This window comes from Trachypithecus francoisi, unplaced genomic scaffold (assembly GCF_009764315.1).
Source record: "Trachypithecus francoisi isolate TF-2019V2 unplaced genomic scaffold, Tfra_2.0 Contig00787, whole genome shotgun sequence".
NCBI classification, from domain to species: domain Eukaryota; kingdom Metazoa; phylum Chordata; class Mammalia; order Primates; family Cercopithecidae; genus Trachypithecus; species Trachypithecus francoisi.
The window spans coordinates 1-136,021 of NW_022680899.1; the positions used below are offsets into that span (position 1 = coordinate 1).

The following is a 136,021-nucleotide window of genomic DNA, read 5'->3' on the forward strand; positions in this document are numbered from 1 at the left end:
GCTGTGGAGTCCCAGGTGGAGGCAGGGGTGGTGGCCTGGTTCACAAGCAGGTCATGCGAGATGGGGTCGACCAGGTTGACGAAGGCCACATCTCTGTAGAGGATGTCAGTAAGGAGGGTCCCCTCAAGGCCCAGGTCCTGTGAGTGGTGAAGAGAGAGCTGAGTGAGCCCGTCAGGTCTCCCATCTCCAGGCGCCACCCCAGCCAGCCAGATGCTGCTTATTGCTGTTCCTGTCTCTCCATCTCCTCCCTAAGGTTGGCTGTATTCTCCCCACAAGGGGCCATGGGCCAACCATCCAGTGGTGGGTGGACCCTTTCTTTTTTTGCTTATGTATTTATTTTTTGAGACAGGGTCTTGCTCTGTCACCCAGGCTAGAGTCTAGTGGTGTGATCTCGGCTCATTGTAACCTCTGCCTCCTCAAGGGATCCTCCCACCTCAGCCTCCTGAGGAGCTGGGGCTATAGACAGGCACCACTACACTCAGCTAATTAAAAATTTTTTTTTGTAGAGATGGGGTCTCACTATGTTACCCAGGCTGGTCTCAAACTCCTGGGCTCAAACGATCCTCCCAAAGTGCTGGGATTACAGGTGTGAGCCACTTGGCCTTCGTGGACCCTTTGGATAAGTACAGGGAAGGGGCATGGGAGCCATCAGGGAAGTGATAAGTGAATCCCAGAACCCTTAGACCAGTTCCCTCGAGGTGAAGTGTTGCGCTGTGACACTGCCTTCTCTGGGCTTAGGGCTTATCCATGCAATTCTCCTCTTATGGAGGGAGGTTTGCTCCCTTTTGACCCCCTCAAATTCCCCTGTTCCCCAGCATTCCTTTCAGACCCTTTGCCTTCCCACCTATCCCTTGGTTTTCCTGAGCTGCAGCCAGCATCTGTTGGTGGACAGGTCTGGATCCTTCCCTTGGGGACGGACCTCTCTCTCAGATGTCTCAAAGGCATGCTACCCTGAAGCCGGCCTCATCACCTATGCCCCATGCCCCAGTTCAGTGTAGGGCACCTCCATGCCCATCTTCCCAGGTACTCGGCCAGAAGCCCTGGAATCCCCCAACACTCTTCCCTCCTCCTCTCTCCCCCAGCTCACCTAGTCATCCCTTCTCTCTCCCCACCACTCCTGCCAGGATTCAGGCCTCCAGCCCCCTCTCCTACCCATCCCTCACCCCACCACCTGCACAGACCTGCCCTGGCCTTCCTGCCTCACTCCTCCACTTTCTCCTCCTGTCTCTTCCCACAGGACTGGTGTGGGGCTGAACACTCTTTCAGAGGGTCTCTCTCTCTCTCTTTTTTTTTTTTGTGACAGAGTTTTGCTCTTGTTGCCCAGGCTAGAGTGCAATTGCTCACCGCAACCTCCATCTCCCAGGTTCAAGCAACTCTCCTGCCTCATCCTCCTGAGTAGCTGGGATTACAGGCATGTGCCACCATGCCCAGCTAATTTTGTATTTTTAGTAGAGACAGGGTTTCTCCATGTTGGTCAGGCTGGTTTCGAACTCCCAGCCTCAGATGATCTGCCTGCCTCGGTCTTCCAAAGTGCTGGGATTACAGCTGTGAGCCACTGTGCCTGGCCCAGACGGTCTCTTTAGAGGACACGTAAACAGCTGATGGGGCAGCCACAGCGAGGAGGGGCCTCTAGACCCCATGTGGGCCTTCTCCAATCCTTAGGTGAAGTGGGTCCCAAGCACAGGAAGTTGGGCCAGGCAGGGAAGTCCGTGGGTCACAGCTGCAGGGTCCCTGCAGGTTATGGAGCAGGACAAGCCCCTCCCTGGACCTCAAATCCCAACCTCTGAGACAGAAAGAGGTGACCTAGCTGGTCTCTGAGGATCCTTCTTTCCCTCCAGTTTCCCAGCTAAAATGCCCAACTGGTGTCTTGGGCTCCAGACAGCATCCCAGACTGAGATCCCTGCCTCTGGTTGCCTGGCTGATTCAGTGCTGCTCTGCTGTTTGCCACAGCTAGGGAAGATCCAGAAGGAAGGCTGGCTGATGAGCCTGGCAGACCCAGACAGGGCCCCAGACGGCAACCCGCCAGCCTGCCTTCTGAGGGGCTAGACAGCTCCATTTTTCCAGCCTGCTGAACCCAGAGTTGGAGGAGATTGACAAAGGAAGACAGGAAGAAGGGCTCTGGCCCTGGCTTGCCCCACATTTTCTCTGTGGGCCCCGGGATGACCACTTCGCCCCATGCCTCAGTTTCCCCATTTCTAATTATCTACCTTCTGCAGGCCAAGCATCTGCATGGCAGACTTTCCGCTCACAGGATGGGGCAGGTAGTGGTGGTAGCTGTTGCAAGGGGTGGGGATGGGCTGGTGAGAGAAGTGGCTTCCCCAGGTGATGAGGGGGACCAGCATCCCGGGACAACCCAGGGCTTGGGTTCTGGGTTTAGTGTACCTGGTGTGTGTAGGAGCAGGGCCACCACCGGACGGAGTGTTGTGATGCACAGATGCTGGGGGTGTGTACTCTAAGAGCATGAGCTGCCTGCTGGAGAACTGGTGATGCATGCGATGGCTCTGTGTGGGCTGCCATGGTGTCTTGGGGTGAGGTTGCACCCGCAGACCAGCCCTGGGTCCTCTCCAGGGTCCACCAGTGCCTCCCTGATCCTGGAAGAGGGGGAAGCTACCCTCGTCCACTGTCTCTCAATACAAGATGATTCGCCCTCACTTGCCACTCCTCCCGGGCCCCTCCCATCTTGCCAGGGCCTGAATCTGGGCTCTTAGCTCCAGGCTGGGGCCACCCTCAACACACACAACCCCTCTCAAACCCCAGAGACCCGGACACACTCAGCGGTCCCCCCTCCACACACGGTCCGCCGGCCTCACCCACCCCTCACGCCAGCCGGCCACCCTCTGGCCCACGCAAGACCCCGCGCGCAGCAGCCCGTCGCGCCCTCGGAACCCGCCCGCGCGCGCCCGCCCGAGACCAGCTCCGCCTCGGCTCCCCGCTGATACATGCCCACAACCCACAGCCCCGCGCCTCCCAGACCCCCAGACCCTCCCTGGCCGCCAGCCCTGGGGCTGCCGCCTCCTTCTCTCACCTGGCGCAGGAGCGGCAGCAGCTGCCGGGCGCGCTCTGACCGCCGCTCGCGTAGCGTGGACTGGATCACGTGGAGCCACCGCACTCAGAGCTCGAAGGGCGCTGGCGCAGCCGGCCGCCGCCCCGGCCTCGGAGCCAGCCTCGGGCCGGCCAGCCAAGCCAGCCGGCCCAGCCGCGACCCCATGGCGGCAGCCGAATCCACAGGAGGCCGCCCCTAGTCGCCCCGCCCCCATCCACCCCGGCCCCGCCACGTCCGGACCCTAAGGCTGAGCGCCCGCCCTATCCCGCGCCGGAGCTAGTCCAGTGGGTTCCTCGGTTTGGCCGGGTCTCACTGGAGGAGGCCCTGCCTGCGTCACTCTTGGCGCTAGAGCTCTGTCCCGAGGGCCTGGAGCCGCCAAGGGAGACGCGAGCTCGGCCGGGACGAGGTGGCTTTTGGCACCTCTCTACCCTCTGGCCCCAGTGCTGACTGGGGAATAGTCGCTTTGACGGTGCAAAGAGCGTTCTAGGCGGGTGTGGGGGTTCCACTGCGTGTGCCAGCGTTAGGTATTGTCCCCACCTGCTTTTAGAAATCTGCCCTGCATGGTGAATCTCCGTCTCTACTAAAATACAAAAATTAGGCCGGGCGCCATGGCTCATGCCTGTAATCCCAGCACTTTAGGGGGCCGAGGCAGGCGGAACCCAAGGTCAGGAGTTCGACCAGCCTGGCTAACATGGTGAAACCCAGTTTTTACTGAAAATACAAGAAATTAGCCCGGCGTGGTGGCGGGCGCCTGTAATCCCAGCTACTGAGGAGGCTGAGGCTGGAGAATCGCTTGAACCTGGGAGGCGGAGGTTGCGGTGAGCCGAGATGGCACTATTGCACTCCAGCCTGGGTGACAGAGCGAGACTCCATCTCAAAAAAAAGAAAGAAAAAAGGAAACTTCCCTGCAGCTGGCAGTTGTGGTGTAGGACCTGCTCACACTGCATGGGCACTCCTGCACTGGCAAATATTTACTGCCACCTGCTTCTTGATTTGGGGCAAGCCCCCACCTCTGACTCCAGCCTGGGGAATAAACCGGATGAAGAGTGAGGTTAACCGTTAAGCCCAGCTCTAGGCAGGCTGGCAGCAGGCGGGCTGTATCTGCCACTGGCTTCAGTCTTCCTCCCTGACAAGAGGTGGGGTGGGGGGTGGGGGGCAGGCAGGGTGAGGTGGGGGCCCTGGTTCCTCTGAGGACCAGGGTGAGGTACAGACCCACCCAGCTCAAGGAGTATCCCACTTCCCAGGGTTCCCTCAGCAGAAATCTAGGTCTCTGTTGGAGGCCTGCTGGGCCCCTGCAGCCCCAATCCCAGCTCTGGGATCCTCACAATGTTTGAGGCACTGATCTGCAGTCCCCACTTCCCCAAGCAAGGAGCATGTGTCTAGCCTGTGAGGATGGGTACCTGTTGTGCAGGAAGGGCTGAGCACTGTCCAAGGGCCTATAGTGAGGGATGACAGCCAAGCTCCCGTGTGTGTGTGTGTGTGTGTGTGTGTGTGTGTGTTAATTACCCTATGAAGATTCAAGGTTCCTTCTTTTGGATCTGTCATCCTGTGGGGCTGGGTCCCTGAGACAAGGCAGAGGACAGCAGGATGTCTTAGCTCTTGACCATCCACGGACCCCCAACCCCTGTTGGGCCTGTGCCCATATCCCCTTCTCTCCTGGCACCTGCCAGCTGGACATAACAGCCTCTCCTCCCGCTTCAGTACAGCCAGTATTGTCCTGGGGCCACCTTGGCACCACAGGTTTCCTCCTTGGCAAACCTGCATGACGGCTTTGCCTGCCCTCCCCCAGGGCCAAGGTGCTGTTGCTGAAGTGGTGACTGAAGTGGGTCAGAGCTTTAAGCAGCAGCCCCAGTGCCCCAGGGACCTCCTAGACCCCCTGCCCAGAGCAGGCAGCTGGTAAGCCCTCCTCCCCTTCCCCTGCAGCCTCAGGGCTGGAGCCAGAGCTGGGAGGGCTCCCAGATCCTGACCATATCCTCCCAGAGACTGAGCCAGGCCTGGAAACTGTCCCCTCGAATGTGAGAAGACTGGGCAGGGGGAGGGGAGGGAGGAGGGGATGGAGGGCTGAACCTCGAGCCATGAAAGGGGCAACCTAGGCAGTGGTATGGGGGAGTGTCCAGAGCTTAGAGTCCTGTGGAAGGCAGAGAACTGCCCCAGCCCCTGCCTCTCATCCCCCACCCTCTGTGTCCCTGGCTGAGAGTTTCCTAGAGGACGTTTTTCCAGCAAAAGAGGGAGGGTGGTGGCTGGGCCTAGATCCTTGGATGGGCTTTTCTCTGCCTGCTTGCAGGGCGCCTAGGGTAAATGGGCTCTTGGAGACAATTTCTGGCCTAACCTGACTTGAACAGGAATCCCCAGAGGCAGAGCTATCCCCTCAGGCGTGGGGGCGTGATTCCACCTCGCCAGCCATGTGTTCCACACGGAAGGCTGCTGGCCCCTCTCCCTGGGGTTACCCTGAGCAGCAGAGCTGTGCTTGTTGAGACCCAGGGGGTGGAGGGATTGCGATATTGTCCTCTCAGTTCCTAGAGCTGATGTGGGAGCTCACGGGCTTGTCCTGGATCCTTTAGAGTAGCCCTGCCATCCCTAGGAGTCAGTGAGGTCAGAGGTTGGGAGCTGGAGAATCAGGTAGGGAGGACACAGCTAGACCTCAGGCCCTGATGGGAATGTACTAGGCTCCAAGTGGGACCTGCTAGGAGACAGGAAATGATGACAGCCACACCTTTGGAGTCTCAAGCCCTCTGCCACCCATGCAGCAGCCCAGTTCAAATGACAGGAACACAAGGTCCCAGTTGGCTCAGTGGGCTGGTAGAGGGCTGTAGCCAGGGCTGGAACTGGCCTTGCACTGCCTCTGGGCCCTTCTCTACCCACCTGGTGGTATTCTTCAAGCCTAGGAGGAAAAAAGGCCAGCTCAGGGTTAATGTAACCTCAGCATGTAGCTGGGTGGCACTGAGCCTCCCGGCAGCCACTGTAAAGAAGGACACAGAATGGTTTGGGGGGCATTCACTGGGAGGAAGGAAGCAGATGGATACTCTAAGGAGTCAGGATGACCCTGTGCTTGCTCTACAGTTATGGGTTGTCAACCTTCTGCAGGGCCAGGAATTGTCATGAGGCTGTAGTAGGCAGCAGAACTTGGCAGGGTGGGGTGAGATCACAGGTATAGGCTCAGGGCCTGGATTCAAATCCCCTGGGCTGCCACTTGTTGGATGTGTAACCATAGACAGAGTAAGGACCTGCCATAGCAAATTACACAACCCACTTCTGTGGCTTAAAGTAACAGAATAGGCCGGGCGCGGTGGCTCAAGCCTGTAATCCCAGCACTTTGGGAGGCCGAGGCGGGCGGATCACGAGGTCAGGAGATCGAGACCATCCCGGCTAACCTGGTGAAACCCCGTCTCTACTAAAAAATACAAAAAACTAGCCGGGCGACGTGGCGGGCGCCTGTAGTCCCAGCTACTCGGGAGGCTGAGGCAGGAGAATGGCGTAAACCCGGGAGACGGAGCTTGCAGTGAGCTGAGATTCGGCCACTGCACTCCAGCCTGGGCGACAGAGCGAGACTCCGTCTCAAAAAAAAAAAAAAAGAAAAAAAAAGAAAAAAATAAATTAACAGAATAGTTCTGGAGGCTAGAAGTCTGAAATCCAAGTATAGGACAAGGCACGCTCCCTCTGAGGACTCCAGGGGAAGATCCTTCCTTGCTTCTTCAGCTTCTGGTGGCTCCTGGCAATCCTTGATCAAGGGGGCCAGCCCCTCTACACCTGTGGGTGGTTCTCGTCAGGTGGAATGAGAGACTTGAGAAAAGAAAGAGACACAAAGTAGAGAGAAAGAAAAGTGGGCCCAGGGGACCGGTGCTCAGCATACAGAGGACCTGCCCCGGCACTGGTCTCTGAGTTCCCTCAGTATTTATTGATCATTAACTTTACCATCTTGGAGAGGGGGATGTGGCAGGACAATAGGGTAATAGTGGGAAGAGGGTCAGCAGGAGAACATGTGAACAAATGTCTCTGTGTCATAAACAAGGTTAAGAAAAATGTGCTGTGCTTTGATGTGCACCTACATAAACATCCAAGTGCGTTAAAGAGCAGTATTGCTGCCAGCACAGGCTAGCACGTCTCACCTCCAATCCTAAGGCGATTTTCTCCTATCTCAGTAAATAGAACATACAATCCAGTTTTACACCAAGACATTCCATTGCTCAGGGACGAGCAGGAGACAGATGCCTTCCTCTATCTCAACTGCAAGGAGGCCTTCTTCTTTTACTAATCCTCCTCAGCACAGACCCTTTATGGGTGCCGGGCTGGGAGATGGTCAGGTCTTTCCCTTCCCACGAGGCCATATTTCAGACTATCACATGGGGAGAAACCTTGGACAATACCTGGCTTTCCTTCCCCAGTGTTTGTGTCCCTGGGTACCTGAGATTAGAGAATGGTGATGACTTTTAACAAGCATACTGCCTTCAGGCACTTGTTTAACAAAGCACATCCTGCATAGCCCTAAATCCAATAAACCTTGAGTAAACACAGCACATGTCTCTGCAAGCACAGGGTTGGGGGTAGGGTTACAGATTAACAGCATCTCAAGGCAGAAGAATTTTTCTTAGTACAGAACAAAATGGAGTCTCTTATGTCTACTTTTTTTTTTTTTTTTTTTGAGACGGAGTCTCGCTCTGCTGCCCAGGCTAGAGTGCAGTGGCCGGATCTCAGCTCACTGCAAGCTCCGTGTCCCGAGTTGACGCCATTCTCCTGCCTCAGCCTCCCGAGTAGCTGGGACTACAGGCACCGCCACCTCGCCCGGCTAGTTTTTTGTATTTTTTAGTAGAGATGGGGTTTCACCGTGTTAGCCAGGATGGTCTCGATCTCCTGACCTCATGATCCACCCGTCTCGGCCTCTCAAAGTGCTGGGATTGCTGGGATTACAGGCTTGAGCCACCACGCCCGGCCCTGTCTACTTCTTTCTGCATAGACACAGTAACAGTCTGATCTCTCTTTCTTTTCCCCACACTTGGGCTTCCTTAGCTGTAGCTGCATCATTCCAGTCTCTGAAACCATCTACCCTGTGTGTCTGTGTGGCCTTCGCATGGCCTTCCTTATTTTTGCAATGGGGTCTCACTATGCTGCCCAGGCTGGTCAACTCCTGGGCCCAAGCAGTCCTCCTGCCTCAGCCCCTCAAGTAGCTGGGATTACGCGTGCGTGCCACCATGCCCAGCTCACACAGCCTCTTTGTAAGAAGTCTAGCTACTGGATTTAGTTCTCTTTCTAATCCCGTATGATCTTAACTAATTATTTCTGTACAGACTCGATTTCCAAATAAGGTCATGTGAAGAAAAATGAATTTGAACTGTGTTTTTTGGCTGGACACAGTGGCTCCCGCTTGTAATCCCAGGTCTTTCGGAGGCCAAGGTGGGCAGATCACCTGAGGCCAGGAGTTGGAGACCAACCTGGCCAACATAGTGAAACCCCGTCTCTACTAAAAAAAAAAAAATAATAATAATAATACAAAAATTAGCTGGGTATGGTGGCATGCGCCTGTAGTCCCAGCTACTCAGGAGGCTGAGGCAGGAGAATCGCTTGAACCCAGGAAGCAGAGGTTTCAGTGAGCTGAGATAGCACCACCACACTCCAGCCTCGGTGATAGAGTGAGACTCCATCTCAACACACACACACACACACACACACAACTACTGTGTTTTCTTCTGTTGTCACGAGACAACAATCATCACAGAAGACTTCTGTGACCAAATGTGTGGATTCTCCCCACACACCCAGCAAGAATCAATTCTGGAGCTGACGCCAGCTGGTGTCTTCCAATTCAACTCAATTTCTCATGCTGTCTACCTGGAAATGGCCTCAGAACCACAGGTTGAGGGCTTGGTCCCACAAGACCACCCCTCATCCCACCAGTCACAACTGGGCTTTGGATCATCTGACTAACCGGCTTCTAGTTGGGGTTCCTATAGCCCCCTCTTTGGGTTCAATTATTTGCTAGAATAGCTCACACAACTCAGGGAGACCTGTTTGTCGGTTTATTTCAAAGGATGTTTTATTTTATTTTCTCCTCAGACATACTTTATCATCACTTAAAGTCAGTAGCTCAAAGGAGACTTTGAAAACTACAAATAGGCTGGGCACGGTGGCTCACGCCTGTAATCCCAGCACTTTGGGAGGTCAAGGCTCGTGGATCACTTGAGGTCAGGAGCTGGAGACCAGCCTGGCCAACATGGTGAAACCCGTCTCTACTAAAAATACAAAATTAGCTCGATGTGGTGGCAGGAGCCTGTAATCCCAGTTACTCAGGAGGCTGAGTCAGGAGAATCACTTGAACCCCGGAGGCAGAAGTTGCAGTGAACTGAGATCATGCCTCTGCACTCCAGCCTGGGCAACAGAGAGAGACTCCATCTCAAAAAAAAAAAAAAAGATAAAATAAATAAAGGCTACAGATAAACAGTCAGATGAAGAGATACATAAGGTGAGGACTGGAAGACTCCCAAGTACAGAAGTTTCTGTCCTGGTGGAGTTGGACACGTGGATTAGTTGGGTTTTGTTTTGTTTTGTTGCCCAGGCTGGAGTACAGTGGCACTATCTCACTGCAACCTCTGCCTCCCATGCTCAAGTGATCCTCCCCTCTCAGCCTCCCAAGTAGCTAGGACCACAGGCATGTGCCACTATGCCCAGCTAATTTTTTTACTTTTGTAGAGATGGGGTCTTTCTATGTTGCCCAGGCTGGTTGTGAACTCCTGGGCTCAATCCATCCACCCACCACGCACTCCCAAAGTGCTAGGATTATAGGCATGAGCCACACTGCGCCTGGCCGTGGATGAGTTCTTGCTCCCCTTCCTGTCAGCCTCCACATGAAGCTCCCCAAACCCTGTCATCTTGGGCCTTAAAAAAAAAATAGTTAAAAAATTAAAGACAGGGTCTCACTATGTTGCCTAGACTAGTCTTGAACTCCTGGTCTCAAGTGATCCACCCACCTCGTCCTCCCATAGTGCTGGGATTACAAGATTAGAGATGCCAGCTGTCAGGTGGCTAGGTAGATTCAGTGTAAAGTCCTAGAAGATGCATTTTAGTAAAAACAGCCACCTGACAGCTGCATCCATCCATTCAGTGAAGATTAGTGGGCACTGTGGATATTTGTGGAGGAGGCAGCAGTAGCAGCCAGCCTGCAGAGTGAGGTGCAGTGCCGGAGGGCTTCAGGAGGAGGTGGCATTGTAATTGGTGTCTGAAGAGTGCCTCAGGCCATGACAATGGAGCCAGTGCAAAGTCCCAAAGACCAGGAAGGAGCAAGAGGAAAGGACGGTTCATATCCAGCTGTTCAATTCCAAAAAAAAAGAGGAAAGGGTGGGTACCAGCAAGGTAGGACAAAGGGGCTTTGGTGTGCTTTTTTCCCCAGTGGGGAAGTGGAATGCTCAGATTTGCCTGCTGAGTTCCCAGGCTGCAGTAGGGAAACAGCAGGGGGCTGGGACCTGTGATTGGGAGTCTCCAGGTGAGAGGGGTGGCCCCATGGGGACTGGGGATCAGGTGAGGCTGGGAGTGGGGTATAGAGGTGGAGCAACTGGACAGGACCAGTGAGGATGCAGGGGCAGCCTCCCCAGGCTAGACACTGGCTGCCCTGGCGGTTGGAGGTCTGGGGAGGCAGCTTCTTAACTCAGGCTTGGGCACGTCCACCTGGCGCGTCTGAAACATTAGCCAGTGGAGGTGCAGACTCATCAGTGAGAGCATTCCTGAGCCCAGCATCCAAGAAGCAAGGGAGATTGGGAAGGTGCTGCTACAAGGCAGGGGGAGGTCCCCAAAAGTCCAGGTGAGAGCATGGCATGAGTGGAAAGTGCTGCACCGTTTTGCCATCAGTGAAGTCACATGGGGCTGTGGGCGAACAGGTGGGCTTGCATGTGCCACCAGGGAGTTGTTGAGACAGGAGCAGGTTGGCCCTCCTAGAGATCAGGCCATAGCATTGTGTCGGGACTGGGACATGGACAGTCTTCCTCCACCCCCAACCTCTCCTTGGAGCTTTGAGACACTGCAGATAATTAGCAGGTGATGTGATAAATACTACCTGTGGAGGGTGCCTTGGGCAGGGAGGACAGGGCGGCCAGGAGGGGGCCCCTTTGGGCTCCTGCTCTGAGCTGCTCATCAGGAGAGAAGCTTCTACAGGCCCGGTGTCGGGGCCTGGCGAGACCCTGTGAGGCCTCAAAAGCAGCAGGTGCCTCCTACAGTCTGCACATGGCCATCTCAGGGAATCCACCCAGCAACTGTTCTAGTTATCCCTGTTCTTCAGGTAGAAGACTGAGGCCAGGAAGGGAAAGGCTACTGCGATACCCACACTATCAGTGGCTGGGGTTGTTTGAACCCAGGGACTCTAGGGCCCATGCCTCTGCCGTCCTACCTCTGAGTTTGGGGAGTTGGACTTGGTCCATCAAGTGCCGGGCCAGCCCTGCTGCTGGGTGCTCCCAGGCATGCACAAGCTGACAATTCTGAAGGGCCCATGAACTCGGCCGTGCTCCAGCCTGTGTCCTCACATCAAAGGTGGGTGCTGGAATAATAAATGCTGCAAATGGCACTGGGGGTGTTGGGCAGGCTCTGGGGACACAGGAGCTCTGTCCATGCCCACAGTTGGCCTGTGCTGACCACCCTCCATCACAACTGAGTGGCACCCGCCCTTTCATTGAGCTGAAGTCTTCATTCCATCCCTTCAGTGTGGTCTTTGTGGCTCAGAGAGGCTGTGGCCAGGTACAGGATCTGGAGTGGCCCCTGCTTCTCTGCTCTGTGGCCTTAGACAGTGGGTAGGATCTCAGGTCAGGCCCACCTGCAGCAGGTGGACTACTGCAACCTGCAGCAGGTGCTACAAAGAGGCAAACTGGGGCTTAATGTTGGGAAGAACTTGCCAGCCAAACACAGTCCCACTGTCTTTGGAGGTAGTGAGCTCCCCACTGGGCAAGATATGTAAGCTGACCTTTCTGGGATGCTGGAATATCAGAGACCAAACATTTGAGATTCTGTGATCCAAATTGTTTTTTTTTTTTTTGAGACGGAGTCTCGCTCTGTCACCCAGGCTGGAGTGCAGTGGCCGGATCTCAGCTCACTGCAAGCTCCGCCTCCCGGGTTTACGCCATTCTCCTGCCTCAGCCTCCTGAGTAGCTGGGACTACAGGCACCGCCACCACGCCCGGCTAGTTTTTTGTATTTTTTTAGTAGACACGGAGCTTCATCATGTTCGCCAGGATGGTCTCGATCTCCTGACCTTGCGATCCACCCGTCTCAGCCTCCCAAAGTGCTGGGATTACAAGCTTGAGCCACCGTGCCCGGCCTGTGATCCTAATATTGACTCGAATGCTGTGATGCTTGGATTTGAAATCAGTTCTATTTAGCCAGTTTACCAAGTGTCTCCTTGGTGCAGGACACCAGGGGATATAAAATGTCCTGGATAATATTGGGTTTCTGGCTCCCAGGGGGCCCTGAGATGTTGTTCCAGCGGTTCTGGAATATGGGCCAGGCACAGCTGGCATCTGGACCCATCCTGCATTACTCACTCATTGTGAGCTTCATGACTGCAGTTTGGGATGTCACGCCCCCATGCACTGCCCCCACCATTCCCCGCAACATGGCCCTCACCATGGCCCACTCAGGGCACGAGGTTTTCTGGGTGATTCCTGGTACTCAGTGTGGTCAGTTTCCTGGACCTGACAGCAGGGTGGGGCTTCAATGAGACGCCAGTTGCAGGAAGTGGTTTGCACAGCCTTCCTGGTGTCATGGGTCACTGTCTTGCCAAGTGGCTTTGGGCAGGTCCCTTCCCCTCTCAGGCTACAGGTTTCTATGCCAAGAGCTCCCTTTTGCCCCACCAGGAACTTGGTTTCCCAGATACAGAGGTGGGGCAGATCCCAGCCCATTGAAACAGACAGGGCTTTGGAGGCCACGGTGGGCCCATTTCTCAGAGGGGCCGTGTGGCTGGATGCTGAGCCAGGCAGTGGACTGGCCCTTTGGCCAAGGGCTGCTGGTGCCAGTACACAGGGGTGATAAGGAGATGAAAGTCACTAGGATGGTGGGGTGGCAACCCCTGGGCTGTGTTGGCAGCTGCCCCTGGCTGGAGGCCAGCTTGGTCCTGGAAGGCTCCTCAAGGAACAAGGACACAAGAGAGCCAACTCAGCCAGCCTCCACCTAGTGCCCCAATCAGCACTCCCTTCTTCCCATGACCTCTGCCCTCTGCTCAGCTCCTGAAGCCGGCCAAGTTGCTAATAGGCACCCACCACGGTCTTAATGAGTGAGCCAGGCTTAATAGGTTACTGGGCCCATGACACATTGACCAGCCTACCAGGGATCTCAAAGTCCAGATTGACTTGGCTTTGAAGGTCTTAGCTCAGCCACCTCCTTTTCCAGCCTTGACACCTCGGGGATCAGGAAGGGCCTAAGGTGGTCAAGAGGTCCCCTGTAGCCCTCACTTCCTGGAAAAGTTTCCAGTTCCCAGCCTTCAGGGTTAGGTGGTTCCTTCTGCCTGTCAGGTCCTCCCCAAATCCAATCCCAGCTTGGATTGGGCTACATTCCCAAGGCCCCTGTTCTAGTGTCTGCCCCTCCCCTAGGGCTCTTCCCCCTGGGGTGACCATACTGTCTCATGCCCAGCCAGGTCAGGGCTCCTTGAGAGAAGAATGTGGAGCGACCAGGATTTGATGGAAGAATGAATGATGGAATGAAAGAAGGAATTTAAGTGAGAGCCTTTCTAAGAGTGACAACTCTGGCAGGCTGCAGACCATGTGTGGGCCTCGATCTGAGGGCTGAGAGGCTTGGGTCTGCCAGCCCTGTGGGGGCACCCACCCCATCTCATTGAATGGGGCAGAGTAGGTGAGGGTGTGATGGATGGATGGGCCTCATCCCCCTGCTTCTACTGTCTGGGTTCCTCCATCAGCCCATCTGCTCAGACCCCTGAAATTGAGGGTTGAGGAAGGACCCTCCTGGATCATGTGACTCCCTTCAGCCCAGGTGACCAGGGTCCTTGGAGTGACATCTAGAGCCCTGCCTGTAGCCCTGCAAGTTGGGGAGGGGGCCTGTTAGGAGAGGCACCCCTGCCCTGGGGTTGTAGAGATGATCTAGGCTCATCAGACCTTGTCGGGCCCCAGATGCTTACATCTCCAGCCCCTCCTGGTGTGGGCATCTGGCTGCACCCCAGGTCTGTGGCCCCATCTCCCAGGGAACGTTTGTTCTAATCTGTCTCCTGCTGAAACCTGGCCTCATTCAGCTCAGCGAGGGGGTGAGACTCGTGTGGGCGCACCCTGCAGAAGGATCCCACAGGTGGGCAGAGCCCTGGGTTCTTTATCCGACTGGGTCTGGGCTGGCGGGGGCCTCTGTTTCTTGACTGATGAGTGAGTTTGAGTGAGGTGTGCGGGTGGGTGGAGGAGGGCTGGGGGGAGTCACCTGACTTACGCAAAGAAGCCCTTGAGACAGCTGTGGCTTCTTGGAATTAAGAGGGAAGAGTGCAGCATGGAGAAACTGAGGCCTGGGAGGATCTGGCAGCCCTGAGTGGCGGTGGGCGTCAGCTCTGGAGTAGAGCCAGAGCTGTGATGGGGTTGGGGGACCCTGTGTCCTTGGGCCATGCTTGTCCGGCTCCTGGGCTCTGTTTGTGGCTGTGGATTGGGGTGGGACAAGGCCAGTTGTGTGAGGGGTCATTGCCCAACTCCAGGGGTGCCTGTCACCTCTCAGCTCTATATAGGGATACATATAGTTCTTTCAACAGGTTTCCAGCAGGTAGGGGTTATTAAATCTTACTGAAGGGGTGTTTTTTCCTAATTCTCAACTCTGCACCACACAGGTAGACGGTGTGGGAGATAGATTCCAACTCCAGGTCTGGGTGGGTAAGCATCCAGTCCGGGGTATAGACAGGCCTGGGGAAACCCCAGAGATCTGTGCGTTCTCATACCCAGGGATAGTGACTCCATGCTGGGGACTGGCAGAGTCAGGGGTGGCTGGGTCCTGGGCTTATCTGCAGGCCTGCAGACCTCCTGGGGCCAGCTGACCTCAGTAAATGCCTTTTGTCTAAGTTTCAGTTTCCTGCCTGTGAATGGAGTTGGGGCTGTGCTCTGGTTTCAGCCTTGTGGCTCTGGGGCTGTGGCGACAAAGCCATCAAGCTGGGTTGGAGGATTAACAGGGTAACTTCAGACTGGCTGCCATGTCTACCTCTTCCTCATACTCCTCTCTGTGCTGCATCCTGGGAAGCTGCTCAGCTCAGCCTAGATTAGGCTCAGTTGTGGGTGTGTCTGAGGCTGGGCCTGACCCTGCTCCTTACCCCGTGGATGCAGCAGAGCCATGAAGAAATTAGTGGTGCTGGGCCTGCTGGCCATGGACATTGTCGGCCTCTGTCTCTCGCTGCCCTTGGCCTCCAAGGAACCTGACAACCATTGTACGCCAGGGCTGCCGTGGCTGCAGATGCCAAGCACTGCTCTGAGATTGGGAGGTGATCAGGGTAGGGCATGGGGTCATGGGCCCTGGAAACCAGGCAAGTGGACCTGGACAATACCTTTGCCCCTCTAAGACTCAGTTTCCCCACATGTAAGCTTTGCTTGGACTCTCTCAGTAGCCGCTGGGAAGAGAACGGTGACCCCGAGAGCAGGGTGTGGGTCTCCTAGAACCCAACAGGGCCCCTTTTATCAGTTCTAAGAGTCTCTGTCTCTTTGAAGAAACTCCTCTGTTTTGTTGTTTGGTTGTTATTTTTACTTATTTCTATTTATTTATTGAGACGGAGTCTCAGTCTGTCACCAGGCTGGAGTGCAGTGGTGAAATCTCAGTTAACTGCAACCTCTGCCACCTGAGTTCAAGCAAGTCTCATGCCTAAGTCTCCCAAGTAGTTGGGATTACAGGTGTGCGCCACCACGCTCAGCTAATTTTTGTGTTTGTTTGTTTGTTTCTCCCCTGAGGTGGAATCTTGCTCTGTCACCCAGTATGGAGTGCAGTGGTACAATCTCAGCTCACTGCAACCTCGACCTTCCAGGTTCAAGTGAGTCTCCTGTCTCAGCCTCCCAAGTACCTGGGACTACAGGCATGTGCCACCATGCCTGGCTAATTTTTGCATTTTTAGTAGAGACAGGGTTTCACTATGTTGGCCAGTCTGGTCTTGAACCTTTGACTTCGTGATTCACCCCCCCACCTCCCAAAGTGCTAGGATTACAGGCATGAGACACTGCGTCTGGCCTAATTTTTGTGCTTTTAGTAGAGACGGGGCTTCACCATGTTGGCCAGGCTGGTCTCGAACTCCTGACCTCAGGTAAGCCACCTGCTTTGGCCTCCCAAAGTGTTGGGATTACAGGTGTGAGCTATCACACCCAGCTTATTTCTTTTTTTTTAAAGGTGGAGTCTTACTCTATTGCCCAGGCTGGATTGTAGGGGAGCAATCATAGCCCACTGCAGCCTCGAACTCTCAGGTTTAAGTGATCCTCCCGCCTCAGCTTCCTAAAGTACTAGGATTACAGCTGTGAGCCACGGCACCTGGCCTCTACTGTTTAGACTCCTATCTCATGTCATATACAAAGATCAGTTCCCTCCTAAAGACTTAAACAGAACAAATGTTATGTTTTTGATTTTCTGAGACAGGGTCTTGTTCTGTCGCCCAGACTGGAGTGCAGTGGCATGATCATAGCTCACTGCAGCCTTGAACTCTTGGGCTTAAGCCATCTTCCCGCCTCAGCCTCCTAAGTCACTAGGACTACAGGCGTGCATCATACTTGACTAATTAAAAAAGACTGTTTTGGAGAGATGAGGTCTCACTATATTGCCCAGGCTTGTCTTGAACTCCTGGCCTCAAGTGATCCTCCATCTTGGCCTCCCAAAGTGCTGAGATTACAGGTGCAAGCCACCGTCCCCAGCCAGAAAAAAAAAAAAGTTATTAATAAAGTACAGCAATTTCCCTTTTTGTCCCACTTACAAAAGTCATGTACATTTGTTTGCTTGAAAAAGAGGAAACTGGCTTGGTGAGGTGGCTCATATCTGTAATCCCAGCACTTTGGGAGGCTGTGGAGGGTGGATCACCTGAGGTCAGGAGTTCAAGACCAGCCTGGCCAACATGGTGAAACTTCTTCTCTACTACAAATACAAAAAATTAGCCAGGCATGGTGGCGTGCGCCTTTATTCTCAGCTACTTAGGAGGTTGAGGCACTTGAATCCAGGAGGCAGAGGTTGCAGTGAGTTAAGATCATGCCACTGTATTCCAGCCTGGGTGACTGAGTGAAACTCCATCTCAGAAAAAAAAAAAAGAAAGAAAAAGAGGAACTGTAATCCCAGACTTTGAGAGGTTGGGGTGATAGGATTGCTTTAGATCATGAGTTCGAGATGAGCCTGGGCAACATAGGGAGACCCTGTCTCTACAAAAAAGACAAAAAATTGCCAGGAACGGTGGTTTTTACCTGTAGTCCCAGTTACTCAGGAGGCTGAAGTGGGAGGATTGTTTGACCCAGGAGGTCAAGGCTGCATTGAGCCATGACCATGCCACTGCACTTCATCCTGGGTGACAAAGTGAGACTCTGTCTTATAAAACAAAGGCCAGATGCAGTGACTCACACCTGTAATGCCAGCCCTTTGAGAGGCTAAGGTGGGTGGATCACTTGAGCCCAGGAGTTCTCGACCAGCCTCGGCAATATGGCAAAACCCCATCGCCACCAAAAGCAAAACAAACAGAAAAAATTAGCCAGGCATGGTGGTGTGTGCCCATAGTCCCAGCTACCTGGGAGGCTGAGATGGGAGGGTCAACTGAGCTCAGGAAATTGAGGCTATAGTTATCTGAGGTCACCCCACTGCACTCCAATCTGAGCAACAAAGAGAAACTATGTCTCAAGAAAAAAAAAAAAAGAGGCCAAGGCAGGCGGATCATGAGGTCAAGAGATCGAGACCATCCTGGCCAACAAGGTGAAGCCCCGTCTCTACTAAAAAATACAAAAATTAGCTGGGTGTGGTGGCACGTGCCTGTAGTCCCAGCTACTTGGGAGGCTGAGGCAGAAGAATCACTTGAACCTGGGAGGTGGAGGTTGCAGTGAACCAAGATTGTGCCACTGCACTCCAGCCTGGCAACAGAGTGAGACTCCATCTCAAAAAAAAAAAAAAAACCAAACTTGAATGGACTTCTCTTCCATCCTCCTTTAGGCAGGTGGGCAGCAGGGTGTGAATGTGGGGCCAGGATTGAAGCCTGCAGGTTCTCACATCTTTATGTGCAACATGGCAGGGATGCACTGCAGGATGGTGGCTCTGCGGTGGATGCAGCCATTGCAGCCCTGTTGTGTGTGTGGCTCATGAATGCCCACAGCATGGGCATCGGGGGCAGCCTGTTCTTCACCATCTACAACAGCACCATGCGTGAGTGCCTTGGGGGAGGCGAGGGAGAGGGGCAGGGGGTGTGGGTTGGGCCAAGGTACAGCTGGGTGTTCCCCAGGCTGACGCGGCATGGGTCTGCCTGCCTACCTGCTTCTCCTTCTAGGAAAAGTTGAGGTCATCAACGCCCGCGAGGTGGCCCCCAGGCTGGCCTTTGCCAGCATGTTCAACAGCTCGGAGCAGTCCCAAGATGATAAGCGGTCCTGCAGGTGGCTTGGGGCGTGGGTGCAGAGCCGGCTGGGCCACCGGGAAGGGGCCTTACCCACAGGAGCCTGGCCCCATCAGGGTCCGGGGCAGTTCTAGCACCCCCATCCCTTCCTGGCCCCATAGCATCCTCCCACAATGAGTGGTCAGGACCATCATCACCAGGGTAAAGGGCCGGGAGCTTCTGTTATTTCTACTGAGGCCTCCGGGGCCACCCTGTGCAGCACTCGGAGAGAATAATTATTACACTAGCAGACCTTATGGACCAGGGCTCACTGGGGCCCACGCTGTGCTCTGTGCTTTTCACTCACGATCCCCTCACACCCCTCCCTGCTCCTTTGCAGTAGGGGATGCTGTGTGGATTCCCATTTTACAGGGTGGGGATGCCGAGGCTCAGAGAGGTCATGCAAATCAGCTGAGGTCACACAGCTGGGAGGTGGTGAAGCTAAAATTGACCCCAGGCTGTCAATACCCTGCCTTTGTTTTTGAGACAGAGTCTCGCTCTGTAGCCCGGGCTGGAGTGCAGTGGCCGGATCTCAGCTCACTGCAAGCTCCGCCTCAAGACTAATCTCATTATGCCCTTCATCTCTGTTTGTGTCAGGGGCTGCTGCGAACACGATGGGGCTCATGTGAAGTAGAGATGGGCCAGGAGAGGAACATGACAGGTCCCACCCTGGTCCTCTGGAGCCCTTGTCATCAGAGGACCCCACTGGAAATGCTCAAACAGGAAGCTGGGATTCACTGGGTTTTCAAACAAAAGGGATTGGAACTCACAAATCTGCCCCCGATTCCCAAATTTACCCTTTTTTCTTTCCTCTGTCCATAGCAAAAGCACAAAATATTTAAAAGAACTCTGCAAAAAAGACACTGCAGTGAAGAGGGACCTGCTGATCAAGGTACAGTGGAATATGGGAGATGTGGGGCAAGTGTTTAAGGGTCACAGAAAAGAGTGAGTTTGGAAGGGCATTGGACCCGGTGTGCAGTGGTTATTTGGTAATGTTTTGACTTACCTACAGAAACTGGACTTGAAAAATTCCCTCCAGGCCTACTTTGGGCAACCAGGAAGAGAGGTGTGGAGGTCCATGGGCACGTGGGGGCACAGGGGCAGGAGGCCCTGGATATGGGTTGAGGCAATGACTGCTGGGCTGCTGGGCTTCTGAGTGGGAGTGATGAGCTGCAGCATTAGCAGGGCTCTGGTTTCCATGCTGGTCCATGCTGCTCGCATGGAGTTTCCTCCAGGCTGGGGGGTGGTCAATGTAGGTGGGACTTTCTTCCTTCCTCAAACGGGGAGCAATTCCCCAGGAAGCCAGGCCTCTGCTGCTGCTTCTGTCTGCAGCGCATCTCCATGGTCAGGGGGCCTCTGCCCACACTCAGAGAAAGAGGGAATGACAACAGAGGAAGTTCATGTGCCAGGGAGTCCAGTAGACTGCCCAGCTATGGGTACCAATGGGCAACCTCAGGACAGATGTATGTGTTTGTTGAGACTCCCTGCTCTGCCCTTTGCAGACATCTGAAAACGGTCATGTCACAGGATGCTCACCAGTTAGCAGTGACACATGCTCATGACAAGTATCTGGGGGATCCATGCATTCCTAGGGGATCCTCCCTGACCAGATCTCAGAAACCTCCATGCAAATGAGAAGGCAACATGTCACCCCACCCAGGATTCTGGAAAACCCTGCCATATCTGTCAGAGATGTCACCGCAGGAGGCCACATCCTGAGTGGAGGAAGAGAGAGTTCTGTGCACAGAACTCCCCTGGGGGATCATTGGCGAGGCCAAACCATGGATTTGGCATGGCGCAAACCCAGTTTGTGTGGCAGAGACTCCAGTGGGGCTCAGATACGCAGGTGCCACTTAACCAGGTCTCGTAAAATGCCCTGCCCCTTTCCCATCACGACTCTGCAAGGCTGGAGAACCAGACACTCAGAGGCTCCAGAGAACAAGACCCTGATGGGTGGTGGTGCTGGGATGTGGGGTGAAGGCAGCCGAGACAGAGCCTCCAGTAGGGGGAGGAGATGCCCTCTCTTTTGGGGCCCTGCAGAGTCACTGCCCGCTCTGGGTCTGTTTCCTCATCTGGAAAATGAAGGGATGCTGAGCCTGTAGTGCGGGCCTCACAGGGTGGAAATGAGACTCAAGAAAGAAAGCAATCTGAGGGTGCTCGTGAATGGTTCTTCCTCAGAGGGATGAGGGGGAGAACAATGACAACAGCTGCAGGGAACTGAGCACTCAAGAGGCCCTGTGAGGTAGCTGTGGTTTTCATGGCTCTTTACAGAAGAGGAAACAGTCTCAGGGAGGCCTGGCTGCATTATTGGGTGACACACATAGGGAGTGTGGAGCTGGGCCGGTGGTATGAGCACTGTGCCAGGTGACTCACGCCTGTCCCTGGGGATCCAAGTGTGGGGTGGCTGGGATGTAACGGGGGGAAGGGAGGAGAGCCTGACTGTCCCTGTCCCTGACACCTGGCAGATGGGGAGCTTTAAAGTGGCCACCCAGGAGAGGAACCCCCAGAGAGCCCAGATGAGGCTGCAGAGACAGAAGAAGGTGAGTGAAACTGTGGCATGGAGGGACCGCAGGGGATCGGAGGACAGGGCTCTTTTCCCCACCAGTGGAGACCTCCATATCAAGACAGTGGGGGCTTCCTCCCAAGCCCTGTCCTCCTATGGCCACTGGGCCTGGGAAAACTCCATTGGAGAGACCAGAGCAAGGGTGTGAGAAAGCAGGACTCAGAGTGGATGTGGGGAAGGGTAAGGCTGGGACCACAGGCCCTTGTGACTTGTTAAAATCCCACTATAGAGGTAACTAGGAGTGATTGCTAGACTTGGAGGTCGGCTGGTATAGAGGAGGCAGAGAATTGGGAAAGGCAGCTGAGGGTCTTTGGCTGCTACAACTGGGAGACCTTGGGAGGGGGTTTCTGGGAGACAGGGGCTAATGGGATTTCATGGGACAGGGCCTTGGGCAGACACCTGAGGGTCAACACTCATCACCACTACTCCTCCCACCTCCCCCCCCCTCCATGGCACAGGGCGTGGTCCCCTTCCTGGGGGACTTTCTGACTGAGTTACACAGGTTGGATTCAGCCATCCCGGATGATCTGGATGTGAGTGAGCCTAGGGCAGGCTGGTTGGGAACCAGGATCCTGAGGCTTGGGAGGAGAGGGGCCTGGACCAAGCCTTTAGATCTCAGCCCTTGGAAAACCTCTCCTGAGAGCTTCACAGCCGCTCCTGTGGGTGTGGGAGTCAGGCCCATCTCATAGGGCTGAGTGAAGGAGGCTCCATGCAGCCACCAGTCCCTATCTCTGAGTGGTGAAGCTGCAGAGCTGCCTGACTGCAATGCTGCTGAGGTGTGGGCTGAACTGGACTCAGACTCTCCATGGGGTAGTCCCATAATAGGAGGGTGAAATTGAGCCTTTCCAAGGGCAGGCAATTCCAGGGTCACTGAGTGCTTTCTTTCTATGTGAGACCTCAGTTTCTCTGTCTGTCATCAGAGAGGGTCGGGGCAGAAGGTCCCAAGTCTCAGCTCCCTTACCCCCTGCTCTAGAGCCCAGAGCCTGAGGCAGCTTCAAGTCCTGTCATGTGCACCGCCCCTGTCCCTGGTGGCCTTGGCAGTAGAGCAGTATGGGAAGGGATGGGGTGGGGATGGTTGTGGGCCAGGGACCTTTCTGATGGACTCTGTCTGCCTTCCAGGGCAACACCAACAAAAGGAGGAAGGTGAGCAGCTGGGGCACTCACATTGGTTGAGGGTGGGGATGTGGACATCACAATCCACCCTGGACAGGACACTCCCTGGCTCCATCCTCTACATCTTAGTTTTACTGGGAGGGTTTGACACATAGAGGAGGAGGAGACCTATCCCAGTGGAGAGAGTGGGAAAGGCACTGGAATCAAAGACCAATTCCTGCAGGAGGGGCTGTTCACATCCAACTCTGAGAACAGACTGGGGGCTTCATGGGGCCCCTTCACAGAATGGACCCAGGGACCAGCCCCTTCCCCCTGCCTGCCAAAGGTCCCCTCATCATCTTCCACCCAGGCCCTGTCAGCATCCTTCCTTCTGTCTCTAGGAGGTCCAAGTTCTGCAGGAAATGCAGCTGCTCCAAGTGGCTGCCATAAATTACAGGCTACGGCCTCTGGAGAAATTTCTCACCTGTTTCTCAAGAATGGAGCAGCTCAGTGACAAGGAGAGGTGAGGGCCTGGCACATGGGCAGAGGGTGGGAGAAGGCTCTCCATTTTTTTTTTAACGTGGTCTGGCTCTGTCGCCCAGGCTGCACTGCAGTGTCACCATCTCTGCTCACTGCAACATCTGCCCCCTGGGCTCAAGCCCTTCCTCAGCCTCCCAAGCAGCTGGAACTACTGCTATCCACCACCGTGTCCGGTTGTTCTGCTGTTGTTGTTCTGGTACAGGTGGGGTTTCATGATGATGTCCAGGCTGCTCTCAACCTCCTGGCCTCAAGCAATCCACCCACCTCAGCCTCCCAAAGTACTGACAGTACAGGTGTGAGCCACCCAAACTGGCCTAGAGGAGGCTGTCCTGTCGTGAGCTGCAGAGAGCCTATGGCCATGACTCCACTGCCAGCATCAGCCCTGTTGCATGGGGACTGCTGGCGAACCAGGATTCCAGCTGGGCAGGCACTGAGAGGGAACCTGATGTGTGGTTAATGGTGGCCTCACAGCTGCCTCTCTGTCCTGCAGTTACAAGCTGTCCTGCCAGCTGGAGCCTGAATTCCAGTAACCCAGAAACATCCTGCAGTGGCTGGGACCCCATCTCGATGCTGGCCAGAACACTGGCTTGCATCATCCTTCACCGAGACCGGGGACACCAGGGAAACACATCTAGGTGGCTGGCAGCTCAGCTGCATCTTGACCTTGCTCCTCAACCCCAACCCCCTCTGCTGGCCAGGATCAGGCCATGGGACTTTTGCAAGTCAGGTGGGAGACCATTTTATGTTTATTTTCTTTAGTGTGTAGGTAACGGGTTTTTTTCTTAAGTTCCATTAAAATAAAATTTTAAAACATTATTCAGAATGTTCTATTGTTGTTGGAATGAGAACAGTATCTCCAGTGCAGTAACTGTATACCAGTCTTTAGGATTCATAGTCTAGCATGCAAAATTGAGGCTATGGCTGAACAAGTCATGGAATTGCTTTTGCGTTACACCTGCCAACTGTTTAATGTTTTCCTTCTTTATTCAAATTAATTATTGCTAACTCTGTATAAGGAAAACAAAAAATAAAACAAACAAACAAAAAAACCCTTAAAGCGCATAGTATGTCACCGAATCTACCACACTTGTTCTACTGACCACCTACTCTTAAACTTAAATTCTAGTTAAATTCAAGTTCCAGTGGGTTACTCTACTTTTTTAAGTTGTAAATATTTAATGAATCACTTAAATATTTACTGAAGGGCTGGAGATGGGAGGTATTTATGCAAGTGGTAGGGCTGGCCTTCTCCAGAAGTCCTCTGCAGAAGGGAGCTGCCTATGAGTCTCCAGGAAATAAAGTTTTCCCACTATGGATCTTCCCAGACTTTCTGACACCTCTCCCCTAAGGGAACATCAAGGAAGGAGAGAATTGTTTGAACCCAGTATCTAAAGGATGTCCCACAGCTTAATTTGAACACAAACCGCATTGAGGTATATCAGACAAAAACAAGTCAAAGAACTAAACATTTTAGGGTCTGAAATATAATACCCCCAAATCAGCACAAAATAAATGCTTAAATCCAGTTCTGGAGCCACAAAGCTCCTATAAGAAAAGTGGGAGTTTGTATTTCAGCAAAACTGGTATCTATGCATACAGTCTGCAAAAAAGAAAGAAAACAAAAGCAAAAATTATCTCTGGCAAGAAACCTTTAGGCCATGCAATTGATTTGGCAATACTTTTTCTTATTTTTTGTTCTTTTCAGATGGGACACAAAAATCACTGCTAACAAATGTGAATACAAACACATGGGACTATACATGATTTTAGAGCTTCTGCATGGGAAAGAGAAACAATGAACCATCAAAGAAAGCATCCTGATGAGTTCATGTCCTTTGTAGGGACATGGATGAAGCTGGAAAGCATCATTCTCAGCAAATTATCACAAGAACAGAAAACCAAACACCACATGTTCTCACTCATAGGTGAGAATTGAACAGTGAGAACACTTGGACACAGGAAGGGGAACATCGCACACTGGGGCCTGTGGTGGGTTCAGAGGTTGGAGGAGGGATAGAATAGGAGATATACCTAATGTAAATGATGAGTTAATGGGTGCAGCACATCAACATGGCACATGTATACATATGTAACAAACCTGCACGTTGTGCACATGTACCCTAGAACATAAAGTATAATAATAGGAAAAAGAAGGCATCCTACACATTGAAAGAAAGTTCAGCAGAATCATATCTGTGAAAGGGGTTGCAATCTAACATATATGAGAAACTCACTACTCTTACTGGGAAAATGAACAAAACCTAATACCCAAGCTAAAACTGGGCAAAGAACCTGAAGAGGCATATCTGAAAAGTAATCATGAAATTGACTGACAGGTCAAAGAGAAGCTGCTCGACTTCACTAATCCTCACACACATGTCTAAGTGCAAACCACACTCACATACCTCTCACTCTAATTAGGATGAAACTTACCAAAAACAACAAAAAACCCATATATTCACAGGCAGTGGCCAATGTAGAAATGCAGAAAAAGAGATTTTATACACTATTGGTGGGAATGTGCATTACTATACACACGAAATGAAGTAGTTGAAGGTGCCTTAAACATTTTACAACTACCCATTAACCTAGGAATACCATCACTGGTTATACACAGAAAGCACATGAAATCTGTTATATTGAAGAGATACCAGCCTTCTTATGGTGATTGAAGCAATATGAACAATAGCGAAGGTATCCAATCAACGTACATGTTCATGCACAGATAAAGGGATAAAGAAACTGCAGTACACAATGGAATCCTCCTCAGCCATAGAAATTCATGAAACCATGTCATCTGCAGCAATATACAGAAACCTGGAGGACATAACCTTCAACGAAATGAGCCAGGAAGGGACAGACAAACACGTCATGATTTCATGCATGTGAGAATGAGATCAACTTTCTCTCTAAACGACTTTATCTCCTAGAAGTAGAACATTCCACAGTAGTGAAGAGTGCCTGGGGGTGGGGGAGCCAGGGCAGGAACTGGGAAATGGATACAATGTTAACTGAGATGACAGGAATAAATTCAACTGTTCTACTCCACAGCAGGGTGTCTAGACTTAACAGTATCCTACCATATTTTCCAAAATGGCTGAAAAGAAGGATTCTGAATATTGCAACCACAGAGAACTAACAAATAATAACTACACAAGGTAACAGAGACAGTCAATGCCTTGATTTCATCATTACACAAGGTACATATGCATGGATCAAAATGTCCCACTATACTCTTTAATTGCATACCTTTACTAGAGAGCAAATTGGTTTTAAGGACATAGAAATAAACAATGTTGAAGTTCATGTGAGACCAGGAAATGACCTGTACTTCCAAAACAATTCTAAGAAATTCAAACTACATTGCATGCATCACACTCCCTGATGTGAAATTTCACTCAAACTCTAGGGACGTGCTTCCACATAGATGAGTGGAAGAGAACAGAGAACCTGAAGTAAACCCACACACCTCATACCACCTGATGCTGGATGAAATACACAATGATGAGTAATGGGGAAAGAACTCCCTTTTCAATAGTCTTGGGATAAATGGTGAGCCATAGGCAGAAGAGTAAGTAACATTAGGCCTCTACTTCTCACCATGTACCAAAGTTCACTCAGATGAATGAAATATAATGGAAGACCTCAAAGTACAAAATCCTACAAGAGACCCTAGGAAATACCGTTCTCGACATCAGCTTCGACAAAGCATTTATATGCCTAAGACCCCACATGACACTGCAACAATGGCAATAATCGACATGTGGGATATCATACACTAAAGAGCCACTACAGAACAGAAGAAATTACCCACAGAATAGACAGACCACATACAGGATGAGAGAAAATGTTCCCAAACTATGTACCTGACCAAGATCTAATATCCAGAATCTACCTTAAAGACCTTACACAAATCAATTAGCAAAACCCCCCAAATACTCAATTAATAAATAGGCAATGGATATAAACACATACTTCTCGAAAGATGATGTACAAGCAACCAACAAATATGAAAATATGCTGAACCTCCTTGTCAGAGAAATATAAATCAAAAGCACAATGAGATATCATCTCACGCTGGTCAGAATGGTGATTACAGAGTTAAACCAAAAAAAAAAAAAAAAAGGACACTGGCTGGCAAGGCAACAGAGAAAGGGGACACTGGTCCACTTTTGGAGAAAATGCAAAGTAGTTCAGAAACCATGGAAAGCACTTCAGAGATTACTCAAAGAACTTAAACCAGAACTACCATCTGACCCAGGAATCCCACCACTGGGATATACACAGAGGAAAATAAATCCTTCTGTCCAAAACATGCATGCAGACTAACAATCATGGCAGCACCATTTAAAATGGAAAACACATGAAATCAACCTAGGTAACCATCAACAGTGGATGAGAAAAGGAAAATGTGGTACATATATACCACAAAACACTAGGCAGCCAAAAAAAAAACAAGGAAATCATGTCCTTGGCAGCAACATGAAAGGAGCTGGAGGCCATTATCTAAAGAGAAAGAAGGAAATGACAGAATACCAAATGCCACATGTTCTCACTTATAAGGTGGAGCTAACATTGAATACACCCTACCATAAAAGTGAAAACAACAGACACTGGTGACTATCAGATGAAAAAGGAAGAAGGGACGAGGTATGGGCTACAGACCTATCTGGTGGGTCCACCCACTGCCTGCATGATAATATGCCTGCTTGGACCCCAAGTCTCAGTGTCATGCAATATCTATGACAATGCAGTGTCATGCAGTAACTAATCTGCCTTTGTACACTTAATCTGTAATAAAGGTGGATATTATGTTAGAAATACAAACTTGGAAGTTAAAAGCATGAATGAAAAACACAAACTTCTATAATTATCCAGACAATCTTTTATTTGGCATAAACTAAGAAAGTGGACAGAATGAGTAAACCAAATACTCAACCCCAATTTACATATATTGAACACGTTTTTCAAAAGAACACCAAAATACACAATGGGCAAAAGAGAGCCTATCCAACATATGATTTTGAGCAAACCAAATATTCACATGGAAAACACTGAAAGAGGACCCTTACGTCACGCAACAAAAAAATCAACGCAAAATACATTAAAGACCTAAAACTCAATTCTGAAACCACAAAACTCCTACAAGAAAATACACGGTGCACACGTCTTTTAGAAAAGAAATCCATGCACGTAGGCTGCTAAAGGTATTTAAAAAACTTTAAAACAAGGAAACACCCATAGACAATGTAATGGCTTGGCATTTTCACTGAAAAGCTGGGGATCCTGTTCCACAGAACAGTGGAACACATTAGAAGACCCAGATATAAACCTGCACATCTGAAACCATCTGACACTTGAAAAAAATCAACAAAATAAGTGATGGAGAAAGGACTCCCTATCAGTAAGTGGTGCTGGGATAAGTGGTTCTCTAGATGTAGAAGAAATAACACTGGGCCCCTGTGTCTCACCATGTACAGAAAACAACTCAAAATGAATCAAAGTTTGAAATGCGAAATCCAGGGCTGGGCATGGTGGCTCATGGCTGGAATCCATGCACTTTGGGAGCCAAAGCAGATAGATGACTTCAAGTCAGGAGTTCAAGTGCAGCCTGGCCCACATGATGAAACCCTGCCTCTAATAAAAAAACAAAAGTTAGCAGGGCGTGGTGGCACGTGCCTGTATTCCCAGCTACTCAGGAGACTGAGGCAAGAGAATCACTTGAACCTGGAAGGTGGAGGGGGCAGTGAGCCAAGATTGCTCCATTGCATTCCAGCCTGTACAACAGAGCAAGACTCAGTCACTAAATAAATACATAAATACATAAAAATGCAAGATCTGAAATGAAAACATCCTGCACAAGAATCTAGCAAATACCCTTCTCGACAGAGGCTTTGGCAAAGCATTTATATGTCAAGTCCCGAAAAGCAACGGCAACAAAGCAATTACTGATAAGTGGGACTTAATACACAAAAGAGCTGCTGCACAGAACAAGAAATGACCACAGAGTCAGCACACAGCCTATAGAATGAGGGAACATACTCCCCAACTATGCATCTGAAAAATGTCTAATATCCAGGGCTTACCATAAAGACCTTAAACAAATAAAATCAGAAAAAAAAACCCAACTTATAAATGGGCAAGGGACATGAACACACACTTAAAAGAAGGTGTACCAGTAACCAATGAGCATGAAAACATGTTCAATCTCAGGATCATCAGAGAAATGCAAATCAGAAACATACTGAGATACCATCTCACACTGGTCAGGATGGCAATTATGCCACATAGTCCACAACAACAGAGGCTGCTGGGGCAGATGAGCAAAGAAAAGCGGCTCCACTGTTGGGGGAAATGCAAACTAGTTCAGACCCCCTGGAGAGCAGTGTGGACATTTCTCAAAGAACCTAAAAGAGGACTACCACCCAACGCTGCAACCCACTCCTAAGGATCTACCCAAAGGAAAATCCTTCCATCCAAAACATGCATGCACTCGTAAGTTCATGGCAGTACTACTCACTATGGTAAAGACATGGAATCAGCTTTGGTGTCCATCAGCAGTGGATCAGAGAAAGGAAATGTGGTATATACGCACCACAGAACACTACACAGTCATAAAAAACAAATCCATGCACTTACCAGAAACCTGGACAGAGCCGTACGCCATTATGAACAGAAGGCAAGAACAGAAAACCAAAATTTTCAAAACAGCTACAAAGGTCAGTTGTGAATATTCTCTCCACAGAGAAATCTTAAGTCTGGAGCTCACAGAGGTGCCAGATACTGTGATTTCATTATGATGCTATGTTTACACAGATCAAATTGTGCCTTGCACCCGCTGGTTATACACACATACTCTACAGCAATGAAACTGCTGTCTCATTTTGGTAACATTCATTCTCACCGGAGTGAGATGATATCTGAGTGTGGTTTTGACTGACTTCTCATGAGGTTCAGTAATGTTGATTCAGAATCTTTTACCTGTGCATCCATCTCAGGTCTTCAGGTTCTTTGCTCAGTCTTATACATCAAATAGAAACAAGTTCATGATAACTTGGCAAACATCTCTAACCACAGCAAAGTGTACATCAAAACCACACTTACATACCATCTCATTCTAATTGGAATGAATGTTACAAAAAAACACAAAATCATTGAAAGAAAGGCAAATGCTGGTGTGTTCCCAGAGAGAGAGAGACAGAGAGAGAGAGACACTCTTCTCCACAGTTGATGAGAAGGTAAACTAGTGCACATGCTACAGAAACCACTTGGAGATTCCTCCAAGCCTTAAAAGACTCCAACTACCATTTCAACCGGCAATTCTACTACTAGAAATTCACTCAAAGCCATTGAAATCAGGACACCAAAGATAGACCTACCCACCCATGTGGATTTCTGCACTGTTCCCAAGAGCCAGTGTAAGCATCAACTTACCTGCTTATCCACAGACAAAGGGAGAAAGAAGCTACTCTACATGTTCACACCGGGATACTCTTCAGACAGAAAACCACAATGAAATCATATCGTGGGGAACCTCACAGTTGCACCTGGAGGACATGATGGTAAATTAAATGAGTGAGGGGGAGAGAATCAAACCTGAGTCTCTCACACATGCAGAAACTGAGAAACTCTATCTGAGAGACCTGGCGAGCACAATATTGGTTTCCAGAGATTAGGGGAAAACAGGGGTAATGGGCAAGGATTGTAAATGGGTACAAAGTTACACATAAATGAGAGGAAGAAAGTTCTGTTGTTCTATTGCACTGCAGGGTGACCAGGGTTCACAGTATCGGCACATCACTTTCAACGCCGCTTGGCAGGAGAATACTGGAGGTTCTCAGCATAAAGGAATAAACAATGGGAAAAGGTAACAGAATCACTAAGTACCCTGATTTCATCATTCCACAAGGTACGCATGGGCCATAATGCCACACTCTACCCTCTCGTTGTATTGATTCTTCACTATGCAACACATTTGCTGAAAGAAATAGAAATAGGGGCTGCTAATATTCATGTGAGACCATGAAGTGCCCTGAGTTTCATCCTCAGCAGTCCTGAGACATCCAGACTATGTCAGATTTTAAATTTCATGGAAAAGCCAGGGACCCACTTGCACACAGAGCAGTGGAACACATGAGAGGACCAAGAAGTTAAACCACACTCTGAAAACCATCTGATCTAACACAGAATCCATAAAGGTAAGCAAAGGGAAAAGGACACCCTGTTCAATCACTGGTGCTGAAATAAGCAGCTAGCCATGTGCAGAATAACACTAGGCCCCTACCTCCCACCACACACAAAGAGGAACTCAAGATGAATGAAAGACTTAAATGTAAAACCTCAATCTATTAAAATATTACCAGAAAACTTGTGAAATACCCTTCTCCACATAGGCTTTGGCAAAACATTTAGATGGCTAAGTCCTGAAGAGCAATGGCAACAAAAACAAAAATTGATAAGTCAGACCTAATACCTGAAAGAGCTGCCGCACAGCAAGAGAGACTACAACAGAGTAAACAGACAGCATACAGAATGGGAGAACACAGTCCCAAACTGTGCATCTGACCAAGGTCTAATACGCAGAATCTACAAGGCCCTTCAACAAGTCAACCAGGGGAATAAACAGAAAAAGACTATCCCATTAATAATGGGCCAGGGATGGGAAACACACTTCTCAGAGTCGATGTACAAGCAACTAACAAATAAGGAAAACATGCTCAAGCTCACTCATTAACAGAGAGCTGTCAATCAAAAGCATGATGAGATGCCATCCCACGCAAGTCACAATGGTGAGGACCACGCAGACAAAGAACACACGCTGGCAAGGCAGCCGAGGAAAGGAAACACTGGTATGCCTTGGGGGGGGAGTATGAAAACTAGTACAGACACTATTGAAAGCAGATCAGGGATTTCTCAAAGACCTGAAAACAGAACTACCATCTCACCCAGTAAGCCCACTCCTGTGTATCCAACCAAAGGAAAAGCAATCCTTCTATCCGAAAGACACAGACACTCGTATGTTCATGGCAGTGTTATTCACAATGTCAAAGACATGGAATCAACCTAGCCATCAACAGTGGATGAGAGGCTGGCACAGTGGCTCACACCTGTAATTCTAGCACTTTGGGAGACCGAGGCAGGGGATCGCTTCAGTCCAGAATTCAAGACCAGCCTGGGCAAAATGATGAAATCCCATCTCTACAATAATACAAAAACTTGCTGGATGTGGTGGTGGGCACCTGTAGTCCTATCTAATCCAGAGGCTGAGGTGGGAAGATCACCTGAGCCCAGAAGATGGAAACTGTAGGCCACTGTCATAAGTGAACTAAGGCCCAAATAGAAAACCAAACGCCACATGTTCTCACTGATAAGCGGGAGCTAAACTTTGAATGGACTCAAACATAAAGAAGAGAAAAACAGACACCTAGAATGACCACCAGACCAATAAAAAAAAGCAGGGGGAGGGAGCGTGTGCTGAAGACCCACCCTGTGGGCCCTCTGCTCGCTGCCTGGGTTATGGGGCTATTGGGACCCCAAGTCTCAGCGTCATGCAATCAACAGATGTAACTAACTTGCATATGTACCCTTTAAACTACAATAATAAGAGTAGAATGCATTAAAAAAAATCCAAGGTTAGAATCAAAGAAAATAATAAATGAAGAAACAATCTGTACTTATCCAAACAATCCATGACTGTCACAAACACAGAACGAGGACCTAAGTGACAGAAAGAGGCAGCCAAATACTCTATTCGATAAGATAAGTAGGGAACACATTTTTCAAAACCCCAAAAAGACACAATGGGAAAGGGAGAGTCTGGTTCAATTATTGATTTTGAGAAAACTGAATCTCCACAGGAAAAACACTGAAATAGGATCCTTACAATGCACGATATACAAAATCAATACAAAATGAATTAAAGACCTAAACTCAATCTTGAAATTGTAAAGGTCCTATAAGAAAACATAGAGTGGGTGTATATTTTAGGAAACCCAGTATCTATGCAAACAGGCTGCAAAAGGTACAAAAGCATCATAACACTGAAAAAAAAAAAGTAGGGAAACTACACCCACAGAAAATGCAAGGCTTGGTTCTGTGTGTGTGTGCACGCACGTGCACGCACATGCATACATATTTTTGTGTTTAGTGGAAGTCGGGTGTTGAACACAAAAATCACTGCTAGCATACACAACTATAACCATATGAGACTAGGGACAGTTTGCAACTTCTACAGGGAAAAGAAAACAATGAAACAACAACAAAACAAGCATCCTAAAGACTGGGAGAAACTATAAAAAATCCTACTCCTGAAAGAGGTTGTTATCTAACACATACAATAAACTGATATGACTAAGTGAAAAACAACAAAAACAACAAAAAATATCTAAGGTAAGAGGATCTAAATAGACCTGAGTGACAAGAAGGCAGGAAATTGACTCACAGGTGACAGTTTCTCAATATCACTAATCCTCACAAAAATGTGAATCAAAACCATACTCGGTTACCATCTAATTCCACCAAATCTAATTTTTGGGTATTACAAAACACAAAAATCAAAATTGTTGAAGGCAATGCTCAGTGCTGACTTGCAGGAAAAAGAAAAATTCTCTACACTCTTCATGGAATGAAAATTACTATATAAACTACAAAAAATTTTGGAAGTTCCTTAAAAAAGTAAAAGGTAGGCCGGGTGCAGTGGCTCACACCTGTAATCTTAGCACTTTGGAAGGCCATGACAAGTCAATCACCTGAGGTCAGGAGTTTGAGACCAGCCTCACTAACATGGTGAAATCCCATCTCTACTAAAAATATAAAAATTAGCTAGGCGTGGTGGCAGGTGCCTGTATTCCCAGCCACCTGGGAGGCTGAGGTGGGAGAATTGCTTGAATGTAGGAGGTGAAGTTTGCATTGAGCTGAAATTGCCCCACTGCACTCCAGCCTGGGAGATAAGAGCAAGACTCCGTCTTTAAAAAAAAAGTACAACTGCCTCTCCAGCTGACAATCCCACCACTGGGTACATGTTTAGAGAAAATGGAATCCCTGTGTTATCTGCCTTTCCACGTGTCCTGAAGCACTAGTCACAATAGCCGAGTTGTGGAATCAACCTACCTATCTATCCACACATGAAGGGATAAAGGAACCACAGTATATATACACAATGAAACACACTTCAGCTCTAAGACTTCAGGAAATCATGTCATCTGCAACCACTTGGAGAAACCTGGAAGACAATTAGGTGAAATGAAATGAGTCTGCTAGGTACAGACCCACGTTGCATGACATCAAGCATGTGGAATCCAGAAAACATTGTCTCCTAGAAGCACAACTTCCAATAGGGGTTACTGGAGGCTGGGGAGAGCAGGGAGCCTGGGCAAGGATTGATAACAGGTACAGAGTGATGCTCAGATACAAGGAATCCATTCTGGTATTCTATTGCACAACTAGGTGACTAGGTGACTAGGGTCAACAGAATCTAGAAAATTTTTTCAAAATCAGCTGGAAAATATGGTTCTCAATATTCTCTCCACAGAGAAATAATAAAGATGGAAGGTCACAAATATGCCAGATACAATGATTTGATCATGATGCCACCCAAACATATGTCAAAATGTCCCTTGCACTCTTGAGTTGAGGGTGTGTGTGTTTGTATACTCTATAGAAATAAAACTGCCATCAAATGTTGGTAACATTAATTCTAACTGGAGTGAGATGTAATCTGAGTGTGATTTTCTTACACTATTGTGTGAATCAGTGATAGTGAGAATCTTCTCTTTGACCTGTGCATCAACCTCATGTCTTCAGGTCCTCCACCCAGGCCTACATAACAAATTAAAAACAAATTCACAATAACCTAGCAAGTATCACTTATCACACACACACAAAAATCAAAAACACACTCAAGATTTCATCTCACTCTACATTCAATGGATGCCACAAGAAAAAAATTTAAACATATTAAAACACAAAACAATCACGGTGTAGATTTCCAGTACAGGAACTTATCTCCACAGTTGATGAGAAATGGTAAACTAGTATGCACACTAAAGAAACCACTTAGATATTTCTTGAAATCGTAAAACTACAACTACCATTTTCTCCAGCAATTCTATTCCTAGGTATATACACAGAGCACATGATCAGGACATGGAAGAGATTATCTGTCATCCCAGGTGGAATTCAGCCCTATGCCCAAAAGCCAAGATAAGAAATCAGCCGACCTGTCCATCCACAGATGAATGGATGAAGAATCTCTAGTATACAGACACAATGGAATACTTTTGCACCATCAAAGTTCACAGAACCCTACCATTTCCAGCAATATGACTGAACCTGGAGATATTCTGTTCAATCAAATCAGAAAGGCAGACAAAGATCAAACCTGCATGTTCTCACTCATGTGGGAGCTGAAAAATGTAACTCACTGAAGGTGAAAATACAGCAGTGGTCACCACAGGCTAGAGGGAGGAGAGGACATCAAGGACTGGCAATAGGTACAGAGGTTACAGGAGAGGAATATATTCTGGTATTGCACTCCAAAGCAGGGTGATGATGCTTTACAATATGGTCGTGCTGTTTTCTTTTTTCTTTTTTTTATTTTAAAATATTGGTATATATTTTATTTTTTTTCTTTTTTTTTTTTTATTATACTTTAAGTTCTAGGGTACATGTGCATAACGTGCAGGTTTGTTACATATGTATACTTATGCCATGTTGGTGTGCTGCACCCATCAACTCGTCAGCACCCATCAATTCATCATTTATATCATGTATAACTCCCCAATGCAATCCCTCCCTCCTCCCCCCTCCCCATGACAGGCCACAGTGTGTGATGTTCCCCTTCCCGAGTCCAAGTGATCTCATTGTTCAGTTCCCACCTATGAGTGGGAACATGCGGTGTTTGGTTTTCTCTTCTTGTGATAGTTTGCTAAGAATGATGGTTTCCAGCTGCATCCATGTCCCTACAAAGGACGCAAACTCATCCTTTTTGATGGCTGCATAGTATTCCATGGTGTATATGTGCCACATTTTCTTAATCCAGTCTGTCACAGATGGACATTTGGGTTGACTCCAAGTCTTTGCTATTGTGAATAGTGCCGCAATAAACATACGTGTGCATGTGTCTTTGTAGTAGAGTAATTATAATCCTTTGGGTATATACCCAGTAGTGGGATGGCTGGGTCATATGGTACATCTAGTTCTAGATCCTTGAGGAATGGCCATACTGTTTTCCATAATGGTTGAACTAGTTTACAATCCCACCAACAGTGTAAAAGTGTTCCTATTTCTCCACATCCTCTCCAACACCTGTTGTTTCCTGACTTCTTAATGATTGCCATTCTAACTGGTGTGAGATGGTATCTCATTGTGGTTTTGATTTGCATTTCTCTGATGGCGAGTGAGGATGAGCATTTTTTCATGTGTCTGTTGGCTGTATGGATGTCTTCTTTTGAGAAATGTCTTTTCATATCCTTTGCCCACTTTTTGATGGGGTTGTTTGTTTTTTTCTTGTATATTTGTTTGAGTTCTTTGTAGATTCTGGATATTAGCCCTTTGTCAGATGAGTAGGTTGCAAAAATTTTCTCCCATTCTGTAGGTTGCCTGTTCACTCTGATGATAGTTTCTTTTGCTGTGCAAAAGCTCTTTAGTTTAATGAGATCCCATTTGTCAATTTTGGCTTTTGCTGCCGTTGCTTTTGGTGTTTCAGACATGAAGTCCTTGCCCATGCCTATGTCCTGAATAGTACTACCTAGATTTTCTTCTAGGGTTTTTATGGTATTAGGTCTAACATTTAAGTCTCTAATCCATCTTGAATTAATCTTCGTATAAGGGGTAAGGAAAGGATCCAGTTTCAGCTTTCTACTTATGGCTAGCCAATTTTCCCAGCACCATTTATTAAATAGGGAATCCTTTCCCCATTTCTTGTTTCTCTCAGGTTTGTCAAAGATCAGATGGCTGTAGATGTGTGGTATTATTTCTGAGGACTCTGTTCTGTTCCATTGGTCTATATCTCTGTTTTGGTACCAGTACCATGCTGTTTTGGTTACTGTAGCCTTGTAGTATAGTTTGAAGTCAGGTAGCGTGACGCCTCCAGCTTTGTCCTTTTGACTTAGGATTGTCTTGGCAATGCGGGCTCTTTTTTGGTTCCATATGAACTTTAAAGCAGTTTTTTCCAATTCTGTGAAGAAAGTTATTGGTAGCTTGATGGGGATGCCATTGAATCTATAAATAACCTTGGACAGTATGGCCATTTTCACGATATTGATTCTTCCTATCCATGAGCATGGTGTGTTCTTCCATTTGTTTGTGTCCTCTTTGATTTCACTGAGCAGTGGTTTGTAGTTCTCCTTGAAGAGGTCCTTTAATCCCTTGTAAGCTGGATTCCTAGGTATTTTATTCTCTTTGAAGCAATTGTGAATGGAAGTTCATTCCTGATTTGGCTCTCTGCTTGTCTGTTACTGGTGTATAAGAATGCTTGTGATTTTTGCACATTAATTTTGTATCCTGAGACTTTACTGAAGTTGCTTATGAGCTTAAGGAGATTTTGGGCTGAGACGATGCAGTTTTCTAAATATACAATCATGTCATCTGCAAACAGGGATAATTTGACTTCTTCTTTTCCTAACTGGATACCCTTGATTTCTTTCTCTTGCCTGATTGCCCTAGCCAGAACTTCCAACACTATGTTGAATAGGAGTGGTGAGAGAGGGCATCCCTGTCTTGTGCCAGTTTTCAAAGGGAATTTTTCCAGTTTTTGCCCATTCAGTATGATATTAGCTGTGGGATTGTCATAAATAGCTCTTATTATTTTGAGGTACGTTCCATCAATACCGAATTTATTGAGCGTTTTTAGCATGAAGGGCTGTTGAATTTTGTCAAAAGCCTTTTCTGCATCTATTGAGATAATCATGTGGTTCTTGTCTTTGGTTCTGTTTATATGCTGGATTACGTTTATTGATTTGTGAATGTTGAACCAGCCTTGCATCCCAGGGATGAAGCCCACTTGATCATGATGGATAAGCTTTTTGATGTGCTGCTGAATCCGGTTTGCCAGTATTTTATTGAGAATTTTTGCATCGATGTTCATCAGGGATATTGGTCTAAAATTCTCTTTTTTTGTTGTGTCTCTGCCAGGCTTTGGTATCAGGATGATGTTGGCCTCATAAAAAGAGTTAGGGAGGATTCCCTCTTTTTCTATTGATTGGAATAGTTTCAGAAGGACTGGTACCAGCTCCTCCTTGAACCTCTGGTAGAATTCAGCTGTGAATCCATCTGGTCCTGGACTTTTTTTGGTGGGTAGGCTATTAATTGTTGCCTCAATTTCAGAGCCTGCTATTGGTCTATTCAGGGATTCAACTTCTTCCTGGTTTAGTCTTGGGAGAGTGTAAGTGTCCAGGAAATTATCCATTTCTTCTAGATTTTCTAGTTGATTTGCGTAGTGGCGTTTATAGTATTCTCTGATGGTAGTTTGTATTTCTGTGGGGTCAGTGGTGATATCCCCTTTATCATTTTTTATTGCGTCTATTTGATTCCTCTGTCTTTTCTTCTTTATTAGTCTTGCTAGTGGTCTGTCAATTTTGTTGATCTTTTCAAAAAACCAACTCCTGGATTCATTGATTTTTTGGAGGGTTTTTTGTGTCTCTATCTCCTTCAGTTCTGCTCTGATCTTAGTTATTTCTTGCCTTCTGCTAGCTTTTGAATGTGTTTGCTCTTGCCTCTCTAGTTCTTTTAATTGTGATGTTAGAGTGTCCATTTTAGATCTTTCCTGCTTTCTCTTGTGGGCATTTAGTGCTATAAATTTCCCTCTACACACTGCTTTAAATGTGTCCCAGAGATTCTGGTATGTTGTATCTTTGTTCTCATTGGTTTCAAAGAACATCTTTATTTCTGCTTTCATTTCGTTATGTACCCAGTAGTCATTCAGGAGCAGATTGTTCAGTTTCCATATAGTTGAGCGGTTTTGATTGAATTTCTTAGTCCTGAGTTCTAGTTTGATTGCACTGTGGTCTGAGAGACAGTTTATTATAATTTCTGTTCTTTTATATTTGCTGAGGAGTGCTTTACTTCCAATTATGTGGTCAATTTTGGAATAAGTGTGATGTGGTGCTGAGAAGAATGTATATTCTGTTGATTTGGGGTGGAGAGTTCTATAGATGTCTATTAGGTCCGCTTGGTGCAGAGATGAGTTCAATTCCTGGATATCCTTGTTAACTTTCTGTCTCATTGATCTGTCTAATGTTGACAGTGGAGTGTTGAAGTCTCCTATTATTATTGTATGGGAGTCTGTCTCTTTGTAGGTCTCTAAGGACTTGCTTTATGAATGTGGGTGCTCCTGTATTGGGTGCATAGATATTTAGGAGAGTTAGCTCTTCCTGTTGAATTGATCCCTTTACCATTATGTAATGGCCTTCTTTGTCTCTTTTGATCTTTGATGGTTTAAAGTCTGTTTTATCAGAGACTAGGATTGCAACCCCTGCTTTTTTTTGTTCTCCATTTGCTTGGTAGATCTTCCTCCATCCCTTTATTTTGAGCCTATGTATGTCTCTGCATGTGAGATGGGTCTCCTGAATACAGCAGACTGATGGGTCTTGACTCTTGATCCAGTTTGCCAGTCTGTGTCTTTTAATTGGAGCATTTAGTCCATTGACATTTAAGGTTAATATTGTTATGTGTGAACTTGATCCTGTCATTATGATATTAACTGGTTATTTTGCTCGTTAGTTGATGCAGTTTCTTCCTAGCCTTGATGGTCTTTACATTTTGGCATGTTTTTGCAATGGCTGGTACCGGTTGTTCCTTTCCATGTTTAGAGCTTCCTTCAGGGTCTCTTGTAAGGCAGGCCTGGTGGTGACAAAATCTCTAAATATTTGCTTATCTGTAAAGGATTTTATTTCTCCTTCACTGATGAAACTTAGTTTGGCTGCATATGAAATTCTGGGTTGAAAATTCTTTTCTTTAAGAACATTGAATATTGGCCCCCACTCTCTTCTGGCTTGTAGAGTTTCTGCTGAGAGATCTGCTGTTAGTCTGATGGGCTTCCCTTTGTGGGTAACCTGACCTTTCTCTCTGGCTGCCCTTAAGATTTTTTCCTTCATTTCAACTTTGGTGAATGTGGCAATTATGTGTCTTGAAGTTGCTCTTCTGGAGGAGTATCTTTGTGGCATTCTCTGTATTTCCTGAATTTGAATGTTGGCCTGCCCTACTAGGTTGGGGAAGTTCTCCTGGATGATATCCTGAAGAGTGTTTTCCAACTTGGTTCCATTTTCCCCCTCACTTTCAGGCACCCCAATCAGACGTAGATTTGGTCTTTTTACATAATCCCATACTTCTTGCAGGCTTTGTTCATTTCTTTTTCTTCTTTTTTCTTTCTGTTTCTCTTCTCACTTCATTTCATTCATTTGATCCTCAATCGCTGATACTCTTTCTTCCAGTTGATCGAGTCGGTTACTGAAGCTTGTGCATTTGTCACGTATTTCTCGTGTCATGGTTTTCATCTCTGTCATTTCGTTTATGATCTTCTCTGCATTAATTAGTCTAGCTGTCAATTCTTCCACTCTTTTTTCAAGATTTTTAGTTTCTTTGCGCTGGGTACATAATTCCTCCTTTAACTCTGAGACGTTTGATGGACTGAAGCCTTCTTCTCTCATCTCGTCAAAGTCATTCTCTGACCAGCTTTGATCCGTTGCTGGCGATGGGCTGTGCTCCTTTGCAGGGGGAGATGCGCTCTTATTTTTTGAATTTTCAGCTTTTCTGCCCTGCTTCTTCCCCATCTTTGTGGTTTTATGTGTCTCTGGTCTTTGATGATGGTGACGTACTGATGGGGTTTTGGTATAGGTGTCTTTCCTGTTTGATAGTTTTCCATCTGACAGTCAGAAGGACTGTCTCTTGGTCTGTTGGAGATTGCTTGAGGTCCACTCCAGACCCTGTTTACCTGGGTATCAGCAGCTGAGGTTGCTGAAGATAGAATATTGCTGAACAGCGAGTGTACCTGTCTGATTCTTCCTTTGGAAGTTTCCTCTCAGGGGTGACTCCACCCTGTGGAGCCAGATGTTGCAGAGAGCTGAGATCTCGCCACTGCACTCCAGTCTGGGCAACAGCATGAGTGGGACTGCATCCCAAAGGGGAAAAAGGATGAGATGAGGAATCAGCAGTCTGTTCAATTGAGCAGTCTGAAACGACTAGATAGCCACATACAAAAGAATGAAAAAAGACCTTGATGTTATACAATACACAAATATAAACTCAAAATACATTAAACCCTAAACACAAGACCTAAAAGCGTAAAACTGCTACAGGAGAATACATAGTGAGCTTAAGTTTAGGAAAACCTGAATCTAATCTCACAGGATGTAAAAGCAAACAATAGAAAAAAAAAAAACAGAAAAACAGAAAAAAAACCCTCTTCCAACAACAGAAGTCAAATTTTCTAGTTTTTGTTATTGACTTTACCTTACAAAAACAATCACTGCTAGCCAGTCATGCTGGCTCACATCTGTAAACCCAAGACTTTGGGAGGCCGAGGCGAGTGGATCACCTAAGGTCAGGTATTCAAGACCAGTCTGGCCAACATGGTGAAATCCTGTCTCTACTAAAAACACAAAAATTAGCCACGAGTGGTGGAACACACCTGTAGTCCCAGCTACTTGAGAGACTGAGGCAAGAGAATCGCTCAAATTCGGGAAGCGGAGGTTGCAGTGAGCCAAGATCATGACACCACACTCTAGTCTGGGGAACACAGCGAGACTCCATCTCAAAAAAAAAAATAAATAAATAAAATAAAATAAAAAATAAAAAAATAAAAAAATCACAACTAAAATCATCAAGAAACAAAAACACAAAAGTCCTAAAGAAGTTCTGCACATTAAAGAAAGCAATGCACCAACCAACACTCAGAAGACATTCTTCAGATAGAAAGGACATTATAAGGAATCATGTATCTGAAACTACCACACCACTGAGGAGCAAAACACACAAACCCAAGTAACCCAACCAAAACTGGGACACAAACCTGAACAGACATCACTAAAAAGACAATGCACAATTCACTAACACGTAAAAAGGGTGGTTCTTAACATTACTAATCATCTCTAAACTGTAAATGAAAACCACGCTCAGATACACACTCATCCTAATTTGAACAAATCAAAGAAGCCAATTATTTCAAACAAATTCTCTGAAGAAAGTTGCACACACAGATACTCTCATACACTGTTGGGAGAAATCACTGTTACTACAGGCACTATGAAAACCTCTTGGAGATTCCCAAACAATCAAAAAGGAAGCTACCATTTCATCTGGTAATTCCAGCAGTGGGTATATACTTAGGGACAGTGAAATCACTGCATGGAAGGCATAGCTGCCTTCCCAGGTTGACCGAAGCCAAGGTATGGAATCAACCTACCTGTCCCTCAACTGATGAAGGGATGAAGGAACTTCAGTATACAGACACAGCGAAATATGCCCCAACAACAAAGATTGATGACATAATGTCCTTTGTGGCAACACGGATAAGCCTGGAAGACATTATATTCAGTGGAATCAGCCAGGCAGGGAAACAAAAACACTGCAGCATCTGACCCATGAGGAGACTAAAAAAGAATTATCTAATTGAAAGTGAAAGTACAATAGTGGTTATCAGATGCTGGGGGTGGGGGAGGGCATGGGCTGGCATTGGTAATGGGTACCAAGTTTCACTTCCAGGGGAGGAATTAATGCTGGTGATCTACTCCACCAGAGGGTGACTACAAGTAACAATATGGTAGGATCTCTTTAAATAGAGGTAGAAAGGAGAGGAACATTGAAAGTTCATACCACAAACAAATAAAAACTAGACATGGGAATACATATGCAAAACATCCTGACTTCGTCATTCCTCAAAGTATGCAAGTAAGAAAAATTCCACTTTACCCCCTAATTTTGGACATGTATGACAAACCCAATTTTAAAACTATAAATGGACAATGGGAAAATTCACAGAGAACCATGGAAGACCCTGAAAATCCAAAGCACTTCACAGAAATGGAAAATCACTTGAATGCCTCATGCTCCAAAAGGTCAAATTATATCAAAAAGCTATACTTATTGAGGCAGCAAGGAACTGGCATAAAAATAGAAACATTTATCATTGGACAGTATTGGGTAGCCAACAGACAAACCTGAATGTACTTACAGTCAACAGATTTCTCAAAAGGCCAGGCACGGTGGCTCACATCTGTAATCCCAACATTTTGGGAGGCAAAGGCTGGCGGACTACTTGATGTCAGGAATTTGGGATCAGCCTAACATGGTGAAACATGGTCTCTTATGATAAAAATAGAAAAATTAGCCAGCATGGTGATGTGTGACTGTAATCCCAGCTACTTGGGGGCTGAGGCAGGAGAATCACTTGGATCTGGGAGGCAGAGGTTGCAGTGAGCAAAGATCACAATTCTTCACTCTAGCCTGGGCATAAAAGCAACACTCTGTATCAAAACAAACAAACAAACAAACAAACAAATGAATGAACGAACAAAAAACTCAAACAATATGGGAAACAGCTAGTCTGTTCTGTAAATGACTTTGAGAAAACTGGAAACTCACACACAAAACATGGAAACCTCCTTGAGCTTATCCTTAATCCTTATGCAAGGTACACAAGTACTGCAGTGTCCCCATTGCACCCCTAATTCTGGATATGCAGTATGAACCAAACTTGTCATGAAATGTAAATATTCACAGCTAAAAATTCACATGGAACTACCATAGACTCTGAACATGCAAAGCAATCATAGGAAATATAAACTCGTTTGGAGGTCTCACACTGTTCAATTTCAAATTACATGGAAAAGATCTACTCACCCAAAGACTATGGTAGTGGCCTAACAATGAAACCATGCAGACATAACAGAACCTAAATGTACATCTGTATGGAGTCAACACACTGTTTTCAAGAGAATGCCTGGAAGACAAAATGAGGAGTGGGATATCTGTTCAATTAATGAATCTGAAAATAATGGATATCCACATGAAAAAGAATGAAATAGGACCTTTATGTTACACAATACACAAATACCAACTCGAAATAAATGAAAACCTAAACACAAGACTCAAAAGCATAAAACTTCTACAGAAAAACACAGAGTGAGTGGAAGCTCAGGGCAACTTCATCTATGCTCATAGGTTGCAAAAATAAAAAACAGGAAATATATGGAAAATACACTCAAAATCAATGAAATGTATCAAAATTGTGATTTTTCTTTCTGGCCTGACCCAAAATCGCTGCTAACAAAAGGAAAACTCAACACATGAAAAAGAAAACTCAAGAACTACGGCATGGTAAAGGGAGCAATGAACCAATCAACAATGAGACGGCATTCTTCATATAGGGAGGGCATGATGAGGAATCACTTATCTGAAAGAGGTTGTTACATGGTATGCATGAGAAACTAATGCTACTAAGAAGCGAAACGTGCAAAACCAAGTATCCCAGCCAAAGTTGGGCAATGAACCTGAAGAGACATTTCTCAAAAGTCCTAGCTACTCAGGAAGCTGAGGTGGGAGTGAGCCAAGATGACACCACTACACTACAGCTTGAGCAACCAGAGCCAGACGCTATCTCAAGAAGAGACAAAAGAAATAAACTACACAGAGAAAGACAAACATCTCATTGTCTCACTCAGGAGTAATCTACAAAACTTTATTTCATAGAACTAGTAAGCATAACTGTTCTAAACGGGTTGAGGTTCAAAGGTGGGGCATAGTCAGAGATTGGAAACAGGTATAAAGTTACATATTCCCATGAGAGGAATGAAACCTGCAGTTCTTTTCCACAACAGCAGGGTGACTAGGTCTAATGTTATCAGAGTGTACTTTTCAAGAAAGCTAGAAAAGAGGATTCTGAATGTCTTCACCTCACTCTATGAGGAAAGACAGATGCTAAATACCCTGATTTCATCATTATACAATGTACGCATGGACCAAAGTGTCTCATTCTACCCTCTGGTAGTACACCTTTACCACAAGGTAAATTTTTATAAAGAAATGTAAAGGAACAGGCTGAGCATGGTGGCTGCTGCCTGCAACCCCAGCACTTTCAGAGGCTAAGGCAGGCGTATCACTTGAACCCAAGAGGTGGAGGTTGCAGTGAGCCAAGATTGCACCAGTGCACTCCAGTCTGAGCAACCAAGTGAGACACTGTCTCAAGAAATAAAAATTAAAAAAAAAAAATGACATTCAAGTGATCAACCAACATGAAAAAATGTGCAACCACAGCGCAATGCAGCTCCCAAACACAATGAGATATCATCTCACGTTGGTCACAATAGGCATTTTTTCAAAGTCAAAACAACATGCTGTCAAGGCAGCAAAGGAAAGGGAACGCTGCTACACTCTTGGTCAATGTGAAAACTAGTTCACACTGTGGAAACCAGTTTAGAGATTCTCAAAGAACTTAAAACAGAACTACCGTCAGACCCAGCAATGCCACTACACTCGATATCTACCCAAAAGACAATAAATCCTTCTATCAAAAAGACAGATGCTCTCCCACATTGATGGCCTTGCTATGCACAAGAACAAAGACATGGAAGCATCCTAGGGGAGCAGCAACAATGGATTCAACTTTTTTTTTTTTTAATGTGGTGCATACACATCACAAAATACTGCGCTGCCATAAGAAGAACACACAATCACGTCCTAAGCAGCATGGATAGACCTGGGGGTTATTATGTTTAGCAAACCAAGGCAAGAACAGCAAACCAAACCCTCCATGTTCTCACTCATGAGTGGGAGCTAAACAGTGAATACATTCGAACATAAAGATGGAAACAGACACTGGGGACTATCAGATGTAAAAAGGAGGCAGAAAGGGGGTATGGGCAGAAGGGCCACCTGATTGGCACTTTGCTCACTGCCTAGGTGATGGGGTCAGTGGCCACAAGCCTCAGTGTCATCAAATGCTCACATGTAACTAACCTGCAATTTAATCAAAATAAAGTCTATTGTTTTGTTTTTTAAACAGATTTTCCCAGACACAGTGGCTCCCACAAGTACTCACGCACTTTGAGAGGCTGATGCAGGCAGATCACTTGAGCCCAGGAGTTCAAGAGAAGTCTAGACAACATGGCAAAACCCTACCTCTACAAAAAGTATTAAAAAATTAGTGGGGCATGGTGGTGCACACCTGTAGTCCCAACTACTTGGGAGGCAGAGGAAAAAAGGATCACTTGAGCCGGGGAGGTCAAGGCTGCAATGAGCCAAGATCACAGTGCTGCACTCCAGCCTGGGTTACCGAGTGATACACAATATCAAAAAAAAAAAAAAAAAACCACTTGGTCACGTGGGGCCAGGAATTTGAGACCAGCCTGGCCAACATGGTGAAACTCTATCTCTACTAAAATATAAAAGTTACCTAGGTGTGGTGACACATCTGTAATGCCAGCTGCTCAAGAGGCTGAGGCAAGAGAAAAGCTTGAACACAGGAGGCGGAGGTAGCAGTGAGCCAAGATTACACCTCTGCACACCAGCCTATGTGACAGAATGAGACTGTATTTGAAAAAGGGGTGCTTAGAGAAATTTGGGAGTGGTGGTGTAAATATTGTGTATTTCAATTGTGATAGTTCCATAAGTCAATGATTTTTTAAAAAATTATACTAGGTTTTATTAGCTACACCAAAAAGAGTAAATTTTACTGTAAATTAAAATAGAAATGTTTCAAATGTTAATGTTTTAAAATGTTTATTATATCATTACGGTTGTCAAAAACATATTTATTTTAAATGTTTAATGTTCCCTACCATGGATGCAACATAGTTTATTTCACCTCCCCTTACTGTTCAACATTTAGGCTATTTCCATTTTTTCCTCCATGAACACATTTACTTTTTTTGTTGTTTTTTGGAGACAGTCTCGCTCTGTCACCCAGGCTGGCATATAGTGGCACAATCTTGGCTCACTGTAACCTCTGCCTCCCAGGTTCAAGCTATTCTCCTACCTCAGCCTCCCACACATTAAGAATTTTTAGCTGAAGTTTTATCTCCCCAAGACAGATTTCTAGAAGTGGAATGACTTGATTAAAAGGAATGTACATTTTTATGATTTTTCATACATGTTTCTGAAATCCAGTCTCCCTTGGGCAGGCCTGAGAATGCCCACTACTCCCCATCAGCCTCTGGTGCTCCCAGTTGAGCTTCACCCACACATTTCACAGCAATCTGGGCCCCTGGGTGGCTTAAACCTGTGCCTCCTCCAGGCTCCCCACCTCCCCCAGACCTGGCTACCCCCAATCTCCACTCTGGGCCTCCCTCCTTTTATCTGGTCTACACCACCCTCTCACCAGAAGCACACAAATCTGATGATCAGTCTCCTACCCAAATCCCTCCAAAGACTGACTCCTCCTGGATCTGAGGATAAAAGCGGGCCACAAGGACCCTGTGGTCTGTCAGCCTCTCCCTTTGTGTTCCCTGGGAGCTCCCCTCCACAGCCCTTGGTCTCCTCTCCACTGGCACTGCTGCCTCTGAGGGGCACCCATCACCAGCCAGTGTTACTTGATCAGTGAGACCAGTATTGGCATCCCCCCACTGTAGAGGAGGGACCCCCTCCCCATTTATTGCTCCAAAAATGGGCCATGATCTGTCTTGACTGGACAGTCATCCTCTGTTTGGACCACCCTCCCTGTGTCGCCCAGCCTGGGCCCCAGTAAGCCTTTATGAGCAAGTCAATGAGAGGATGGCATTGGGACAGACCAAGCCAAGCCCTTGATGCCTTCTTGGGATGCTTTGCAGATCACCACTTCCCTTGGGCATTTTGTTTAAAATACAGGATGTGCTGACATGCTCACAGTGTTCTCTTCACTGTTTATCAAAAAAGCCCAGGGTTGTCCTTGCTCCTCCCTCTCCTGTTCCTCCTTCTCCCGAATCTGTTCTCGTATCAGTCAAACTGCCTGGGTCACCACAACACCCTCCCTGGAGTGTCCCTAGTTCTGGATTCCCACCCCTGCCCACCCATCCAAGTCTGGTCTCCTCAATTCCCTGCAAATGGCCAACAGGACTCCCCAGATGAGTCTGTCCTCCAGGGATGAGTTCTCTGGGTCTGGGCCTGGTACCTGTCTAGCCTGCTCTCAGACCACCTTGACCCCAGGACTCATTGGCTCCAGCCCTGTGGGCCACCTGGAGCTTCTTGAAACTGCATGCCTGGGAGTCCTCTGCCAGGTGTCCTCTGCACCTGTCACTCATCCTCTATGGAGACCCCTTGGGCTTTCTCTGTCCCAGTCTCTGTCCTGCAAGCATCACACTGCATGTGGCTGTCACCTCACACAACTCGCTCTTTTTGTGGACTTGATTTGAGGTAAATCGGGTTCCTCCAGGACCTCAGCCCTGGCACAAAGCCTGACCTTGATGGGGACTCCTTGCCTAGAAGTCCTTGCAGGACACTGAGACCCCAGTCCCAGCCTGGCACCCACTAGTTTTAACCCTCCCCCAGTGGAGAGACTGCTGGAGTTGCACAGGGTCAGTGTCCTCATGGAAGCCCTCAGCATGGCCACTGCAAGAGTGGGCATCAGGCCGCAAGGCCCTCACCAATCAGGAACCCTCACTTTGTAGAAGGGGAAACTGAGACCACAGAGATGCACACATTAGCTCCATCAGCTCAGGGAACAGGGACAGAGAAGAGCTGGAGTTGGACTAACTAAAGTCATATGACTTTCTCAATCACTAGTGCTGCTAAGCTGACACTATCTTTATTATCTGGTTCCTTTCAGAGTTGATATTTGGAATAAAGTACAAGGCCTTGCCTTTATTTCTGTGAAACTACATCTTGATCTAGTTGTCCCAATCCACTGCATTTGGTGCAATTGTCCGAGGTACTCATGAACTCTGCCAGCTCTGTGATATCAGCTGAGTGACTTGGGTGGGTGGCCTCACCTCTCTGACCTCTGTCCTTATCTGTACAATGGGGATCACAGTAGGACCTGCCTATGAGGCCACCAAGATGGAGGTTCTGTCCCTGAAATGATAATCACGTGGGGTATAAAATTCACCAGTGATGAACAGGCCATAGTGACCCAGAAGGTTGTAAATGAACCCAGATGCTCAGTGCTTTGTCTGGGGATCTTCCCAAATAAAGGGAAGGCCTTGTACTTTTACCTCCCACCCACACAGAGGGCAAGGACTGGGGTTACCCAGGGAGAGGAGCTGCACCATGTCCCCCACAGGCCCTCTCCAGGGCCTTTCCCTCAGAGGCATCTGCACCGTGTGTGGGCTTGGGTTTCCTAGGAGGTGACCCTGGCTGAGGTCTAGTGACCCAGGGACCCAGAGAAGGCCCCCACAACATCAGCGGGAGCCCACCACCTGGTGCATGGGGAGGTGGCCCCTACCCAGTGTGGGAAAGGGCGTGGAGGCGGCACATATGCAGTGGGAGGAGGGGGAGGGGAGGGGAGAAAGGAGGAGCCTGGGTGCCCTGTGGGGACAGCGGTTGCCATCCTCTGTGAACATCCTGCCGGTGCCTCCATTCCTGCCCTACCCAGAGGACTGGGGCGGGGCTAGTGAGACGGTGGCCTTGGTGCCAAATTTAAATAGGGCCAGAAATCTCAGGAATCAGCGTAAGTAATATATTAATATGATATTTAAAAATAAAAATTAGGCCGGAAATGGGCTAATTACAGGCTCATGCCTGTAATCCCAGGACTTTTAGAGGTCGGGGCGGGTGGATCACTTGAGGTCAGGAGTTCGAGATCAGCCTGGCCAACATGGTGAAATGCCATCTTTACAAATAAAAAAATTAGCCTGGCATTGTAGAGTGTACCTGTAATCCCAGCTACTTGGGAGGCTGAGGTAGGAGAATCACTTGAACCTGGGAGGCAGATGTTACAGTGAGCTGAGTTCATGCCACTGCACTCTAGCCTGGGTGACAGAGTGAGAACCGACCTCAGAAAAAAAAAAGAAGAAAATTTAACTCAAGTTCCTGATGGACAAAATAGTAACTCCTTAGTGAAAGCTAGTGCCTGCCCAAGTCCCTCTAGGGGTTCATGTTCCTCCTCACCCCTCTGGCTTCTGTCCTTCACAGGCCTCCACATTCCATAAAATCTCTCAACCCTTACCTGCCCCACAGGCTCTCCAGGCTGGACCGACCACTTCCCTCCCAGGCTTCCATCTCCAGCTGGGAGGAGCCAGGTGGGGCCTGTTTATGGGGGAGCCTTGCCTCATTGTACTTCTGCCAGTACCTGCACCCCAGTTGTGCCATGTGGAGACCCCCTTCCCACAGAGCCTGAGGTCCCTTCAAGACCCCTTGGCCAGAGCCTATGGCTTCCCATCGCTCTAGGTGGGGCACAGCTCTTGTTCGTGTGTGAGACATCGACCTACACTCTTAGTCTTCCATCTCAGAGTTGAACTCAGAGCTCTTTTCAACTGCTGGTCTAACCAGGCATGAGTCTCCAACCACTTTGAAATATTTTTGGTGGAAAGGAGGGTCTTTGTTGGCTCCCCTACTCTAGGGCAGTGATAGGGAAGAGGTGAGGGTCTCCTGCTGTGCCCAGGCCCCGCAGCAGTGAGCTGCCAGATCTCCCGGGGGTGGTTGCTGCCTCTTAGGACACTGTGCCCTGCTAAGGCAGATACACCCTGAGATGCGAGCAACAAAAGTCTGGCCCTTCCTGGGTCCTCTGTGCCTGCCCTCTCACTCAGCCCCTTATATGGCCATCACCCACAGCCTCCTGCTGGCTTCTCAGGCCTCTGGCCAGACAGCTTTTGGGGGGTGATGGGTAATTTGCTAGTTCTCTTTTCAAACCCACCCAGTTGCTCTGTAAAATACTTCCTGAGCCCTGAGGCCAATCAGCATGGGATGGGGTGTGGCCAATACACCCTCAGTGCCCTTTCCTGTCATGCAGGGGCTCAAGGTGTCATCAGCAAGGGTCTGATGTGCTCACTGCTGTGGAAGCTGCAGAGGGAGGAGCAGCTCCAGGAGCTCATCCAGGACCTGCTGGCCCCTGCCTGCAGGAAGATGCAGGAGAGGGTCTGGTGCCTCTTCACCATGAGGAAGGTGAGAACAGGAAAAGCACTGGTGATGATCCTGACACCCAGCGGTCACTGAGTGCCTCCTGTGTGCCAGGCATTGTCTCCAAACCTCACATTTAGAAAACCCTCAAGCGAGGTGATGTCTGCCTTCACAGCTGAGGAAATGGAGGCGCAGTGTCTTGTCTCTCACCCCGGGTCACACAGGATCACAGTCAACATCCTGGCCTCAAACCTGTGGGAGCACAAAGACTCAGAGCTTGTGGTGGTTGGGGGGTGTTCCCACATTGGGCTCCTCATTGTGAGAATGGGCCAGTCACTGAACCCCAGAGTCCCTGGCTTGGCTGTGGTCACATCCCCTTGCTGGGGGGGTCCTCTGAGAGTCTCTTTAGAGGCCTGGGTGAGTATTTCTCCAAGTGTGGCCCCTGAACCAGACCCCGGGTGGTGTGCAGAAAGGCATGTTCCCAGGACCTGTCCCAGCCCCATCGTTCTTAGGTTTCGACTGAGTTCCCTTTCTGTGGGACCAGGAGAGTGGCTTTCCAGGTGAGAGCTTTCTCTCTGAAACTGCAGCCTCCCCAGCTTCCCTGCATCCTCCTGTGTCCACTGTGACCACCATCCTTGCCATCAATTTCTGTTTCATCCCCAAGGGGAGCTCCTGAGGACAAGGCTTTGTTCTGTTTGCTGCTCCAGACCCAAAGGTCACAGCAGGGGAGTTTTGGTCCCAAGTTGAGAATTACCTGGCCCAAAAGAGTGCTGAGGTGGGAAACCCAGCTCTTGCCTCAGCATCTCACTGCATGAATGAATCAGGGAATCCCTGCAGCAGGGGGACAGGGTGGCACCTCCCCTGAGACTGCAGGCATGAGGGTCAAAAGAGGGCTGGGGTGAGAGGGGGTGAGAAGAGGCCCCCACAGGCTGTTAGAAATTCCCTGTGTTGGTGGCCTGCCGAGAAGTATGTGGCCCTGGATGCACAAGTCACCAGTCTGCTCCTGAAGCTGCTACACTCACCTGTGGGCAGGGTGTACCTGAAGGCCACCAAGGCCCTCACCATGCTGCCGGAGGCCACTGAGGGCTGCAAGGTTGTGCAGGCCCACATGCATACCTTCTGTGTCCTGCAGGAGGACAATGACTACAGAGCAACCAACCCCTGACCAGTGGTACAATGTCTACAGAGCATCCCCTGACCAGGGGTACAATGTCTACAGAGCACCCCCTGACCAGGGGTACACCAGCTTGGGCAAGTGTTACAAGGGACGAGGGAGCCCTGGGCCTCTCTGGGCTCTGACCTTCCGTGGCAGGACTGCAGAGGGCCCACAACACTGCCTTCTCCCAGCCAGGCCCTTCCCTCCCTTTCCCAAACTCACAGGTTCCTCACCGCTCTCTGCCTTAGACTCAGGACTCATCTCATTATGTCCTTCATCCCTGTTTGCACCAAGGGCTGCAAGAAGCTCAGCTCACCTCACCTTCATGGCCCTGAATACTCCTTTTCTGACCCAATCTGCTGAAACATTTTTTCCAAGCCCTCCGGTGGCCCCAGGGCCTCAGCATCTCCCTGGAACATTCTTCCCTTTCTTGCCTGGACTGAAATCTAGCTCTTCTGAGATCTGCTTCCCCACCCAAGGCATCCTCCTATGTGGGACTACTTTCCTCCCTCCTTGCCCCTCATGCCCTCACTGGAATCCAACAGGCACTTACAGACCATCTCCTGTGCCCATTCTGAGGAGCCCTCTGGTTCTGAATCCCTGCACAGGCTCTGTGGCCCTGGCCTTCTCCCCTCCCCAGCACCACACCACCAGATTGCTCTTGTAGGGCACTATGTGGTCTCCATGTGGCTGAGCCCAACCGCCAGTCCTCAGGCCTCATCTTTCTCTGGCCATGAGCATTTCCCCAGTGGAGCCTCACCACTTCCCCTCCCTGAAACACTCCCAGGAAATGAGGCCACTTCTCTGTCATTTTGGTGTTCAGTAATGTGCTATTGTGCTCGTTAAGAAACTGATACACATCGTGGTGTGTTTAAGCCTTTAGGGAAGTGGAAGGATACTGGGGGCTGCTCTGTGAGCACCTCTATGCTATACCAAGTCAGATCAGTGAGGGAAACTGGACCGCTACACTGCAGGGCTACCTCCCCCTCCAGGATGCTTTTCACATCTTCCATGATCCCCTCCCTGGAGACCTTCCATGGCCCAGACTCATCTTAGGCCTCCCTGTTCTCTCCATGTGCTGCTGGGGTGCCTGCGAATCATATAATGAGCGGTGCTGTCACTGAACTGACTGCCCGTGGGGACTCGTTGTCTTTGCTGCATTCCAGGCTCCACCACAGACTCTGCGTCCACAGGTAACTGTGGTCCTGGCTGCTCTCTGCCATCAGGTTTCTCTTCCATTTTTACTTATTGCCTAAAGAACTTCATACAAAATTCTACTTAAAAACATTTTATTGCACCGTCCCACATAGAACACATCAAGTATTTTAATTTTTTTCTTCTTTCCTATCACTGTCTAAAACCACATTTTTTTTTACACAGTGAGACCCAGTGTGGTTGACTGTATCTAATTTTTAACTATTACATGGGCAATTTTTTTTTTTAAGAGATGGAGTCTTGCTCTCAGTGATTCTCTTTGATTATCTCTGTTCTCATTCCCTGAGAACAACCACATGCTCTATAGAAGCATAATCCTTCAATTGCACTCATACAACATGTCAGTAACTTTTCACTCCCTGAGCCAAGAGCTTCTCCATCCAAGTTTCAGTAAGACCAATTTCTGCCCCCTGGAGCAATGGGTAACACCAGCCTCACTAAGCTCACATGCCCAGCTGTGGAAACACATTTCATTTTATGGTAAGTCTACTTTGCCACCACAGTCTACTAGTATGTTAGTTTATAGACTAGCCTTTGGTGTTAAAGAGATCCAGCTCTTTGTGTGTCTCTTGAGTAATTTACATAGCTGAGACTCACATTCCTCATCTATATAATGACTATAACAAAACTAATTCTGTCTCAAAGTGATTGTGACACTTCAAGGAGGCAACATAGAGAAGTGCCCATAGAGTATCTGATACACAATTTATATCTGTTATTATTTTCATTCTTATAACTTAAGTACCTGCTTATTAACTACAGTCATATGTGGCAGAATGACATTTTGCTCAGTGACAGACCACATGTATGACAGTGCTCCCATAAGATTATAACAAAGTGGAAAATTTCCATTTGCCTAGTGAAGTCGTAACTGTTGGAATGTCAGCACAGTGCATTACTTCCGTGTTTGTGGTGAGGCGGGTGTAAACAAACCTACTGCACTTCAGCATTAGAGTAAAACAACATTTCTTTTTGGTAACAATGTTAAGTAATACGTTGCACAAATGAAAGACTAACCACAGTGATGGAATTTTTAGAAAGAGATAAAACTAAGAGTTCACGAGGATTTGGAGAAATGGCTACTCACATATGCTGTTAGAGGAGCATGAATTGGTGTCATCATTTTGGAAAAAGTTTAACATTATTTATGACAATGAAAGATACGCCCCTTCTAAGAGTCTACTCCATAGAAGTGACTGCTGGTGTTATTCCAAAACCATTGACAAAAATACTCAAAGCATCATTACTTGAGATAGACACAATTATATTAAAAATAACCCTGGCCAGGCATGGTTGCTCACGTCTATAATCCGAGGACTTTGGGAGGCTGAGGCAGTCAGATCACCTGAGGTCAGGAATTTGTGACCAGCCTGGCCAACGTGGTGAAACCCTGTCTCTGTCAAAAATACAAAAACTTAGCCAAGTGTGGTGGCAGGTGCCTGTAGTCCCAGTTACTCGGGAGGCCAAGGCAGGAGAATGGCATGAACCTGGGATGTGGAGCTTACCGTGAGCCAATATCCTGCCACTACACTCAAGCCTGGGTGACAGAGCAAGATTCCAGCCCCCAAAAAAAGAAAACAAAGAGAGAAAAAGAAAGTCTAGAAATCAAATGATGAATATCAACTTGGAGAATAAAACCAAAGCCAAATTTTTGAAAACAGGAAATATTGTGATACTATCTTTTGTAGGAAGAAACTCTTCGCTTCCCCAAAAATTAGAGAACTGGGGAGAAAGAAGCCTCATCTCAGAATCTATGCTGGATTGGGAAGTGGAGGCTGGAAATGTGCTCAAGGTCAAACTTTCCTTCTCCCTTCAAAGGAGACTGGAGTTTTACCAGTGAGCCCAGAGTGAATATTCACTCCACCATCCACCCCGGGAAATCCCTTTAAACCAAGAATGCACAGTGAGGACAGAAACATGACTGTGCACTAACAAGTCCTGAAAGTTCAGAGAGTGATTCTTGATTTCTCCTTGGCACACAGCAGAAGAACTGTGTCTCTAGGTTCCAGGAAATGCCTGTGAGAAAGCTGTGTCCCCCAGATTCCCTTCAACACAGAAGACACCCAGTGCTTAAGCCTACACCCCTTGTGACTGATCCCAAGGAGTGTTGATTAATCAAAACCAAAGGCTCTGATTTTCCACAGGCAGAAAAGAGCAAGTGGACTGGAAAGAGAATCTCTCATGAACGCAGCACCCTCATAGCCCATACAGACTGTTCTTACCATGATGCCAAGAAACTCTGAAAACAACAAGCCAGACCTCACACATATTTCCATTTTCCTTCTGATTTCAAACCCCCTCCTTCAGCCCCTCCTCAAAATCAGCAGGGATAACCTGGAGGCTCCTGGGACTGGATGAGTCTCCTCATCACTTATACTCTCCAGTGTCAAGTCTTTAGAAACAAAACCAGCAGGATAAGTCATCAGAGTGACTCACCCACTCCTCCTACTTTAGCTAAAGCTGAATGATGGGTTAGTCTCCCAACCCACGCTGCTTCATACGTGAGCCCCAAATCTTTCTTCTGGGTTGACAAACCTTCCTATAGCTTCTTGGGCCAGCGTTCTATACTGGCAAAATCACTTTCATGAAAACCCCAAGCCTCTTTCCCAGCAGGAAGCCAGAATTAGGTTTCTCTATGATGAACCTAGCAAGTTTTCTCCTCGGGAAGTGAATTATTTCATGGTACATGCCGCTTTCTTTCCAAGCTCTTATCTGCAATTATATAAAAGAAAACATGAGAATCAGATTCTGTTGTGTGCTTCACACAGATCTGTTATTCTCTGGACAACGATAAAAAACCAGAAGGCAGTACAGTGATTGAGCCATAGGCTGAAATACCCAAAGACTAGCACAGAGGATAGCTACAGAAAAACAAAACCTCTATTCACAGAATTAACCTTTAAATTTAATTTTATATGCAAATGCACAATGCTTCATCCAAGGAGGAAAACTGGTATTTTGGAAAATGCCTCAGTATTCCAGTTGATAATGGATGCTGTCATTTAGAAGCAGCACAACGTGCCAAGTATCAGTTGGGAAGAAACTCCTACTAATTCCAGCCCCACAAAGACAATAGTGTACAGTGTACATAATGTGCATTTCCAGGTTTTGAAATCAAAATTAATTGAGAAGAATCAAGAAAGCAAGATTGCTGTGGAAGACAAAAAAAGTGAGCCTTACCTGGACATCACCATCATCATCATCATCACCATCTTTATCATCATCTTCATCTTTGCATTGTGGTGAACAACTTAAAAACAGGCCATCCTCAGGACGAGCTGGAAGGACACAGAGGAAAGATCAGTGCACCGGTGGTTGGTGACTGTGAGTCAGTTAGGGAGCTTTGCTGGATGTGGTGTATGAAGGTGGTTGATTAACAAGCACGGACTGAGTTGATGCTGGGCTATTCCCCTGAGGGGAAGAGGGATGGCACAGGAGGGGAGCAGGAAACACATGAGACATGGAGGTCTTGGCCTTGTACTAGAGGCATCAGGCAGCAACACAAAACAGTCAACCCAAAATGGAAATAAATGCACACTGAGGGTTAATGGAAGAGTGCCTTCCTCCCTCTCAAATGTTTTGAAAGTCTACAAAACAAATAGCATTTTCTTAACGTATTCAAGACCATGTCAGTACACTAGGATCTAATTATGCTGGTGCCACATTAACATCTGTTTCAAAGGATTTATTACTTGATTAAAAGCCTATTTCATTGGAAATGGACTCAATTTTACCCAAATTACTCTATTGTATTAATCACAAATTCTTTTTCATAGAGATCATTTAAAAATTCAATATTAAAATGCTATAATTAAAAATAGTGATGATTTCCCATTTGTAAGTCATCTTCTGAAATGACTTGTACACACTCTTTTGGGGCCCTGTGATCAGGGGATTCAGCAGCTTCTGTGTGACTCTCCCTGGGGAGATTCCCTAAAAATCCAGCTTCATTCAAACAGGCCAAGCTCACACAGCCTGCTCTAGCTACACCAATGAAGCTGAGAGATGTGACTTTAAACACTTTCTACCATGAAAAAATGTTCATGAGTATGGGGGTGATTTTTGGTTAACTAGTTTACATAAAAATTATTTTCTTGGCCGAGTTCTCTGGCTCACACCTGTAATCCCAGCACTTTGGGAGGCTGTGGCCCTCTGTGGCTCCCACATCCAACTTGCCAGGCTCTATGGTAGCAGATTCTGATGTTGCAGCAGCCACAGCCTCATAAATATCAGATTCATAACAGGGTGCCACATTCCCCCTGCACCAGCTACAGGTGCAGTCGATACAACAGGTCAGTATACACCCCATGGGGCACCCACACTCCTCTCCACTCCTGCCTGAGCCTTCAATGAAACTGAAATGGTGCCGTCCTAGCAGCCACACTACTGAGGCTGGCACAGCACTTGCAGAAGCAGCCTGACCCCAGGGAGATCTGGGGCCTCAGCACTTACTCTGCTGCCACCTCCCAAACTGGCTGGTCTATGAGGTCGGGGACCTGCTGTCTTCTCTGAAAAATAAACAAACATGACAAGCACCAAGAGGCACAAAAACTGCTGTGAGACAGCACAGTCGGAGCTCCTCTTCCTTCCACTACCAGCTACCGACTGAGGGTTGCTGGCCCTGACTGATGCCTATAATCCACAAAGCTTCCTATGTCACCTGGTTACCAGGAAACAGCCAGGTCAGGCTAGTGACTCACAATGTCCAGCCCCACAGCCTCATGCAATGCCTCACAATGCGCATCCCTGCTGCTGCCCACCTTGTGGCCACCCTGCCCCTCTGTGGTGACTGTACTATGCAGGCTTTTATTCACCCTGGGCTGCCTGAGCTTTCCAGTCCTGAGGAAAGTGCGGGGAAGTTATTACCTGAAGTCACTCTCAGCAAGAAACTCAATAGAAAACCCTGGTACAACCGGGAGTGGTGGTTCACACCTGTAATGCTAGCACTTTGAGAGTCTGAGGGGGTGGATCACCTGAGGTCAGGAATTCAAGACCAGCCTGGCCAACATGGTGAAACTCCATCTCTACTAAAAATAAAAACATTAGCTCAGTGTGGTGGTGGGCACCTGTAATCCCAGCTACTTGGGAGGCTGAGGCAGGAGAATTGCTCTAATCCAGGAGGCAGAGGTTGTGCAGTGAGCCAAGATCACACCATTGCACTCCAGCCTGGCTGACAAAGGTGAAAGTCTCTCTCAAGAAAAAAAAACAAGAAAACCCAGTTACTAAAGTCAGTTCCAGGAGCATTTCTGTTTTTCAGAGTCTGACGGCTTTCATTTGCTCACCAAATATAATTATACACAAGTTTTTGACTGTTTTTGTAACTAAATGCTTCTCTCCTGTCTTACAAGTGTTAGTTCTTATCTGCAACTCCACCATAGCTACCCCCAGGGCCCAGGTCCCACTCTCAATAGAGAGCCATGGCTGTGTATCCTGAATGAAAGCCTGGGACACATCACACTTTCCCCTCCTGGTCTATAAAACAGGGACAGAACACATCCTTCCCAGCTCTGTAATGCTATGACTTACCAATTCCCTTTTCTCCCTCTGTTTCTTCTTTCCATGGCAGGGGTACTCAGATATTTCTTTTATTTACTTATTTATTTATTTTTGAGTTGGAGTGTTGCTCTGTTGACCAGGATGAAGTGCAGTGGCACAATCTCGGATCACTGCAACCTCCACTTCCCAGTTTCAAGTGATTCTCCAGCCTCAGCCTCCTGAGCAGCTGGGACTACAGGCATGTGCCACTGCATCTGGCTAATTTTTGTAGTTTTAGTAGAGATGAGGGTTGCACCACGTTGGTCAGGTTTGTCTTGATCTCCTGACCTCAGGTGATCCACCCACCTCGGCCTCCCAAAGTGCTGGGATTACAAGCATGAGCCATCACACCCAGCCTCAGATATTTCTTTTACTGACAAATCATAAAGCATTATCTTCTCATACAAAATTGAGAACCCCACAGTGGGGTACCTTTGGCCTCATAGGATAAAGATGAACAGTCAACATCTGGCAAGCATTATATGCCTGACAGTGTTGCAACTGTGGCATACTCATTTAACCCTCAGAAACAGTCCCATTGTACACATTTTACAGCATAAATCTAGATGGGAAAGTCAAGTAACTTCCCCAAGGTCCCACTACTGCTCAGTGAGTTCAGGCAGGTGAGCAAACAAAGCCTTAGAGTTCAGTTGTCTGAGGCTACACTGCTGGACAGTGGACAGTGGATGAACCTGGAATACAAAGGCTCATTCACTGTCCAGCACTAGAGTTTAAGTAGAGTTTAAATTTTATTCTGGAAACATGAGAGTCACTGAACCACACAGAGGTGAGAAGTCCCTATCAGACGTGTTTGCAGTGAGGTCTCTCTGCACAATAGAAGACTGATGGAAGCAATGGGACCAATTAAGAGACATTATGTTGGGAGGCCGAGGTGTGTGGATCATTTGAGGTCAGGAGTTCGAGACCAGCCTGGCTAACATGGTGAAACCCCATCTCTACTAAAAATATAAAAATTAGCCTGGCGTGGTAGCAGGCACTTGTAGTCCCATCTACTCAAGAGCCTGAGGCAGGAAAATTGTTTGAACCCGGGAGTTAGAGGTTGCAGTGAGCCAAGATCATGCCATTGAACTCCAGCCTGGGTGAAGAGAGAGATTCTGTCTCAAACAAACAAACAAACAAACAAAAAACAGAGAGAGAGAGAGAGACATTATGTTCATCTGGAAGAACAGGTAAGGCTAAAGGCAATGGAAATGACTGAAGTGGATGGAAAAGTTTTGTGATCATTTGGGAGAGAGAACAGGAAGCATCAGATGATTAGATGTGGAAGAACAGGGGAAGTAAAAGGAAAAACAGGCTGCTGAGGCTCTAGTTTGAAGGACTGGGTAAATAGCAGTGACTTTCTCCTACACAGAGAACGTAGGAAGAGGAGTAGGTATGGGGAATAAGATAGTTTTCAGCTGGGCGCAATGACTCACGCCTGTAATCCCAGCACTTTGGGAGGCTGAGCTGGGTAGATTATGAGGTCAGGGGTTTGATACCAGCCTGGCCAACATGGTGAAATCCAATCTGTACTAAAATTACAAAAATTAGCCAGATGCGATGGCGGGTGCCTGTAGTCCCAGCTACTCAGGAGACTAAGGCAGGAGAATCACTTGGACTCAGGTGGTGGAGTTTTCAGTGAGCTGAGATTGTGCCACTGCATTCTAGCCTGAGTGACAGAGCTCAGGCTCTGTCAAAGTGTCAAAAAAAAAAAAAAGAGATAGTTTTAGACTATTAAGTATTGCATTGAAATGGAGCTCTCTGGTAAAAAATTAGATGGAAACCTCTGTAGGATAACTCCATTCTGTGACATCACAACTCATATTTAAAAAAATACACACACGAAGTCAAACCATTATGGAAATTTCCTAAAATACATACTAAAATATGACAACTTTTTAGTTATTACTTTCATAGAGCAACTTTGAATTTATGATCACAGAAATGAGGTGTCATGTAAAATAAAGCTGTTATATAAAAATGACATTTAAATTTGATTGCCATCAAAGTATATAAAAAGCAATTGAAGCCATGGGTATGGCAGGGATTGCTTTAAAAAGGTGTGTCTAATGAAGGGAGTTGGAAAGAAGGGAGACTTGGGGGCAGGGTGCGGTGGCTCACACCTGCAATCCCAACACTTTGGGAGGCCTACACAGGCGGATCACCTGAGGTCAGGAGGAGTTCGAGACCAGCTTGGCCAACATGGTGAAGCCTGTCACTACTAAAAATACAAAAATTAGCCGGGCATGGCAGTGGGCACCTATAATCCCACCTATTCAGGAGGCTCAGGCAGGACAATTGCTTGAACCCAGGAGATGGATGTTGCAGTGAGCTGAGACGGTGCCACTGCACTCCAGCCTGGGTGACAGAGCAACACTCTTTAAAAAAACAAAATAGAAAAGAAAGAAGACTTGGGGAAAAGGGATGTTTAAGTGGCATTAACTAAAGCCTACAAATGTAAGCAGTGAGAGTCAGGGTACCTGAGTGTTCATCAGAAATGGTCAAATGGGTGAGTATCATCACAATGGAGATGGAGTCTGCTTCTCATTTCTATAATTGCTGTACCTAGCACAGTACCTTGTCAACAGGGACTCAATACATAATACCCCAATGAACACAGTAAAATTCTGCCAGTTCAAAACTATGTCCATACCCACCAACTTCCCTCATGGAGTTTTACTTCTTTCACTTACTGTAATGTTTTGAAGTCCTTGCCTCCTGTATGCATAGTTTCTTTTCTTTGTATAACTGAGCAGCTCTCCACTGTATGCACAGACCACATGGGTCTATCCATTCTTCAGATAACGGGACCCTTGGGTTGTTTCCAGTTATTGCCTGTAGTGAATGAGGCTGCTGAGAACATTTATGTATATGTCTTTTTTACACATGCTTTCATTTCTTTTAGATAAATTCCTAGGGGTGAAATTGCTAGGTCAAATGGCTACTTTATGCTTATCTTTTTTTCACCTTTCTTATTCATAGAAAATATTATACTGATACATAATATTGAACATTTCTATGAGGTGCATGTGCTGTTTGGTTCCATGCATCCAACATGTCATCATCCAGACAGTGAATTTGGAGTATGGCTTTGAGTATTTACCATTTCTATGTGTTGAGTATATTTGAAGTTCTCTCTTGTAGCTATTTTGAAATATACAATACATTATTGCTAACCATAGCCACCCTAGTCTGCTATCCAACATTAGGACACACTCCTTGCATCTAACTGTAGGTGTGTATTCATTGACCAACCTCTCTGCATTCCCTTGTTATACCCAGAGGAGAGGGGAAGGAGAGAAAGGAGCTGTGGGTGGCTGAATTAGGGCCCAGGGATGGCTGTATCCCAGTCCTGGGACCTGTCCATGTGCTGTGTTGTGTGGCCACAGGGACTTTACAGATGTGAGGATGTGAAGGAGCCTGAGGTGGAAGATGATCCTGGGTTATCTGGGTGGGTCCAAGGTGGGGTCTTTATAAGGGAAAGAAGGAGGCAGGAGGGTCAGATTGAGAGCAGGTGTGGGGGTGGAGGGAAAGAAAGGGAGAGAAAGAGGAAAGGTGAGAGAAGAGTGGGGAGAGAGAGAGAAGAGTGGGAGAGAGACTTGAAGATGCTGAGCTCTGACTTTCAAGTTGGAGGAAGGGGCCAGAAGCCCAGGGTGTCCTCTAGAAGCTGGAAAAATCCTGGAAATGGATTCTCCCCAGAGCTCTCAGAAGGAGCCTGGCCTGGCTGGCATCCTGATTTTAGCACTCTAGGATTCATTTTGGACATCTGACTCCACACCAGGAGAGAATCAGTATGTGATGTTTTAGGCCTCTAAATTAGGGGTCATTTGTGACAGCAGCCACAGGAAAGTCAAACAGGAGCCATCGGAGAGACTCCCTAGGATGCCCCGAGTGCACCTCCCTGGCCCCATCCACAGAAACACAGGCCTGACCACTGCAGGTGCCCTCACCCCTCTAACACCCTGCTCAGCAGGAATCATGCAGGAAGGGCTGGATGTGGCTGGGCCATGCTCTCTCCCCCGACATCTTCTTCTCAGAAAGCAGCTGGAGCCCCAGACCCAGGGAGCCTCCCAGAGAAATTCCCAACACAGGACCTGGTTTTCCACCTGAGGCTCAGGATCCAATGGAGAAGTGTTTCCCAAAAATGATGCTTCCTCCAAAGATGACCAGTGACTTTCTGTGCCAAAAATCTGAGAAAATCTCCATGTCCTAGGGCTGCCAGGCAGTCACCTGTGCACATGTCGGAGCCCAAATACCATCAATAGTGAGGCCGTGGGTAAAACACATCCCCACTTTTAATTGTGATGAGATGCCTGGCCTCAGTATTGAAAACACCAATTTCCCTTGAGCAGACTTGTTCAATCTCTTAGAAATGATGGAGCACACCAGTCTGAACAACTGGTGAAACCCTGTCTCTAATAAAAATACAAAATTTAGCCAGGCATTGTGGCAAGTACCTGTAATCCCAGCTACTCAGGAGGCTGAGGCAGGAGAATTGGTTGAATCTGGAAGGCAGAGGTTACGGTGAGCTAAGATTGTGCCATTGCACTGCAGCCTGGGTGACACAGTGAGACTCTATCTAAAAAAAAAAAAAAAAAAAAAAATGATGGAGCAACTACTAACCTTGGACTGGTTCCTGGGAAGCTCAGAGCCTATCTTTTGCAAGTGTCCTGATCCTCTTCAGGCCTTTCATGTGTGTTTCCTTCCTGGCTTCCTCCTTTTTTTCTCACACCTCTGAACCTGCTGTCAGGTGTAAAGTTAGGTGGGCCCAAAATTTTTTTTTTTTTTTTTTTTGAGACGGAGTCTCGCTCTGTCGCCCAGGCTGGAGTGCAGTGGCCGGATCTCAGCTCACTGCAAGCTCCGCCTCCCGGGTTTACGCCATTCTCTCGCCTCAGCCTCCCGAGTAGCTGGGACTACAGGCGCCCGCCATCTCGCCCGGCTAATTTTTTGTATTTTTTTTTTTTAGTAGAGACGGGGTTTCACCGTGTTAGCCAGGATGGTCTCGATCTCCTGACCTCGTGATCCGCCCGTCTCGGCCTCCCAAAGTGCTGGGATTACAGGCTTGAGCCACCGCGCCCGGCCGGTGGGCCCAAAATTTAAGAGCTCATGAATTTGATGGTGTGGGAGTGTCCTAGACAGTCCAGCCCTTGGGAGTGGGGAGTTGGGCAGAGAGGAAGAAAAGCATTCCAGGGACCAGAGTCAGAAGCAGAGGGACTCCAGGCTCAGAGTAGGATTTCCAGGCTGAGGAAAGAGAGGCCGTGGGTGGGGAGAAGGTCCAGATCAGGACAGGGACAGAGGGTGTAATCTGGAGGCTCAGCCAGAAATAGCTCCCTCCAAAACGCAGGCAGCGAGTTGGAGGGGTAAGCTGCAAGGAGGAAGGGGAGGTGGGAGAGAATGGATGGACTGGTGTTCAGTGAGCTGACTCTTCCTAGCTTGGCCTATTTCCCCAGGGAACATGCCTGGGAGGCTGTGATCCTCTCCTCCTTCCCGGTTTCTGGAGTCTGAGTTTGGAATCCAGGAGTCTCTCCCACAGCACACAAAGCTGTCCTGGCAGTGTGTGGGGAGGCCCAAGCCTGGCATAGCCTAGAGCCTCCCGCCCCCTGGGGCACCAGGCTATGCCCCAGCCTGGCCCACTCACCTCTCCTGGTAAAGCATGGGCTCCACCGGGACAAACCCTGGGGCTCTGCTGTCAACCCCGTCCCACCAGTTCGACCACAGGACCCTTCACGTAGGCTGGGTTCTTGGGGCTGCTTGCCCAGACTTCAGGTCACTGCAGCCCCCATGCCCACCCCAGCAGCCTCTGATGCCCCTGGACTTCACCTGGTGGCCCTGGAGTTCTCTGCACCCCCATTTATTTCCCGCTAGTCACCACCTGAGTCTAAGGTGCCCTTCCTCAAATGAAGGCGGGAGGTCGACCCGTGAACAGAGAGATACCAGACCCCAGAGGTGACGGGACTCCAGGGACAGACACATCTCTGCCCCAAGAGACCCTCTCCTTTCTTGTGACTGTCCTGGGAGAGCTGGGCTCTCAGACCTCACCCAGACTCATCTGTCCCTTGGTGTCCCCAGGTCCTCCTGACCCAGCACAAGCCACAGAGCTGCAGCCTAGACCCAGAGTCCTCTCTGTGACTTCCACTGGTCTCCCCTTGGGGTGACCCCTGTGTCCCCAGGCTCCTTTGTGGCCCTCCTACACGGGATGAGCATCCAGCGCTCAGCGTAGACTCTGGGGTCGCAGGCATTGTCTCTAAGGCCACCGCAGGACACCTCATCAGAACTGGCCTCTATCCTTCACTGAGACATCTGCCCTGGGAGAGGGGAGGAGCCCTGACCCTCCCCAGTCCCAACACAGGCCCCGGGCAAAGGCTGTGTCCTGCTCTTGCAACCTGAAGGTGGCTGCTAACCCTGTGGGGGTCCTTCCTGCAGGAAACCCTGAGACTAGCCCGCTTCCCCCAGACCCCATGGAGAAAGGAAGGGTTCCATGCTTAAGACTTGGAGGGCAGAGGGGAAGAAGCCCCAGAGAAAGAAAACAGACTTTTCCAGAGACAGGAGAGGGTGGGAAAGGCTGGGGAAAGTTGTGAGAGCCACCTACCTAAAATGGTGAGCTGGGTCCCGCTGCCAAACACATGCTTCCGTGAATTATGCTTGGATTGAAACCCCCAGGGCCAGCACTGGGGGCCAGTCCAGGAGCCGTGCTGGGGCAGGAACCTGCTGGGTGTGATGGGCACAGGGCTGCAGTGTGTAGACTGTGACCTAAGCACAGGGCATCGGGGTGGCCAGTATCCCAGTAGTATCCCTGTGCCTGTCCCTTCTCTGCAGCAGGTGCCACCCACAGCCTTGGAGTCACCCCAGCCTCTGTCCCTGTCTCTGAAGCTGTTGGTGCTGATGGCAATGCTAGCCCAGTGGCTCCCAGCAACTCCCTGAGTGACACATCCCCTCAAGCAGCTGTGTGGTGTGGCTGAGGAGTGCTGAGGTGCCTCAGACCTGCCCAACCTCACATGGCCCCATTTTAAGGGCCTCTGAATTTCACAAGTGTCCCCAGTCAAGCCAGGCTGCCAGGCTGACTTCCTCCCTGGACCAGGACACTGGGTCACTCCAGACTCAAGAGGAGATTCCTCTCCTTTTATATCTAACCAGGAAGATGCAGCTTAGTCTCACTTTCTTCATGAAGCCTTTTCTGATCATTCATTCCATCTGTCCATCCATCCATCTATGCATCTGTCCATCTACTCATGTGTCTTTGCATCCATCTATCATCTCTCCATTTATCCATCCATCTACCTATCTGCCCATCCATAAATCCATCCTGTCTACCAGGCACTGTTTTGTGTGCTGGGGACATGGTGTGGTCCCCCATGCTCTCACCCCCATCTCTCCCAGGTCATGGCCAACAAGGCACTCCTCATGGTCATGTCCAAAGTCCTTCTGCTGTACCTGGTGTCTCTGCTGGATGTGACATGGGCCTGGCCCCTCTTTCCAGTGACTCTTTTCCCCTTGGGGTCTGACTCCCCTTTCCTCTTCCCCTGGCATCTGTTTCTCCATGGCCTATGCCCGGCTGCTGACTCCCCCAGACCCCCACCCAGTTCTTTCTTGGCCATTTTCACACTCTGTGACCCCCATTATTGCCCACATGGTGAGGCTGGAATCTATCCCAGCTCCAAACCCTCTCAGCTCCTCAACTGACTACTTTCCATGCCCAGTGAGCTACCCAACAGGACTCTCAAACTAATCACATCCAGAGATGACCACCTTCCCCCAGCCCAGCTCATTTTCCACCTTCAATTCATCACAATGACCAGGGGCAGTCTCAGCCCCTCAGCCAGAAATCTGGAGTCCCAGGACTCAGTCACCTCGCCTCCCACACTGAAATGGCTTCTGCGTGCTTAGCTACTGCATCTAGATATAATTTTCTTCTTTTTTTTCTTTTTGCTTTGAGACAGAATTTCACTCTGTCACCCAGGCTGGTGTGATCTTAGCTCACTACAACTCTGCCTCCCAGGTTCTAGGCAATTCTGTCTCAGCCTCCAGAGTAGCTGGGATTACAAGCATGTGCCACCACAGCCGGCTAATTTTATATTTTCAGTAGAGTTGGGGTTTCACCAGGTTGGCCAGGCTGGTCTCGAACTCCTGACCTCAGCTGATCTGGTCGCCTTGGCCTCCCAAAGTGCTGGGATTACAGGCGTGAGCCACTGTACCCAGTGACATTCCCTTTAAAGCTGAAAGAAGGCTCAGTATAATTAAGAAACAATAAAACCACCTTCTGAGACTCCAAAACCATAAGAAGAGTGAACTTTGCTTTTATGGATTTTAATCTCAAACTCTCTTTGGTACAAGGATGTGGTGTTGAGCTGGGGCTTACTGGGTGCAAGCTCCCTGCCAGGGGTTCAGACCGGAGTGTTTCTACCTTAGAAGCTGGTCTAGTAATTGGTGATTGGTTTTGTGATGTGAACATAAGATCTTTATTTATTTATTTGCTTATTTATATGTTGAAACAGGGTCTCACTTGGACACCCAAACTGGAGTGAAGTGGCAGCATCATAGCTACTGCAGCCTTGATCTTCTGGGCTAAAGCGACCCTCACACCTCAGCCTCCTGTGTAGCTGGGACCACAGGCATGTGCTACCATGCCCAGCTATTTTTCTTTTAATTTTTTTTGTAGAAATGGAGTCTCACCATGTTGCCCAGGCTGATCTTGAGCTCCAGGGCCACCCAAAGTGTTGGGATTATAGGCACCAGTTACCATGCCCAGCGAGACATGGTAGAAAAGAAATTTTCTTTTCCTTTCTCTCTTTTTTTTTTTTTTTTTGAGACGGAGTCTTGCTCTGTCACCATGTTGGAGAGTAGTGATGCACCCTCAGCTGGCTGCAAACTTTGCCTCCCAGGTTCAACTGACAGTCCTGCCTCAGCCTCCAACTAGCTGGGACTACAGGCGCACAACACCACAGCCAGCTAAGTTTTGTATTTTTAGTAGAGACAGGTTTTCACCATGTTGACCATTATGGTTTCAAACTCCTGACCTTGTGATCCACCCACCTCCATCTCCCAAAGTGATGGGATTACAGGCCTAAGCCACTGTGCCCGGCCTTTATTTTTTGTTTTCAATAAAAACTTTATTTGTTTTTTGAGATGGAGTCTCGCTCAGTCACCCAGGCTGGAGTGCAGTGGCAGTATCTTAGCTCACTGCAACCTCTGCCTCCCAGGTTCAACTGATTCTCCTCCTTCAGCCTCCAAGTTACTGGGACTACAGGCATGTGCCACTATGCCTGGTTAATTTTTCTTTTTGTTTTTGTTTCTGTTTTTTTGAGCCTCCTGAGTAGCTGGGATTACAGGTATGCACCATCACGCCCGGCTAATTATTTGTATTTTTAGTAGACATAGGGTTTGTTGGCCAGGCTGGTTTTGAAATTCCAACCTCAGGTGATCCACCCTCCTCAGCCTCTCAAAGTGACGGGATTACAGGTGTGAGCCACCATACTTGGCTCCATTTTTATAATTGTGGTCAAACATACATAACATCAATATTTCCACTTTAAGTATTTTTAAACATACAGCTCCATGGCACTAAGTACATTCACACTGTTGGGCGACCTCCACCACCATCCATCTCCAGAACTCTTTCATCTTCCCAAACAGAAACTCTAAGTCCCCCATTCTTCCTTCCCCCTCACCCTGATAACCTCAAATCTACTTTTTGTCTATGTGAATTTGTCAATTCTAGGTACCTCATAAAAGTGGATTCAAATGATATTTGTCTGTTTGTGTCTGGCCTATTTCACTAAGTGTAATGTCTTCAATTTTCATCCATGTTGTAGAAGATTTTTGAAATCAATTTAAAAATAATTGACAATTAAAACCTATTAAGACCTATTTAAAGTAGTCCAGCCAGGCGCAGAGGCTCACGCCTGTAATCCCAGCACTGTGGGAGGCTGAGGCAGGGGATCACCAGGCCAGGAGATCCAGACCATCCTGGCTAACACAGTGAAACCCCGCTTCTACTAAAAATACAAAAAAACAGCTGAGCGTGGTGGCATGCACCTGTAGTCCCAGCTACTTGGGAGGCTGAAGCAGGAGAATCGCTTGAACCCAGGAGGTGGAGGTTTCAGTGAGCCAAGATTGTGCCACTGCAGTCTAGCCTCGGTGACAGAGCAGGACTCTGTCTTAAACAAACTTAAAAAAAAAGGTTGGCCGGGCGCGGTGGCTCAAGCCTGTAATCCCAGCACTTTGGGAGGCCGAGACGGGTGGATCACGAGGTCAACAGATCGAGACCATCCTGGCTAACATGGTGAAACCCCGTCTCTACTAAAAAATACAAAAACTAGCCGGGCGAGATGGCGGGCGCCTGTAGTCCCAGCTACTTGGGAGGCTGAGGCAGGAGAATGGCGTGAACCCGGGAGGCGGAGCTTGCAGTGAGCTGAGATCCGGCCACTGCACTCCAGCCTGGGCGGCAGAGCGAGACTCCGCCTCAAAAAAAAAAAAAAAAAAAAAAAGTTTAAAATGTGGCCTTTGAAAAGGGTGTTGTCTGTCAGTATACAGTATATAAAATGTATGAAAGGTAGCCTGTTCCAGAGTTAAGTTTGTAAAGCTGAGGACCATCTGCATATACACGGCACACCCTTTCCCTGCACCACAGTATCTTCAAAAATTCTTCCCTCCAATCTTTTTTTTTTTTTTTTCTTTTTGAGACAGGGTCTCACTCTGTCACCCAGGCTGGAGTGCAGTGGCATGATCACAGCTCACGGCAGCCCTGACCTCCTAAAGTGATCCTCCCATCTCAGCCTCCTGAGTAGCTGGGCTTACAGGCGTGAGCCACTACACCTAGCTAATTTTTCTTATTTTTATTTTTAGAGATGGGTTCCCACAATTTTGCCCAGCTCATCTGGAACTCCTGGGTACAAGCATTCCACCCATCTTGGCCTCCCAAAATGCTGAGATTATAGGTGTGAACCACCATGCCTGGCCTCCAATCTCTTCAAATTTCAGAACCTTACCTTTCTATCACTGGTAACACTATTTCCCTCACAGGATGCATGGTTATTATCAAGAAAGGCAGGAAGGATGAAGATTTCTAGCATTTCTCTCTCAGTCCCATTTGGTGCTTACATCTTATTTTGGGTTGCACTTGACATCTTGACATATGGAATACTTGTCAATTAGGCTTACAAGAGCCTTGGAGTGATCATGTGGGTAATCTTGATGAGAGATATGATCATTAAATTCTAATCAAAATGTAGCATCAAACATAAGACAAATACTTACATGTGATAAATCCTGCATGAAAGAGAGGATAATGGTGCCCACCTCTGATCATCTGTCCCAAATCAAGGCAGCAAAACTCCTGCAAAGAAAAAAAACTAAAGCATGTCTGCCAGTTGCAGGCCTGTGTTAGAGAAGGCTCTTTCTAGGGGCACCAGAGAGAATGGAGTGTAATTCAAACTGGAAGACTTTTAAAGCCAGAGCTAGCTCACCTATTGAGGCTATACCTTTTAACTCCACTCAACTGCAGTAGTCAGGACTCTTGTTGCAAGTGACAGAAACCCCACTCAAACTAGCTTAAGCCTAAAGACAGATTTATGGACTGTCTCATGGAATTCATAAACAAGATAGTTCTGACTATCTCTCAGAACTCATTGGCCTTAAGAACTATGTGGAGCCAGAGACACAAACACCACTCTCTTCTCTTGTCATGTCTCTGTTTCTTTGAGATTTGTCCTTTTTTCTCAGAAATTCCCCCAACCCTCTAGTTCACATAAGATGGAGTGCAGTCTCCCTCAGCTGCCCAGGCAGGAGGGCAGTGGCATAGTCTCGGCTCACTGTAACCTCTGTCTCCCAGGTTCAAGCGATTCTCGTGCCTGAGCTTCTGAGTGGTGGGATGACAGGCATCTGCCACCATGCCCAGATAATTTTTGTATTTTTAGTAGAAACAGGTTTTGGCCATGTTTGCCAGGCTGGTTTCGAACTCCTGATAGGTGATCCACCCACCTCGGCCTTGCAAAGTGCTGAGATTACATACGTGAGCCACCGTGCCCAGCTACTGATGCAATAATAATATTCTTAACTCTGGTTCAAAGACTTTTTGAAGAAGCAGATGAGCATGACAGAATTGAAACTGATTTGGGGGATCAATTAAAATCTCCATCTAGGTAGGGCGCAATGGCTCACACCTATAATCTCAACACTTTGGGAGGCCAAGACAGGCAGATCACTTGTGGTCAGGAGTGTGAGACCAGCCCAGCAAACATGCTGAAACCCCATCTCTTCTAATAATACAAAAATGTGCTTGGTGTTTTGGTGTGCACCTTTAATCCCAGCTACTCAGTAAGCTCAGCCATGAGAATCACTTGAACCCAGGAGGTGGAGGTTGCAGTGAGCCACAATCACACCACTGCACTCCAGCCTGGGCAACAGAGTGAGACCCTATCCCAAAAAAAAAAAAAATAATCCCCATTTATACATAATGAAACCAAAAGATCAAAAGAAAGCAGAACGATTTTGTTGCAGCAAAACACACTGCTTGCTGTCAATAAAAAGATTACAGTCCTAACCTTTCCCCCAAGAATTCTGTCAGATAATCTCAAAGTTATCAAAATGAAATGGGATTATTTAAAGATGAAGGACTTAAAATATTTGGCCAGGCACGGTGACTAATGCTTGTAATCCCAGCACTTTGGAAGGCCGAGGCTGGTGGATCACCTGAGGTCAGGAGTTCAAGACCAGCCTGGCCAACATCATGAAACCCCATCTCCACTAAACATACGAAAATTAGCCGGGCATGGTGGCCGGTGCCTCTAATCCCAGCTACTCGGGAGGCGGAGGCAAAAGAATCACTTGAACCCAGGAGGCAGAGGGTGTGCGCCTGTAATCCCAGTTACTGGGGAGGCTGATGCATAAGAATTGCTTGAGTTCAGGAGATGGAGGTTGCAGTGAACTGAGATCTCACCACTGCACTCCAGCCTGGGTGACAGAATGACACTGCCTTAAAAAAAAAAAAAAAAAAAAAATCAGTGCTATTTTAAGTGTTTTATGATTAAACTTCTATAATTGTCTATTGCACTGAGTTCATTATTTTTATTGTATTAAACTTTAGATTCATGGGGCACATGTGCAGGTGTGTTCCATTAGTACACTGCAAAATGTTAAGGCTTAGGCTTCTATTGAACCCATCACCCAAACACTGACCATAGTACCCAATGACTAGTTTTTCAACCCTTTCCCCTCCTTCCCTCCCAACATGTGGAGTTCCCAGTGTCTGTTATTTCCATCTTTATGTCCATTTGAACCAACTGTTTAGCTATTTATTTATTAATTTATTTTTGAGACAGAGTCTCACTCCTTCACCCTGGCTGGAGTGCAGTGCCTCCATCTCAGCTCACTGCAATGTTCGCCTCCCGGGTTCAAGTGATTCTCCTGCCTCAGCCTTCTGAGTAGCTGGGATTACAGGCAGGTATCACCACACAGGGCAAACTTTTGCAATTTTAGTAGAAATCAGGTTCCGCCATGTTGGCCAGGCTGGTATCAAACTCCTGACCTCAAGTGATCCACCTGCTTTGCCCTCCCAGGGTGCTGGGATTATAGGCATGAGCCACTGCACCTTGCCTATTTTTAAATAATACTTAATTTTCTTTCATTTTCCTAATACTTTAGAGTACAATTATATAACGATGTTAACTTTTTTGGGGGGGTGAGACAGGGTCTCACTCTGTCACCCAGGATGGAGTGCAATGGCTCAGTCATGCTTCCCTGCAGCATCAAATTCCTGGGCTCAAGTGATCCTCCCACCTCAGCCTCCTAAACAGCTGGGACCACAGGCATGCACCACCATGCCCAGCTCATTTTTCTAATTTTGTGGAGACAGGGTCTTGCTATGTTGCCCAGGGGGGTGTCAAATTCCTGAGCTCAAGCAATCTGTGCACCGCGGCTTCCCCAAGTGCTGGGATTAGAGGCCTAAACCACCATCCCTGGCCTAATAATGTAGAATCTTACTTAATGCTTCATAGTATGATTTTTAAAGTTTGTATATGAAATGTATTTAAATATGTAGTTTGATCTTTTGAAAAACATTTGAATTCCTAACAGATTATAAAATACTAGTTGTACCCAGGAGGCAGAGGTTGCAATGAACAGAGATCAAACCACTACACTCCAGCCTGGGTGACAGAGAAAGACTCCAGCTCAAAAAAATAAAAATAAAAATAAAAAAGAGTAGTTGTGTTAGGGTTCAAACCAGAGAAGCAGAACCAGTAGGAAAGATACACAGATTCAAATATACACAAACATATAATGACACACATCTGCATAGATATAGAAACGGATGGCTTCTACCCAGGCACAGTGGTTCATGCCTGTAATCCCAGCACTTTGGGAGGCTGAGGCAGGCAGATCACCTGAGGTCAGGAGTTTGAGACCAGTCTGGCCAACATGATGAAACTCTGTCTCTAATAAAAATACAAAAATTCACCAGGTTTGGTGGTGCATGCCTGTAGTTACAAAAAATCGGGGAGCTGAGGCAGGAGAATTGCTTGAACCTGGAAGGCAGAGGTTGCAGTGAGCCGAGATCACGCCACTGCACTCCAGCCTGGGTGACAAAGCTAGAGTCTGTCTCTAACAAACAAACAAACAAACAAACAAACAAACAAAAAAGCTATATACAGACATACATCAAGATAGATAGATTGGTAAAAATTTGGCTTCTGCATTTGTGGGGTTGGCTAAGCAAGCCCAGAGTCCACAGGACTGGACGTCAGGAAATGACAATCACGGGCGGGCTGGAGCCACACAGGCAGGGCCAAAGCTTGGTTTTCACAGGCACTCAGGAAGAAAGATCCAGAGGGAAGGGACCACAATTGTGGACTCAACTGCTATTTGAAGTCTGTGCTCCAGGAAGTCATAAGCCCTCTCTTTTTTAAAAAAAGAAAGATAAACTTTTTGGCTTGTGGTGCCACAAGCTGTAGTCTCAGCTGCTCAGGAGGTTGAGGCAGGAGAATTGCTTGAGCACAGGAGTTAAAATCTAGCCTGAGCAGCATAACAAGACGTTGGTTCTAAAAAGCATTTAAAAAATAGTCGGGCCACAGTGGCTCACGACCGTAGTCTCAGCACTTTGGGAGGCTAAGGTGGGTGAACTGCTTGAAGCCGGGAGTTCAAGATTAGCCTTGCCAACATGGTGAAACCTCATCTCTACTAAACATACAAAAATCAGCCTCGTGTGGTGGCGCATGCCTGTAATCCCAGCTACTCAGGAGGCTGAGATGGAAGAACTGCTTGAACCTGGGAGGCAGAGGTTGCAGTGAGCCGAGATCTCACCATTGCACTCCAGCCTGGGCAACAAGAGCAAAACCCCATCTCAAAAAAAAAATTTTTTTGTAACGAAAAAATTTTTGGAGATAAGGGGTCTTGCCCTGTTGACTAGGCTGGAGCACAGTGGCACAGTCACACCTCACTGCAGCCTCAAACTCCTGGGCTCAAGCAATTCTCCCTCCTCAGTCTCCCTAGCAGCTGGGACTGTAAGTGCATACCACCATGCTGACTAATTAAAAGAAAAAAAAATGTAGAGAGATGCGGTCTCGCTATGTTGCCAAGGCTAGTCTCACACTCCTGACCTCAAGATCTTCCCACCTTAGCCTCCCAAAGTGCTAGGATGTGAGCCACCATCCCCGCCTCAGTAAACCAATACTGATACATTATTATTAACTAAGGTTCATCTTGATTCAGATTTCTTTACTATTTCCCGTAATGTCCTTTTCCTGTCCCAAGATCTCATCTAGGAGACCATACTATGTTTAGTTCTTAAGTCTCTTCAGGATTGCTGCAGTGTAGTGACTCCATCTCGGCTCACTGCAACCTCTGACCACTGAGTTCAAGCTATTCTCCTGCCTCAGCTTCCCCAATTGCTGGGATTACAGGAACCTGCCACTATGCCCAGCTATTTTATTTTTTTTTTGAGAGGGAGTCTCCCTCTGCCCCCCAGGCTGGAGTGCAGTGGGGTGATCTTGGCTCACTGCAACCTCACCCTTCCGGGTTCAAATGATTCTCCTGCCTCAGTCTCCCAAGTAGCTGGGATTACAGGTGTGTGCCGCCACTCATTTTCTTTCTTTTTTTTTTTTTTTTTTTTTGGAGACAGAATTTGAGACGGGGCTTCACCACATTGGCCAGGCTGATCTAGAACTCCTGGCCTCAGGTCATCCACCCACCTCAGCCTCCCAAAGTGCTGGGATTGCAGGTGTCATCCACTGTGCCCGGGCTATTCTGCATTTCACTTGCAAAATATTTTTCCCCTTACAATAAATTGCTCTATGCTGCATCACCTTTGCTGTGTGATTCTTATTTACATTCTTCATTTATTTAAATTATTTATTCTTTTTGAAACAGGATCTCACTATGTCGCCCAGGGTGGTCTCGACCTTTTGAGCTCAAGCGATCCGCCCACCACAGTGCTGGGATGACAGGCATTAGCCACCACACCCAGCCTAAATTCTTTGAAACTTACAACTGCGGCCCCAAAACAGCTGTCAATCATTGCACCACTGCCATCCAGCCTGGGTGACAGTCTAAGGCCTCATCTCACAAAAGGAAAAAGATATATTAAAAATAAATAAATGAATAAATAAATTTATTTTTCTTAAAAACAGGGTATGCCAGTCAGGCATGGTAGCTCACACCTGTAATCCTTGCACTTTGGGAGGCCGAGGAAGGTGCATCATCTGAGGTCAAGAGTTCAATACCAACCAGGCCTACACGGTGAAACCCCATTTCTACTAAAAAAACCTACAAAAATCAGCTGGACATGGTGGAAGGTGCCTGTAATCCCTGCCACTTGGGAGGCTAAGGGAGGAGAATCACTTGAACTTGGGAGGCGGAGGTTGCAGTGTGCCCAAGAGTGCACCAGTGCCCTCCAGTCTGGGCTCCTACAGAGTGAGACTCCAGCTCAAAAACAAATACAAATAAAAAAGACAGGGTCTTCCTCTGTTGCCCAGACCAGAGTGCAGTGACGCAGTCACAGCTCACTGCACACTTGACCTCCCATGCTCAACTGATTCTCCTGCCTCAGTAGCTGGGACTACTGGCACACATCACCATGCCTAGTGAATTTTTTAATTTTTTGTGGTGATGGTCTCACTATGTTGCCCAGGCTGGTCTTGAACTCTTGGCCTGAAGTGATCCTCCTACCAAGTGCTCCTTACAAAGAGCTGGGATGTCAGCTGTGAGCCACCGCACCCGGCCCTCCAAAGCTGCCTGTTCCTTGAGCATGATGTGTAGCAAGGGGAGCTAGAGTGAGAGCAGCACCATGGGTAAGGGACAGGACTGCCACCCTGAGCTATGTGACGTTAGGCCAGACCCCTTTTCTCCAAGCGAGATCAACCACATGAGTGATCTCGGGAGCCCGTGCCCACTCAGACAGCCTGGATTTTAGCTTCATAGGTGGATGGGAACCTGTGAAGGTTTAGAGATGCTGGGAGAAACTTTTTCCTGGGAGAGCTTTCCAAATAGGAAACAAACAGAGCCACCCTGGCCCCCGCTGACAGAGGATCCTACCAGAAGTCGTCACCACTGTGTTGCTCCATGCCGGTGGTGATGTTGATGTGATCGATTCAGGTAGTTGGTGTCATGTACAGAAGCACAGACCCCTGCAGTCCCACGTAGTTGAAGAAGTGAAAGTCTGTGTTCTGGACTTAGTAACCCTTGGTATACCTAGGGCAGGAGGACTGTGGTTCGCTGGGCCCTTGCCGTGGGTCTTTTGCCCTCAGCTCACTTGCCTCCCCAGATCAGGGCCTCCTCTCTGCGAAGGCCACCCTGTCCCTGGCAGGAAGACCACAGGGTGGGGCGGGAAGGTGGGTGCGTGCCGTGGAGGCAGGATGGTACCCACTTGGATGTGTCAGTCACATATGGATGGTCCCTGGTGGCAGGGTGGGGGAGTGAGTGTGCTGTTGATGGTGACAGTGATGCAGAGGCGGGAGGGCAGGGGCCCCACCTTGAACAGGCTGCTGCTGTCAGCCTCGAAGGGGAGGTAGCCCCTTTCATGCTCTAGCATGTGGACACCATTCACGCACTGCAGACATAGGCGATATGGGGAGGGGTGGCAGGTCGGGGCATGAGGAGGGGCTCTGCTATCGGGCACGCCCTCACATAACCTGCAGCATGGGGCTCAGGGGCCTGCCAGCCAGACGGGAGGAATGACATCCCAGTGGGGTAGATCAGGCCACCTATCCCCCTACACAGGGCACAGCCCCCAGGGCAGGGTAAGGTCCCCCACCGTCCCACCCCAGGAGACAGGCTGTGGGTGGAATCTGAGGGTCCCATGCTATTCAGCAGCTGTGTCCACCCACTCGCCCTGCCTGCTCCAGGCCACACTGACCACAATGGCATAGAAGTGGGCACTGCCAATCCTCAGCACCACTCTTGTGCGCAGGTCCTGGATCCATCGCACCAGCAGGGTCACCTCCCATTCATACCACACCCAGCTGACAAAATGCCGCAGCTGCCAGTCCTGGCTGATGTCGTTGAAAATGGAGGGAACCGGTAAGTCCAAGGTGGGGCCCGACTGCGAAGAGAAGGGCCGGGCTCAGCTCCTAGGCCCACAAAGGGATCCGGGAACAGTGTGTTGCACAGTTGTGCCCCCAGGCCTAGCACAAGCCCTGACACATGGCGGGGACTCCTGGTGGAAAAGACATAGAAAACTTGCTGATGACAGGTCAACTGCCAGGGCAGTTTGTGCACCTGGGCCACTGGGGTCAGGAGTTCGAGACCAGCCTGGCCAATATGGTGAAACCCCATCTCTACTAAAAATACAAAAATTAGCTGGGGGTGGTGGCAGCCCCTGTAGTCCCAGCTACTCGGGAGGCTGAGGCAGGAGAATGGCTTGAATCCAGAAGGCAGAGGCTGCAGTGAGCCGGGATCATGCCTTTGCACTCCAGCCTGAGTGACACAGCAAGACTCTGTCTCAAAAAAAAAGAAAAAGAAAAAGAAGATGTAGACCAGGCAAACGCGGCCCAGACCTCACCGGATCCCACTTCTTTGCTGACCACATCCAAGTCAACAGGGCAACAGGGGTGGCGTCTTTGGCCTGATGTCACAGTCTGTCCTCTATTTGAATCCTGAAAACCCAAGGTACCTTCCCCCATTGGCAGAGCCGACATCAGAATGTCTAAACTGTCCCCTCCTCGCGATCCCCCGGCCCAGCTCTGTGAGGGGCCTGCCCCTCAGGCCTCAGGAGTGTCTGGTGGCTCATGCCTATAATCAGTGCTTTGGGAAGTTAACGTGGGAGGATGGCTTGACGTCAGGAGTCCGAGATCAGCCTGGATAACGTAGTGATACCCCGTATCTTAAAAAACAAAACAAAACGAAAAAGTTGGTTTTTGTATTGAGACGCAGTCTCAGTCTGTCACACAGGCTGGAGTGCAGTGGCCTGATCTCAGCTCACTGCAACCTCCGACTGCCTGGTTCAAGCAATTCTCCTGCCTCTGCCTCCAGGTACTCATCACCACGCCCGGCTAATTTTTGTATTTTTAGTAGAGACGGGGTTTCACCACGTTGCCCGGGCTGGTCTTGAACTCCTGGCCTCAGGTGATCCGCCCGCCTCGGCCTCCCAAGGTGCTGGGATTACAGGCGCAAGCCACCAAGCCCGACCAAGTTTCTTTTCTTTGTTTTTTGTTGTTGTTGTTGTTTGTTTGTTTGTTTTTAATTAGCCATGGCGGTCCCAGCTAACTTGCAAGGCTGGGGCGGGAGAATCGCTTGAACTCAGAAGTTAGGATTGCGCCACTCCACTCCAACCTGGGCGGCAGGGTCAAACCCAGTCTCAAAAACATTTCAAAAATTAAAAATAAACATTAGAAAGGACACTGCCCAGGCTCAGCCTTTCGCCTCCGGACGCGGCTGGACAGGAGCGCTTCCTCCTCCTCCCGCCTCCTCCGCCCTGGCTCTCCCGGGTTCCCCTAGTTCCCCCGGTTCCCTCGTCCTCCGACCCCACGCCCCCAAGCCTGTTGACCTTTAACCTCCTCCGGGCCCCCAGCTCCGGGGCACTCAGGTGAAGGAGGCTGCAGGGCGGAGGGGCTTACGCCATTTCCAACGCCGGGCTTCCGGGCGCCTCTCGCAACGGTCGCCGGTACCTCTGTTCCTGGAAGCCCAGGCGTCGGTTGTCGGAGAAGTCGGCTTCGAAGCTTCAGAGGCCGTCCAGTTCCTTGCACTCCCGCGACGCGCTCTCCCTGGGGTACAGCATCCCGCCCCGCAGCGCCTGCGCGCAGCCACACAACAGCGGCCTGAGAGCCGCCCAGGACATCGCCACCAGCCAGGTCATACTTACCGCTCCCTGTCTTGGAAGCCAGTCTGAGAGAATGAGCGCTGCACCAGGGAAGCCCGGCGGGCCTGTCGCGTGAGGCGCCTGTCCCGTGAGGCGCGTGAGGCCGTCGGCGCCATGTTTGTTGAGGGCGAGTGTCAGGCCTGGAGGGGGGGGACGGCGCCAGGCTCTGCCCAGTGGGACCTGTGGCTGGAATCCAGGGCTAGGCCTTTTAGGAAGCGGGACCCCCACCCTCAGCTCCAGCCAACAAGGGCGTGGTCTGCTGCCATCCCAGCAGAGGCTGGACGATCCAGGGCCCCAGGCCAGGACAGAACCCCGGAGATTGGTGGTATTCCCGTTTCTTCAAGGGGCATCTCCACTTGCTTTCACCAGTAGGAATTGGAGTAGGCCCCAGGGAAGCCTCTTCCATGACTGCTGCATGCATCTCTTGCAGTGATGCACGTCCTTGGGAGGCGGCTGTAGCCTTGACTCTGGACCTCTGGGACCCTGACCCTAAGCAAAGGGACAGAAGCTCCTTCTTGGCTTTGAAGATACATGAAGATACAGGGACAGAGGCAAAGTGCAGTTGGTCACGCCTGAAATCCCAGCACTTTGGGACAGCTGACGTGGGCGCAACACTTGAGGCCAGTAGCTCGAGACCAGCCTGGCCAACACGACGAAACCCCCTCTCTACTGAAAATACTAAAAAAAAAAAAAAAAAAAAAAAAGGAGCCAGGCATGATAGCAGGCACCTGTAATCCCAGCTACTCAGGAGGCTGAGGCTGAAGAATCACTTGAACCCAGGAGGTGAAGGTTGCAGTAAGCCAAGGTCACACCACTGCAGTCCAACCTGGGTGACAGAGCAAGAATCTATCTCAAAAAAAAAAAAAAAATTACAGGGAGAGGGTGCCCTGTGGGACCCCACTTTACTCCAGTAGGGAGGGCACCATGTGGAAGGATAGAGGAAGAGATCTGGAGACAGTAAAAAGACATAGGTTTATTAAGGGGACTTTCACACAGGTGCAGTGGCTGTGGCTGGACATGAGAACCAGTACATTTGTAAAAAGCATGCAGCTTCCATAACATTTTCACCTAGCATCCTCGACCTGTTACCGGTGGAAGGTATCTGAGTTCCCGGTGGTGAATCCATACACAACTGAAACAACCTCAATTCTTGCCTCCTCAGAAGAAAGAATTTGACTGAGGGTCATAAAGTAGAAACCAGATAGAGGCAAGTTGCAGAGCAGGAGTAAAATTTTACTAAAAAGCAGGCCAGGAACGGGCATGGTGGCTCATGCCTGTAATCCCAGTACTTTGGGAGGCTGAGTGTTAAGTTTTTGCCTGTGAGTGTGATTCCCTCCAGGCCCCTCAGGAAGAAATTTGGAACAAAGAACACCAGTGAGAGTTCAGTCCTCGGTTCACTGTTATCTGAGGCGGAAGGGAAAGCTGTCACCATTTTTCATCCAGTGGAGATCTGCGCTTCGGGAAAACAACTTACGGACATTTGTCAAGATGTTATCTTTACTTTCTATAGGGGATCAAATATCTTGTGGCTCTAACCAACTTGGGTGGCTATTGTTCTGAGCTATTATTACCTTTTTCTTTTCTTTTTTCTTTTTTTTTTTGAGACGAGTCTCACTCTGTCTCCCAGGCTGGAGAGAAATGGCCCAATCTAAGCCCACTGCACCATCCACCTTTTGGGTTCAAGCAATCCTCCTGCCTCAGCCTCCTCAGCAGCTAGGATAACAGGCATCCGTTATCACATCCAGCTAATTTTTGTATTTTCAGTACACATGGGATTTCACCATGTTAGCCAGACTCATCTGGAACTCCTGACCTTAGTTGATCTATCTGTCTCAATCTCCCAGAATGCTGGGATTACAGGTGTGAGCCACTGCACTCAGCCAATTACTACCTTCTTCTTATCAAGTTGCTAATTTACTTCTAAAGAATAGCTAGGTGCCTGGAATTTCCCTTGAAGGCTAATGTGGTTCGGGTATGTACCCTCCAGATCTCATGATGAGATATGATTTCCAGCCAGGTGCAGTGGCTCACACCTGTAATTCCACCACCTCCTCCTCCTCCTCCAATTCCTCCTCCTCCTCCTCCTCCCAACTCCTCCTCCTCCTCTGTTTCTTTATCCTCCTCCTCCCCCTCCATTTCTTTTTCCTCCTCCTCCTCAGTTTCTTTTTCCTCCTTCTTTTACTTTTCTTCCTTCTTCCTCCTCTCCTCCATTTCTTTTTCCTCCTTCTCCTCCTCACAGGCATGAGCCACTACACAAGGCTTGGCTGTTTATTTCTTTCTCCTCCTCCTCCATTTCTTTTTCCTCCTCCTCCTTCTCCTCCTCTTCCTCCTCCTCCTCCTCCTCCTCACAGGCACCAGCCACCACGACTGACCTGGCTGTTTCCTTTTCCTCCTTTCCTCCTCCTGCTCCTCCTCTGCCTCCCAAATTGCTAGGATTACAGGCCTGAGCCACCACACCTAACTATTTCTTCTTCTTTTTCTCCCTCTTCCTCCTCCTCCTTCTTCATTTTATTTTTTTTTGATGTGGAGTCTCGCTCTGTTACCCAGGCTGGAGTGCAGCCATGCGATCTCGGCTCACTGCAACCTCCACCTCCTGGGTTCAAGCCTCCCAAGTATCTGGGATTACCAGCATCTGCCACCATGCCCAGTCAATTTTTGTACTTTTAGTAGAGACCAGGTTTCACCATGTTGGCTAGGCTGGTCTCAAACTCCTGACCTCGTGATCTGTCCACCTCCACCTCCCATAGTGCTGGGATACAGGCATGAGACGCTGCGCCCAGCCCCCCTAGTTTTTTATTTTATTTTATTTTTCCTTGAAATGGAGTTTCACTCTTCTTGCCCAGGCTGGAGTGCCATGGCGTGATCTTCCCTCACTGCAACCTCCACCTCCTGGGTTCAAGTGATTCTCATACCTTAGCCTACTGAGTAGCTGAGATTACAGGCATTTACCACCACACCTGGCTAATTTTTATATTTTTAATAGAGACAAGGTTTCTCCATGTTGGCCAGGCTGGTTTTGAACTCCTGACCTCAGGTGATCTGCCCTCCTTGGCCTCCCAAAGTGCTGGGATTACAGCTGTCAGCCACTGCGCTGGGCCTACAGCTCATTTCTTACCACAGAAATCTTTGTGCCTCTCCACAAAATTGCCATCAGGGATGTCCCCAGAAACCATTCATCCCAGGTGCCATGCAGAGAAGAGCTTCTTGTTCTCCTTTTCCCTTTACCTCTTCCCTCTCACCTCATCTTGTTCATTCACTCATCCCTTTTCCATTCTCACTTTTAAGCGTTAACTTTCAAAAGCCTGTCTTCCCCTATAAGTAATGTATTGTAACTCCTGCCATCAGCATATCCTTCTCCAACCCACCAAACTGCCAAGGATGGTAAGTCCATAAACTAGGAAGAAATGGGAAACATTCATTGCAAACTGTGCAGCCCCTCAGTCCCCCAACGTGACAGCACAGATCATCTGATCTTTGAAGTTTGAAGACCTTTTTTTTTTTTTTTTTTGAGACAGGTGTCACTCTGTCACCCAGGTTCAGATGCAGTGGTGCAATCACAGCTCACTGCAGCCCGCGACTCCTGTGCTCAGGCAATCTGCCTGCCTCAGCCCCCCCAAGCAGCTGGAACTACAGGAACACACCACCACACCCAGCTAATGTGCTTATTTTTTGTAGAGATGCTGTCTTGCTCTGCTTAACAGGCTGGTCTCAAACTTCTGGCTTCAAGGGATCCTCCCACCTTGGCCTCCCAAAGCGCTGGGATTACAGGGATGAGTCACCATGCCCCGTCTAAAGACTTTTAAAAGCTGCCATGTTCAAGATACGTTGAAAACCACCTGCGTTTGATGAGCCTACTTTTTGCAAGTGAGTAATATAAACATACTTTAATACCTTAAGCTTCTCAGGCTTTGTACCTTCCTCTGGAATAATCAGTGTATCTGAAAAGTAAATCCATAATGAAGTCCAGTTTTTCCTTCCTCCTTGGCTATGAAATAGACAAGAAAAAGGCAAGCTAGCCATTTCCATCTCACTGTAGGAGACTCTCCTGTTTGCTTTTTGACTGTATTTGGGAAGTGGGGGCCTGACTGCTTTCCTACTTCCTAAGCACAACTTCCTTTACCTAGGAAATCCTCAGCGTGACCTACATGGATTAAACCAGCTTCCTCACTTTGTTTCCAATATTCTTACAACCAAAATATCCAGAAAGGGCAAGGCAACCTGAAAAAATGAGGACAGGTACATTATCCCATGAGCCACACTGCCACTTACACTGGTTAGTCATGAAATTGGCAAAATTCCAGATGAACTCTCCAACCACGTATTTTCTGCGCTTTTGATCCAGACCCAGATATTACTGCTCCAGCAGACTGTTCTGGTAGTCTTCACTGAACATCAGAGATGGATCCTGGAATTCAAGGCAAAGAGAATTTAAAAGTCAGAACTGGCAGAATTGTAAATGTTAGATAAAAAATAAAGATCCATTTGATGGTGATGAAAATATCTGACCTCGCAGGGGGCTGTAGTGACTGCAGGACACACTGATGCTAGGGTAAAGACAGCCAGGGAATGACCTAACCCAGAATAAAAAAGGAGGTTTAAAAAAACACCACATAATCAGGCATGGTGGCTCATGCCTATAATCCCAGCACTTTGGGAGGTTGAGGCCAGGCAGATCACAAGGTCAGGAGATCGAGACCATCCTGGATAACACGGTGAAACCCCATTTCTACAAAAAATACAAAAAAGTGAGCCGGGCATGGTAGTGGGCACCTGTAGTCCCATCTACTCAGGAGACTGAGGCAGGAGAATGGTGTGAACCCGGGAGGTGGAGGTTGCAGTGAGCAGAGATCGTGCCACTGCACTCCAGCATAGGCAACAGCAAGACTCTGTCAAAGAAAAGAAAAGAAAGAAAGAAAGAAAGAAAGAAAGAAAGAAAGAAGGAAAGAAAGAGAGAAAGAAAGTCATTAATTAGTAACTGCTTTATTTATAAATATAATTTGATATTCAGTTCATCTTACTTTTCCATCTCTATCTGCTGGTACAGTCTTAAGGCTGAACTACACTAGAAGTAAAAATATGCCTTGGGACCAGGCATGATGGCTCATGCCTGTCATCTCAGCACTTTGGGAGGCCGAAGTGGGAGGACTGCTTGAGCCTAGAAGTTCAAGACCAGCCTGGGAAATATTAACAAGACCCCATCTCTACAAAAACTACAAAAATTAACCAAGCATCGTGGCACACAGCTGGGGTCCCAGCTACTTGGGAGGCTGAGGTGGGAGGACTGCTTGAGCCCCGGAGGTCAAAGCTTCAGTGAGCTGTGTTTGCATCACTGCACTCCAGCCTGGGTGACAGAGCGAGACCCTATCTTAAATAAATGTATGTGTATGTGTATGTATGTATGTATAATGAAATTAAACCAGGCTGAGCATGGCAGCTCAGGTCTGGAATCCCAGCACTTTGGGAGATGAAGGGGTGGCCTGCCCCTCCACACTTGTGGGTGTTTCTCGTTAGGTGGAAACGAAAGACTTGAGAAAGGGAATAAAACACAGAGACAAAGTGTAGAGAAAGAAAAGCGGGGCCCAGGGGACCCGCACTCAGCTTACAGAGGACCCACGCCGGCACCGGCCTCTGAGTTCCCTTAGTATTTATTGATAATTATCTTTACCATCAAAAAGATAAGGGAGTGGCTGGACAATAGGATCATTGTAGGGAGGAGATCAACAGTAAGACATATGAACAAAAATCCTTGTAACATGAATAAGTTTAAAGGAAAATGCTGTGCCTTGAGATGCATATGCGAACATCTCCATAAACCTTTTAGCAGTATTGCTCCAGCAAGCCCCACCTTATTCCTAAAGGTGGTTTTCTCCTTGCTCCGTAAACAAAACACACAATGGGTGTTACCCGGAGATGTTCCATTGCCCAGGGAGGGGCAGGAGACAAATGTTTTTCTCTTTCTTGAGATTTAAGAGAATGGTGATGACCTTTAACCATAAGCAGCCTTTAGGCACTTGTTTAACAAAGCACATTCTGCACCGCAAAAATCATTTTAACCTTAAGTCACCTTCGCACATGTCTCTTGCAAGGACAAAGTTGAAGGTAAGGTCACAGATTAACAGCATCTCAAATACAGAACTAAATGGTTTTTTATGTCTACTTCCTTCTATATAGACATGGTAACAAACTGATCTCTCTTTCTTTTTCCCCACAGGGAGGTCAAGGCAGAAGGATCACTTGAGCCCAGGAGTTCAAGACCAGCCTAGGCAACATAGTGACACCCAGTCTCTACAAAAAGTTTAAATATTAGCCAGGTGTGGTGACGCATGCCTGTGGTTCCAGCCACTTGGGGGACTGAGGAGGGAGGATCATTTGAGCCCAGGAGGTTGAGCAGTGAGCTGTGATTATGCCACTGCACTCCAGCCTGGGCGACAGAATGAGGCTGTCTCAAAAAAAATTATTTTTAATTAAACTAAATAAATTCAGCTATTCTAGTCATATATCAAGACCTCAATAGCCATATGTAGCTAGTGGCCACCATTTCACACAGTGCATATATGGGGTATTTCTATCATTGCATAGGTTCTTTTTTGAAACAAGGTCTCACTCTGTCCCCCTGGTGGGAGCACAGTGGTGCAATCATGGCAGACGGCAGCCTTGACCTGCTGGGCTCAAACAATCCTCCCACCTCAGTGTCCCAAGAAGCTGGGACTACAGGCAAGCACAACCATAACCAACTAATTTTATTTTTTATTTTTCTTACTTTTTTGAGACGGAGTCTCTCTCTGTCACCCAGGCTGGAGTGCAGTGGCAAGATGTTGGCTCACTATAACCTCTGCCTCCCTGGTTCTCCTGCTTCAGCCTCCTGAGTAGCTGAGATTACAGGTGCACACCACCACACCCAGCTAATTTTTGTATTTTCTTAGTAGACATGAGGTTTCACCATGTTGGTCAGGTTGGACTCGAACTCCTGACCTCGTGATCCACCCACCTCGGCCTCCCAAAATGCTGGGATTACAGGTGTCAGCCGTCATGCTCGGCTGCAACTAATCTTAAATTTTTTGTAGAGATGGGGTCTATGTTGTGCAGACTGGTCTCAAACTCCTGGGCTCAAGAAAGCCTCTGATCTCGGTCTCCCAAAGTGCTAGCATTCCAGGTGTGAGCCACCACACCCAGCACCTGCAGCACCCAGGTCTATCAGTGCTGACCTAGAACCTCTCGAGTTTTTCTTAAGAATTCAAAACTGGGGCCAGACATGGTGGCCCATGCCTGTAATTCCAGCACTTAGGGAGGCCAAGGCAGGTGGATCACTTGAGGTCAAAAGTTCAAGACCAGCCTGACTAACATGGTGAAACCTCACCTCTACTAAAAAAACAAAGATTAGGAGAAGGTGGTGGTGCATACCTGTAATCCAAGTTACTTGGGAGGCTGAGGCAGGAGAATCGTTTGAACCCAGAGGCGGAGGTAGCGGTGAGTCAAGATTGTGCCACTGAACTCCAGCCTGGGTGACAACAATGAACTTCTGTCTCAAAGAAAAAAGAAATCAGAGCTGGTTACCTTTTCAAAGAGGATGAGCAAGGGTGCATATCCATGAGCCACTTCCCCCTACTTGACTAGTTTGCAGAAGTGGCATTCTGTAAGCACGATAAATTTAAGGGTGCAAACAGAACAGTGCACTCCATTGTGGGTGGTTGTTCTTTATGTGTCAATGGGAGTCCCAGGAGCTGTGACAAATGAGTGTGAGCTGGCTGGGGAGGGAACGAGCGGCTGGATGGGGTTCAGGAATCCACATAAAGAAAAGGAAAAAACGAAAAGATAAAGCAACCTATCTTTGGTGAGGATGACCAAAAAAATGAGAGGGATTAAAAAATGAGGACAGGCCAGGCGTGGTGGCTCCCGTCTATAATCCCAGGATTTGGGTAGGCCGAAGCAGGCAAATCACTTGAGGTCAGGAGTTAGAAAGACCACTTGAGCATGGGTGATAGGAGGCTGTCTGGAAACAAGGCCGGTAAGGAGGCCACCTTTGAGGACCAAGCGACTGGGGCAGAGGCCTGGCTGCTGGCAAGAAGGGAATGTGGATGGGGTAGCGGGAGGTGAGCCTAAAGGTGAAGGAAGGGGAGCACTCCAGTGGGCACAGGGCAGGCCGGGGTTGCAAGTGACATCTCTGCCCAGAGAGAACACACAATCACAAAGTTCAACACCTCTTACCTGGTGAAACCCTACAATTCTGTTGCTCTGTACTCACTCTGAATAATGGGCTTGTGATAAGTCTTACACCAATTCTCAAACTGGGTGGCCAGCTGCAGCTGAATCAACTCCAGGTGTCCGTAGTCATGATACCAAGTGTAGTAGCTGTTCACACAGATCACGTCCACATACAGAGCCCAGGACCAGAGCGGCAAAGCCCATTCAGCACCCAGAAGCCGGCATGACTCAGCACACACACACTACGGGGACTCTTCTGGCAGAGAAGGTAAGAAGGTGATGTAATCCCAGCATTCTGGAAGGCTGAGGCAGGAGGATGACTTGCAGCCAGGAGTTCGAGACCAGCCTGAGCAATACAGCGATACCCTAGCTCTACAAAAATATAGTAGTAAGGAAATTAGCATGGCACAGTGGCTCATGCTTGTAATCCCAGCACACTGGGAAGCCAAGGTGTGAGGATCACCTGAGCCCAGGAGTTTGAGACCAGCCTGGTCAACAACGCAAGACCCCATTTCTACAAAACAAAACAAAACAAAACAAAATAAAAGCCTAGAATGAGGAGAGCTGCTTCTTGGGGCTAAGAACATGCAAGAGCACCAAGTTAGATCCTGAAATTACCCTGCCCTATAGGAAAACTCATGGTCACAAAGTGGCCTAAAGGAGGCAGGCCTGTGACTGCACACTAACACTCATGACGTGTGCAGCTGGGAAGGGCAATGAGAGGCAGAGAAGCTGCCAATGCACAATCCTCAGGCAAATCCCAGCGCCCCCGCCACTGGAACTAACTCCTCTCTGGGCAGCACTCCCATCACTGGGCTTCCCCTCGCCTTGCCCTGGAGAAGCGCTCCCTCCTGAGGGGCTGATGCAGTCATCATCACAGAGAATCTTTGTTTTGTTTGGGAGACAGTCTAGCTCTGTTGCCCAGGCTAGAATGGAGTGGCGCCATCTTGTCTCAGTGCAACCTCTGCCTCCCAGGTCAAGCACTATGAGCAATAGTCGGCAGTTCCTCCTCAAATTAAATAGACAACTACTATGTCATCTAGAAATCTCACCACTGGAAAATACAAAGTACATGGATGTATTATGCTCCCTGATTACAAATGACATAGAAGAGCTATAGTGATCCAAACAATGTGGTACTGGCATTAACACAAAAATACGGAACAACAAGACCCAACAAGGGAACCAAACCCAAATTCATGTATGGTGGACACATTTAAAAAACAACACCCAGGGAAAGAGACACCCCGGGCTGCTTCCGGTGGGGCCACAGAAGTGTCCTGGGGGGACCTGCATCCACCTCTCACCTGGGCTCCGGATGGTTTCTACTCCATGAGGATTTCCATAGTTTCCCCTCAGCCACCCTCAGAGTCAGGAGGGCTTCTGTGGGGCTGCGACCATCTGTCCCAGCCTTTCCTGTCTCCATGACACACCGTGTGACCTACGTATACTGCAACATGTAGGTGCGTGTACTGAAAGCGTACAGTTAAGATGACCTGCAACTGATGCTACTCTACGTCTTCCAGAGATTTTTCAGATATCCCCAGAGAAAAACAAACTAGTGACATTCCATGATTTTGCAAACTGGCACCAGAAACTGCACAGAAACAGCTCCCTATGCACCATGAGACACTCTCCAGACCCGCCCTTCACTCACAAATATAACACAGGAGCATGAACCCAGGCAGTCTTCACTCCCAAGGGCGACTTAACAGCCTCTGTTGATCAGGAAGCCTTTGATCTGGGCCAGGCTGCCAACCCACAGGGGTGAATTGTGCCTCTAATGCTGAATGTTGCTTCCCCTCACTGGGCTAACTCCCACTCTTGCACCAAGAAGGGCCCCCAGGGAAACTGCTCTCTGACATCCAGAAGCTCATGTAAAATGCTCCAGCAACCTGGATGGCCTTGGCCAACTCTAGTACTAGCCTTTCCCCATGTGGGGCTCACTCCCTGATTCTTGCTTGTACAGACCAATCTAAAGCGGCTGAGATCTCCTGCTCCCTCAGCCTCCCTGGTCACCTTGATGACATCATCCTGGCCAGAGGCAGGTGTCTGCAATCAAGAATGAGGTACCCACAGGCTGACTTCCCTGGTGTGGGGAACAATGCCTGGGGCCTCCAGACAGCCTGCCTGAGGTAAAGATTCCAGCTCTGACACAGCTCAAAGACTGTGTGGTGGATGTGGAGAGACTGTCCAGGCCTGTCTCCTCTTCTGGCTCACTGGATTCTTAGGAAAATTATTGAGACACTGGGCTTAAAGCTCTCAGCCTAGGGCTTAAAATGCCACAGGGAATCAAATCAGGGTGACCAAGGACCAAAGATTTCTCCTTGGCTGGGAATGGGGGATCAGGGTTGCAGAGACCAGGGGTACAAAGTGATACCTGTGCCATAAGAGAAGAAACTGGGGATCTGGTCCACCCTGGGATCCTCAACCTGAGTGTGAGTCCTTGCTGGGCCCTGAGCTCACCTGCCCCTTGGGAGTCCATTGTGACCGCAGTCCAGAGGGGTCAATGTCCTCACTGATGCCAGAAAGAAGTCCTGGGAGATGCGGAGGGCATCCTGTAGTGGCAGGCAGTCTGGGTGGTCCACAGGTGTGTGCTTCAGCAGGTCCTGGGAAGGGATGAGGTGGTAAATGGGGGCCGTGTTTCTGGGGTTCAATGAGAAGCCCCTGGGGAATGCTCAGTCCTCACCAAAAGAATTCAAAGGGCAGGCACTCAGGGACCCACACTCATGCCTGCAAAATCTGAACTGAAAATTTGAATCGGAGCAACAGGGTTGACTCTAAAAGGGCCCCAACTGGCTTTTCTCCCTGCTGCAATCTTTACTCTTTTCTCCTGGCAGAGGCAGCCAGGTGGAGGCTCATCTCACCAAGCAGCTGGGAGAGACACCCCTCTACCTACCTTGCAGCTGCTCCAAGGATCCTGGAGACCAAAAGACAGGGGTTGGGGAAGCAGGACGTTCTGCGACCTCCACCGAGAGCAACTGGACAACTGCCAAGCTCAGTAGCTAAGCTCTATTGAGGCCCTGGTCCTGTTGGCCTGGTTACCACAGGCCAGGCAGACATACTCAGGGCCCAGGATCCCTCTGCCTGACTTTTCAAATGGTCTGTTCTCAGTGACTCTGGTGCCCTCTCACACTGGGCTCAGGCTTCTGAGAAACTCCTAAGCCCTCTCTGCCCCTTTAGGGGCTTTAACACTCCTGTGTAGGACCAGGATGCTCTGAGTGACATATTTGGTCAATGGGCTGGTACAGCAGAGCCGTTGGGGACAGCAGAGAGAAAAAGGACAAAGACATACAAAGAACCACTCAACACCTCAGAGACCAGCTTTGTCCCCCATCCACCTGGCTCTCTACATGAACACCTGCTTTCGGGAAGCCAAAGTGGGTCCACAGCAGCCTCCACCTCTGTTCTCACTCCCAGGGCAGACCAAGCAGCAAGAACACATGACACACAGCCCTGGTGACCCTGTCCCCTCCCTACCCATGCTTATTCTCCAATCAGACCTGGCTTCTTTCAGGGCTGCCCCAGTCCTGTCCAGGCATTAACTGGCTCAGAGCAGACGATCCCCTGCACCTCTCACCCTGAACCACACGGCTACACCCAGCATATGCTACAGCAGCCCAGAGCACTCTGGGTCACATCCACAAACTCCACAATAGGGGAGGAGACAAGCTGTTTCCCAGGAAGATCAGCTCCCCAGGCCTGGTCATTCTCAGACTCCTCCAGTCAAAGGCCGGGCACAGCCAGCTGGGATCGCCATGCTTCACTCTGACCCACAGGACTGGCCTTGCCTCCTCTATAGGAAGAGACCCCTCCACACGGCCTCAATCCCAAACATAACAGAACAGGACAGGCTGGGCACGAGGGAGGCCAGCCAGATCTCCACACAAAGCCTCTGCTCTTAAGCAGGAGGCAGCCTCAGGGGCAAAATTTCCTGAAGCAACTCAGGTCACGCCTCACATACAAGAGCCCCAGAGGCTGCAAAAGCACCAGCTCAGACAGCCAAGAACCCAGGGCCACACCCTTCTGAGACCCAGACTCCAAGTGAGGATCGCTGGGATTCAGCAGAACAGGAGGACGTGACAGCTGGCAGACCAATACTTCCCAACACCCTTCCAGCAAGCAGCGGTCGACCTGCCATAGGAGTGGTGACAGGCAGGATGGTGATCTGGGAAGAAGGATCCTAGACTGGGTATCCCATAGGACCAGGTTGTGACAGATCCCACAGCCAACACTCATGCCCCAGCCAAACCCAAACCCAACAGCTCCCCAAAGCCCTCCATGTAAATAGCCTGTGCACTGCTAAGCAGATACCTCAGGGAACAATCTGACGGCTGTGAAGAAGACGCAGCCTCAACAGGGTTCCACAAGCCTTCTGCAAGCAAAGCCTTCTTTGCTTGGGTGCCTATTCAAAGCACTAGGGAAGCTCTTAAAAGATACAGGGCCAGGCACAGTAGCTCACATCTGTAAACTCAGCATTGTGGGAGGCAGAGGCAGGAGTAGAGCTTGAGGTTAGGACTTCAAGAACAGCCTGGGTGGAATAGTGAGACCCTGTCTCTACAAAACACAAAAATTAGCATGACATGGTGGTATATGCCCATAGTCCCACCCACTTGGGAGGCTGAGAAGGGAGGATTCCCGGAGCCTGGAAGGTCAAGGTTGCAGTGCCCATGATCATGGCACTGCACTACAACCTGGGCCACAGCACAAGATCCTGTTACAATCAAACAAGCAAACAAAAAACCAAAGATGCCTGTCTTCTGCCCCATCAAATAAATCCAAATCTCTGCAGGGTGATACAGGGTATTTGCATTTTAAAATATCTCCTTTGCTGAAATAAATGTATAGTAATGGCTGAAAACCACTGAGTTATGTAAATACACTTCCTATGACTTATTTGTAGCCCTTTCATATCTACCAATTTCTACACACCCTCTCTGTGGGCTTCGGAAGCTGGAATGGGCAGGGCCAGGTGTGAGGTGTCCTAGGACACTGAGGGTAGAGCACAGTTCCCAGCTCAGGGGGACCCATTTCTGAGGCGAAGGCACCCACCAGGGGCTCCACCTGTCTTCAGAGGGAAAATCACCCCTCAGAACCCCAGAGACTCAAAAGAAAGCTCGAATTCAGCAGATACCTGTCAGTGGGCACTGGAGCGGCAGCCCCAGAAAAAACTGCCATTGCACTGTCAGCTCCCTCCAGCCCTCTCTCAGGTCCCAGCAGGAGGAGGGCTCTGACGAAGCTCAGAGGTCTCAACAAAATGGTGGGTTGAACTTCAGAGGAGTTACTAATAGGCCTATAGTTACCTCAAGACTCCACCTGATCAGGGCCAAAAATGAGTCCTGGGAGGGCAGCCAGGAAGAAAGCAGAGCAGAGAGGAAATACAGGGAGAGGGGGCCCTGTGACCAAGTCAGATATGGAGGGAACCAGGGGAATGAGAGGAGCCCTGATGATTGTGCTCCCCACAGCCCCTGCATGTCTGTGTCCCCTGAGAACTCAGGGTGAGGAGGTCACTCTTACCTTTCACCTGTTCCTAGGCTCTGGCAGGCTGGCCTGCTACCTGCCCCAGCCTCACCTGCTCTCTGCACTCCTCATCACTGAAGTGGGCAAACTGATGTCTCTGGTTTGCTGGGCTTTCACTCTCCACCCAATGGCACCAAGTTAACTTCTCTGCATACTTTATTTTCTGTGATTAAGAAGGGAAGCAATTCTCACTAACGCCATTTCTCAGAGGAGAAAACAGGCACAGGGATGTTCTATGACTTCCTCACGACCAAGGTACAAGTGGGAGCTGGGCTTTGAATGGAGGTCTACCCATGCTCTTAATTTGAGCCATCCTCCAAGGAAAGGACAGCACTGTAAAAGATCACTGAATGGGGCGGGAGTCCACACTAAGGCCTGACCAGGCTGGAACCCTGATATCCAACTTCTAGCCTCCAGAATTGGGAGAAACATAATTCTTTTTTTGATCAGATCTCCAGGCTATCGCTCTTTGTTGTACCATCCTGAACTAGCCCAGTAGTGCTATTCCATCATCTGTGTCATATTCCATCACTCAGAAGGGAGTCACTAACCCCTCAGTGCTGTCTTTGTGCATGCTGCCCACCCTAGGCTGAGATGAGGCACAGGGTCTGGGTCTAAATAAAATGGGAAGGCACTGGAAGGTGCAATGTCAGAGGAGGAGGTCTGAATTTCATTTAATCTCAACCTCAACTGATGCAGCATGAAAGACGAGGCCCAGAGCAAAAGTGTCTTCTCCTGAGACCACACTGTGGACCCCAGTCCCATTGGAGTTCTATTCCATGCTACCTCTCACCCCTTCTTGTATTTCTTCCATCTGTAAGTGTGTGCAGTATCTACAGGGAACACCACACCATGAGTTTTATAAGATCTACCTCAAACATACCTCATGAGTTTCCTAGGAAGGAGATGAAAGCATAACCCCCATTGTGCATGCTGGGGAGGCCCCAAAACACCAAAGGAGTTCTCTAGGGTCTCACAACTGCTAGGATAAAGGTTGTTTGACCCAGCACTGTCTCCTCAAACCTGGGACCCTGGTTACATCCAGGTCTTCCCAAGGTGCTCAAGGGGCACACTTTGGCATAACGGTGAAAGGTAAGGAGTTGATGGGGGAAGGTGAGTGGCCAGAAGCCCAGAGGGCCTTTGAGTAGGTCTCATGGAAAGGAGGCACTTACAGGATGGAACGTACAAGATGTGACCTCACTTCCTTGCTGACAGACCCCCAACAGAACCTAGAATTCTGGTAACTAGGCACCCATATTCTAGAGACAGCCCCATTTCCAGCTCAGATGGTAGTCGACAGTCAAGAGAACAACATGTTCTCCTGGTGTGTCCCGACATGCTGCCGACCTCCTCATCGCAGAAGAGGCCAAAATGAGACTGTTTCCCGAGAATATAGACACTGGTTCAACCCTCACCCTCGACGCCTCTGGCTCTTTTCCAGAAGGCACCCACAGGTAACAAAGGGCCCAGGGCAGGCCCGTCCAGGTCAGGCCTCAGCTGTGCCCATCAGGGCAGTGCTGAGCCCCTCCCCATGTGTTTGAGGGAAACAGGAGAAGAGAGACCCTCTCTGGACAAGAGCAGGTAGGTTGTCCGGGGTTTGGAGCCTGGTCAGTGTGTCAGGTTCACAGCCCAGACCATGCCTTCAGGATGGGAAGGTGAGTGTTGAGGACACAGTTTGTCTGCTCAGATCTGAATCCCAAGACCTCAAGCTTCATCTGCCAGAGACCTCAACCTTCTCTGGCTGGAGGTCTATGCAGATGCTCCTATGTGCCAAATCCTGTTGGGGAAGGGGGTGCCAGGGAGGAGTTCCAATGGGGGTATCCCACTATGGGGTCAGCCAGGCAGGCGACTGACACCTCCTTGCCCGGCTCTCGGGCACTCTCTTTGCAGAGCTTTACACAGCAGATCAAGCAGGAGCTGTTGGATGGATTCCATTCCATCTTCTTCAAAGAAGGGCAGGGGCCCCCTGCTACCAACCATGGCCAGTGCTGCTCTGGGGTGAGATTGGGCACAGAAGGGTCTCCACAGACAGGGACTCAAAAAAACCAGGGTGGGCCCAGGACTCAAACACGAATATGGGGACTCCCTAGGCTCTGTCCTAGGGCTTCCACACTTGAGTGAGCCACTGTCCTCTCCCAAAGGAACCTGGCTGCCGTTAGTCCCCAGTGGCAACTTGGTTACTGGCAAAGTCTCTTTCACCTATCAGAGGAAGATCAGAGAAAATCCTTCTGCTTTCACTTGATGCTATGCCAGGAGTATCTCAGCATGTTGCTACAAGAATTGAGTACAATGATAACACTGTAGCAACATACTCATCCTGTTATCATTTTAATTTCCCACCCTAAGTGTATCTCTGGCAACAGGCAGCTCCCCTGCCCTGCCAGACCTCCTCCAGGACTTAAAATTCAACACTTCTACACAAACAAGTTGTAGGGGGGTGGTGATTACAACAAAAGAAGGTGAAGCTACTCTAAGCATCTGTGTTTAAAGTGTCATCTCACAGAACTCATCCCTGCAGACCCACCAGGCAGGAGCTGCACCCTTGTATGTCACTGTAATATTCCTTAAGGGAGGCCATGTTCCACAGCGGGTCAGCCTCTCAGTGCTGGTGAAGCCTGTCATGATAAAATTTCCTTTCTAGGCAGCCTTTCTGCAGGGAGCATAATCCTATGTGTCTCCTAATAGGCTGGAGCAGTTTCCCAGGGCTGCAATAACATGCTCGCTGACGGAAGGGCTTAATCACAGAAATCTGGTTCCTCACAATTTTGGAGACTGGAAGCCCAACCTCAAGCTGTCAGTCTGGGGTGGTTTCTCTGGGCCTCTCTCTTTGCCTTGGAGATGGCTGATTTCTATCGCGGTCAGCACAGGGTCTTCTCTTGAACTTCTCTGTGCGCTGACCACCTCTCCTTGTAAGAATCCCAGGCATATTAAATTAGGGGCCACCCTAATGAACTCACTTCACCTGAATTACCTCTTCTAGAACTCTGTGTCCAAACACAGTCACATTCTGAGTCTTTGGGGTTGAGAATAGAAACAGTTACACTTGGGGGAGGGGACATAATTCAACCCATAAAATATACAAATCCCCTGCGGAAGACACACACCCGGGAAAGGGATATCTGGGTGAAAGGATGTGCAGATACCAAGTTTCAACAGCTCTAGTCAGTTGACTTTCCAAAAGGGCTCCAGCTGCTCCAGGGTCACCAGCAGCTTCTGAAGGTAGCTGCTTCTGTGAACACATCCTCCCCTGAATACTAACATGCTCTTAAATTTATGCCAATCTGCTGTCAGTGTGGCAGAGAAAATCACCTTGTGTCATTTCCAGTTTCAAATCTACATTTGTGTAACCTTTCCTGGTTTCAATACCTGCCTGCGTTTTCTCTTCCACGAGTCGTCTGGCAAATCCTGGGCCTTGGGGTGTGCTTCCTCCGACCCTGCAGTCTTCTGGCATTTTCCCCTTGGCTAGGGCTGGGATGGTCATAACTGTTTCTCCAGACTCACGTTCATGTTAAAGAACAAAAACAATCATATCCCTTTAAGTCAAAAGGTTCTTCTAGAGCGTCTTGTCCTGTGTGCTGTCACTAAAATGAGGAGGGGACGACACCTCCCCAGGCCCTTCCCCTCCATACCAGAAGTAGAGCCTCAGGTGGCCTAGAGGGAATTTCATCCAGTCCTCCCTGTGGAAGGTGCTCTCTTCTGATCCGGGTGCTGCTGAGCAAGCATTTGACATCCAAAAGCCCACGTCTCCTCTTCTCCACCATGAGGGTGATTTTTGAGGATTGCAAGGATGATGCTCTTCATGCAGGCTGTTGATACAGAGGGTGCTGTTGCCCCACAGCTCACATTCACCGTGCCGATGTCTTGAAGGCATGAATCATTTTCTCCTTCTCCATCCTTACATGCAATTTTTCTTTGAAAGCCTAGAACACTTTTCACCATGGGCACCCAGGTTCTCCACATGCACAAGTCCCTGAAGGGTTGGTGTTTCTTGGTGGGTGTTCCAGATCCCGATCCTCTGGTGGTTCATGGAGTTACCACTGACTCTTGTGTCCCTCCTTGTCCCCCTAGTATGAAAATGAGACCAGCAGGATGCCAACTTTCCAGCCCGGCAGAGGGGAGAAGCTTTTGGTGTCCCTGGTTCCAGTCTTTCTAACTAAACCCATCTCGTCTTATGCCACCTGCCGGGGTCCCTCCTGGGAATTTATCACCGTGCCACACTTTTTGGAACTACTCGTTAGAAGGTGAGTGTCCATCCCCTCCAAGGCACCGAGGTGCCTCTGTCCCCTACTGGCTGTGTCTTTAAGACGCAGCTCTTGGAGCCTCAGTTGGCTCCTCTGGAACAGGGAGTAGTGAGAAGATGAACCTCACAGGGTTCTTGTAGAGACTGAATGATCTAAGACACAGCAATCAAAAGGGTCCCTAGAGACTAAAACTCTGGACAATCTGCTGTGGGTGCTGTGATTCGTGTCTATTACTTTTCTCTTCCCCCTCACTGAAGCAGCTCTCAGCATTCTGCCACTATGGCCCATATCTCTTGCTGTTTGGAAAGGCACAGAGAAAGCAAGTCCGTGATGGCATCAGTAAAGGATGTCTGAGATTCTTTCTGGCTGGACTTTCTCCTTGACACAGAAGAGGGGTTCCTTGGTGCTGAAAAAGGAGCCACAGGCCCACTCACACATCTGGAGAGGCTCACTGGGCTTCTCCAATGGTTGGGGTTCTTTCATTCAACATATACATACAAAACACCTCATTTGTACATTGTTCTTCTTGTGGCTTGGCTTAATTTCATAAACAAAGCAGATGACAATCCATGGGCCCCAATTCTACTCAGAGTCAGGTGCTCACAGTAGACACAATAAACAAATCATATCTACAGAATGTTAGAGGGGAAACCCTCATGGCCTCCTCTACATATGGTGGCATCCTCCCAGATTCTGACTAGAATGACAGAGCCCAGCAACAAGTATAACCTAGGGGGATTTAGGATTCTGATGGGCCTCTTCACCCACAAAATGTAGGTGGAAATATGTGGACTGTGGCTGGGGAGAGACTAAAGGAGTCTTGGGGTTCATATGTCTTAGAATTCCCATGACAAGGCTGACATCTGGGGACTTCCCCTGCAAGAGGCAAATACTGAGTTCTGTAAATGGAAACTTAGGTCCCCTGCAAAGGAGAAGTGAGGCTGGGGTCACAGCTGGCCACTGAGAGATGCCCCCAGTACTGTGGCTTCCCAACTCTCCCTGTTCTCCTCCACCTGACTTCTGCCCCTACCCTCCTAACTCCAGCAGCAGGGGAACCAGAGCTGGAGCTTTGATGAACAAGCTGCTCACTAATCTGCCTGGAGCTGCAGTCTTGAGTGCCCAGGTGCACAGTGCTGTGCTCCAGGGCCGTTGGGAAGAGAACATCAGTGGGACGCTGGGGCACACAAGGGTCTGTACAGCTCCACTGCATGGCCAGATCTGCTCCTTCCAGGATAGCACTGATGGCTTGTGGTAGGGTGGGGCTGGCCTGTACACAGGCAGCAAGAGGCCAGGGACCCAGATCCACACAAGGGTGCCCTGGAGGGTTGTGTGGGAGAAGGCCAGACCTCTGACTCAGCTGTCCACTCCATCACCAGCACCACCACCTCCATTTTGTTCACCTGGCCCCCTGAAAACACTTCAGTTTGCTGCCAGACCCTGAAACGGTCACCTTTCTGGATAAAGCTGGCCTTCAGGACCTTCACCTGGCCTGGACTGGGCTTGGAGGACCATCAGAAAATTGCGCTAGGCCAGTTGGTGCTTCCGGAGCCCAAGGAGGCCAAGCCAGAAGGTAAGGAGGCTTATAGTTTGCAAGACTTCCGGGGGTGGTGTTTTGGGGCTACAACTCCCTTAAATTCCATCCAGTCATTTCTGTACTTGTAAATTCCAGTAAAAAGTGACTGGTGTGGTGACCTTTTCTCTTTTTCCAGATCCTGCTCCACCTCCTGGGCAACACACATTAACAATGCTGGCCTTGGAGCCAGCACCACCACTGCTGTTGGACCTGCAGCCTGCTCTGGAGCCAGAGTCACGTGCAGCCCTGGATGCACCAGGATATGTATATTCAGCACCAGCACCAGCACCAGGGGAAGGGCCCCTTCCAGGAACAGTGCTGGAGCCACAGTCAGCCCCAGAGTCCCCTATCCCTCTCCCGGGACAGTCAAGACTCAACCCAGTGAGGAGCTGCCTGACATCACGACCTTCCCTCCCAGGCTGCTGGCAGAGCAGCTGACCCTCATGGATGTGGTGAGCAGCTGGGCTTTCCAGGCTGTGCTTCTGGCACCAGCTGGCTCAGACCACCCTCTCCCCGAGGAGTCGCCAAAGCCCTGGGTTCAATTTCAGCCCCACTTCTTACCAACCATGGAATCTCGTTGAGTTTCCTCACCCACAAGCCTTCCCTGTCTGCATGTAGACAGCAGAGATGGGACATCACCCATGCCAGCTGCACAGATTGACTGTGCAGACTGAATGACAGGGGATGGACAGAAAGCAGGACAGGGCAGGTGATCACTGAGGGGCAGGCAGGGCCATGAGTCCTTCACCCAGCTTCTCAGGAGCCTCACCACCCTCAGCACTTGTTAGGTAAATGATGCATACTAGATTCTATGGCAGACACCAAAACAGAGCCCAAGGTTGGAGCTGCCACAAGGAAAGTGCAACGGTATGGAGAGAAGGAGTAGAGGGCTGATTGGGATGGGAGGAAGTAGAGGCCTCAGGATGGGCAGGTCTGAGCCACCTTCTAGTTCCTGGAGTGAGGATGGCCTGGGAGAAAATGTCACTCTCTCTTCCCACCCTTGTTGGGTTCTGGGCCACGATGCATTCAGGGTCCTCAGTGGCAGAAAACCAAATGCAGGGACTCCCACAAGTCTGGAGCATATTTTAAAGCTTTCTGAGCTCCAGCTCTGTTCCTGCCAGAGACTGTGGATGACTGTGAGCTCACTTCCTGCCTGGTACTGTGGGTGACTCTGTGCTGGGGTGTGCTGTGTCCATGACACTCTCCTCCTCCCCCAAAGGAGCTGCTCAAAAAGATGGAGCTCTATGAATGCATGGGCTCCATCTGGGGCCAACGACATCAAAAGAGGAGTCAGCACGTGGCACCCACAGTTTGTGCCACCATTGCGTACTTCAACAGGCTCACCAACTGTGTCACCACCTCCTGCCTCGGGGACCACAGCATGAGGGCCCAGGACAGGGCCAGGGTGGTGGAGCACTGGATCAAGGTGGCCAGGGTAAGCCATGGTTGGGCCTTGGAATTCCCTCTCTAAAAATGGGGAACTACCTCTTCTCCTCCATCGGCTTTCAGGATTGGCATCTGTATCTCTAGCCTGAGCCCTGCACATCCCCTAGGCCCTTCTTCCCAGAGCTTCCCTGACCTTGACCCCCATGGCCCAGTGGTGGCTACTCACTTCTGACCTGGGATCTTCCTTGGGTTGAACTGAAATCCTCCTAGATGAGTGACATTCACTCAGCTCCAGGTGTGCCCTCGTGAGGTTCCCTGGGCCTCTGCTTCATTCAGGAAGGGAGATCTCAGCAGAGGGGGCTGAGGCTGAAGTGGGTCTGACTCCAACTCTGGACCTCACAGCTCACTCTTCCCTCTCCAGGAGTGCGTAAGCCTCAACAAATTCTCCTCAGTTCATGCCATCGTCTCTACTCTGAGCAGTAACCCAATACATTGGCTACACAAAACGTGGGCAGGAGTGTCCAGGTGACGATCTGCCTCCAGGGGAGCACCAGGGTTGACCTAGGGACCCATAGGTCTCCCCATGTGCCCTCAAAGACTCTGAAAGGTTCTTGGAGAACAGGCACATTGGAGGCCGGGATGGGCTGTTGGGTGTAGTCATTAAGCTGCCCTGGACTCCAGGGCAAGGATTTCCAACTCAGGACTAAGGATTTTCAACCATCAGGAATAGGTTAGAGCCAACTGGAGGCTTTCAGGTGTTTGCACCCAGCAGTGGAACTGTGTCCAGCTGGAAGCTAACTGTGAACACGCAGGGGCTCATGTGAAGTAGAGATGGGCCAGGGGAGGAGCATGACAGGTCCTACCCCTGTCCTCTGGAGCCCTTGTCATCAGAGGACCCCACTGGAGACTCTTACACAGGAAGCTGGGATTCACTGGGTTTTCAAACAAAAGGGATTGGAACTCACAAATCTGCCCCCTGATTCCCAAATTTACCGTTTTTTCCTTCCTCTGTCCATAGCAAAAGCGCAAAATATTTAAAAGAACTCTGCAAAAAAGACACTGCAGTGAAGAGGGACCTGCTGATCAAGGTACAGTGGAGTCTGGGAGATGCGGGACAAGTGTTTAAGGGTCACAGAAAACAGTGAGTTTGGAAGGGCATTGGACCCGGTGTGCAGTGGTTATTTGGTAATGTTTTGACTTACCTACAGAAAGTGGACTTGAAAAATTCCCTCCAGGCCTACTTTGGGCAACCAGGAAGAGAGGTGTGGGGGTCCATGGGCATGCAGGGGCACGGGGGCAGGAGGCCCTGGAAATGGGATGTGGCAATGGCTGCTGGGCTACTGGGCTGCTGAGTGGGAGTGATGAGCTGCAGCATTAGCAGGACTCTGGCTCCCATGCTGGTCCATGCTGTTGGCATGGAGTTTCCTCCAGGCTGGGTGGTGGTCATTGTAGGTGGGACTTTCTTCCTTCCTCAAACTGGCAGCAATTCCTCAGAAAACCAGGCCTCTGCTGCTGCTTCTGTCTGCAGTGCACCTCCATGGGCAGGGGTCCTCTGCCCACACTCGGGGAAAGAGGGAACGACAACAGAGGAAGGTCATCTGCCAGAGAGTCAAGTAGACTGCCCAGCCATGGGTACCAATGGGCAACCTCAGGACAGATGTATGTGCTTGCTGGGACTCCCTGCTCTGCCCTTTGCAGACATCCGAAAACAGTCATGTGCCAGGATGCTCACCAGTTAGCAGTGACACATGCTCATGACAAGTATCTGGGGGATTCATGCATTCGTAGGGGATCCTCCCTGACCAGATCTCAGGAATCTCCATGCAAATGAGAAGGCAACATGTCACCCCACCCAGGATTCTGGAAAACCCTGCCATATCCATCAGAGATGTCACCTCAGGAGGCCACATCCTGAGTGGAAGAAGAGAGAGTTCTGTGAACGGAACTCCCCTGGGGGATCATTGGTGAGGCCAAAAAATGGATTTGGCATGGCGCAAACCCAGTTTGTGTGGCAGAGACCCCAGTGGGGCTCAGATATGCAGGTGTCACTTAACCAGGTCTCGTAAAATGCCCTGCCCCTTTCCCATCACGACTCTGCAAGGCTGGAGAACCAGACACTCAGAGACTCCAGAGAACAAGACCCTGATGGGTGGTGGTGCTGGGATGTGGGGTGAAGGCAGCTGAGACAGAACCTCCAGGAGGGGGAGGAGATTCCCTCTCTTTTGCGGTCCTGGGGAGTCACTGCCCACTCTGGGTCTCTGTTTCCTCTTCTGGAAAATGAAGGGATGCTGAGCCTGTAGTGCAGGCCTCACAGGGTGGAAATGAGATTCAAGAAAAGAAAGCAATTGGAGGGTGCTCGTGAATCGTTCTTCCTCAGAGGGATGAGGGGGAGAACAATGACAACAGCTGCAGGGAACTGATGAGCACTCAAGAGGCTCTGTGAGGTAGCTGTGGTTTCCATGGCTCTTTACAGAAGAGGAAACAGTCTCAGGGAGGCCTGGCTGCATGATTGGGTGACACATACAGGGAGCATGGAGCTGGCCAGTGGTATGAGCACTGTTCCAGGTGACTCACACCAGTCCCTGGGGATCCAAGTGTGGGGTGGCTGGGGTGTAACTGGGGGAAGGGAGGAGAGCCTCGCTGTCCCTGTACCTGACACCTGGCAGATGGGGAGTTTTAAGCTGGCCACCCAGGAGAGGAACCCCAAGGGAGCCCAGATGAGGCTGCAGAGGCAGAAGAAGGTGAGTGAGACTGTGGCATGGAGGGACCGCAGGGGATCAGAGGACAGGGCTCTTTATCCCAGCAGCTGGAGACCTCCATATCAAGACAGCGAGGCCTTCCTCCCCATCTCTGTCCTCCTATGGTCACTGGGCCTGGAAATCCTCCATTGGCGAGATCAGAGCAAGGGTCTGAGAAAGCAGGACTCAGAGTGGATGTGGGGAAGGGTAAGGCTGAGACCACAGGCCCTTGTGACTTGTTAAAATCCCACCACAGTGGCAACTAGGAGTGATTGCTAGACTTGGAGGTCAGCTGGAATAGAGGAGGCAGAGAATTGGGAAAGGCAGCTGAGGGTCTTTGGCTGCTACAACTGGGAGACCTCGGGAGGGAGTTCTGGGAGACAGGGGCTGATGGGATTTCAAGGGACAGGGCCTTGGGCAGACAGGTGAGGGTCAATACTCATCACCACTACCCCTCCCACCTACCCACCCCTCCATGTCACAGGGCATGGTCCCCTTCCTGGGGGATTTTCTGACTGAGTTACACAGGTTGGATTCGGACATCCCGGAATATCTGGATGTAAGTGAGCCTGGGGCAGGCTGGTTGGGAACCAGGATCCTGAGGCTTGCGAGGAGAGGGGCCTGGACTGAGCCTTTAGATCTCAGCCCTTGGAAAACCTCCTCTCCTGAGAGCCTCACAGCTGCTCCTGTGGGTGGGGGTGTCAGGCCCATCTCATACAGCTGAGTTAAGGAGGCTCCATGGAGCCACCAGTCCCTATCCCTGAGTGGTGAAGCTGCAGAGCTGCCTGACTGCAGCTTCCTTGTCCCCTGCTCTAGAGCCCGGAGCCTGAGGCAGGTCCAAATCCTGTCATGTGCACATTCCCTCACCCTGGTGGCCTTGACAGTAGAGCGACATGGGAAGGGATGGGGTGGGGCTGATTGTGGGCCAGGGACCTTTCTGATGGACTCTGTCTGCCTTTCACAGCAACACCAACAAGAGGAGGAAGGTGAGCAGCTGGGGCACTCACATTGGTTGAGGGTGGGGATGTGGATGTCACAGTCCACCCTGGGCAGGACACTCCCTGGTTCCATCCTCTACATCTTAGGTTTACTGGGAGGGTTTGACACATACAGGAGGAGGAGACATATCCCAGTGGTGAGAGTGGGAAAGGCACTGGAATCAAAGACCAATTCCTGCAGGAGGGGCTGTTCACATCCAACTCTGAGAACAGGCTGGGGCCTTCATGGGGCCCCTTCAGAGAATGGCCCCAGAGACCAGCCCCTTCTCCCTGCCTGCCAAAGGTCCCCTCAGCATCTTCCACTCAGGCCCTGTCAGCATCCTGCCTTCTGTCTCTAGGAGGTCCAAGTTCTACAGGAAAGTGGCTGCCATGAATTACAGGCTTCGGCCTCTTGAGAAATTTCTCACCTGTTTCTCAAGAATGGAGCAGCTCAGTGACAAGGAGAGGTGAGGCCCTGGCAGATGGGCAGAGGGTGGGAGAAAGCTCTCCATTTTTTTTTTTTTTTAATGTGGTCTGGCTCTGTCGCCCAGGCTGCACTGCAGTGTCACCATCTCTGCTCACTGCAACATCTACCTCCTGGGCTCCAGCCCTTCCTCAGCCTCCCAAGCAGCTGGAACTACTATCCACCACCGTGTCCGGTTGTTCTCCTGTTGTTGTTCTGGTACAGGTGGGGTTTCACGATGATGTCCAGGCTGCTCTCAAACTCCTGGCCTCAAGCAATCCACCCACCTCAGCCTCCCAAAGTACTGACAGTACAGGTGTGAGCCACCCAAACTGGCCTAGAGGAGGCTCTTCTGTGGGGAGCTGCAGAGAGCCTATGGCCATGACTCCACTGCCAGCATCAAGCCCTGTTGCATGGGGACTGCTGGTGAACCAGGATTCCAGCTGAGCAGGCACAGAGAGGGGAGGTGATGTGTGGTTCACGGTGGCCTCACAGCTGCCTCTCTGTCCTGCAGCTACAAGCTGTCCTGCCAGCTGGATCCTGAATCCCAGTAGGCCGGAAACATCCTGTAGTGGCTGGGACCCCACCTGGATGCTGACCAGACCACTGGCTCTGCATCATCCTTCACTGACACCGGGGACACCAGGGAAACACATCTAGGTGGCTGGCAGCTCAGCTGCAGAACTTGACCCTGCTCCTCAACCCCAACTCCTCCTGCTGGCCAGGATCAGGCCATGGGACTTTCGCAAGTCAGGCGGAAGACCATTTTATGTTTATTTTCTTTAGTGTGTAAGTAACTTTTTTTTTCTTAAGTTTCATTAAAATAAAATTTTAAAACACTATTCAGGATGTTCTATAGTTGTTGGAATGAGAACAGTAACTCCAGTGGAGTAACTGTATACCAGTCTTTTGGATTCATAGTTCAGCATGTCAAATTGAGGCTATGGCTGAACAAGTGATGGAATAGCGTTCGCGTTACACCTGCCAACCGTTTAATGTTTTCCTTCTTTATTCAAATTAATTATTGCTAAGTCTGTTTAAGGAAAACAAAAAATAAAACAAACAAACAAAAAACCCTTAAAAACCATAGTATGTCACCCAATCTACCACACTTGTTCTACTGACCACCTACTCACAAACTTAAATTCTAGTTAAATTCAAGTTCCACTGGGTTACTCTACTGTTTTAAGTTGTAAATATTTAATGAATCACTTAAATATTTACTGAAGGGCTGGAGATGGGAGGTATTTATGCAAGTGGTAGGGCTGACCTTCTCCAGAGGTCCTGGGCCGAAAGGAACTGGCCATGAGTCTCTAGGAAATAAAGTTTTCCCACTATGGATCTTCCCAGACTTTCTGACACCTCTCACCTAAGGGAACATCAAGGAAGGAGAGAATTGTTTGAACCCAGTATCTAAAGGATGTACCATGGCTTAATTTGAACACAAGACCCATTGAGTTATATCAGACAAAAACAAGTCAAAGAAATCAACATTTCAGGGTCTGAAATATAATACCCCCAAATCAGCACAAAATAAACACTTAAATCCAGTCCTGGAGCCACAAAGCTCCTATAAGAAAGTTGGGAGTTTGTATTTCAGCAAAACTGGTATCTATGCATGCAGTTTGCCAAAAAAAAAGAAAACAAAAGCAAAAATTATCTATGGCAAGAAACCCTTAGGCCATGCAATTGATTTGGCAATACTTTTTCTTTCTTATTTTTAGTTCTTTTTGGATGGAACACAAAAATCACTGCTAACAAATGTGAATACAAAGACATGGGACTATACATCATTTTATAGCTTCTGCATAGGAAAGAGAAACAATGAACCATGAAAGAAGGCATCTGATGAGTTCATGTCCTTTGTTGGGACATGGATGAAGCTGGAAACCATCTTTATCAGCAAACTATCACAAACAGAACACCAAACACCGCATGTTCTCACTCATAGGTGGGAATTGAACAGTGAGAACACTTGGACACAGGAAGGGGAACATCGCACACTGGGGCCTGTGGTGGATTTGGGGGTTGGGGAAGGGAGAGAATAGGAGATATACCTAATGAAAATGATGAGGTAATGGGTACAGAACATCAACATGGCAAATGTATACATATGTAACAAATCTGCACGTTGTGCACATGTAACCTAGAACATAAAGTATAATAATAGAAAAAAAGAAGGCATGCTACACATTGAAAGAAAGTTCAGCAGAATCATATTGTTATGCCCAGACCGTTTGTTCCCCGAAGAAGACCACCAGAGTCCATAGTCAAAGCCAAGCGGCAAGGATCTTTAATGCAAGTTCGAACTTGGTCCCTCCGTTCTACAACATACAAGAGGGCCCGGAACAATGCATGCGCTTGCTTTTTATAGCTTGAGGAAAACAGGACTTGTAAAGTTGCAGGGGAACGAGGGAATTCTCTAGGTTACAACATTACAATTGGTTAACATTTTAAGTTTATATATTTAGCAGTTTTTTTATTGGTTCCTGCGCTTTCACAAACGGCTGTGTTCTTATCGGGAACTTCCCAGGTGGTGTCTTTCTAAAGTTGAGATATATGGTAGTCTTTGAGTTGAAAGATATATTGGTGGGGAGACATATGGTGGGATGTGCCCAGGAAGTTGAGAGACATATGGAGGGGAGACATATGGTGGGATGTGTTTATACGGGGCTCAGGAAGTTGAGAGATATATGGCAAGCACTGGTAATTAGAACAGAAAAAGAACAAGACAGGGACTTTCACAATTCTTGTCTATACAACGTCAGGAATCTATAGATAACATGATTGGTTAGGTCCGGGGTCAACTTTTAACTAGGCTCAAGGCGCCGCCTGGGCTGTCTGCCTGTGAATTTCATTTGATCTCTTTCAATATCTGTTAAAGAGGTTGCAATCTAACATGTATGAGAAACTAACACTACTCTAACTGGGAAAATGAACAAATCTAATACCCAAGCTAAAACTGGGAAAAGAACCTGAACAGGCACATCTGAAATATAATCACAAAATTGACTGACAGGTCAAAGAGAAGCTGCTCAACTTCACTAATCCTCACACACATGTCTAAGTGCAAACCACACTCAGATACCTCTCACTCTAATTAGGATGCAACTTACAAAAAACAACAAAAAAACCCAGACATTCACAGGCAGTGGTCAATGTAGAAATGCAGAAAAAGAGATTTTATACACTATTGGTGGGAAGGTACATTACTATACACACGAGCGAAACAGTTGAAGGTGCCTTAAACATTTTACAACTACCCATTCCCCTAGGAATACCACCACTGGTTGTACACAGAAAGCACATGAAATCTGTTATGTTTAAGAGATATCAGCCTTCTTATGGCAATTGAAGCAATATGAACAATAGCAAAGGTATCCAATCAACCTACATGTTCATGCAAAGATAAAGGGATAAAGAAACTGCAGTAAACAATGGAATCCTCCTCAGCCATAGAAATTCATGAAACCATGTCATCTGCAGCAATGTACAGAAACCTGGAGGACATAACCTTCAAAGAAATGAGCCAGGAAGAGAGAGACAAACACGTCATGATTGCAGGCATCTGAGAATGAGATCAACTTTCTCTCTAAATGACTTTATCTCCTAGAAGTAGAATGTTCCACAGTGGTGAAGAGTGCCTGGGGGTGGGGGAGCCAGGGCAGGAACTCAGAAATGGATACAATGTTAAACTTAGATGACAGGAATAAATTCAACTGTTCTACTCCACAACAAGTGTCTAGACTTAACAATATCCTACCATATTTTCCAAAATGGCTGAAAAGAAGGATTCTGAATATTACAACCACAGAGAACTAATAAGTAATAAATACACAAGGTAGCAGAGACATTCAATGCCTTGCTTTCATCATTACACAAGGTACGTATGCATGGATCAAAATGTCCCACTATACTCTTTAATTGTATACTTTTACTAGAGAGCAAATTGGTTTTAAAGACATAGAAATAAACAATGTTGAAGTTCATGTGAGACCAGGAAATGACTTGTACTTCCAAAGCAATTCTGAGAAATCCAAACTACATTGCATGCATCACACTCCCTGATGTGAAATTTCACTCAAACTCTAGGGACGTGCTTCCACATAGGTGAGTGGAAGAGAACAGAGAACCTGAAGTAAACCCACACACCTCATACCACCTGATGCTGGATGAAATACACAATGATGAGTAATGGGGAAAGAACTCCCTTTTCAATAGTCTTGGGATAAATGGTGAGCCATAGGCAGAAGAGTAAGTAACATTAGGCCTCTACTTCTCACCATGTACCAAAGTTCACTCAGATGAATGAAAGATATAAATGGAAGACCTCAAAGTACAAAAATCCTACAAGAGACCCTAGGAAATACCCTTCTCGACATCAGCTTCGACAAAGCATTTATATGCCTGAGACCCCACATGACACTGCAACAACGGCAATAATCGACATGTGGGATATAATACACTAAAGAGCCACCACAGAACAGAAGAAATTACCCACAGAATAGACAGACCACATACAGGATGAGAAAATATGTTCCCAAACTATGTACCTGACCAAGGTCTAATATCCAGAATCTACCTTAAAGACCTTACACAAATCAATTAGCAAAACCCCTCAAATACTCAATTAATAAATAGGCAATGGATATAAACACATGCTTCTCGAAAGATGATGTAGAAGCAACCAACAAATGTGAAAATATGCTGAATCTCATTGTCAGAGAAATATAAATCAAAAGCACAATGAGATATCATCTCATGCTGGTCAGAATGATGATTACAGAGTTAAACCAAAAAAAGAAAAAAGGACACTGGTAAGGCAACAGAGAAAGGGGACACTGGTCCACTTTTGGAGAAAATGCAAAGTAGTTCAGATGCCATGGAAAGCACTTCAGAGATTACTCAAAGAACTGAAGCCAGAACTACCATCTGACCCAGCAATCCCACCACTGGGGTATACACAGAGGAAAATAAATCCTTCTGTTCAAAACACGCATGCACACAAACGGTCATGGCAGCACCATTTAAAATGGAAAACACATGAAATCAACCTAGGTGCCCATCAACAGTGGATGAGAAAAGGAAAATGTGGTACATATATATCAGAAAACACTAGGCAGCCAAGAAAACAAAAAACAAAAAACAAAAAACAAGGAAATCATGTCCTTGGCAGCAACATGAAAGGAGCTGGAGGCCATTATCTAAAGAGAAATAAGGAAAAGACAGAACACCAAATGCCACATGTTCTCACTTCTAAGGTGGAGCTAACACTGAATACACCCTACCATAAAAGTGAAAACAACAGACACTGGTGACTATCAGATGAACAAGGAAGAAGGGACGAGGTATGGGCTACAGACCTATCTGGTGAGTCCACCCACTGCCTGCATGATAAGGTTGCTTGGACCTCAAGTCTCAGTGTCATGCAATATACCAAAGGCAGTAACTAATCTGCATTTGTACACTTTAGTCTGTAATAAAGGTGGATATTATGTTAGAAATACAAACTTAGAAGTTAAAAGCATGAATGAAAAACACAAACTTCTATAATTATCCAATCTTTATTTGGCATAAACTAAGAAAGTGGATAGAATGAGAAAACCAAATACTCAACCCCAATTTACATATATTCAACAGGTTTTTCAAAAGAACACCAAAAACACACAATGGGCAAAAGAGAGCCTGTTCAACAGATGATTTTGAGCAAAGTGAATATTCACATACAAAACACTGAAATAGGACCCTTATGTCATGCAACACAAAAATCAACGCAAAATACATTAAAGACCTAAAACTCAATTCTGAAACCATAAAACTCCTATAAGAAAACATACAGTGTGCATGTCTTTTACAAAAGAAATTCATGCACATAGGCTGCTAAAGGTATTTTAAAAACTTTAAAACAAGGAAACACCCATAGACAATGTAATGGCTTGGCATTTTCACTGAAAAGCTGGGAACCCTGTTCCACAGAACAGTGGAACACATTAGAAGACCCAGATATAAACCTGCACATCTGAAACCATCTGACACTTGAAAAAAATCAACAAAAATAAGTGATGGAGAAAGGACTCCCTATCAGTAAGTGGTGCTGGGATAAGTGGCTCTCTAGATGTAGAAGAAATAACACTGGGCCTCTGTGTCTCACCATGTACAGAAAACAACTCAAAATGAATCAAAGTTTGAAATGCGAAATCCAGGGCTGGGAATGGTGGCTCATGCCTGGAATCCATGCACTTTTTGAGCCAAAGCAGGTAGATGGCTCGAAGTCAGGAGTTCAAGACCAGCCTGGCCGACATGGTGAAACCCTGCCTCTAATAAAAAAAACAAAAGTTAGACCGGGTGCGGTGGCTCAAGCTGTAATCCCAGCACTTTGGGAGGCCGAGACGGGCAGATCACGAGGTCAGGAGATTGAGACCATCCTGGCTAACACAGTGAAACCCCGTCTCTACTAAAAAATACAAAACACTAGCCGGGCGAGGTGGCGGGCGCCTGTAGTCCCAGCTACTCCAGAGCCTGAGGCAGGAGAATGGCGTAAACCTGGGAGGCAGAGCTTGCAGTGAGCTGTGATCCAGCCACTGCACTCCAGCCTGAGCGACAGAGCCAGACTCCGTCTCAAAAAAAAAAAAAAAACATGAAAAACAAAAGTTAGCTGGGTATGGTGATGCATGCCTGTACTCCCAGCTACTCAGGAGACAGAGGCAAGAGAATCACTTGAACCCGGAAGGTGGAGGGGGCAGTGAGCCAAGATCGTTCCATTGAATTCCAGCCTGTACAACAGAGCAAGACTCAGTCTCTAAATAAATACATAAATACACAAAATGCAAGACCTGAAATTAAAAAATCCTGCACAAGAATCTAGCAAATACCCTTCTTGACAGAGGCTTTGGCAAAGTATTTATATGTCAAGTCCCCAAAAACAATGGCAACAAAAACAATTACTGATAAGTGGGACTTAATACACAAAAGAGCTGCTGCACAGAACAAGAAATGACCACAGAGTCAGCACACAGCCTATAGAATGAGGGAACATACTCCCCAACTATGCATCTGAAAAATGTCTAATATCCAGGGTTTACCATAAAGACCTTAAACAAATAAAGTCAGAAGAAAAACTCACCTTATAAATGGGCAAGGGACATGAACACACACTTAAAAGAAGGTGTACCAGTAACCAATGAGCATGAAAACATGTTCGATCTCACGGATCATCAGAGAAATGCAAATCAGAAACATACTGAGATACCATCTCACACTGGTCAGAATGGCAATTATGACACACAGTCCACAACAACAGAGGCTGGTGGGGCAGATGAGCAAAGAAAAGCGGCTCCACTGTTGGGGGAAATGCAAACTAGTTCAGACCCCCTGGAGAGCAGTGTGGACATTTCTCAAAGAACCTAAAAGAGGACTACCACCCAACGCTGCAACCCCACTCCTAAGGATCTACCCAAAGGAAAATCCTTCCATCCAAAACATGCATGCACTCGTAAGTTCATGGCAGTACCACTCACAATGGTAAAGACATGAATCAGCTTTGGTGCCCATCAGCAGTGGATCAGAGAAAGGAAATGTGGTACATACACACCACAGAACACTACACAGCCATAAAAAACAAATCCATGCCCTTACCAGAAACCTGGACAGAGCCACAGGCCATTATGAACAAAAGGCAAGAACAGAAAACCAAAATGTTCAAAACAGCTACAAAGGTCAGTTGTGAATATTCTCTCCACAGAGAAATCATAAATCTGGAGCTCACAGAGGTGCCAGACACTGTGATTTCATTATATGCTACGTTTACACAGATCAAATGGTCCCTTGCACCCGCTGGTTATACACACATACTCTACGATAATGAAACTGCTGTCCCATTTTGGTAACATTCATTCTCACCAGAGTGAGATGATATCTGAGGGTGATTTTGATTGACTTCTCATGAGGATGAGTAATGTTGATTCAGAATCTTTTACCTGTGCATCCATCTCAGGTCTTCAGGTCCTTTGCTCAGTCTTACACATCAAATTGAAACAAGCTCACGATAACTTGGCAAACATCTCTAACCACAGCAAAGTGTAAATCAAAACCACACTTAGATACCATCTCATTCTAATTGGAATGAGTGTTAAAAAAAAAAGACAAAATCATTGAAAGAAAGGCAAATGCTGGTGTGTGTTTCCAGAGAGAGATAGAGAGACACTCTTCTCCACAGTTCATGAGAAGGTAAACTAGTGCACATGCTACAGAAACCACTTGGAGATTCCTCCAAGCCTTAAAAGACTCCAACTACCATTTCAACTGGCAATTCTACTACTAGAAATTCACTCAAAGCCATTGAAATCAGGACACCAAAGATAGACCTACCCACCCATGTGGATTTCCGCACTGTTCCCAAGAGCCAGTGTAAGCATCAACCTACCTGCTTATCCACAGACGAAAGGAGAAAGAAGCTGCTCCACATGTTCACACCGGATACTCTTCAGACAGAAAACCACAATGAAATCATATCATGGGTAACCACACAGTTGCACCTAGAGGACATGATGGTAAATCAAATGAGCAATGGGGAGAGAAACAAACCTGAGTCATCTCACACATGCAGAATCTGAGAAACTCTATCTCAGAGACCTGGCGAGCACAATATTGGTTTGCAGAGACTGGGGGAAAACAGGGGTAATGGGCAGGGATTGTAAATGGGTACAAAGTTACATACAAATGAGAGGAAGAAAATTCTGTTGTTCTACTGCACTGCAGGGTGACCAGGGTTCACAGTATCGGCACATCAGTTTCAAGGCATCTTGACAGGAGAATACTGAAGGTTCTCAGCATAAAGGAATAAACAATGGGAAAAGGTAACAGAATCACTAAGTACCCTGATTTCATCATTCCACAAGGTATGCATGGGCCATAATGCCACACTCTACCCTCTCGTTGTATTGATCCTTCACTATGCAACACATTTGTTGAAAGAAATAGAAATAGGGGCTGCTAATATTCATGTGAGACCATGAAGTGCCCTGAGTTTCATCCTCAGCAGTCCTGAGACATCCAGACTATGTCGGATTTTAAATTTCATGGAAAAGCCAGCGACCTGCTTCCACACAGAGCAGTGGAACACAAGAGAGGACCAAGAAGTTAAACTATAAAATGAACACAATTTAACACAGATCTAACACAGGATCTAAGACAGAATCCACAAAAGTAAGCAAAGGGAAAAGGACACCCTGTTCAATCACTGGTGCTGAAATAAGTGGCTAGCCATGTGCAGAATAACACTAGGCCCCTACCTCCCACCACACACAAAGAGGAACTCAAGATGAATGAAAGATTTAAATGTAAAACCTCAATCTATTAAAATATTACCAGAAAACTTGTGAAATACCCTTCTCCACATAGGCTTTGGCAAAACATTTAGATGGCTAAGTCCTGAAGAGTAATGGCAACAAAAACAAAAATTAATAAGTCAGACCTAATACCTGAAAGAGCTGCTGCACAGCAAGAGAAACTACAACAGAGTGAACAGACAGCATACAGAATGGGAGAACACGGTCCCAAAGTGTGCATCTGATCAAGGTCTAATATGCAGAATCTACAAGGCCCTTCAACAAGTCAACCAGGGGAATAAACAGAAAAAGAATATCCCATTAATATATGGGCCAGGGATGGGAACACACACTTCTCAAAGTCGATGTACAAGCAACTAACAAATAGGAAAACATGCTCAAGCTCACTCATTAACAGAGAGCTGTCAATCAAAAGCATGATGAGATGCCATCCCACGCAAGTCACAATGGTGAGGACCACACAGACAAAGAACACATGCTGGCGAGGCAGCTGAGGAAAGGAAACACTGGTATGCCTTGGGAAGTATGTAAACTAGTACAGACACCATTGAAAGCAGATCAGGGATTTCTCAAAGAGCTGAAAACAGAACTACTATCTCACCCAGTAAGCCCACTCCTGTGCATCCACCCAAAGGAAAATCAACCCTTCTACCCAAAAGACATAGACACTCCTATTTTCATTGCAGTGTTATTCACAATGTCAAAGACATGGATTCAACCTAGCCATCAACAGTGGATGAGAGGCAGGCACAGTGGCTCACTCCTATAATTCTAGCACTTTGGGAGGCCGAGGCAAGTGGATCGCTTCAGTCCAGAATTCAAGACCAGCCTGGGCAAAATGATGAAATCCCATCTCTACAATAATACAAAAATTTGCTGGATGTGGTGGTGGGCACCTGTAGTCCTATCTAATCCAGAGGCTGATGTGGGAGGATTACCTGAGCCCAGAAGATGGAAACTGTAGGCCACTGTCATAAGTGAACTAAGGCCCAAATAGAAAACCAAGAGCCACATGTTCTCACTTATAAGTGGGAGCTAAACTTTGAATGGACTCAAACATAAAGAAGAGAACAACAGACACCTAGAATGACCACCAGACCAATAAAAAAACAGGGGAGAGGGAGCGTGTGCTGAAGACCCACCCTGTGGGTCCTCTGCTCGCTGCCTGGGTTATGGGGTTAATGGGACCCCAAGTCTCAGCGTCATGCAATCAACAGATGTAACTAACTTGCATATGTACCCTTTAAAGTATAATAATAAGAGTAGAATGTATTAAAAAAAAATCCAAGGTTAGAACCAAAGAGAATAAATAAATGAAAAAACAATCTACTTATCCAAACAATCCATGGCTGTCACAAACACAGAACAAGGACCTAAGTGACAGAAAGAGGCAGCCAAATACTCTATTCAACATGATATTTGGGGAACACATTTTTCGAAACCCCAAAAAGACACAATGGGAAAGGGAGAGTCTGGTTCAATTATTGATTTTGAGAAAACTGAATCTCCACAGGAAAAACACTGAAATAGGACTCTTACAATGCACGATACACAAAATCAATACAAAATGAATTAAAGACCTAAACTCAATCTTGAAATTGTAAAGGTCCTATAAGAAAACGTAGAGTGGGTGTGTATTTTAGGAAACCCAGTATCTATGCAAACAGGCTGTGAAAGGTAAAAAAGCATCATAACACTGAAAAAAAAAAGTAGGGAAACTACACCCACAGACAATGCAAGGCTTGGTTCTGTGTGTGTGTGCATGTGTGCGTGCACGTGCATGCACATGCACACATGTTTTTGTGTTTAGTGGAAGTTGGGTATTGAACACAAAGATCACTGCTCACATACAGAACTATAACCATATAAGACTAGGGACACTTTACAACTTCTACAGGGAAAAGAAAACAATGAAACAAACAAACAAAAAAGCATCCTAAAGACTGGGAGAAACTATAAAAAATCCTATCCCTGAAAGAGGTTGTTATCTAACATGTACAATAAACTGATATGACTAAGTGAAAAACAACAAAAAATATCCAAGGTAAGAGGATCTAAATAGACTTGAGTGAAAAGAAGGCAGGAAATTGACTCACAGGTGACAGTTTCTCAATATCACTGATCCTCACAAAAATGTGAATCAAAACCATACTCAGTTACCATCTAATTCCACCTAGAATGGGTATTACAAAACAAAAAAATTAAAATTGTTGAAGGCAATGCTCAGTGCTGACTTGCAGGAAAAAAAAAAATCCTCTACACTCTTTTGGAACAGAAATTACTATATAAACTACAAAAAAATTTTGGAAGTTCCTTAAAAAAGGAAAAGGTAGGCCAGGTGCAGTGGCTCACACCTGTAATCTCAGCACTTTGGGAGGCCGAGACAGGTGGATCACCTGAGGTCAGGAGTTCAAGACCAGCCTCACCAACATGGTGAAATCCCATCTCTACTAAAAATATAAAAATTAGCTAGGCATTACAACGTGACTGTATTCCCAGCCACTTGGGAGGCTGAGACGGGAGAATCGCTTGAATGTAGGAGGCGAAGTTTGCATTGAGCCGAAATTGCCCCACTGCACTCCAGCCTGGGAGACAAGAGCAAGACTCCATCTTTAAAAAAAAACAAGTACAACTGCCTCTCCAGCTGACAATCCCACCACTGGGTACATGTTTAGAGAAAATGGAATCCCTGTGTTATCTGCCTTTTCATGTGTCCTGAAGCACTAGTCACAATAGCTGAGATGTGGAATCAACCTACCTATCTATCCACACATGAAGGGATAAAGGAACCACAGTATATATACACAATGAAACACACTTCAGCTCTAAGACTTCAGGAAATCATGTCATCTGCAACCACTTGGAGAAACCTGGAAGACAATTAGGTGAAATGAAACGAGTGTGCTAGGGACAGACCCACGTTGCATGACATCAAGCATGTGGAATCCAAAAAACATTGTCTACTAGAAGCACAACTTCCAATAGGGGATACTGGAGGCTGGAGAGAGCAGGGAGCCTGGGCAGGGATTGATAACAGGTACAGAGTGATGCTCAGATACAAGGAATCCATTCTGGTGTTCTATTGCACACAGGGTGACTAGGTGACTAGGGTCAACAGAATCTAGAAAATTTTTTCAAAATCAGCTGGAAAATACGGTTCTGAATATTCTCTCCACAGAGAATTAATAAGATGAAGGTCACAGAGATGCCAGATACGATGATTTGATCATGATGCCACCCAAACATATGTGAAAGTATCCCTTACACCCTTGGGTTGGGTGTTTGTGTGTATACTCTATAGAAATAAAACTGCCATCAAATGTTGGTAGCATTTATTCTAACTGGAGTGAGATGAAATCTGAGTTTGGTTTTCTTACACTTTTGTGTGAAGAAAGGTCCTATCACTATCAGTGATAGTGAGAATCTTCTCTTTGACCTGTGCATCAACCTCATGTCTTCAGGTCCTCCACCCAGGGCTATATAACAAATTAAAAACAAATTCACAATAACCTAGAAGTATCACTTATCATACACACACAAAAATTTAAAAAACACACTCAAGATTTCATCTCACTCTACATTGACTGCATGACACAAGAAAAAAATTGTAACATATTAAAACACAAAACAATCAACGTGTGGATTTCCAGAGGAGAAACTTGTCTCCACAGTTGGTGGGAAATGGTAAACTAGTATGCACACTAAAGAAACCACTTAGATGTTCCTTGAAATCATAAAACTACAACTACCATTTTTCCAGCAATTCTATTCCTAGGTATATACACAGAGCACATGATCAGGACATTGAAGAGATGATCTGTCATCCCAGGTGGAATTCAGCCCTATGCCCAAAAACCAAGATAAGAAATCAGCTGACCTGTCCAACCACAGATGAAGGGATGAAGAATGTCTAGTATACAGACACAGGGGAATACTTTTGCACCATCAAAGTTCATGGAATCCTACCATTTCCATCAATATGACTGAACCTGGAGATATTCTGTTCAATCAAATCAGAAAGGCAGACAAAGACAAAGCGTGCATGTTCTTACTCATGTGGGAGCTGAAAAATGTAACTCACTGAAGGTGAAAATACAGCAGTGTTCACCACAGGCTAGGGGAAGGAGAGGAAATCAAGGACTGGCAATAGGGACACAGAGAGTTACATGAGAGGAATACATTTTGGTATTCCACACCAAAGCACTCCCAACTACTTGGGAGGCTCAAGCAAGAGAATCGCTCAAACCCGGAGAGCAGAGGTTGCAGTGAGCCAAGATCATAACACCACACTCTAGCCTGAGCAACACAGCGAGACTCCGTCTCAAAAAAAAAAGCAAAGGAAAAAAAAAATAATAAAAAAAATCACAACTAAAATCATCAAGAAACAAAAACACAAAAATCCTGAAGAAGTTCTGCACATTAAAGAAAGCAATGCACCAACCAACACTCAGAAGGCATTCTTCATATTATAAGGAAAGGATATTATAAGGAATCATGTATCTGAAACCACCACACCACTGAGGAGCAAAACACACAAAACCAAGTAACCCAACCAAAACTGGGACACAATCCTAAATAGACATCACTAAAAAGACAATGCACAGTTCACTAACATGTGAAAAGGGCGGTTCTCAACATTACTAATCACCTCTAAACTGTAAATGAAAACCACACTCAGATACACACTCACCCTAATTTGAACAAATCAAAGAAACCAATTATTTCAAACAAATTCCCTGGAGGAAGTTGCACACACAGATACTCTCATACACTGTTGGGAAAAATCACTGTTACTACAGGCACTATGAAAACCTCTTGGAGATTCCTAAACAATCAAAAAGGAAGCTACCATTTCATCTGGTAATTCCAGCAGTGGGTATATACTTAGGGACAGTGAAATCACTGCGGGGAAGGCATAGCTGCCTTCCCAGGTTGACTGAAGCACTATACATAATAGCCAAGGTATGCAATCAACCTACCTGTCCACCAACTAATGAAGGGATGAAGGAACTTCAGTATACAGACACAGCGAAATATGCCCCAACAACAAAGATTGATGACATAATGTCCTTTGTGGCAACACGGATAAACCTGGAAGACATTATATTCAGTGGAATCAGCCAGGCAGGGAAACAAAAACACTGCAGCATCTGACCCATGAAGAGACTAAAAAAGAATTATCTAATTGAAAGTGAAAGTACAATAGTGGTTATCAGATGCTGGGGAGAGGGGAGGGCATGGGCTGGCATTGGTAATGGGTACCAAGTTTCACTTCCACGGGAGGAACTAATGCTGGTGATGTACTCCACCGGAGGGTGACTACAAGTAACAATATGGTAGGATCTCTTTCAATAGAGCTAGGAAATATATAGAAAGTACACTCAAAATCAATGAAATGAATCCAAATTGTGATTTTTCTTTCTGGCCTGACCCAAAATCACTGCTAACAAAAGGAAAACTCAACATGTGAAAAAGAAAACTCAAGGACTACGGCATGGTAAAGGGAGCAATGAACCAATCAACAATGAGAAGGCATTCTTCATATAGGGAGGGCATGATGAGGAATCACTTATCTGAAAGGGGTTGTTACACGGTATGCACGAGAAACTAATGCTACTAAGAAGCAAAACGTGCAAAACCAAGTCACCCAGCCGAAGTTGGGCAATGATCCTGAAGAGACATTTCTCAAAAGTCCCAGCTACTCGGGAAGCTGAATTGGGAGTGAGCTGAGATCTCAACCCTACACTCCAGCTTGAGCAACCAGAGCCAGACACTATATCAAAAAAAAAAAAAAAAAAAGGAAAAAAGAAAAAAGAAATAAACTATGCAGAGAAAGACAAACATCGCATTGTCTCACTCAGGAGGAATCTACAAAACTTTACTTTATAGAACTAGTAAGCATAACTGTTCTAAACAGGTAGAGGTTCAAAGGTGGGGCATTGTCAGAGATTGGAAACAGGTATAAAGTTACATATTCCCATGAGAGGAATGAAACTTGTAATTCTTTTCCACAGCAGCAGAGTGACTAGGTCTAACGTTATCAGAGTGTACTTTTCAAGAAAGCTAGAGAAGAGGATTCTGAATGTCTTCACCTCAAAGGAATAATAACTCTATGAGGAAAGAGAGATGCTAAATAGCCTGATTTCATCATTACACAATGTACACACGGACTAAAATGTCTCATTCTACCCTCTGGTAGTACACATTTACCATAGGGTAAATTTTTGTCAAGAAATGTAAGGGAACAGGCTGAGCATGGTGGCTCATGCCTGCAATCATAGCACTTTCAGAGGCTGAGGCAGGTGCATAGCTTGTGTCCAGGAGTTCAAGACCAGCCTGGCCAACATGCTGAAACCCTGTCTCCACTAAAAATACAAAAATTAGCTGGGCATGGTGGTGCTTGCCTGTAATTCCAGGTACTCGGGAGGCTGAGGCAGGAGTATCACTTGAACCCAGTAGGTGGAGGCTGCAATGAGCCAAGATTGCACCACTGCACTCCAGTCTGGGAAACAAAGTGAGACATTGTCTAAAAAAAAAAAAAAGATGACCTTGAAGTGATCAACCAACATGAAAAAATGCACAACCTCAGTGCAATGCAGCTCCCAAACACAATGAGAATTCATCTCACGTTGGTCACAATGGGCATTTTCCCAAAGTCAAAACAACATGCTGGTGAGGCAGCAAAGGAAAGGAAATGCTGCTACACTCTTGGTCAATGTGAAAACTAGTTCACACTGTGGAAACCAGTTTACAGATTCTCAAAAAACTTAAAACAGAACTACCATCAGACCCAGCAATGCCACTACACTAGGTATCTACCCAAAAGACAATAAATACTTCTATCAAAAAGACACATGCTCCCCTGCATTCATGGCCATGCCATTCACAAGAACAAAGATGTGGAAGCATTCTAGGAGCCAGCAACAGTGGATTCGACTTTCTTTCTTTTTTTTTTTTAGTGTGGTGCATACACATCACAGAATACTACGCAGCCACAAGAAGAACACACAATCCTGTCCTAAGCAGCATGGATAGACCTGGGGATTATTATGTTCAGCAAACCAAGGCCAAAACAGAAAACCAAATACTCCATGTTCTCACTCATGAGTGGGAGCTAAACAGTGAATACATTCGAACATAAAGATGGAAACAGACACTGGGGACTATCAGATGAACAAAGGAGGCAGAACGGAGTGTGGGCAGAAGAACCACCTGATTGGCACTTTGCTCACTGCCTAGGTAATGGGGTCAGTGGTCACAAGCCTGTGTCATCAAATGTTCACATGTAACTAACCTGCAATTTAATCAAAATAAAAGTCTATTGTTTTGTTTTGTTTTTTAAACAGGTTTTCCCCAGTACAGTGGCTCCCAAAAGTACTCACGCACTTTGAGAGGCGGAGGCAGGCAGATCACTTGAGCCCAGGAGTTCAAGAGAAGTCTAGACAACATGGCAAAATCCTACCTCTACAAAAAGTATTAAAAAATTAGTGGGGCATGGTGGTACGCACCTGTAGTCCCAGCTACTTGGGAGGCTGAGGAGAGAGGATCACTTGAGCCTGGGAGGGCAAGGCTGCAATGAGCCAAGATCACAGCGCTGCACTCCAGCCTGGGTGACAGAGTGATAAACAGTCTCAAAAAAAAAAAAAAAATTACCACTTGGTCACTTGGGGCCAGGAATTTGAGACCAGCCTGGCCAATATGGTGATACCCTGTCTCTACTAAAAATATAAAAGTTACCTGGGTGTGGTGACACACACTTGTAATTCCAGCTACTCGAGAGGCTGAGGCAAGATAATCGCCTGAACCCAGGAGGTGGAGGTTGCAGTGAGCCAAGATTGCACCTCTGTACACCAGGCTGAGTGAGAGAATGAGACTGTATTTGAAAAAGGGGTGCTTAGAGAAATTTGGGAGTGGTGGTGTAAATATTCTGTATTTAAATTGTGATAGCTACATGAGTCAATGATTTTTTTAAAAATTATACTAAGTTTTATTAGCTACACCAAAAAGAGTAAACATTACTATAAGTTAAGATAGAAATGTTTCAAATGTTTAAATGTTTTAAAGTTTTTTGTTTTTTGTTTTTTGTTTTTTTTTTTTGAGACAGAGTCTCACTCTGTAGCCCAGGCTGGAGTGCAGTGGCCAGATCTCACTCACTGCAAGCTCCACCTCCCAGGTTTATGCCATTCTCCTGCCTCAGCCTCCCGAGTAGCTGGGTTATTACAGGCGTCCGCCACCTCCCCCGGCTAGTTTTTTGTATTTTTTTTTAGTAGAGACGGGGTTTCACCATGTTAGCCAGGATGGTGTCGATCTCCTGACCTCGTGATCCGCCTGTCTCGGCCTCCCAAAGTGCTGGGATTACAGGCTTGAGCCACCGCACCCGGCCTAAATGTTTTAATGATATCATTACAGTTGTCAAAAACATATTTATATTAAATGTTTAATATTCCCTACCAGGGATGCAACATAGTTTATTTTACCTCCCACTGCTGTTTGACATTTAGGCTATTTCCAATTTTTCCTCCATGAACACAGTTCCTCTTTTTTTTTTTTGGAGACAGTCTCGCTCTGTTGTCCAGGCTGGAGTGCAGTGGCACAATCTTGGCTCACTGCAACCTCCACCTGCCAGGTTCAAGCGATTCTCCTACCTCAGTCTCCACACATTAAGAATTTTTAACTGAAGTTTTATCTCCCCAAGACAGATTTCTAGAAGTGGAATTACTTGATTAAAAGGAATGTACATTTTTATGATTTTTCATACATGTTTCTGAAATCCAGACTCCCTCGGGCAGGCCCGAGAATGCCTACTACTCCCCATCAGCCTCTGATGCTCCCAATTCAGCTTCACCCCTGCCCATTTCACAGCAATCTGGGCCCCTGGGTGGCTTAAACCTGTGCCTCCTCCAGGATCCCCACCTCCCCTGGACCTGGCTACCCTCACTGTCCACCCTGGGCCTCCCTCCTCTAATCTGGTCTACACCAGCCTCTCACCAGAAGCACATAAATGTGATGATCAGTCTCCTACCCAAATCCCTCCAAAGACTCCTCCTGGATCGGAGGATAAAATCGGGCCACAGGGACCCTGTGGTCTGTCAGCCTCTCCCTTTGTGTTCCCTGGGAGCTCCCCTCCACAGCCCTTGGTCTCCTCTCCACAGGCACTGCTGCCTTTGAGGGGCACCCATCACCAGCTAGTGCTGCTTGAGAAGTGAGACCAGTATTGACATACCCCCACTGTAGAGGAGGGATCCCCTCCCCATTTATTGCTCCAAAAATAGGCCATAATCTGTCCTTATGGACAGTCCCCCTCCGTTTGGCCCACCCTCCCTGTGTCCCCCAGCCTGGCCCCCAGTAAGCCTTTTTTTTTTTTTTTTTTTTTTTTGAGACGGAGTCTTGCTCTGCCACCCAGGCTGGAGTGCAGTGGCCGGATCTCAGCTCACTGCAACCTCCGCCTCCCGGGTTTACGCCATTCTCCTGTCTCAGCCTCCAGAGTAGCTGGGACTACAGGCGCCCGCCACCTCGCCCGGCTAGTTTTTTTTTTTTGTATTTTTAGTAGAGACGGGGTTTCACCGTGTTAGCCAGGATGGTCTCGATCTCCTGACCTCGTGATCCGCCCATCTCGGCCTCCCAAAGTGCTGGGATTACAGGCTTGAGCCACCATGCCCGGCCGTCCAGTAAGCCTTTATGAACAAGTTGATGAGTGGATGGCCTTGAAGGAGACCAAGCCAAGCCCTTGCTGCCTTCTTGGGATGCTTTGCAGATCACCACTTCCCTTGGGCATTTTGTTTAAAATACAGGATGTGCTGACATGCTCACAGTGTTCTCTTCACTGTTCATCAAAAAAGCCCAGGTTGTCCTTGCTCCTCCCTCTCCTGTTCCACCTTCTCCTGAGTCTGTCCTCATATCAGTCAAACTGTCTGGGTCACCAGAACACCCTCCCTAGAGTGTCCGTAGTTGTGGATTCACCCCCCTGCCCATCCATCCAAGTCTGGTCTCCTCGATTCCCTGCAAACAGCCTCTAGGACTACCCAGATGAGTCTGTCCCCCAGGGATGAGTTCTCTGGGTCTGGGCCTGGTACCTCTCTAGCCTGCTCTCAGACCACCTTGACCCCAGGACTCATTTGCTCCAGCCCTGTGGGCCACCTGGAGCCTCTCAAGACTCTATGCCAGGTAGTCCCCTGCCAGGTGTCCTCTGCACTTGTCGCTCATCCTCTGTGGAGACCACTCAGACTTTCCCTGTCCAAGTCTGTCCTGCAAGCATCACACTGTATGTGGCTGTCACCTCACACGACCCCCTCCTTTTGTGGACTTGAGTTGGGGTAAATCTGGTTCCTCCAGGACCTCGGCCCTGGCTCAAAGCCTGACCCTGATGGGGACTCCTTGCCTGGAAGTACCTGCAGGACTCTCAGACCCTGGTCCCAGCCTGGCATCCACTGGTCTTAACCCTCCCCCGATGGGGGAACTGCTGGAGTTGCACAGGGTCAGCTTTCCTCGTGGAAGCCCTCACCATGGCCACTGCAGGGGTGGGCATCAGGCTGCAAAGTCCTCACCATTCAGGAACCCTCACTTTGCAGAAGGGGAAACTGAAGCCACAGAGGTACACATGTCAGCTCCATCAGCTCAGAGGATAGGGACAGGGAAGAGCTGGAGATGGACTAACTAAAGCCCTGTGACTTTCTCAATCACTAGTGCTGTTGAGCTGACACTATCTTTATTATCCAGTTCCTTTCAGAGTTGATATTTGGAATAAAGTACAAGGCCTTCCTTTATTTCTGTGAAATTACATCTTGATCTAGTTGTCCCAATCCATGGCATGTGGTGCAACTGTCCAAGATACTCATCAACTCTGCCAACTCTGTGATATGAGCTGAGTGACTTGGGCAGGTGGCCTCACCTCTCTGACCTCTATCCCCATTTGTATAAAGGGGATCACAGCAGGACCTGCCTATGAGACCACTGAGATGGAGGTGCTGTCCCTGAAATGATTATCATGTGGGGTATAAATTTCACCAGTGATGAACAGGCCATTGTGATCCAGAAGGCTGCAAATGAACCCAGATCCTCAGTGCTTTGTCTGGGGACCACACACAGAGGGCAAGGACTGGGGTTACACAGGAAGAAGGGCTGCACCATGTCCCCCCACAGGCCCTCCCCAGGGCCTTTCCCTCAAAGACATCTGCACTCTGGATGGGCTTGGGTTTCCCAGGGGTCAGTCCTAGGAGGTGACCCTGGCTGAGGTCTAGTGACCCAGGGACCCCAGGGAAGGCCCCCACATCATCTGGAGCCCACCACCTGGTGCTCAGGGAGGTGGCCCCTGCCCAGTGGGGAAAAGGGCATGGAGGTGGCACATACGCAGTGGGAGGAGGAGAGGGAGAGGAGGAGAGAAAGAAGGAGTCTGGGTGCCCTGTGGGGCAGTGGCCGCCATCCTCTGTGGACATCCTGTCCCTGCTTCCATTCCTGCCCTAACCAGAGGATTGGGGGGAGGCCAGTGAGATTCTGGCCTTGGTGCAAAATTTAAGAGGGGCCAGAAATCTCAGGAATCAAGGTAAATAATATTTTAATAGGATATTTTAAATAAAAATCAGGCTGGTCATGGGCTATTTATGGGCTCATGCCTGTAATCCCAGCACTTTGGGAGGCCGGGATGGGTAGATCACTTGAGGTCAGGAGCTCAAGATCAGCCTGGCTAACTTGGCAAAATGCCATCTTTACAAATTAAAAAAATAGCCTGGCATTGTGGTGTGCACCTGTAATCCCAGCTACTTGGGAGGCTGAGGTAGGAGAATTGCTTGAATCTGGGAGGCAGATGTTACAGTGAGCTGAGTTCAGGCCACTGCACTCCAGCCTGGGTGACAGAGTGAGACCCCACCTCAGAAAAAAAAAAGAAAATTTAACTCAAACAAGTTCATCATGGACAAAATAGTAGCCCTTCAGTGAAAGCTAGTGTCTACCCAGGTCCCTCTAGGGATGATGTCCCTCCTCACCCCTCTGATTTGTCTCCTCCACATTCCATAAAATCTCTCCACCCTTACCTGCCTCACAGGCTCTCCAGGCTGGACCAACCACTTCCCTCCCAGGCTTTCAGCTCCAGCTGGGAGGAGCCAGGTGGGCCTGTTTATGGGGGAGACTTGCCTCATGGTAACTTCTCCCAGTACCTGCACCCCAGCTGTGCCATGTGAAGCCCCTTTCCCACAGAGCCCGAAGTCCCTTCAAGACCCCTTGGCCAGAGCCTATGGCTTCCCATCACCTTTAGTTGGGGCACAGCTCTTTTTGGTGTGTGAGACACTGGCCTACACTCTAGGTCTTCCACCTCAGAGTTGAACCCAAGCTCTTCTCAAGGGCTGGTCTGACCAGGCATGAGTCTCCAACCCCTTTGAAATATTTTGGATGTGAAGTGGGGGCTTTGTTGGCTCCCCTACTCTGGGGCAGTGGTAGGGAAGAGTGGAGGGTCTCCTGGTGTGCCTGGACCCCACAGCAGTGAGCTGCCAGATCTCCCAGGGGTGGCTGCTGCCTCTCAGGCCACTGTGCCCTGCTATGGCAGATGCCCCCTGAGATGCCAGTGACCAAAGTTTGGCCTTCCTGGGTCCTCTGTGCCTGCCCTCTCACTTAGCCCCTGACATGGCTTCACCCACAGCCTCCTACTGGCTTCTCAGGCCCCTGGCCAGGCAGCTTCGGAGATTGATGGGGAATTTGCAAGTTCTCTTTTCAAACCCACCTAGTTCCTCTTCAAAATCCTTCCTGAGCCCTGAGGCCAACCAGCATGGGAGGGGGTGTGGCCGGTCCACCCTCAGTGCCCTTTCCTGTCTTGCAGGGGCCCACAGCATCATCAGCAAGGGTCTGATCCGCTCACTGCTGTGGAAGCTGCAGAGGGAGGAGAAGCTCCAGGAGCTCATCCTGGACCCGCTGGCCCCTGCCTGCAGAAGGATGCAGGAGAGGGGCTGGCACCTCCTCCCCATGAGGAAGGTGAGAACAGGAAGAGCACTGGTGATGATCCTGACACCCAGTGGTCACTGAGTGCCTCCTGTGTGCCAGGCATTGTCTCCAAACCTCACATTTAGAAAACCCTCCAGCGAGGTGATGTCTGCCTTCACAGCTGAGGAAACGGAGGCACAGTGTCTTGTCTCTCACCCCAGGTCACACAGGATCACAGTTTACATCCTGGCCTCAAAACTGGGGGAACACAAAGACTCAGAGCTTGCAGTGGTTGGGGGGTGTTCCTACAATGGGCCCCTCATTGTGAGGATGGGCCGGTCACCGACCCCCAGAGTCCCTGCCTTGGCTGTGGTCACATCCCCTTCCTGGGGGGGGTCCCTCTTGTCTTCCCTAAGTCCTGGCTTCTCTTTCTTCTGAGACTCTCATTAGAGGCCTGGGTGAGTATTTCTCCAAGTGTGGCCCCTGAACCCGACCCCGGGTGGTCTGTGGAAATGCATGTTCCCAGGCCCCATCCCAGCCCATCATTCTTAGGTTTGCACAGAGGTCCCTTTCCGTGGGACCAGGACAGTGGCTTTCCAGGAGAGAGCTTTCTCTCTGAAACTGCGGCCTCCTCAGCCTACCCGCATCCTCCTGTGTCCACTGTGACCACCATCCTTGCCATCACTTTCTGTCATCCCCAAGTGGAGCTCCTGAGGACAAAGCTTTGCTCTGTTTGCTGCTCCAGACCTAAAGGTCACAACAGGGGGTTTTGGTCCCAAGTTGAGAATTACCTGGCCCTAAAGAGTGCTGAGGTGGGAAACTCAGCTCTTGCCTCAGCGTCTCACTGCATGAATGAATCAGGGAATCCCTGAAGCAGTGGGACAGGGTGGCACCTCCCCTGAGATTGCAGGCATGAGGGTCAAAAGAAGGCTGGGGTGAGAAGAAGCTCTCACAGGCTGTTAGAAATTCCCTGTGTTGGTGGCCTGCCAAGAAGTATGTGGCCCTGGATGCACAAGCCATCAGCCTGCTCCTGAAGCTGCTACACTCACCCACGGTCAGCGTGTACCTAAAGGCCACCAAGGCCTTCACCATGCTGCCAGAGGCCCCTGAGGGCTACAAGGTTGTGCAGGCCCATGTGCATACCTTCCACGTCCTAGAGGAGGACTCTGACAGCAAGGCTTACGAGGGTGAGACCTTATGGCAGGCGACCCAGACCACCATCAACATCATTGAGTGGAAACCCTGAGCCCCTCATTGAGTCAGACCTGATCAGCCATCTCCGCACCTGAATCAATGCACTCAGTCTCTTTATTTCAAGTTGGAATGGCACTTTCTATTACTGGAGCATGCTCACATCTCTTCTCATTCTCTTGCCAAAGCCAAAATGCCAGGCCCAGAAGCACCGGGTCCTGGATGGAACAGGCCAAACCCAGTGCTGGGGTGGGTGGGAGATGGCCTTGGAGTTTCACTCTCTGCTGGGGCCAAGAGTTTTCTTAAGAATGTAGAGAGGACTGAGACCTCCAGGAGCAAAGCTAGGGGCAGGAACTTGAGCTGGGGGAAGGAAGGAACGCAGCTGCACCAGGCATCACCCAGGTTTCAGAAGCTCCAGTGATTGACCCATGGGGTGTGGCTGGGTGTGGTTCTGCTCAACCAGGTCTGCCCTTTCCCTACCCTGGGTGGCAGGAAGGGAGGCAAAAGGTGAAACCCGATGCAGGTTCTTATGACTGAGGATGACTCTGTCCTAAAAGGCTCCCCCAAGGATGAGAGCTCGGGACAGGGAGAGGTTCTGGTTTCCTCCTTAAGATCTTCCCAGCAAAGAGCTGCATTCTCCAAAGTCACCCAACCATGCCCCCAGGCTGGCCTGAAGCCCCACCTCGAAGGCACATTCCTGGTGCTGTCCAGGAGGGGAGCCTAGGAATCGCTTCTCTATGCCAAGCCATGGAAAATGCCTGACTGCAGAGCTTGAGCCTCCCTCAGATGTCCCTGTAGCACGTGCTGGCCTGCCCTTTAATTCAGCTCCCTGGTCAGCTCCTGGGAGGGCTTCACCCTGGGTGAAGAGGACACAATCCCTTTTCAGTTCGAGCAGGCTCCCAGCTTTGTGTACCATGACATCATCGCACTAAGCAGCCTCCATGCCAGCATCTCCTGGGCTCCTGCCTCTGTTGTCCATGCTGAGGAGAAATTAGAGATGCGGGAACTCATCAGCCAGGGATGGAGGTGCCTCTGTTACAAGGGGAGGACCAGGAACACAGAGTATGTTGTGACCTAGAAGTGCTGAGCACCACAACCTTGCCTCCATTCTCCAAGGCCCATTTACCACACCGTTATCAGTTTCTGGGATTTAAGAAGCTGCTGCCAGGAGAGGTATGGGAGCCAGCCTGGAAGAGGCAACTGGTCATTCAACTGTAGCCCAAAGGCACAAACTGCCATCCCAGAGAGCTGAGGCTGGACAAGGGTAGTGGGACAGCCAGTGGCTATAAGCCCACACTATGGAGGGAGCCTGCTGTGTTGAGACCCCAGCTCTACACTGACTGTTTATCTACGGAGCCTGGGGCAAGTTCATTAACTGCTCAGTGCCTCAGTTTTCCTAGCTCTAAAATGGGGATAGTAATTGTGTCTATCCTAAATGGGTATGATTTTGGCAGTGCCAGGTGCATCATACTGAAAATAAGTGCCTTGTACATTGTGGGTGCCCAACAAGCCAGTTTACAGCCCCTCAGAGAAGATGCACCAGCAGGCATCTGAGAGAGTCTGGAACCCTGCATCCTGCAGGTGCCTGGGGTCCTATACCCAGGAGAAACTGCTCCCTCACTCTACAGCAGTCTACAGAGCACCCCTGACCAGGGGTACACAGGTTTGGGCAAATGTTAAGAGGGAGCCCTGGGCCTCTCTGTGCTCTGATCTTCCCTGGAAGGACTGTAGAGGTCCCAGAACTCTGCCTTCTCCCAGCCAGGCCCTTCCCTCCCTTTCCAAACTCACGGCCTCCTCACCGCTCTCTGCATCAGACTCAGGACTCATCTCATTATGTCCTTCATCCCTGTTTGCATCAGGGGCTGCAAGAAGCTTAGATCACCTCCCATTCATGGCCTTGAATACTCCTTTTCTGACCCCATCTGCTGAAACATTTTTGTCAAGCCCTCTCGAGGCCCCAGGGCCTCAGCATCTCCCTGGAACATTCTTCCCTTTCTTGCCTGGACTGAAACCAAGCTCTTTCAAGACCTGCTTTCCCACCCTAGGCATCCTCCTATGTGGGGCTGCTTTCCTCCCTCTCTGCCCCTCATGCCCTCATTGGAGTGGGACAGGTCCTTATACACCATCTCCTGTTTCCGTTCTGAGGAGCCCTCTTGTTCTGAATCCCTGCACAGGCTCTGTGGCCCTGGCCCTCTCCCCTCTCCAGCACCACACCACCAGATTGCTCTTGTAGGGCACCACGTGGTCTCCATGTGGCTGAGCCCAATTGCCGGTCCTCAGGCTTCATCTTTCTTTGGCCATGAGCATTTCCCCAGTGGAGCCTCACCACCTCCCCCTCCCTGAAACACTTCCAGGAAACAAGGCCACTTCTCTGCCATTTTAGTTGTTCAGTAACATGTTATTGTGCTCTTTAGAAACTGATACACGCCGTGGTGTGTTTAAGCCTTTAAGGAAGTGGGAGGATACTGGGGGCTGCTGTGTGAGCACCTCTATGCTATACCAAGTCAGATCAGTGAGGGAAACTGGACCGCTAAGCTGCGGGGCTACCTTCCCCTCCAGGATGCTTTTCACATCTTCCACGATCCCCTCACTGGAGACCTTCCATGGCCCAGACTCATCTTAGGCCTCCCTGTTCTCTCCATGTGCTAGTGAGGTACCTGCTGATCAGATAATGAGCGGTGCTGTCACTGAACTGAATGCCCATGGGGACTCATGGTCTTTGGTGCATTCCAGGCTCCACCACAGACTCTGCGTCCACAGACAACTGTGGTCCTGGCTGCTCTCTGCCATCAGGTTTCCCTTCCATTTTTACTTATTGATTAAAGAACTTCATACAAAATTCTATTTAAAAGCAGGTTATTCCACAGTCCCACATAGAACACATCAACTATTTTTTCTTCTTTTCTATCTCTGTCTAAAAGCACATTTTTTTTTACACAGTAAGACCCAGTTTGGCTGACTTTTTCTAATTTTTAAGTATTTGACGGGCATTTTTTTTTTTTTTTTTTGAGATGGAATCTTGCTCTGGGTGATTCTCTTTGATTCTCTCTGTTCTCATTCCGTAAGAACAACCACATGCTCTATGGAAGCATAATCCTTCAATTGCTTTCATACAACCTGTCAGTAACTTTTCACTCCCTGAGCCAAGAGCTTCTCCATCTGAGTTTCAGCAAGACCAATTTCTGAGCCATGGAGCAATGGGTAACACCATCCTCGCTAAGCTCCATGCCTGCTGTGGAAGCACATTTCATTTTATGGTAGGTTTACTTTGCCACTACAGGCGGTGTAGCATGTTAGTTTCTAGATTAGCCTTTGGTGTTAAATAGATCCAGCTCTTGGTGTGTCTCCTGAGTAATTTACTTAACTGAGACTCACATTCCTCATCTGTATAATGACTATAACAAAACTAATTCTGTCTCAAAGTGATTGTGACACTTCAAGGAGGCAACATAGAGAAGTGTCCATAGAGTATCTGATACTCAATTTATATCTGTTATCATGTTCATTCTTATAACTTAAGCACCTGCTTATTAACTACAGTCATATGGGGCAGAATGACATTTTGCTCAATGACAGACCACATGTATGACAGTGGTCCCATAAGATTATAACAAAGCTGAAAATTTTCCTTTGCCTAGTAAAGTCATAGCTGTTGGAATGTCGGCGCAGTGCGTTACTTCCGTGTCTGTGGTGAAGCGGGTGTAAACAAACCTACTGTGCTGCATCATTAGAGTAAAATAACATTTCTTTTTGGTAAAGATTTTAAGTAATATGTTACACAAATGAAAGACTAACCACAGTGACGGAATTTTTAGAAAGAGATAAAACTAAGAGTCCACGAGGATTTGGAGAAATGGCTACTCGTATATACTGTTAGAGGAGCATGAATTGGTGTTATCATTTTGGAAAAAATTTGGCATTACTTATGTCAATGAAAGATATGCCTCCTTCTAACAGTCTACTCCACAGAAGTGAGTGCTGGTGTTATTCCAAAACCATTGACAAAAATACTCAAAGCACCATTACTTGAGATAGACACAATTATATTAAAAATAACTCTGGCCAGGCACAGTGGCTCATGCCTATAATCTGAGCACTTTGGGAGGCTGAGGCGGGCAGATTGAGGTCAGGAGTTCGTGACCAGGCTGGCCAGCATGGTGAAACTCTTTCTCTACCAAAAATACAAAAAATTAGTGAAGCATGGTGGTGGGTGCCTGTAGTCCCAGCTACTCGGGAGGCTAAGGAAGGAGAGTGACGTGAACCCGGGAGGCAGAGCTTGCAGTAAGCAAGCCACTGCACTCCAGCCTGGGGGACAGAGTGAGACTCTGGCCAAAAAAAAGAAAGAAGAATGAAGAAAGAAAGAAAGAAAGAAAGAAAAAAGAGAGAGAGAGAGAGAGAGAGAGAGAAAGAAAGAAAGAAAGAAAGAAAGAAAGAAAGAAAGAAAGAAGAAAGAAAGAGGGAGGGAGGGAGGGAGGGAGGGAGGGAGGAGGGAAGGAAGGAAGAAGGAAGGAAGAAGGAAAAAGAGAAAAAGTCTAGAACTTAAGTGATGAATATCAACTCAGAGAACAAAACCAAAGCCAAATCTTTGAAAACAGGAAATAATGTGATACTATCTTTTGTGGGAAGGAACTCTTGGCTTACCCAAAATTAGAGAACTGGGGAGAAAGAAGCCTTATCTCAGAATCTGTGGCTGGATTGGGAGTGGAGGTTGGAAATGTGCTCAGGTCAAACTTTTCTCCATTCAAAGGAGACTGGAGTTTTTACCAGTGAGCCCAGAGTGAATATTCACTCTGCCATCCACCCGGGAGATCCCTTCAAACCAGGAGCGCACAGCGAGGACAGAAACAGAATGTGCACTAACAAGTCCTGAAAATTCAGAGGGTGATTCTCGATTTCTCCTTGGCACACAGCAGAAGAACTGTTTCTCTAGGTTCCAGGAAATGCCTGCGAGAGAGCTGTGTCCCCCAGATTGCCTTCATCACAGATGACACCCAGTGCTTAAGCCTACACCCCTTGTGCACAATCCCTAGGAGTGCTGACTAATCCAAACCAAAGGCTCTGATGTTCCACAGGCAGAAAAGAGCAGGTGGACTGCAAAGAGAATCTCTCATGAACGCAGCACCCCCATAGCCCATAGAGACAGTTCTTACCATGATGCCAAGAAACTCTGAAAACAACAAGCCAGACCTCACACATATGTCCATTTTCTTTCTGATTTCAAACCCCCTCCTTCAGCCCCTCCTCCCAAGCAGCAGGGATAACCTGCAGGCTCCTGGGAACCTTTTCCCATTGGGTGTTTCCTGGCACGTAGTTCCCTACCTGGATGAGTCTCCTCGTCACTTTTGCTCTCCAGCGTCAAGTCTTTAGAAAGAAAAACACCAGGATAAGTCATTAGAGAGAGTGACTCATCCACTCCTCCTACTTTAGCTGAAGCTGATTGATAGGCTATTCTCCCACCCCATATTGCTTCATACATGATCCCCTAATCTTTCTTCTGGGTTGACAAAGCTTCCTATAGCTTCTTGGGCCAGAGTTCTACACTGGCAAAATCACTTTCATGAGAACCCCAAGCCTCTTTCCTAGCAGGAACCCAGAATCAGGTTTCTATACACTGAAGCTAGCAAGTTTTTCCCTCTGTAAGTGAGTTATTTCATGGTACATACCATTTTCTTTCCAAGCTGTTATCTGCAATTATATAAAAGAAAACATGAGAATCAGATTCTGCTGTGCGCTTCACACAGATCTGTTATTCTTTGGACAACGATAAAAAACCACAAGGCAATACAGTGATTGAGCCATAGGTCAGAATACCCAAAGACTAGCACAGAGGATAGCTATTAGAAAACAAGACCTCTATTCACAGAATTTACCTTTAAATTTAATTTTATGTGCAAATGTACAATGCTTAATCCAAGGAGGAAAACTGGTATTGTGGAAAATGCCTCAGTGTTCCAGTTGATACTGGATGCTGTCATTTAGAAGCAGCATAGCGGACCATGTATCAGTTGGGAAGACACTCCTACTGAATTCCAGCCCCACAAAGACAATAGTGTACAGTGTACATAATGTGCATTGCCAGGTTTTCAAATCAAAATTAATTGAGAAGTAAAGAATCAGGAAAGCAACATTGCTGTAGAAGACAAAAAAGGGGGATCTTACCTGGACATCACCATCATCATTATCATCTTCATCTTTATGTCGTGGTGAGCATCTTAAAAACAAGTCATCCTCAGGATGAGCTGGAAGGACACAGAGGAAAGATCAGTGCACCGGTGACTAGTGACTGAGTCACTCAGGAGGCTTTACCAGAATTGTTGTATAGAGGTGGTTGATTAATAAGCATGGACTGAGTTGATGTTGGGCTATTCCCCTGAGTGGAAGAGGGATGGCAGAGAAGGAGAGCTGGAAAGAAATGAGACATGGAGGCCTTGGCCTTCTACTGGAGGTATCAGGCAGCAACACAAACAGTCAACCCAAAATGGAACTAAAATGCACACTGAGGGTCAGTGAAAGAGTGCCTTCCTCCTTCTCAAATGTTTTGAAACTCCACGAAACAAACAGCATTTTCTTAACGTATTCAAGACCATGTCAGTACACTAGGATCTAATTATGCTGATATCACATTTAGCATCTGTTTTAAAGGATTGATTACTTGATTAAAAGCCTATTTTATTAGTGAAATGGACTGAATTTTACCCAAATTACTCTATTCTATTAATCACACATTCTTCTTCATAGAGATCATTTAAAAATTCAAATTAAAATGTTACAATAAAAATAGTCATGATTTATCTTTGTAAGTCTTCTTCTGGAATGACTTCTAAACACCCTTTTGGGGCCCTGTGATCAGGGGCTTCAGCAGCTCCTGTGTGACTCTCCCTGGGGAGATTCCCTAAAAATCAAGCTTCCTTCAAACAGGCCAAGTTCACACGGCCTGCTCTACCTACACCAGTGAAGCTGAGAGACATGACTCTGAACACTTTAAGCCATAAAGATAAGTTTAAAGGTTCAAATACACATTATCTACTGAAATGAGGAAATGTATACCAATAGAAATGAACAAATTCATGAAAAAACGTTCATGAGCATGAGGGTGATTTTTGGTTAACTAGCTTACATAAAAATTATTTTTTTGGCCGAGCGCTCTGGCTCACACCTGTAATCCCAGTACTTTGGGAGGCTGAGGTGGGTGGATGAGGTCAGGAGATCACGACCAGCCTGGCCAACATGGTGAAAACCTGTCTCTAGTAAAAATACAAAAAATTAGCCAGGCATGGTGGTGAGCACCTGTAATCCCAGCTACTCAGGAGTCTCAGGCAGGAGAATCACTTGAACCTCTGAGGCAGAGGTTACAGCGAGCTGAGATCATGCCATTGCACTCCAGCCTGGGCAAGAAGAGTGAACTTCTGTCTCTCTCTCTCTCTCTCATCAAATATATATACATATACATATATATATATATATATATAATATATATATATATATATATATATATATGTGATGCCTGTTAATTCAGACATATAAAACATTGGTATAAGAAATCAAAAATTTTTATCAGTCATGTTAAATCTAACTTATCAGCTGTCAACATGAAGATCCTAGGAAATAAAGAAGGTACAAATAAGTGGAAAGGCATCCTGTATTCATGGGTAGGAAGACCAAACCTGACTAACACACAATACTACACACATGATCTACACACTCACAACAATTACTACCAAACTGGTAACAGCCATCTGTGCAGAAATGGAAAGGATAATCCTACTATTTTAATGAATTTTATGTGCCTCAAGTAACCATGATGACATTAAAAAAATAAAAAACATTCATGAGATTGAAATCCACACACACACGCACACAAAATACAGAAATACAGACACCATGGTTCTAGCATAAGGGCACTCATAAGTTTCACAGATATAGAGAGCCCAGAATTGAATGAACATACATACAGTAAACTGATCTTCAACAAAGGTGTCAAAAATACACAATGGGGGGAAAGGAAAGCTTCTTCAACAAATGATGGTAAAACTGCATATTCTCATTCAAATGAAGAAATAGAATGCTGACAGTGTGCTCAAGGTTGTGCTTCTCCCTCCATTTCCAAGACACTGGAGCTTTTGCAGTGAGCCCAGAGTGAATTTGCATTCTGTCCTCCACACCCGGGAAGAGCTCTTGATACCAGAGGGAAGCAGGAAAAACGGACAAATGAGTATGCTGCCAGGAAACTTTATAGCTCATAAGATATGGATTGATTTCTCATATGCATCTGGGCACACCACATAAGAATTTTGCCTCCAGCATAAAGTAACTGCTTGTTATAGAACTCTGTCTTAAACAAAAGGTTTGAGATTTTGCAGTGTCAGAGACAGAAAAGAGCAGGTGTTTTAGAAAGATCATCTTTAAATAATAAAGTAAGAAGAGGTGATTGAAAACACAGGATACTCAAAAGACCATAAACATAGTACTTCTCACCATGATGACAATTAAACTCTAAAAAGAACGAACTTGACTTATATTTACTTTTTCTTTTTCTCTTTCTACACCCTCTCTCAGCCTCC

The 136,021-nt window shown here is 47.8% G+C and overlaps 3 protein-coding genes, 5 long non-coding RNA genes and 1 pseudogene across 11 annotated transcripts; 3 read left to right on the top strand and 6 right to left on the bottom strand.

Annotated features, from left to right (window-relative positions):
• The first annotated feature begins 4,805 nt into the window (after positions 1-4,805).
• Positions 4,806-18,666, top strand: LOC117088960 (glutathione hydrolase 1 proenzyme-like). The gene is made up of 4 exons (XM_033219941.1): positions 4,806-4,939; positions 10,928-11,062; positions 18,218-18,348; positions 18,470-18,666. Exons 1-4 carry the CDS (start codon positions 4,806-4,808, stop codon positions 18,664-18,666), a joined length of 597 nt encoding a protein of 198 aa, XP_033075832.1.
• Positions 18,667-19,390: 724 nt separating this feature from the next.
• LOC117088976 (ral-GDS-related protein-like) lies at positions 19,391-23,128 on the top strand. The gene is made up of 6 exons (XM_033219942.1): positions 19,391-19,463; positions 21,037-21,111; positions 21,593-21,667; positions 22,254-22,277; positions 22,628-22,749; positions 22,969-23,128. The coding sequence occupies exons 2-6, from the start codon at positions 21,037-21,039 to the stop codon at positions 23,063-23,065; spliced, it is 393 nt and encodes a 130-aa protein (XP_033075833.1). The 5' UTR covers positions 19,391-19,463; the 3' UTR covers positions 23,066-23,128.
• Positions 23,129-23,821: 693 nt separating this feature from the next.
• LOC117088992 lies at positions 23,822-43,137 on the bottom strand. The gene is made up of 4 exons (XR_004439460.1): positions 42,934-43,137; positions 42,166-42,277; positions 30,201-30,313; positions 23,822-24,366 (listed from the first exon to the last, which is right to left on the bottom strand). It is a non-coding gene; the product is annotated as an uncharacterized LOC117088992 (long non-coding RNA).
• Positions 43,138-54,589: 11,452 nt separating this feature from the next.
• Positions 54,590-61,375, bottom strand: LOC117089003. The gene is made up of 3 exons (XR_004439461.1): positions 61,326-61,375; positions 56,278-56,375; positions 54,590-55,809 (listed from the first exon to the last, which is right to left on the bottom strand). It is a non-coding gene; the product is annotated as an uncharacterized LOC117089003 (long non-coding RNA).
• A 2,737-nt stretch (positions 61,376-64,112) lies between these two features.
• On the bottom strand, positions 64,113-75,261 carry LOC117089035. The gene is made up of 3 exons (XR_004439465.1): positions 75,110-75,261; positions 69,886-69,964; positions 64,113-65,337 (listed from the first exon to the last, which is right to left on the bottom strand). It is a non-coding gene; the product is annotated as an uncharacterized LOC117089035 (long non-coding RNA).
• A 1,107-nt stretch (positions 75,262-76,368) lies between these two features.
• On the bottom strand, positions 76,369-79,106 carry LOC117089062 (putative inactive beta-glucuronidase protein GUSBP11; the record flags this gene model as incomplete). Its single annotated transcript, XM_033219943.1, is given in 5 exon segments — positions 76,369-76,508; positions 76,511-76,531; positions 76,534-76,669; positions 76,976-77,161; positions 78,675-79,106. Coding segments are annotated over 5 exon segments (915 nt in total), but the record flags the coding sequence as incomplete, so codon positions are not given.
• A 1-nt stretch (position 79,107) lies between these two features.
• On the bottom strand, positions 79,108-86,371 carry LOC117089014. Of its 3 annotated transcripts, XR_004439464.1 has the most exons (4): positions 86,318-86,371; positions 83,186-83,321; positions 82,808-82,901; positions 79,108-79,405 (listed from the first exon to the last, which is right to left on the bottom strand). It is a non-coding gene; the product is annotated as an uncharacterized LOC117089014 (long non-coding RNA). The 3 variants fall into 3 exon arrangements; XR_004439462.1 differs by lacking the exon at positions 86,318-86,371 and having other exon boundaries at positions 83,186-83,504; XR_004439463.1 differs by lacking the exons at positions 79,108-79,405; positions 86,318-86,371 and adding an exon at positions 79,693-79,742 and having other exon boundaries at positions 83,186-83,504.
• Positions 86,372-86,887: 516 nt separating this feature from the next.
• LOC117089079 lies at positions 86,888-101,021 on the top strand (annotated as a pseudogene).
• A 26,556-nt stretch (positions 101,022-127,577) lies between these two features.
• On the bottom strand, positions 127,578-133,732 carry LOC117089046. Of its 2 annotated transcripts, none has more exons than XR_004439466.1 (4): positions 133,620-133,732; positions 133,124-133,145; positions 132,780-132,821; positions 127,578-128,316 (listed from the first exon to the last, which is right to left on the bottom strand). It is a non-coding gene; the product is annotated as an uncharacterized LOC117089046 (long non-coding RNA). The 2 variants fall into 2 exon arrangements; XR_004439467.1 differs by having other exon boundaries at positions 127,578-128,440.
• Between the last annotated feature and the right edge of the window lie 2,289 nt (positions 133,733-136,021).

Coding starts and splice junctions, on each gene's coding strand:
- LOC117088960 (XM_033219941.1), top strand. CDS start 4,806: ATGACGGCTTTGCCTGCCCTCCCCCAGGGCCAAGGTGCTGTTGCTGAA. Junction 4,940..10,927: donor CTGCCCAGAGCAGGCAGCTG/GTAAGCCCTCCT, acceptor ATGTGCCACCAG/GGAGTTGTTGAGACAGGAGC. Junction 18,349..18,469: donor CATCTACAACAGCACCATGC/GTGAGTGCCTTG, acceptor TTCTCCTTCTAG/GAAAAGTTGAGGTCATCAAC.
- LOC117088976 (XM_033219942.1), top strand. CDS start 21,037: ATGGGGAGCTTTAAAGTGGCCACCCAGGAGAGGAACCCCCAGAGAGCC. Junction 21,112..21,592: donor GGCTGCAGAGACAGAAGAAG/GTGAGTGAAACT, acceptor TCCATGGCACAG/GGCGTGGTCCCCTTCCTGGG. Junction 22,278..22,627: donor ACACCAACAAAAGGAGGAAG/GTGAGCAGCTGG, acceptor TTCTGTCTCTAG/GAGGTCCAAGTTCTGCAGGA.